Source organism: Gymnodraco acuticeps, unplaced genomic scaffold (assembly GCF_902827175.1).
Source record: "Gymnodraco acuticeps unplaced genomic scaffold, fGymAcu1.1, whole genome shotgun sequence".
Classification (NCBI taxonomy): Eukaryota; Metazoa; Chordata; class Actinopteri; order Perciformes; family Bathydraconidae; genus Gymnodraco; species Gymnodraco acuticeps.
Window position 1 is genome coordinate 4,059,920 of NW_022989974.1, and position 144,179 is coordinate 4,204,098.

Sequence of the window (144,179 nt, forward strand, 5' to 3'; positions counted from 1 at the left end):
GTGAAGTGTAAAGGTAAGACACGGCTGTCAGGCCTCAACCCTGAAGGTTTTGCTCTTAAAGAGGTGTAACTGTACAGTACGTGTGTGTGTGTGTGTGTGTGTGTGTGTGTGTGTGTGTGTGTGTGTGTGTGTGTGTGTGTGTGTGTGTGTGTGTGTGTGTTTAGAGGGATAAAACACATCGCTGACTCCATGCCTGCAGACATATACATATTGTATATCTGCAGGTAAGATTCAGCTCCAGAGGGACAATTTTTTACGCTTCAATAGACAAATGACCCACAGTGCTGGGTGAGCAGTGATACGGAGGTGAAGAGGTCAATGGAGAAGGGAGATAATGAGGATGACAGTGATGTGTTGCCTCTATTAGAGTCTTTGTCATCCGTCTTGCCCTTTGATTTGATCACACAACCATTTCTACCGCCTGATAAACAACACTCATTCATCACTGTCACTGCGACAAGGAGGCCCGACACCCCGACGCGCTCCAAAGCAGAAGCATATACAACATAACAATGGGTGACTTATTTCATAACAAATATGTAGAATATCTAAATATTTCCAAATAAATACAAAGAAAAAAGTATAAATTTGATTGCAAAAATGTCCCCCCTGCCATACTGCACTGCCCCATGTGGCTAAGAATTTGCTTATGCAGGTTTAAATCACCCGAACATTTGGTAAACATATACTTAGACTGTTAGTCAAATACAATGTTAGTTATGACGGCAACAACTGTTTCTTACAAAGCCCCTATGAACCAAGATGGGTTGTCAAGGTTTTGGTGTAGCGGTCGCACGAGATATAGCGACTTCATTATTCATCATGACACACTGGAATAACAATTATTTAACCTACACAATCAATGGCAAAGGAGCGGCTATGAAACGGTGATTAAAATATTCTGAGCACTACAGTACAAACCCTCCAAAATCTATTTTTTCTTCTTATTTGACCAATTTGGTCTAATAACACATAGGAATCCAAGAGTGGTTTTTCGTCTTTTGCTGCTGTTACACTCATGTTTGGGTCCACACAGCACGAAAACTTTGACGGAAAATACCCTCTGTGAAACTGCAACTATTCAGCTGAGAGTAGATACAATTCACACTATTGTTCAAAAGGGTGAAAGAACTGCCATCCCCTTCAAAGAAATCACAACAAACGCAAAGGCAGACATGAAAAATACTTATTTCCTCTGGGTGAAAACACATTTTGCTGCAGAAGATTGGCATGAACACATGTTGTGTTCAGTTTTGTTAGGTGCTGCTTTTTATAGTTGACCTTCTCCATCCAAACAAAACATCACCATTTCCATGTAGCACTATTTCGAGAATCCAAAGTGTGAATATTTACAAGACATACCAAGACTGTGAGGGAGTGATTATGTCCCAGTGTCCCTTTTCCAATTATGATGCCTGCTGACAAAGGTCTGTGTTTTTTCCCATGGAAATATAGACCTCTTCGCTCGAAATCTAATAAAGATACAACCAAACTATGTTATTATATTTTATACTATCTGAGACCCAATTGTTGTTGTCATTTTACCAGTTTGTTACATTTTAACTGTATGAATTTATTAAAGTACATTGCCAGGCATAGATGATTTAAGCGTTCCCTATTTTCACCCAGACTGCTGGTACGTGCCTTTGAATAGTAGTTACTGCTGAAAATTAAGGCACTGAAATTAGCAGATTTAGAAGAATTAAGACAAAGCCTTTTTTCTTTTTATTATCCTTCTGTACTTTTCATGGTTAAGTAAAGAAAACACATAAAACCATGTGCAGTTTTTTACTTTGTTTTGTATTAGATTTAAAGCTTTTCTGTATCTTTTCTTAATGATGGAGCCTCAATAGTTAACACTCGGTCATAACTCTTTAAACCTCTAAGAGCTCTCAGGAGATGAGCCATTGATTCCTTGGTGGCTCAATGCACAACTGCACAGCCACAATAGGGGAGAGGGAGAGTCACGCAGCAAAGATAATCCCCTTTCATGGGCTAGAAAAAGCATCTGGATCACAACATACAATTAAAAAAAAAGATTTAGGTAGAATTAGATGGCTGCTTGTGCTAAAGCTCAGTATGCATAGCGCATCAACACAAAATATGGCTAACATGCAAATTAACAAAAAAGGTCACGCTTTAACCATTTTCAATCTATTCCCATCCATCATGTCCACATATTTTTATGTCCCTTTAAAGCCCCTGACTGATAAACAGCCCTCCACCAGATTGACTCCATGTAATAATGTTGAGAAAAAGATGTCAACCAGCAGACATTTTTATATGTTATCTTGCTTTATAGCAACTCCCTGCGTGCTTACTGAGCTGTTATTTTCTTTCCTCAGAAGAAACAGAACAGTCTACTGAGAGACAGTCACAGTACATTCACACAAAACTCTGCAGTAGAACCTGCATATGCAGTTCGCAATGTGCTGTGTTTATAAGTCCTAGTATTTATAAACCAGTAGCTCTTTTATTTCAGACTTCATCTTTTTAATTGGAGCAAAAAGAGAAACCTTTGTGTAAAGATCTCTCATTCAAGGAGGATGAAATTAAAATTAAAAGGACAGGAATAATTGACGAGTGCTTTGGCTGTTTTTCTTTGAGAAGACATCTTTGTATCCTGTGCTGCTTTTGCCGCATCTACAGTAAGATGGTTCAGTCTAATCAAATCAAATCAAGTTTTATTTATATAGCACATTTAAAAGCAATTTTTGGTCGAGCCAACGTGCTGTACTTTACTACAATCACAATAAAAGACAATCATTTACAACAGAAATATAAAAAACAAAAACACAGGGAATAGTCAGGTGTCATACTCCACTCTGACTAGAAGGCCAGAGAGAAGAAGTATGTCTTCAGTGATGATTTAAAAACCCCTAGTGTCTGGGCCGACCTCACATGGAGGGGCAGACTATTCCAGAGCCTGGGGCCAGCTGCTCCGAATGCTCGGTGCCCTCGGGTTTTGAGCCTGGTCTTCGGCACTATCAACAACAGCTGATCAGCCGACCTTAAGGCTCTGGCTAGGGTGTAGTGATGGAGGAGTTTGGCTATATAGGCCGGAGCCAGCCCATTTAGGGCTTTGAAAACAAATAAAAGGATTTAAAAATAATTTCGGAACCGAATTGGAAGCCAGTGTAGTGAGGCCAGAATTGGGGTGATTTTTGTGGCCAGTCAGAAGACGTGCAGCTGCGTTTTGGACTAGCTGCAGGCATTTAATTGAGGCCTGGTCCATACCCACATACAGAGCGTTGCAATAGTCCAGTCTGGAGGTAACAAAGGCATTAATAACCCTTTCTAGGTCTTTAAAAGATAAAACGACTTGGTCTTGGCCAATAGTCTTATTTTAAAAAAGCAAGATTTTACTGGTGCTGACCTGCTTGTCAAATTTAAAAGTGCTAGTGAAGGTCACTCCAAGGTTCGTGACAGAGGGGAGGATGTTTTCATTGAGAGAGCCCAGAATATGAACCGGAGAGGCTGGAGGTTGGGGTCCAAAAAAGATGACCTCTGTCTTGTTCTCATTGAGGTTAAGGAAGTTTTTGCTCAGCCAGGATTTTATCTCTATCAAGCAGTCCATCAACTGCTGTAGTGACTTGAGTGTTTGACATTTGCTTTGAGAGGCAGATAGATCTGTACATCGTCTGCGTAGCAGTGGAAGGGAATATTGTGTTTAGTGAGAATTGAACCTAGGGGCAGTATGTACAGTAAAAAGAGGATGGGGCCCAGGATAGAGCCTTGGGGAACCCCACGGGTAAGAGGGGCTTTAGCAGAGGAGAAGGCAACTAGCTGCACTGAGAAGCTACGGTCTGTCAGGTAGGACCTGAACCATGCAAGGGCAGAGCCTGTGATGCCTGCGGACTGTTCAAGCCGTGACAACAAGATGCTATGGTCCACAGTGTCAAAGGCAGCTGTCAGGTCCAACAGCACTGGGCTACCTGAGTCGGCGGCTAGGAGCAGATCATTAAAAACTCTTAAAAGGGCTGTTTCAGTGCTGTGCATAGGTTTGAAGCCAGACTGAAACTTTTCATGGATGCCATATGTGGTTAAGAACGACTGCAGCTGGACATAGACTACTCACTCCAGGGCTTTAGATAAAAAAGGTAGCTGGGAGATGGGCCTAAAATTTGTGAGAATGGAGGGGTCGAGATTTTTCTTTTTAAGTAGTGGCTGCACCACAGCATGTTTGAAGGCAGCTGGGACATATCCTGAGCTAAGAGAGGTGTTTATTAGTAATAAAATACTTGCTCCAACTGATTCGAAAACATCTCTGAGAAGGCGAGAGGGAATGCTGTCTGAGGTGCAGTTTGTCGGCCGCAGGTGCTTGACTACATCCGAGAAAGAAGAGAGGGATACAGGCTCAAAGTGGTCGAGGGCAGCAGGGCACAGAAAAGGAGCAGGATCTGGGGTAGCATTAGTGTGGGCTAGCCTAAGTGCAGATACTTTTTCAATAAGAAATGTAAGAAACTTATCACAGAGAGTATTCGATGGCACAATTGAAGAAACATCACAGGGATTAATGATAGAGTTGAGGACATTATAAAGAACCTGAGGTTTATGGCTGTTTTTGGAGATTAACAGAGAAATGTGCTCTGTTTTGGCTGCCGTCTGGTAGTCGGAAAGGCAAGCACGAAATATTTCTATGGAGTTTATCCATTTTCCATTTTCTCTCTGCACGCCTGCAGGTGCGTCTGAGAGCACGAGTACAGTCACTAAGCCACGGCTCTGAGAGAACTTTGGTGCGTCTAACCGTAAAAGGAGCAACAGAATCCAATATGTACATGTCGAGTCAAACATGGAGATAAGCTCATCAGCACTAAAAGCACAGTTCACCTCTAATTTACAGATCAGGGAAGCATTAAAAACATCAGAAAACTGTGAGGCAGTCAAGGGGTTAATCGAACGCAGACGACGCGCAGGGGCACGTGATTCGACTCCTGCGGAAGGGATCGAAGTTGTAAACAGAACCGGTAAATGGTCTGAGACACGCATTGCTGCACAGATTTCCTCCACAGAGACAGACAGTCCAAACGATGATACTAAATCCAAAGTGTGTCGCCAATTTATATTTTCTTTAACCTCCAGTGTATAAAAAAGATAAATGCACTGAATGTACACTGGATCTATGTTATTAACAGGAATCAGAAATTATTATCATGCTCCTAATCATCTTTGCAATCATACATTACAAGGTCTGTGTACATAAATCCCATAGCATTTAGCACTTAAGGCATTACATCAACAGTGTGGCGCTCAGAGGAAGAGCCTACTGGAACTGCCACATCCACTTTGGGTGGAAGTAATTAGATAAGACACTTAATGACAACATGTTGACTAGATGAGATGGGAACCACATGGGCACAGTGTGCAGTCTGCCCTCTAATCCCACCTATCTGTTACCATTTCACAAGATACAAGGGGCTATTAGATGTGTGTTGGCCTCCCGCTCTCATCTCTGGCCACAAAAGCAAGTAGTAGACCTCATAAAAGCAAAGCTATAAAGCCTCAATGTAAAACTTTAAATTAAAAAAATTGCCCAACAGACTGCAAAAACCGCACTAGAATAACTATAAACCTCTAAGTGATGCTGAATAAATCTCTGTGCTGCAAACTACAGTAAAAAAGAAATTCACATCTGGGGATCAGATTGCTTATTTTATCATACAGCCATTTTCCTATTCAAGGAGGGCAGTAAATCACCTCTAATTGGATCTCATATGCAGCATGTGTTTAGAGACTGCAACTCCAACCCCCAAAATCCCCATGGTGAAAAAAACAATGCAGTGAAAGAATAATATGGGCTTTATACAACTTTAACTGCCTGTATGTTTAGTCCATTTTCAGCTATTATATAGGAGGATACTAATGAAGTATGCTGAATTCATGAAACATATGAAAACCTATGTTTTCTATACTGCATGAACGGATGTGGCACATCAAAGATAAACAGATCAGGGAAATCATTTCTTTATGAGGAGTTATGAAACTCAAAGCATTTGCATTTCTATTTCTGTCCGCTCTCAGCAAGTGTCCATGACTGTCATGGATTAAGGGCTTCAGATGTAACCTCATCAAGCAGAGGGCAGGTCACTCTAACATTGTTAGCTCCAGAGTGAAAGGGTTGTATCATAATGTTGAAAGGGAAATGATGATCTCAATGGGATTTATCTGTATAAATAAAGGTTTGAAATTAAATGAAAAGCTCAGTCCCATTCCCTCAATCATTTATCTTTTTCATTGAATTTTCTATTTTGGGAATACATTTACACAGGCAGGATTAACCACATTCTCGTATCCTCCTGTGGGCGTGTTAGGGTATAATTAGCAAATTATTGATTACATTAGCTGAAAAAACAACTTGCATCCAGATCAAAATGCTTTTTATGGAGATAAAACATACTGAACACCAGAAAAAAGAATTGGGCTTGCATCATAAAGATAGGGGGTCAAAATCATCCATCAGAAGTAAATGGAATACCGACAGATCAAGGAGGCCACCCACATTCAATGTTATGTTATTATCTCCCGCTTTGTGGCACCCTTCCAGAAAGCCAAGTTAACTCCAGAGAGACGTGGTTAAAAGCCACAGAAAAAGCAAGACAAATATTTAGGTAAAACTACTATGATATATACTTCCACACTCAAATTAAAAAACTAAAATAAGGTTGTGAAAATCGCATCAGCACAGCAACAGAAACAAGTTTAAGAAGGCTATGTGTGATGGATGAGATTAAGGATATTTACCAAGGCACACCCAAATGGCATCGTCCGGCGGGGACTTTAGGTGGCCGAAATCGAGCGCCCCCTCATTACCGCGTGTGTAACAGGTGCACACGCAGGTAAAACCGTTTGGAAAAGAAGGGACGGTGTTTTTTTCCAAAACAGCGTGAAAGTAAGGGCTACACAACTTTATGAAAGGCAAAATGGGGAATACGAAGTTTTTAAAGTGAAGCAATCGGATTGTTTTTCCTGCATCGGCGTGAAAGGAGGAGTAGAAAAGTAAGTTAAAACTTTACCGTGTTTGTGAGTAGCATCTGCTCGGATAAGTTGTTTGACAACATTTACCTTGTTCTGCAGACATTTCCATATTTCTCAAATAAACTTTTACTCAGCTTGAACCATAGTATATTTATGGGCAAATGTATAATTGGCAGTCCAGTTAACATTCATTTTAATATGTATTATACATCCATGCTTCCAAAGTTGTTGGCTAAGCAAAGATGATAGCCGGAAGTGACATATTGACTGCTCGTCATCAAAACGAAAGTGCGTAATTTATCCACAATTCAAGAATTTTTCAATTAATTTTATTTTCCACTCTCCATTCCATTTTCGTGTTTACCTTATAACACTAAATGCCAATTATTTCTTCAAAACGTTTGAAGTGTTGCAACATAACCTGCTGTAGTTTTCAATGTCTTATGAACAATAATGTACAAGACAAACCTATACATCCTCAATGTAAAAACAGTGCAAGATTGACATGAGTAGAGACTTAACTCCTTTTGCGTTTATATGTTGCATACTTTAGTGATGCGATGTCTTGCTGTGGAGTTTGTGTGTTTTTGTGCAATATTCGTTGTGTTTATTCCATAGGTTTATTCATGTGGCGCCCGTTGTGGTGTCCATGGTCTATGGCTTGACTTACAGTAAGTCACAGCCTCTTTCTTTAGTGGCATTCTTTAATTGTATGATAATGTTGTGCTCGGATGTTTATTGTTGGCTATTCTTTCTACATATGGTTGGACGATATACAAATATGAATCGAAAGGAGAAAATGTTTTGCACATCAGTCAGAGATTTTGCTAAACTGTTTATATCTGTGTGATAGTCGTGTTTTTAAGGTGTATATACAAATCTGTACTCATAACTTTTATCTCCCTTTCTTAATATTGTATTTGGCTTCTGGGCAAAGTTGCAGATAAAGAAAACGACCCGAGGGCATCATTACTTTTTACATGATGAGGGAATCATTGATTTAAAGGAGGGAATACATTTGATTTTCTTATATGATTTGCTCGATGATCCTAAAACAGTCCAATCTTTATTGTTATTTCATTCAGAATAACCCTTTCTATTGACATCAAATTAAATATTAGCAACTTTTTATAACAAAAATATCTTACAAATTAAGGTGCAGTACATTTTAGCAACCAGACATACAAACTGGCTCAATATTATAGTCTATGGTTCAAACTGTGTTGAACTACTTTATCGCATTTAAGGAGGAATACGTTTGTTTGTTTGTTTGCGTCTCTCCTACATTGAAATACCTTTATTGGCAAATATTGACACTTAACAATTATGTTTGACCAGGTATCTTTAAATGCTGAAGAGTGACTAAAGAGAATCAAATTCTTTATTTTTCTCTCATACTCATCAGCATTTCTAAGAATCCGTTTTGAGTGCTTGAAAAAAAACTTTTAGTGAAGCCGTTGAAATGTTTTATTTTGTGCGAGTTGACATCAAAGGACTGTACTAGCACTAATGCCCAGGCGGCTTCAAATTGCAGGGAATGGCTTAAGTGGAGATAAATCCTTTCAGATAAATACTCCAGAGACCAAAATTGTAGTGTAAATACTAAGTAAAAACGTTAAGCAAAGAAGAATGTGTCATTTAAAGTGACACTTGTAGAGTTGCATCATTCTAAAGGTTTTTGTACTCTTTTCTTGAACTCTTTGAAATCTTCACATAATCAAATGAACTCTATCAGATGGCTGTGATTGATGAAGGAACACATTGCTTGTGGTGCTGAGTTTGATGTTCTTAATGATTTATCACAGTGCCTTTGCTATGTTCCCCTGCCAAACCATTTTGCTGTCTTTTTTCTATCATATTTGCTGGAACAAAACAAACATAGTGCACAAACCCGCCGTTAGTTGTTGCATGTCTGTTGAAAGCCAGGATAAGGCCAGAGCAAGGCTTGAATCAAAGCTGTGGTACTGGAAAGTGCTCATATTGTGTGTCTTGAATATTAAACTGGGCAGACTGGTACTCAGTAAGACACTGAGCTTAGCAGACATGAGCAGACGGTTTGGCCACGATCTGTAAGACATTGTTAGTTTACCAGACAGTGAGGAGCTCTGTCTCCTGGATGAGCACAGAGCTTTGGGAGGGTGGTGGTGTGCCAGAAGCTTCCTAGACAAGCAACAAACAAAGCAGAAAATACAGATATTAAACTGTGCCGCAGTAGAACCACAAGAAAGCAGGGATAAAGGACAGCAGTACCTAACCACTCTGTGAATGTGAATAACGACACTTACGTAACCGAGTACTCTACATGTTAGCATTTGGGGTTATGCACTTCTATTCCAAGCCTTTGCGGGGATTACTGATGATGGCAACATCATCCAATAGGAATTATCTAATATGGGCCGTGTCATTAAGTAAACGGAAAGGATGAGAAAGAAGTAAAACAAATGTGTGCGTATAATATGTGAAAAGAAAGATACATACAGTATACATTGCATTGTGTCTAAAATAGCAGGCTCAAATATTTTAACAGGGGTTGAACATAATCATGAGGAACGACACAAGATGCTGTGCAGCTTTCAATTATGATAAGGTATAGTCTTTCAGTCCACATGGATGCACAAATGCACACAAAGACACAGGCAGACACACCGTCACAAATACATGAAAAATGTAAACGACATCCTTCCTTGTTAGAAACAATTAGCATATCCTAAAGGGTGTGTGTGTGTGTGTGTGTGTGTGTGTGTGTGTGTGTGTGTGTGTGTGTGTGTGTGTGTGTGTGTGTGTGTGTGTGGTGTGTGTGTGTGTGTGTGTGTGTGTGTGTGTGTGTGTGTGGTGTGTGTGTGTGTGTGTGTGTGTGTGTGTGTGTGTGTGTGTGGTGTGTGTTTGTGTGTGTGTGTGTGTGTGTGTGTGTGTGTGTGTGTGTGGTGTGTGTGTGTGTGTGTGTGGTGTGTGTGTGTGTGTAGGTAGTGTGTGTGTGTGTGGTGTGTGTGGTGTGTGTGTGTGTGTGTGTGTGTAGTGTGTCGTGTGTGGTGTGTAGTGTGTAGTGTGTGGTGTGTGTGGTGTGTGTGGTGTGTGTGTGTGTGGTGTGTTGTGTGTGTGTGTGATGTGGTGTGTGTGTGTGTGGGTGTGTGTGTTGTGCTTTTCGGGTGCAATGTTCACTCTCCGTCTATTGTTTAATGCTGGGATTAAAAAACTAAATTTGTATTCCTAAATGTTTGATTCTAATATTCAGATGTGGTGTGTCCGTTTTCAACATGCATTAATAATTCAGGATGCTTGCGTGAAAGGGAACTGGACCATTTATAGCTACAAATGGATACTATTTTGTTTGATGGGGAAAAAGGATGCTCCTCTCTGCATTCAAGCCAGCAGACATGCAAAGGGGAACACAACTCAGCACACATATCACGTTGATGGCTTGATGGCATATACATTATGCACAAGGCAAGAGATGCCAGTGAATGTATGACAAATAAGAAACTGAAGCATAGGGAAGGCTGAAGGCTGGGGTAGAGGAGGGGTAACCAGCAGCTGTGAGTGGCAGGTAGAGAAAAGTGCATCACCAGACACGGCAGCAGTAATGACCAGCAGTGTGATCCTGCCAGGTTGTTAAAACCAGCAAGTGTGCTTGATTGTGGTCGGACTGGAACTAGCATTTCATTTTATTGTTTACCAGTCGAAGATATATTTCTTTGGGATCTAAAATGTAAACTTACAGATAGTATGTCTTGTATATTGTCCGGCTCAGTCAGTAGGGGCTTGGACTGGGAGCTGTAGGGTCGCCGGTTCAAGTCCCCGAACAGATGTAACATATGGAAGTGTGGACTACTTGGAGAGGTCCCAGTTCACCTCCTGGGCCCTGCCGTGGTGCCCTTGAGCACCCCCCCACTCCTATTGCTCCCCGGGCGCTGTACAATAGCTGCCCACTGCTCCTACTACTAGGATGGGTTAAATGCAGAGAACAAATGTCACTGTGTGTGATAGGGCTGCTCGATTATGGAAAAAATCATAATCTCGGTTATTTGGGTCAATAATTGATATCACGATTATTAAAAACGATTATCCATTTACTTTGAAAACATCCATTTATTGAAAAAAAAAATGTGAACAGTATGTTTTTAACAGTTGATTACCCTGAACTTTAAGTATAACTCAACTGAAAAAAAAAAATGAAATAAATAATCGTTTTATTTCGTTTCATAATCGTTGCAAGCCAAAATCGTAATTGCGATTAAAATACGATTAATTGAGCAGCCCTAGTGTGTGCTGTGTGCTCTGCATGTGTGACCATTAAAGAGGGTTCAATCCCTCCAATTCTATATATTGTAAAGCTCTTACTGGCACATTTGTGATTTTGGGAAATTATTGTAGTCATATTTCAGAAAGTAATTACAAATATTTACATTTTTCCAAAGCTTTTGACGAATAAACAATGTTTCTTTTTTTAGACCCTATTGGAATTCTAGTAATGTTTTTGCATTTGTTTAAAGAAGATCTCTGAGGCTTGACATGGTAAACTCACCCATCATGCCAGACAGTCCCCCTGCAGCCTGTTTCTCATGTACTGTAGGAACAATAGCAACCTGTTAAACCCCAAGGTCCCCGTCGGCGGGGACCCTGTTTGTTTGTTCACGACACTGTCTCAGGGGATCTTAATATTTAAGAACCTATTAATGTGTTATACCAGATTAATGGAAATAATCTCAGCTAATTGACGATACAAACCATTTTTACCAAAACAAAACACAAGTCTCATAAGAAGCATCTAAATGACCCCTTAGCGAAAAATGCCAACGGACATTGGCACAGAACTCAAGATAAAAGTACCCTTATTACTTATCGTAGCTGCACATACAATATATCCGATTAAAGCTGAGGTTCCACAGATTATTTAGGTATATAGTATCATCACTGAGTGATCCGGACTCGCGACAGGGGAAGCAAATACAGACATCACAACACGTACCTTTACGGAGCTTCTAGGGAGATCGTCTCACCGTAGCTGTCAATCTGATCAAAATACGTGTTCAATGGCATTAAAACGTATAAAAAAAAGATTTAATTTATGATCCATAATTCAATTTTTATGTAAAAATCGGAGCGGAAATGTTAACTGCTAATGGTAGCCACCAGAGTGGCTGCTGCTTCCGGTCTAGTTTCACACACACACACACACACACATTACCAAATAAGGACTATGTGGGAGTTCCCCTCGATTCCATTGGCTCTAACGGTCAGAAAGAGATGTCACATGTCAAAATCCAGCAAGGGGGGCCAGAGATATGGAAAATCCACCCAAATGGCCCCAGAAGAGGTTTTTTTTTGCTAAATCTGTCTAAAAAGGTCAAATATCACTTGTTTTGCATCAATCTTGATACAGGGTACTTATTATATGTTGTACTTTGGATTCCTAAAGCTTTTAGTCTACTAACCCATCATCCAAGGTTAGTTTTCACTATAAGTACAAAATATTTTTTGGACGGACACTATAACTTACAGTTTTTTACCATGTTCAATCTGAATTTTCTTTAAAATAAAAAACATCCATATTGAATCTGACTTTTTTACATCCAACTCACAGGTTTATCATTACTTTGAGAAAAAAGATTATTAATTTAACCCTTTTAGAAGGGAAGATATGGTCATTTGTTCTGGGAATGTCATTTTCGAGCCTGAAACCTGAAAAACAGGCTCGGGGTTTAACAGGTTTTAAGTGGAGTGTGGGAGATTGAGGGAAACCAAATAATGTCTGATTTCAATTAAAGGCACAATGATTAGGATTTTCCTAAAAAAACAATGTATGGGCTCCTACAAAAACAACCCTCCCAACCATAAAGGAATACTTCAGCCCCCCCCCCCCCCCCCCCCAGCAATTGTGAAGCCATGATGACGTTTTGATTATTCAATTAAATGGGGGCAACATTTAACAACTGCAAAGAATAAAGTGATCATGCGTCTAGATAAATGATAATTGGATTTACTGCACACCTATCTTTTGAGAGTTTCTAAACTGATGTTTAGATATCGTTTTACTGTTGTTAAGCATGACTTCACTTTCCTTCAATTCATCAAGACTTTTATCCTGACCACATTAATAATCAGCTGTAATATAAGATGCTACAACCCTACAGAGTCGATAGCATGGCTGCAGGTTAGGTCTTGTTATCCAGTAAGGTGCTGAGTGTGTCCAACAGGTGCGTGGTGCCTGAGAGTGCAGCTGGAAAGTAACACTTTTATATATCTATCAAATCTGCTCTATTTATAGCATGTTTTGATCTTCATGGATTGATGCGCTTCCTCACCTACATAAGATGGTAATGAAAACAAAGTTGCTCAAAGTCAATTTCCCTGTGGTCCAGTTGCTATGCCAGTTATCATACCCCCCCCCCCCCCCCCCCCCATGTAATTCAATAAACGGGCCTGAGGCCTTCTGCTTCTACAGGGAACTCTGTTTAACTCTCACACCTCTATCAGACTGTAGCTGAAGATCCTCAAATATATCCTCAGACCTTCCAGCCGTGAGAGCTAGCTGGCGTGATCACAGTGAGTTGGCAAAACTTAAATTCCTCTTGTCGACGAAAAAGGATTTGATCGTTTTTGCTGCTATCTCTGATATTGAGCCAACGAGGAGGATACACTTTTATTTTTCACATATACTTACAAAACATGCTCATACTTTAGGCTAATGTAATGGTATGTCTTCAGAGGAGTCAAATCAGGTTGCCAAGCAGATGGGTTTTAAAGCCTTTGTAGCCTATTCCCAGTCACACCCCTCAGGAGCCCAATCCATCATCTGCTGATCTGTCTGTGAGTCTGCACCAGTCCCTCCCTCTCATTAAGGAAATGAAAGCCTTAATTGGAAATTGTGTTAATTCTCTGACATGTTTGAAACCCTATCTCCCATTCACTTTTACTAAATTGGAAACACACTTGACAAATTTGGGGCGGCAGCTCCACTGATGCATATCTGATGTTTTCATCTTCGCCCACTTTCAACAATAGACGCCTCATTATGAGCCTAATGATTAATGCCCAAAATAACTTGGAAGCATGCTGGTTCACCAAAACGAATCTGTGTTGTAAAACTGGACCCGAGTAGTGGCTCGTTGCTCTAACAGTCGCACATGAATAACAAGATGATTTAGATGACAAGTACAGTGGCATAATAGATGCTTCATTCATGTAGGACACAAACACGATTAATATGAATGCATCTACACAGATGAGCATGTGCCAGCTTCAAACACCCCAGCTGTTTTACATATTATTCATGCCCTTTGACTTGTCAAAGCCCTTCTTCTTTTGACCTGTGATGTCTACAAATTAAACATGAAACAGCGTCCTCGTGCTTTGAGCTGTGTTTCTCTTGTTTAGGCTACAGAATGAATAAACAGTGAAAACAGAGAAGAGCTAGATGCACCCTTGCCACTACAATACACTCAGGCAACAAATTCGATAGGCATGTTTTCAGCATGTGAACGGTCAGGCTGGATGTAAAACGATTTTTTTGTTTACATTGAGCACACAGGACACCACATTATGTGGGTATTGCCTCTACTATGATCCTGTCTTAACAATATATATTAGAAATAAAAATCAACTTATGCATACAAGGAGTTAGATAATAACATGTACAACTATTTTTGTGCATCGTGCATTTGGAGGCAGTGAGATACCAGTGGCTGATGGCAGTCATTGATGCATCTGTTGTAATAATAGACTCTAATTATAGTAAAAAAAGATGATTAAAATGAAAAGAAGCTTAGTTTAAGAGCAGTACTGCTGTCAGGATTTGGGGTGTGTTGTCAGTCTTGGAGGCAATATCTTTTTGGATACACAAGACTACAGCTCTGCCAGATCACTGCTGTATGCTGGATGTGTTTTGTGCAGTGTTTATCAATCAGTGGACGGTTTTGAACCAAGGTTTCCTGTAGAGCTAGAATATAAGTGGATGTTATGCTCACTAAATAACAAATTTAAGGGATAAAGGGCGCCATTAAACCATAATTTTCATCCACGATTAATCTGCCGACAGTTTCCTTGAATAATAATAATGCTATCAGAATTGTTTTCTCAGAGCCCGCATGACTCAAAACTAAAATGAAAAAAATCTGAAAGGACTGAGTCGCTCAGCCTCAAAGGTGGGACACGTTTTCTGAGCTTTGATGCGTTTGGCTTTGTTTATCAGTGGATCACCAAATGCTAGCTGGATCAATCACATACTGGGATTTAGCCCTTTTCCGGATTGTTGGAAAAGCATTTATGGGTGTTGACTGAGAATCAGCTCCAATTAGTAGCTTGGGATGTGTTCTAAGCCCAACCTGGCTGATTTTGGCACAGGTTTAATGACTAATCTGGCATGGGTTGGGCAATCGGGAGTACTGGATTCAACTAAATTGCGGTTACTTGGCTACATGAGCGCACCACATTAGAAAGATTCAGGTTGAACATTGAAAGTGGCTCTTTAACAGAGCAACAAAAGTGAAGGAGACAACAAATGTGTCCGTACAAGCCTAACAGGAAGACAAAAGCCAACATGCTGGGATCAATTCTGACCGGGGTGTTTGTCTCACTATCTATCATGTTCTAGTTTACTTCCCCAAAGTCTGTGTGGCTGTTTAGCATATGAATATTGAGATATGATAAAAGGAGTTTAGAGAGGGCTGATGAATATGTGCGGCTTTGAAGCGGTTGTTTTGTGATCGCGTGCAGATGAGAGCGTGGGAGGTGTTGTGTATGGATGTGTGTGTGTCTGGAAGTGCTGATGAGGGTGACATTTGTGCACACAGTGAGAGCTTTCACCGCCAGATTTGGTGCTTCTTTCTCTAAACCCTAAACCATCCATCAAGGAGAGGTAAGAACTCTGCAGTTTAGTCTAACACATAGTCAGCGCTAAGGTGATGAATCCATGATGTATGTGCAGAGTGCTGAAATCCTTTAATGTGTGCGGAGAGCGGTATCTTCACTTTGACACACACACACACACACACACACACACACACTACACTACAGGATTTCAGCACACTGCACATATACCGTGGATTCATCACCTTAGCAACCAGTCGATTGAAAGATGATGAATCATGCCAAAGACTGCTAATTTCTTTGCAGTTGTCAAACATGAACAATGGGTGGTTAAAAGGAGTCGCAGAACCGTCACCACAGACAGAATGTTATATATATATATATGTGTGTGTGTTTGTTATGTGTGTGTGTGTGAACTTCAAAGAAAACCATAAAAAGAGGAAGAATGAAGAAAATACAAACCAAGGCCAACTGGAGGATAGTCTGAGGAGGAAAGGCGATTTGGACATGTACTGTAATGCTCTTTGTTTATACTTCTGACTGACCAGAAGTGAATAATGTAAGCTCCTCATCAGCATGCCAGATGTGCTTTCTTTTAAAACACAACAAGGCTAGGCATTTTTCAAATAAATAAGCAGAAATTATGTTACTCACACCTTTTTTAAGGGGTCTATTACATGAAGATTGCAGCTGCTGTATATGTGATAGGACATCAGGGATCAAGAGGAATGTATAAATGCAAAAACACCCATCCCAACCGAAATCTGCTTCAGAGACCTGTCAACCAGTGTGACAAACAGCCCCCCTGATCATTTCAGGTGAGAGTGGATGGTGTCAAAGCAGTGTATGATTTCCTGCAGGTCTCCATTAAATGAAGCTGTAACAACACATCTGACCTCATCTTCTTTGCACTTGAAAGTGACAGAATGGGCCCAGATGCAATTCCTGACAAATAGGAGTCTTTGATAAGAGAAGAAGGGTCGGAGGGTTTCTATCTGCGAGTAATGTCTGCTGAGAGAGCTGACAAATCCCACCATTACAGCAGTGATGCTATAAAATACATGTATCATGTAAATAAAAAACATGGACAAGCATCAGCTTCTGATGCTGTCAGATTGAAGAGAGGCACTGCAGTCACAAATAATGTGAATCATTTAAAAGAGACAGCCTCAAATACTGGTGCCTGAAATAGTGCAACTAATCAAACATAAGATGCAAATATTGCCTCAGTAGATAGCTGTAGAATCCACAACAATACTGAATGTGAACATTTTATGTCGAGCAGTATCGTGAAGCTTAACAGCTCCCTCTGCTGGACAACATCCTGAAAGCATGTGCTGCATCAGACAGTTGGACAACGGCCTTTTCTCAATGGAGCTTTGATGTTGCTCTCCTGTTTTCATCTTTGAAGTGCAAGGAAAGGAGATTCTTTGTTCTATGAGGTTTAGTAAGATGTATATTATAATGATCTACTCTATCCACTGGCTTGTTGATTTTCTTATGTGAAGTGTGTGTGTGTGATTAACAATCCATGATCATCAACCAGATGATTACTGAAATCAATACCAAAACTATGAGTCCACAATTACAGAATAATTATCAATACAAAGTGATTATAATATTATATATTTGGACCTGTAATACTTTTTTATCAATCACTCAGTCATGGCCTCAGTATTTGTACTTACTCACTATATCGTCCCAATAGTTTTATGTAACTTTCATAACATTTGCTGCCAATTCCACAAACCATTATTTTGTAACGAAATTATTGAGCAACATCATGAACTGAATTGAAAGCAATGTTTATGTCATTAGCTTTGTCTTTTGTGTATTGACTTCACCTATCAGTCCTATTTTTAATATTTCATATTACCAATAGAAATATGAAGAAAATAAACCAATCAAAATACCACAGTTTCTGGATGTGTCCTATTAAGTGAGCGACAACATTGTTTGGTATTTATTGTGTAAGACAAGAAAAAGCATTAAATCTGGACGTTTGAGAAGCTAGAAGTAGGAAAATATGTTTGCGAATCATTGCAGCTTTAACAGATTTATCAATAATGAAAATCACATTCAGTTGCAGTCCTTAACCGAATGGTATCAAAGATTATTTTAAGATTTGCACGTGACGGATGTAGAACTCAAAAGTCATCTTGACAACCTCGGGACAGCTGATATTATTTTTGCTGTTAAGGGTCTGATGATGTCTAACCCTCAATGTGAAATGTATGTGGGAGCTGGTGGTGTGGAAGGTGCCATGTCGTGGTCGCAGTGTTCCCTCTTCTCTACGGGTCACTCAGCAAGAGAGTTCCTGTGGGCAGAGTGAGAGAGCATCACACTCTGCCACACATTTGTCCTCGAAAAACCACAGTCATCTTCATATGCAAAAAAAAAAAAAGCTGAAGTCAGAAATTAGAGCTGTGGCTGTTCACACAAGTTGTGTTTGTAATATAAAATGTTACTGTTAAGACATTTCTGCGTCTTAACGTAGCTAGGTTCGACAACTACAGAACTAATGATGGAAATATTTTAACTTTAATGCTCCTAAGACACGTTGAGGACTTTTGATGCCTACATTTTCTAAAATCCATGTGACATAGTGAGGTTTCCATCAAAATGTATTACACATTTAACCAAATTTCGAGGAAAATTGGCATAAAATATTGCAAATAAATCTTGTTTTTTTCCCCCACAACCATTATGCAATTATAACTAGATTGAAATTATTCCAGTCCTCCAGTATGAAAACCAGCAGATGAACCTTTTATGGTTAAAAGCGATGGACAAAACATTTTTGGGAGCTTTTTCCCTTTTATAATAGTAAAACTAAAGATAGCTACGACATGTGGAGAGAAAGGGCATGACATGGAGCAAAGGGTCGTGAGTCCGATACAAACCCGGCCGCTGTGGTCAGGTTGATAACATTTCTAACAAAGCTTCCTTCGCACCATGTCTATTCCACACTATTAGCACACCTCAAGGCAGTAACAGCAAATCTCCTGTGCTTCCATGTGTCTCTCTGGAAAGAAAGTCATACACTATTCATAAGGGCCGAATCGTTGTGTATTATTTATTAGAGAGGTCCTTGTCTGAGGCTTTTATAAACTCAGGGTGGATACCTTTTAGACACTATTTGTTTTTAGTTTAAAACATCAACTTGTAAAACATACTCCAATACAAGTTAGTCTTGCAATTAATGATAACTTAATTAAAAGTTCATAACTATTATCAGATAAATGTATGTAAAGTATTACATGTATACGTACTGTTTCAGTAACTTAGTTTAGTGTTACTGAGGAGCCAAAGTCCAGGAAGGTTGTGAACCGTTGTGTTAATCTTGTGTTAATCTTGTTAATCTTGTTAACCCCTGAATTGTAAACGAGAAGACTCATGAAGTGGCAAAAAAAATGTCTCCAATTATACCATCCATTATACCATCATAATTTAGTACCGCTAATTCTATATTGTATATATTTTCGTATGTTACTTTACAGTATTGTTTCTCTGATGATAGGAGTAATATGTTTCAGTTGAAGGATTCATCTTTGAGAACCAGGTTGTAAAATTATCCTCGCACTTACTTTGGCTTCCAGTAGAGGGCAGCAAAACACTTATAAATGTGCCACAGGCGAGCAGAGGCTCTTCAGCTCAACAACAGGTCTGTCCTGAACTACTCCTGGCTCTGTAAATCCTTTGCAGCATGTGGATAAACAAGTGGTGTCGAGTTTGTACCTCTTGCGTATCTTCTACTGGCCCTTATCTGTGCTGTTCTTTATATACATTTTTCTTACAGTTTGATGGCTTTAGTTTAACTTATGTATTGTATTGCCCAATATTGAGGTATTGCTTTTTTTAGAACACACATATCACTATTCCGTGTCATTTATCGATCAATATATACTACCAAAACCTCCCAAAGAGCATAGTGGTGTCTAAAACCTGATTTATTTTTCTCATATTGGCTGGAATTACTTTACTGGAATCAAGAATTCACCGTCCTATGAGCAGCTGTATGTGAGACTTGACTCATTACATTGAAGGGTTTCCATTACATATTTTTGTCAGTATGGGGGTATGTATGTATGTGATGGCCAAAACGTCAAGAGGTAACTTTAGAAAGAGAAAATGCAAGCCATTCACTGAAAATGCTTCAACGTGGCTTAAACATGACTTTATATGGTCACTTACACCATAACAGGCCGTCAAAGAGAACCAGCTGCTTCTTCATAAATACTTTAACTAAGTCATGGATTGGTAAAGTTTTATTTTTGACGTGCAACCAATACAAAATATTTAAAAGAACAGATCAAATCTAAAGAAGGCAACAACCCACTGAGCAATAGTGACGCTCTGCAACATTAAATCCATTACAGGCCTGTGAAAGTAACACACCCCTAAGCCCCAAATCTCTTTAATACAACACCCAGTAGGAAAGTAATAAGCTCTTTACCGATAGCTAAGATGCGCCAGCACTCAGCAACACTAGTGCCTCTGCTTTATATTCAGTAAAGTACCAATTGAATACAGGTGACCATATATTTGAAGACATTTTTGAGGTTATCGTTTGCTACTATCATGGCCAGGACACTACTATGCAATAATATTGAAATTTAAATCTCTGTAAAGAATATCTGTGGTTAAACATGGCTTGTATTGCAGCTAAAACGTTGGCCTGAAATGCATTTAAACTTTTAGAAATATCTACAGAATGATAAGTATTTACTTTATCCCACTCTTTGGCATATTGGACTGGAAACAAAACAAGCACATACAACATCACTGTGGGTTTTCAGAAATTATAAAAGTCTTTTGTCCCTATTTAAAAAAACATTTCTTCTAAAACTAAAAGATATAATTTATCCAAAAATGATTTTAAAAAAATGGCAAAATGATTATTAATTTAAAAAAGTGTAGCAGTGCTGAACAGCTCTTTGTCATTAGTAAACATCTGGCATATTGTTTGTTTTTCAGAAGATATACGAGTGATTTTGGTGTTTCATATAGACTAGAGTTCATACTTTTTTAATGCACCTATTGATATTTGAAAATCTATGATCGCCTACATCTGGACTTTTTCGCTTTGGGAGTTGGGAGCATCTGAAGGAAATTCATGCAAATATGGGGAGACCCCGACTGTTTTATGTGCCCAGAAAAAGTAGCCCTAAATAGTATCTTTTAAATGAAATGCACATGAAAAGGTTACTTTTTAAGCATGAGGTACTTAAAAAAGCAGTTATCAATATCTCCATAATATGCATGAGCAGGTGTAACCTTGATATCTTGATGAGTTGTCAGATATGTTTGCAGTGGCTGCTGGATTAGATATTAACTTTGGCCTAAATCACGTTATGCTGACAGACATACAAATGGATAATCCAAGGTGTGCCTTTAAAAGCCAGACCTTGGCCACCAGGATCCACATGTAGCAGGGTCCTCTCCATCCAAGAAATTAAACTGAAGGGCTGATTGAAACCGCAAGCCGCAAACATGAACGGGACAGAGGGAGCATTTTTTTACATCCCTATGGTTAACACCACTGGCGTTGTCAGGAGTCCTTATGAATACCCTCAGTACTACCTTGTCAACCCAGCAGCTTTCGCCGCCCTGGGTGCCTACATGTTCTTCCTCATCCTTGTTGGCTTCCCCATCAACTTCCTCACTCTGTTCGTCACCATCCAACACAAGAAGCTGCGTACCCCTCTAAACTACATCCTGCTGAACCTTGCTGTGGCTAACCTCTTCATGGTGTTTGGAGGATTCACCACCACCATGTACAGCTCTATGCACGGCTACTTCGTCCTAGGACGCCTCGGCTGCAATATTGAAGGATTCTTTGCTACCCTTGGTGGCGAGATTGCCCTCTGGTCACTGGTTGTCCTGGCTATTGAAAGGTGGATCGTTGTCTGCAAGCCCATCAGTAGCTTCCGCTTCGGGGAGGATCACGCAATCATGGGTTTGGCCTTCGCTTGGGTGATGGCTTCAGCTTGTGCTGTGCCCCCTCTTGTCGGCTGGTCTCGTTACATCCCTGAGGGCATGCAGTGCTCATGTGGAATCGACTACTACACACGTGCAGAAGGATTCAACAATGAGTCCTTTGTTATCTACATGTTTTCCTGCCACTTCATGGTCCCAATGATTATCATTTCTTTCTGCTACGGCCGTCTACTCTGTGCTGTCAAAGAGGCTGCTGCTGCCCAGCAGGAGTCTGAGACCACCCAGAGGGCTGAGAAGGAAGTCAGCCGGATGGTAGTAATGATGGTCGTTGCCTTCCTGGTGTCTTGGGTTCCCTATGCCAGTACGGCCTGGTGGATCTTCTGCAATCAAGGAGCTGAGTTCGGACCAATCTTCATGACCGTTCCGTCCTTCTTTGCCAAGAGTTCTGCCGTCTACAACCCAATGATCTACATCTGCATGAACAAGCAGTTCCGCCACTGCATGATCACCACCTTGTGCTGCGGTAAAAATCCATTTGAGGAGGAGGAAGGAGCGTCCTCTACTAAGACCGAGGCTTCATCTGTATCCACGAGCTCGGTGTCTCCTGCATAAAAGGGCCGTTGACACAGGCTCCATGATCCAATATCGAAGAAGAAGACTTCTGCTCCCCTGGTAAAACGACTGAAGGCTAACGTCTACAGAAATAACTCCTTTTTGTATTTTTACAAATGTGTTGGTTCAACCTAAAGACAGTTGCAGGAAAGGTCTGGCCATAACAGAGTTGTTCTGTATTTGCAGAATATCCAACTTAAAAATTTATTTTTTCCAAGAGGAAAGGGAAAAAACCTTTTTACAGTTGGATCATATGATACTGGCTTATTTTTAAATGTAGACGCATGTTACCAAGGCAATGTAAAATAAAACGCACTTTGCAAATGACTCATTCTGTTGCATGTTTTATTTAAAATGTGGGGGGCAAAAGAGCTTTTATAGTACAACTAGTGCTCTTCTGATTCAGAGCTTTTTGGTGCGGATATTTGGGAAATATAAAAATTGAGAATAGCGTTTTAATTTATTTTGTAGCGGCATCTGCATTGCTACTCCTAGTGTTATTTCAATCACAGGGCACCTTGAATTTAAGAATTGGCCTACCTAAGGGATTATGACATTATTAATCAGGGATGATTATAGATGTGACACCAACTTTGTAGTTAACCTTTATTTAATGTGATTAATATTCGTCATTAGATTATGATTATCGGATAACAGTATTATCAAGAGACACCTTGATGCAAAGGTTATGGAATGGAAACAATGACTTACTTATAAACTTACAATGTATTTATTCACAGGGGAGTATACTATATGATATAATGCTTTACATTAATAAACTCTTAAAATGTCCTAAGAGCTGTCAGTGATTCAGTTTATAGTGTAATAATAAACCATTTGTTACATGTTTGTATTTTGCTTACAAATGCAAAATACTTGAACTTTAAAAAAGTGCTACCAGTTATGATTGCTAACAAATACTTAACATTAAAAAATACTTAAATATGTCCTCTTTGCTGTATACTGTAGTGTGTTTTACATTATTTAGTCAAAGTCCTTAGGCAGGCAGCTAATGGGGGACTTAGAGAAAAGTGTTACTGAAGGATCAGTTTTCGGAAGAATCCTTGGGAAAGTTGTACATTTCTCAATCAGTTTTCAGAATAAAGATGAAAACCTATTTAGAGTATTAGATATGCATATTAACAACAAGTTTTCCTGTTGTATTAGATGTGCATATTAGATAGATATTGCAGTTAGTTTATCAATGAGACCCACTTGAGATCTGCACAGGTTCATGGATTAAATATTTCACAGATGTAGCGTTACATTGTACCACTAAGATGAAAGACGTTAACTCGTGTGATGACGTGATTTCTCCCACTCAGTTCCTGGTTGTGCAGTATGCCAGACTCGAACAAAATAAACCCTAAGATCTCTCCAGTAATGACCTTCATGTGTACTGTAGCTATAGCAACCATTTTACCAGTGGAGCTTTCATGGAATACAGATATACTTCAGAGCAGTCTGAAGTAAAGCTTAATGGAGAGAAAAAATCAATCACTCGCTGCTTAAATTTAGAACTAAAAAAGACATGCTCTAACATTTTAATGAAGGTAATTAAAGAGTATTGGATGGATGACAACTTATACTTTACTGTTCTCACATGCAAAATACCATTCGAAACCAGTTTTAATATTAGTATGGTTCGGAACAGTGTTCATTAATCTGTCAATTTGTACTATCATTATTATTATTATTATTATTACACTGCACCATTTGAAGTAATGAAGTATCAGTGGAATTATTAGTGTTATTGCAACAATGACTACTATCGTAACAATAACAAAATAATACCTCCAGGAGTGTAAGGAGGGAGACAGTGTTGTAGACAAGAAAAGCCATGCGGTTGACAGCCCATACTTTAACATCTTTAAATGTTTTACATTTCCATGTCACTATTTTGATTTAAGTTTGAACCGTTGTAAAGTCATTATTAAATGTAGTACATTCTCCTCCAGTGTCGATCTTCAATAAAAGAAAGTCTCTAAAGCTGCATATTAAAACGTAGTGTGACCAGGAGTGACACACCAGAGTGATTTGATCAAACTCTCCAGAGTGTCTCCAGAGACATTACTGAAAAACGGTTGTGCAGAAATATGAAATCCTTTTGAATTTGTATGGAAAACTTTATTTGATAATAAAAATAGCATTCACAGACTTCTTTTGATAGCTACATATACATTGTAATCCATCTCAAGGAAAGAAGCTGGATAAGTCCACATCTACTTGTACTTAGACTAATGTTATGTATAGCTTCATGGGTCAAATAAAGCTATGAACAATGTAGTATTTATATATGCATAGTTTTATAAAAAAGATTGGCCCATATACATGTACTGCTTTTATCAACACAGAGACAGCATTATGTCCGGAGCACATTGCAAGAAATAATGCTTGAAGAACACAGACTGCATACAAGTGCTTTATAATACAAAGGCAGGCTAACCATCGAGAGAGATTCAAACCATCAAACAGTTTCTGATTGACCAAATACAGTCTTTTAAAATGTCTTTACATACCTGATCCAGAGTAAATTAACATATTTCCCATAAATCATCAGGTCCATTTCAGAGATATAAACACAATATCACATTCCTCACTGCTGAGGTTTTTCATAAATGTCTCTTTTGTACAAGAAAAAGGCAACATTTTAATCCTTGACAGGTTCCTAATAGTTACACTGGAAAATTCTTTACAGGTGATGGCCAACAGGTTAACTTCTTAAATGTATTTCCTTTTTTTTCTACTTTTTTGTTAATACAGTACCATGGCGACAACAGTGATCAAACAATGCATTTGTTGTGGTTTATCCAATATATTTTAGTTTTTTTTTAATGAAACATAAAACGGAGAATACACACAAACACATTATAAAGCAGCAGTCAGACTCCAGTGGCGTGACAGCATGGCTCAGCATGGCAGATTGGTTGTCTCCTGTACCGCGACTCCATATTTACCAACACAAGAAACCACATCAGCTCTTTGTGTCAGGACCCAGGAGGTGGTCGGTGCGCAGTGTGGTTACCATGGGGACAGGGCTAACACTTACTGTGGGAGTACAGTGCATGTTTCTTATCGATTATTCTCGCTCAGACCTATCAGATAAAGTGGTTAAACTACACTTAAATTTACACATGCATCTTGCACAGGATTAACTTACACATTTGTGTTTTAATTTTTTTTTTGGCATATTTGAAAAATCATATTTTATGGCAGCTTCAAGCTGGTATTGTGGCAAAATGCAGACTCATATTAAGTACAATTTATCAATTTTTTTTGTAACAAATTTAGATTTTTCCACAACAGTCTACCAAAACCGTTTTGCCTGTATTTAAAAGTGAGTCGGGTTACTTCCCTGCTACATCAGTTCAAACTGGGAAACAATGTGAGTATTCATTTTTATTTTAAAATCCTCCTCCAAGGGATCAATTATTAACAACATTGCCAATTTTGTCTGATCTCTATTCTTAATTTTAGAAGTGTATGTGTGTGTGTGTATTTAGGCAAAGGAGGGTGAGCTGCCACACATTTCAGGGATGCAACACAAGTAAGGGTACAGCATGCTTTTCCAGGTACAGTGTGCACTTCTACCTTGGTCCTCAAGAAATTGAGCTTGCTCAATATGTGCCAAATAAAAAATAAATAGTGAGCAAATGACAGTCATATATTAATTATATAATTATCACTCTAGTTTCACCATCAGATCTTAAATTTAGATTTTTGCCTGAAGTCCAACGTGACTTTCACTTGTGAACCATCAGTGTCTTGTGCTATAGTTTGTTCAGTAAAGCAATTCAGGAATGGAACAGACATCTAAAAACAAGTTGAAAACAAGCTTAGTAGTTAGAAGATACCACAACTGGAAGCATGTTTCATACCTCTGAGGGAACAAATATTTAGATTCAGCAATGCCTACAAAAAGCAATATCACTGATTTCATATGCAGGCACATACAATACCTTTATTATAGTACAACAACCTCTGTTATGTTCAAAATAACTCTAACAATGACAAAACAACCAGTATGAACTGATAATAGGATTGTACTCCTGCTGTTTTATGAATCTCTGGGTAGGATCACAAGTAGTTAAGTTAATCAAATCATTCAAATAAATCGGTCAACCAAATGAAGCACAAGAGTTAGTATCCTCAGAAGTCCAATTCCAGTGTATGGTACATAGTTTGCACAGATAGAGGAGAGAGTGGCGAGGGGGGTCTCTGCTCTAGATGCTGAGGTCTTTGGGGGTTTCTTTGTACAGCCTTCTCTTGGGCTCAGGGAGCTGGTTTGGGCTGCGGCCTGCTGCGTTATTGTTATGGCCCGTGTTGTTGTAGGCAGCATTGTTGTGTGCAGCGTTGTTCTTCATCATGCCGTAGTAATCCTTCAGTCTGGGTGCTGCTGCATAGTTCAGCTCCTCCCGGCTGTAGTTGCTGTCAGGGGAAGAGTCCCGCTCAACTCGGTATCGTCGCTCCGGTGTCCCGTTCATCGGAAATCTCTCCTGCCTGCTCTCTGGCGAAGAGTCTCTCAGGAGGTTGCCGTTCTTTGTGGCTCTCTCACATGTACGACCCCTGGAAAGAGACAAGGAATCCCCGTTGTTGTTGGTCCGCTCTGGAGTGGTGGCCTCCTTGACTTGTCTAGGCGTCTGCGGGTCCTTGAGGAGCCTCCGCTCGTAGAACTTGCGTTCAGGGGTGGCTGCAAGGAACCCGCCATCGTCGTACTCCCTCTCAGGTGTGCGGTCGCGATGTGCTCGCTCTGCCCTGCGGTCCATGGACTTGGCCCGCCGGCGATCAGGAGAAGGGGCATGCTTTGATGTTGGAGAGCGGTCAAGGGACCCGCGACGTTGCCGGGACCTCCCGTCCAAAGTAGAGCTGCTGTTTGAGAGCTCTCGCCCCCTCAGTTTCTGGGCAGCTGCAGCCTTTTTCCCCGAGCTGTCTTTCCTCAGAGTCTTCAGGAGTTTAGAGATGCCGCTCTCTGAATCGGATTTCTTGACTTTGCGGCCTCGGCTCTTCTTGTTGTCACTGCTACTGCTGTGACCATCTTCTGGAGACGGCTGTCTGGGGGAACTTTGACTGTGATTGTTATTCCAGGTGTGATGATGGTGGGGATTAATTTGCCGGCCTTGGTAGTCCATCTGATCTGACCCAGCCCTTTCCCTTGCTCGGCCACACGCAGCCTCCTCCTGGCGTGATGGTTTGTGAAGGTCTGGTGGATAACTGGACTCCAATGAGGTGTGATATCGGCTGTTAGGCGGCAGCGTTCTCACTTCCGGAGTGTTTTGTGCCCCGGGTGTGGGAGGGTGCCCGTCACTGCTGCCGTCTGCAGGAGAGGAGAAAGAAAGAGGAGCTTGTTGACTAGAAATACCTTATTAGCTGAATGAGGTTGAGGAATACTTGTACATCAACATTTGACATTTATTGTATTCAGCAGACATGGCTTTCCTTGTTGGTTCATGGTTGCTCTCGCATTGACTTGACAGCAAATCAATGCAGAGATTTATGGATGTCATGCATACATGTGCTCTTTCATATACTGAGTATATATCCCATGAAACAATCAGGCTTATCTAAATTGATCTATAAACATAAAATGCATTGAAGTGATGAATCACTTCAATATGATTTCTCTATAGGGCTGCGGAGACACAAGGTGATGTCAGCAACACATCGGCAAGTGTAGGGCAGGGGTTATCAATGGCACAGCAGACACCTAGGAAATCATTCAAAACAAATATGGTGCATCATCGGGAGGAACAAACTCAAAGCAAAAAAGAGTGTGTTGGTTGCAGGTCTGCCAAATTAGAGACGGGTTGCTATGGTAGCAGCATGGGAAGTGGCATTAAATTAGTCCCAGTAAAAAATAATCTGGTGTGGGGCTGGGGGAGGGTTTGTGTGTGTACAGATTTAAGTTAAATTAAGTTGAATTCAGGCATGACACGACATAAAGCATGCACACTGTCAACACACCTGCGCGCAAACACACACAGAGTGGGATTCAGGTAGGTATGAGCTGGAAGGAAGGGTGGATCAAATCGAAAGGAAAAAGATGACAGGGCGAGTGAGTTGGGACAGACTTTTGGCTACAAACCGTGGTCTGATTTTGGCCCATTAGGTAGAAACAGGGCTCTCCCATCTTGTCATTCCTCATTGTACCAACAGCGAGATGAGGAGCCATCATCGCTGGAGAGGAGGAAGAGCCCAGCAACAAGAGACAATCAGAGAGAAAGGAGGATATAGAGAGGAGAAAACAAATAAAACAGACAAGAGGCTGTTTTACAGTGCATCTTGATAAAGAGAAGAAAGGGTTTGTAGTGAAAGACAAAGAAACATAACTCTTTATACTGTATCACAAATCCATCTGAGAGAAGGAAAGCATCAGAATATTAAACCCTAGAAAAGAATGCAACAATATGACTCAAACAGTGAGAGGAATAATCCATCAGCCGGGCATACAGCTCTATGGAGAGAATATTACTTTAGCTGTAAAACATCTCTACTACAGATACTACAGAGTATAAATCACTGAACAAGCTTTAGCGGCAGCCATTCCTGCATTGATCAATAACATTTGACAGCTCAATATTGTGCTGAAACTATGACAGGTCACATTAAACCCATAGTTCATAAAGTGCCTTTCTGTTAAATGTTTATCATATACAGTAATGCAATTCTTGAAAATCAATGTTTTTCTTTTTGAAAGACAGTATTTGTCCCTGTGGTGCACTAGGCAGATAAGAGGCTTTATTTTAGTCTGTGGTGTGTACAGCTTGAACAATAATAAGATTTCAAGGCTGACATAAGTAGTGTTATTTACAGGAAGAGAAACACATTTCAACCTGTTAACCTACCATATTCAGGAACAGATCCATCTCCCCGTTTGAGGACGAGGCGTGCTCGCCGACCACCGTTCTTGATCAGTTCAATGGCACGTGAATGCTTCATGTTCTTTGTGCTCTCACCATTAATCTCCAGAATCTCATCTCCTACCTAAAAGGGAGAGGCCAAGTTATTATCATAGCTATTTAATGGATGAGTAGATTCATAGAAGAGAGAAACGAGAGTTATAAACTAAGTAGTGACACATGCAGATTGTAATGGTTGCATACCCTCATTTTTCCATTTCTGACAGCAGCCCCATCCTCTGCCAGTCTCAAGACATACAGGTCCATGCTGTACTCCCGCCCTCCTCTCAGGCTGAAGCCAAAACCTTTACCGTCCCGCTCAAGGTCCACAGAGTAGAACTCGGCATCCTATGAGACAGAAAAGGAGAGATAAGTCACAGGGAGACTAGAGCGGGGTGACTAATCCATGGTGCACAAGGAAGTCAAAAGGTGAGTCCACACTTCAGGACTAATCAAGCCATATCCCACAAAAACTCACAAAATGTCAATGGCAGTACAACACACTGGAATGAATGAATAATTAATGCCACATGAGTCTGTGAGCAGAGTACAGATCACTTAGCAAGGGCATCACAAGGGCTGGGCCTACACCTTACCATACTCCTCAAAAGAAGTGAGATCTCTTCCAAAATCAGATTTATATACAATGAAACTTCTCTCTCATGGGAATAGATACTGTATATGTTTTTTTGTTTTTTTAATACGCAAAAGATCAATTGAAAGGAGAAGGACGGACAAGCTAAAGATAATATCATGCAAGTAGAACATCTGAGACATGTAGGGAACAGTTAGTGAAGATGTAATATTTGTCAGAATATGGTTATTTGTGTTTCTATATGTAAAAGACAAATAGTATTTAGGATATGCCATCCTTACTTAGACATAAATGAAATAAGATTCAAATGTAAATAACCAGTAGGATGCTAAAGGCATAGTAAGGGAAACTTAATTTTGAACCGTAATACCCAGTTACTCTAAAGGCTTACTACCTTGTCATTATGTTAAGACCTTCATTAAAGAGCGCTGCTCAACACTGCTGCATAAATAACTGCAGAGTGCCTTGTTAAGATGCTGCATTCCTTTATAGGATGGCATTCATTGATACTTTGTTATATTGTGAAATCAAAGAGTAGGAAGATCAACACTTAAACTTTTTTTTAGTATTAGGAGCTGCAGGACCTTTAATATTACCTGTTTGTAGATTCATGGCCTTTTTATCTTCTGGCAAAACACTGGTTATTTATCTAGCTTTCCTCTGTTCATTTTTATATTTTGTTATGGTACCTGACTGATAGTTGGTAATGAAAACATCTATTTTTACCTGTGCTGTCTGAGTTTGTATGGGTGGAGGAAGAGGAGCTCCTTTCGACTTCGAGTTATTCCTTTTGAAAAAGAGAAACTCATTAATATACATTGTCCTGTATAAAATAATACTTTCAACAAAGATGTATCTCCACCTACCTGGACTCTGTGGTCTGTTGAGGTGTGTGTGTGGTGGTGATGGTAGCTATCTTCTCAGCGTTAGTCAGCAGAGAAGCATTGGAAGATTCTGCAAAGAAGCATGCACAAATTAAAGAAGAAAAACATTTGAACTAAACTGAAGTGACTGCTTTTGTGAAATGCATTTGCCCAGCAGCTGTGTTTTCAAAAGACACCCTGGAAAACAAAATGTTACTGTTCAGAAGAGTCGACTGAACAGCCCACAGGCTACTCTATTCAGCCTGATGCTAACTGCCTGTGATGTTGTCATATTTGCTCATGGACAGCACTGGCCCCAACCTCATGGAAGAAACAGCAATAAATAGGGAAAAATACCCTCATGACTTCCTTTCGGCATAATTTATAGTTACATCTTATCACAAGCAAGAAAACTGCTGCACAAATTAGTATCCACTGACATTGGCAGGAGTACAGCACTGTCAATATTTGGCTAGAAAATCAGCGGGACACATTTGTTTCAGGTTCCTTGACTCCCTCTCTCCTCATTACTCCAAGAAAATATGACTTCCTCAGGGCCACCACGCTTTCTCTTTGAGGTGAACAGTTTGCTGTAGCCTTACACATCGTTCTTGATATTTGAAATGAGAATAAGATGGACCAATAAATGCCATCTTTCACATTGTACTTGGCCATACCATGTTTTCTATTAGGATACATCGCATCCTGCATGAGCACACACAAGCAAGTTAGTGAACATGTGTGCGGGGGAGTTTGTTCACATGTCTCTCACTCCGGTCTTAATTGAGCTTCACTTTCTGTGTCTGTGGAGGCTATTACAGTGCAGCGCCTCTCAAGAGTTTTCAATGATAGAATAGTGGCAAAGCCAGTAACAAGCACCCTGACACTTGTTACAGCACTAGACAGATTTTACACAACATATTGAGCTTGCTTGCTGATTCTGATATTATGCAGTTCTATTGACTTTCCTAAGCTAAATATATTGACATATACAGGAAGCCCTTGATGACGTTTGAGCAGTGCTTAAGTCTTTTCATACTGACAAAATATTGCAGCAGTGAAGTCAATAAAACAAAAAGCATGAATATAGAGAAGACTTGTAGATGTGCTTCAGTTGTTTCTGGGGGCAACTTCACCTTCCTCCTACTCTATGACTCACTCTCCCAGATACCAGGGTTCACACCCTGATGAAAAGTGCTCTTGCCTGTGAAAAGCAGCGGTGCCCTTTCCTTCCCACTACTAACATGAATAAGTCACATCATGCTGCATTATGGAACAGCCATGTGAGGCTAGAAGCCAAAAGCCTTACCATCACCCGGAATGATCCTGAGCGACACTGTGTGTCCGGCTTCCTTGATCAGGTTGACGATGTCCGAGTGTGACTTGTTGGTGATGGAGCAGCAGTTCACAGACAATATCCGGTCCCCGACTTTCAGCTTCCCACAGCGGTCTGCCGGGCTGCCCTCGATTATGCGTCCTATTTTGTGGGGCATGGCCACACAAGCATTTCCAGCTTTTATGTAAACATGCATGTTTGTTTGCGTGTAAGTTGTTTGTGTTAGAAAGAGTGTGTGATGATGATTTGATTGATTGTGTTTATTGGTTGTATTGATTTCAGAAAAAAGGAAAAGACAGAAAGAAAACAAGGAGAGAGAGACAAACGTAAAAGTTAATTATCCAAATCACCACGATCCAATTCAGTCTCAGAAAACATGAAGGATCAGTACTCATGCGGAAAACTAGATCCCATAGAAAGGCGGGATACAACTGTATGTCATATACAAATTCATTGGCTCAGTGGGAAAATTCAGGATCTCTCTTCTGCCCGTATTATCATAAGTCAGGGTCCATGATGGCTAAAGCTAGACAGCCTACTGTATCAATACACTGGTCGCAGCATCATGACTACACCTCCCCGCCAGGGATCAATACGCACACAATTGCTGCTGCAGTGGAGCTGTTCAGGTTATTGAGCTGTGGCATCTTAACCAGCTCAAAAAAAATGATGAAGATTCCCCAGGATTAACTCTGATGTGAGATGTGCAGCCTATAGCTCACATATGGCGCTAGTCATGTGGTCAATTGCAAGAAATACATCTGCACCTGAGTGACCGTGTTCAATACTGCACATCTTGTTTACACAGGTCTGAACAGTCCCTCAGGATCTCCAGTTCTTCTCTCTCTCCCGTTATCTCTGCTCCTCCCTGTGCTCCCATCTTCCATCCAGAATCTTTGCATCATCCATATTTATTACATCACCTCAGTTTGCAGCTACCCTCCCCTCAGTCTTGATTGAAAAATGCGTTTGTATCCTGTCACTCTATCTAAATAATGAGATGTGGGACATTGCAGGGTGTGCCAAGTAGCCAGGATTTAATGCTCAATCTGCTAAACACAACCCCAACCCCAGGTCATAGCAGGAAGGGATCAGGGGGGATGGGCCCTGCTGGACTGGGAGAAAAATGGTTTATGTATCCATGATCTAGGGGAGATTGAACCAGCTGAAACTGCTGTGTTCATCTTGAGACTGACAAATCATGATGGAAGAATCTTCAGAGCCATGTTGTGTTTTTTTTTAGTAATACACATTCCTCTGTCAGATTTCAGCTCGAGTTGGTTTGAACCCATTAGGAGAGTGTGTGCAGGATGCTATAGAGAGATCCAAGATCAGCACATGAAAGCCCTTAATCCATTCATCTCATCGTCCCAAGAGAAATAGTGATGGAGCATGGGAGTGCAGTGAAGCAAAAGCAAAAACTGGAATCTCATAAGGACTAGAAGACGTTTAGACAAGGTTGTTGACTTGCACTCTCTCTGGTGTCACTATAAATAACATATTAAGTCTTGCATTTTGCAGAGTAACAACATTAGCCCATGGGATCAATGATTTTTCTCTGGGCAGTCAGTGTTGCTAACGTCTCATCCATTCTTGCGATTTGCTTCTGACACACCACAGTACATCATCATAATGGCTTACTAGGGCATGACATTGCTATCGGACATTCATCATTCAGAGGTTAATACCAAAAAAATTTCAGGAGGACATCTGCAATTCCTCATCAATTCCTGACCAACTTTATTTCTGTTGTTTTATTGTGACGCGTAAATGGTATAGACAGCTACGGAGTGTGCTGAGTAGACTTCTATTAGATGCTGAATGAATCGGTGAGGGCAGCTGTGAGGCATGAGTCTGTGATGATGGTGTTTTGATAAAGCTGCAGCCGGCCTGATCCTGAGGGAGCGTGTTCCACACATGAGGAGATTTCTTTATCCCTAAGCTCATCATAGTAGGTTTGTGATCTCGGTCTGTGGCATTAAGCTCACTCCTGTCACATGCCAGTTGCCTGCTATTAATAAACTGGAGTAAATTCAATTTATTTTTAATATTGTGGTTCTGCCACAAGATGGCATCAATCATTTCACTCAGTGGTTCATATACTTGTGGACATGTTTCTTTGCTATAGCTTTGCATAAGGCTGTTCATGCTCTGACTCTGGAGATACAATTCTTCATGTTCTGCATGTCTACAAAAGGCTCAGAAAGCATTGAATTTGGTTTGATTTAAAAAGGGAAAACATCTTAAATTGAATTGAGTGAAATCAAAGACTATTTTATCTCCCTTGTCTTATGTTATTGGATATTTGGTATCTGATTGTCAGGAGACATTAGCACCTATACTGTAAAAGTGTGATTTTTCGGAAGCGCATCCTCACAATAGTTAAGTGTTCTTTTCCAGCCAAAAATACATTTTAATTTAATAATCTGTCATCTTAAATGGTTTTCTGATTTGATTGATTAAGGTTGAGTTATTTATTTATTTGTAAATAAACTGCATGGAAGTACTGAAAAGATAATATAATGATAAAATGTATATCATCTGTACTGGTCTACTCTCTTACTTTCATACTTTTGACAGTGCAATTGTGAAATGGATGTTTAGTTGCATTCTATGTGTTATTAAAAACATTCTGAATGATCTTGGCGCACTCTGCAAAACACTGCAGGGGTATAGTTTAAGACATTTAAAGTTTGAAAGTATTTTTGATATTGCTTTATAGAACCCTAAGGGATATTGCTGCTTTATAGTTGTTTGTTCATGCTGCTCACAGTCTGAGAGTAAATTCATCACAGACAGAAATAAGGATCTTCAGAAAAACTCTTTTCACGTAACGTGCACCAATACATATTACAAATGCCCAAACAATCTAATCGTTGAGTCGGATCAAAGTCTAAATTGTCTGGCTATAGTAAACAAAATTAATTTGAATGTCAAACTTAATTCAAGTCGCTGTCAATCTTAATTAGCTCCAGCTCAGCGTGTCTCACTTACCGAATGTGGTGCCGGCATCGGGCCTGGAAACAGACGAGACTATGACAAAACCGAAGCCCTCGTTCTCTCCGCGCTGGATCTCCACGTCATACGGCTGCAGGGAGGCAGGTACCACCGCACTCCCGCTGCCCCCTCCACCCCCGCTGCCTATGCCGCTGGTGGATCCGCTGCCAGAGCTGACGGTGTTCAGAGAGTTCTGGCTCCCCTGGGGGGTCCGCTTGCCCTCCGTCAGGCTGGGTGCTTGGGTGCTGCTGTGGTGGGAGGAGGCCGGCGACGGGGGAACTTCACCTTCCCCTTTTGACACTGGGGATGGGGGGGGAAGAAATCCAACTAGTTAGAAAAGTATTACTTGAACACTTCATTAACGTATTTATGTCAGAAATCTTGTTCTGTAAGCAGAGGAAGCAGTGTCTTTATGTTTATAGATAAGATAAGATAAGATGGACATTTATTAATCCCCGTGGGGAAATTCAGTAGTTTAACAGCAACAGGGTAACATTGAAAAACAGGATAGCACAGATTCACACAGATTAATAAAATGAAGGATAAAATCAAAGATAACAATTAAATGATAACATAACTATAAGATAATAAATAAATTAAAATGTATACATATTTGGTCATGTGTACATATTATTTACGTGTGTGTGTGAAAACAATGTGTATTTTATGTCCAGTAATAGTGTCACATTGTTGACCCCTTGTTGTGCATCCTGATGGCTACATAATATGCATGTGAGCCTGCATGCTACAGGTATGATTAAACATTGCTCTATGTTAAACTCTCATCACCTCCAAATCCCTGTGACTTGCGTCTGACAGTGAGGTTGACATGGCCCTGTTTGGCGGCTTGCTGCATCAGCTGTACCACGAGCTGGTGAGACTTGCCCACCACCGCCGTGCCGTCCACACAGATGAGCTCGTCCCCCGACCGCAGGCGCCCGTCCTCATCTGCTGCCCCGTACTTCACTATGTGCCCTATGTAGATCTGGAAGAGGAAAACACACGCAATGCATATTGTGAAGGATTTCTTAGTTTTGCTAAGTAACAACGTAATTCATGTTGTCTATAAGGTGAATATGGGTCACTGTAGGTTCAAACAAATAACCAATATGGGATGGGAGAAAATATTTAGAGAAAACACACTAGGGTCATGCATTTAAAACCAAAAACATTGATATCCTCTGATACATGTTTTTGCAATTCTTTTTGACAGTGGTGTGAATCAAGGAGCTTTTATAATTATGGTACTGATCCATGGTTATGATTATTAAGAGTCATTATGCTGCAGTTAATTCAATTGATTTGATGTAACTTATCTTCTTCTGATTTTAAATTAGTCAGTTAAACCCAGCAGCGTTTCTGAGTCTTACTTCAAGGTATTTGTAACTGACAGAGAATCAAAGAAGGCCAAAGCAGCCTTTTGGGACCATGGAGAAGCCTGTGTGGGCGTGAACACAGGCTCTGACAGAAACAAGCACATAACTACCATGCAACACCTTTTGGCACTAACAACAAGTACTAACTCCTGTGGGGTCTTGAAGCCTGCTGTCATTTTATTTCCCTCTCTTCCTCAATATCTGCCTTCCTGTTTCCCTCTTAGTTGCTCCTTTAAGACAAATATATGGCGCACAACCAGAGGGATTGTGGGTAAGGCCTTTGCTTCTCCTAACAAGCTGTCTGTATGATCCTCAAGAGAGCGAGCTCCAGTTAGACAGAGAGAAAGGACTTTCTGCTGCTGTGGTTTGAAGGCAGACTCGGCACATAAAAAGGAGGAAGGGGAGAAAACCAACGAAGCAGGGAACCTCTTATAGAAATAGGAAGCATACAAAGCTAAAGAGATATTTATAATTAATGATCAGCAATATTGAGGATGGGGTGTATGAGTGTGTGTACATTTGAAACATTTTTAATCTTCAGCTCTTGTTTAAACCATTAATGGTCAAGTGGAGGGGATACTTACAGGCTCTCCGGGCTCATTTCCTCCCAGGATACGGAAGCCGAAGCCTGTGTCTTTCCGCCAAAGGAAAATGTCCTGCTCCTGGCAATCTGGCACTGAAATACACAAGACCAACAGTTATGGGCATTGGGACCCCATGGAGTTCAACCACCAAATCTGCCAAAGACCTGCTGCTTCTGCTCATCGTTGACTGATTAGCATCTATGTAGGCTAATCACTAATGCTTGTTGCTCTAAATCAATATGTTTTGCCTCTCATTTTGTGTCCATCCAGTTGTGTTATCGCTGATCAACAAGGTGTTTGTTTTTCTATTAGCGTCAGAATGAGAGCAGGCAGGGTCAACAGCTGCTCCTTCCCTCGCCTCAACACAACACAGATAAAACTCCTGCTCGCATTTATAGACCCCAAATTAGGCTGCAAGGTCTCATGCTGTGAACTCATAATACTCACGGCCTGCACTCTGAAAACACACTCAATAGCGATCCCTATTATTAACCCAAATGTATAACTGAACCTTTATTAAACACATGGATAAGGAGCTTCACTTTAACCAATTTCTCTCCTTTTCACCATCAAACGCTCTTACATGCATAACCCCCCAGTGCATTTGCATCTCACTGTGGACAGAGCAGACTGTGGCGGAGGACACAGGCAATTTGGTGTCTGTCTGTTCAACCCACAGGGCCATTCGGCACAGGAGGCACCGACCGTTCCTTCCTGCTGTCGACACGGCTGCCACGCAAGGCCAGTAGAGAATGCATTAGCTTCAGCTCTCCAGTTCCCCTGAAAACTGTGTGTGGATTTAACTGCTACAGTTAAGCTTACAGTACATTAAATAACCCTCAACTGTTAAGTAGTGAACAAAGTGCAAACTGACAGTGCAGCTTTCTGCCAAATCAAGCGACCGATGACATGGCAAGCAGAATTTCCCAAAGCTCACCTTTCAGTCACATTGTACTGGCACTGAAATATTTCTTGACATTTGCACTCAATGGATGCATGGAATCATAAATCACTATTGTACGTGTATGTGGCAGCATGCACATGGAAATACAGACAGAGAATTTGAGCCTCTCTGTCGTTCTTTGTCTCCTTCTCCCTTTCTTGTTTTACAGCGTCTCCCCCGCCGACTCAGAAAGGGGCTACAGCTCCTTCAGGGGTTATCAAACAGATACACCAATCAGCCGCAGCTTAAAGCAGCCCTCTGTGGGCCCAGTTAATATTTAATCAGCAGCAGTCCTAGATTCTACAGGCAGCCATGATTGTTAACCAACACTGCAAAGTGACGGCAACAATCACGATGTGCTAACACAGCACACCTACTATAGACATCAACACAAAGATATATTTTTTTGTGTTTTTGGAAACACAGAGATGTATCCTAAACAGACCTTGTATCCTTTTTTGAAATATCACTACAGGTACAAGTACAGGGGATCTGAAAGATGTAATTCAGAACAGTCGGTGAACCCGTTATTTGGGAAGATCCTTCCTCTTTCTCCTACGCTCGTCTCTCAGAAAGAGAAAATAAGTGGTTTGATACCCTTACAGTGTTTCCCTATGAATAATGCAGGAGTAGGCCATGACTGCAAATTATATTGAGGATTCTTACAGAGAGGCTGCCTACTTTCTAGTGTCCCAGTTTTGGATATTCTGTTTTTCTAGAGACTAAAAAGGGCACAAGACAAGCTTTTTGGCTGCTGATAATGTAAATGTGATCCGTTTGTCTATGTGCATTTAAAAAAGGTAAAGTGTGTCTTGTCCCTTTACTGGGTTTTTTAACGTGACTATTATTTTCAGTCGAGAGAAAGCCAGTATGACACACATGCAAGCACTTGTGTGTTTTCAAGGACCCTTTTCTCTTGGAGGCACCTTTTGTCACACGATCAGTTGTGACTCAGTAAGCACACAATTGTTTAGTAAACAAAAAGGGCACACAAACACACAAAGGCAGAGATGTGCCCTGTGGTGGTCACAATGTATACACAGCTGTGATTCTTTTAGTCCGTGCATCTTCTCCACAATTGTTTTAGCACTCCAAGCACAACCACCTCAATTAAAGTCTCTTCAATCTTTTAAAATCAAAAAGGTTCATCCAATCAATGAACATTATACTTTTTAAAGTTTCCTCACTGCAATTATCTGTTTAATCGTATTTTCCTGACCTCCATATCCAATCTGAAAATCATACAGTAACCATTAACAGTGCTTAACTCAGTCATTTAAAAGATACCTTAATAAAAAGGCAGAAGAAAATAACAACAGTACACATGGCAAAGACCAGAAAAAATGCAAAAGATGAGGAATAAATCAACATTTTAACCATCTTTGAAGAGAGTTGATAAGAGGATCAATACCAATTCAACGTATCGCTGCTAAGGTAACAGGACAAAAAAGCTTAGTCTGAAGACAACAACACCCTCCCACCAGTAGCTTTACAGCCAGAAATAGTCTGCACCAACAGTCCTGTTATGGCAGATTGAGTTTTTTTTTACCAGAGTCTGGTTGGCAGACTGAAGGCAGGGTTAGGGTCAGTTTTCCTCTGGTTTCACTTTTTATGCTAAGTTAACATGCTGCTCGCTTTAGTTTTCATATATACAGTTGAAATACGATAGTTATATGTATCTTACTTCTTATCCAACACTTTGGCAAAAGTTATTTTTTAAATCCTTACATAAAAGCATATCTTGAAAGAAACTGTGTGGTATTAGCTTCAGCTCTTTAGGCAGGTCATTACACAATTGATAGCTTTTTCTTGAAACTGATCCCTTTAACATCTCCTGCCAGTTAATCTATATTCACACTTATAGAAGGTTAAAAGGTCTGTAATGTCGCTAGAGGATAAACTTCGCTGAGCTTTTAAACTACAAAGTCAGCAAACCTTTCAAAAATCAGAATTGGATTCTACTCACGTCGGCTCTCGTACATGCTCCTGGACTGCGCCCAGATTTTAAAGGGGTCTGGCTTCTTCTGGAGGGTGAGGGTGCCATCTGCGGGGTCCTGAGGGGGCAGGCCTGGCAGAGGCTGGGTGGGGGCCGCTGGAGTGGGAACCACAGCCTCACTGGGCATGGCAGAGGGTGGGTGGCCTGGAGAATCGGTGTGGGCGCTGCGATGGCTGCACACACTGTGCTGGGAGCTGCTCTGGCTGTCTTTCCTCTCTAGCTGGTGCTGGGTGGACAGAAAACAGAGTGAGAGGTGTATGTGTGTAAGGTTCGGGGGTGGATGTATGCAGAAAATGGAGGTAGAGGGCAGAAAGAGGAGAAAATAATTGAGTGAGAAATGACAAGGGCGAGATATAAAAGGGAAGGAGACGAGTGAGAAAAAATGTTGATGGAGGACAAAGAAAAAGCATCCAAGGTCATCTTTTTAACACATTGCAGTAGAATTTCTCTCACTCTTGGAGGGAGGAGAAATTACTTGGTTGGTTTCCATGGTTGCGAGAAAAAGACAGATTTATATGTTTAGGTATTTCAATTAACAAAGAAGACTAGTTTTGGGAATCAAATGATTCACTGTCTGTAAGTCCTTAGCGTTGAAACATGTGTATTAAACCAAGGTTGGTTTTGAAACAGTTGAATGTGTAAAAATCTCAACAGCTGCTAAGGAGATGGGTATTGTGAACACTTCGTTGCTACTCAGTGAGATTAAAATGTCTTAAAACTATCTGCCTTTTTTACAGTGGAATACAACATTTAATGATTACATTATTCTGTTTTCCTTTTGCATATTTGCATTTATACTGAGCTGAGCTTTTCGTGTGAATTGCAGCCTTATTCAGTCGGAGTAAATATAAATGTCTTTCCTGTTGTGCAGCATTTTGGCGTCTAATAAGCATTCAGATCTCTTGCTCAAACTTGAATTCCTAATACGTTTTTTATTGTGTCATGAAGCAACACGCCGCCAACACAAAGCCTCTTGCATTGCTTTATCATATGGCAGTTTTTTGTCTAAAACCAGCTTAGAGGCCTGCTTTTAGGGGCCTGCTGTTGTGGTTGAAGACACCCTAGTGTTTTTGTAATCTTTGCATTCTGATTCTGCAACCAGAGAATAAACATATTACCACATTATTACTTGCAGATGCACATTACAAAGTACTCTACAGCTTTATGAAAAATGTTCCTTACTGGGGAAATGCAATTACTGACAAGCCCCAATATGACAACTGTATCATTTTTGATCTGGTATGAATAATAAACCTGTGCATGAAATGGTGAAGTCATGGCACAGTCTCTCAATCATCACACTGTATGAGACGGTGGGTCAAATAATCCAGTAATGCTTCTTAATGAGGACAACAGCCATGCAAAATTGACTTCTCGTCTGATCTGGTGACTTCCTAATGGGTTGAGACAGCAAAGTCTCTCTTGCATATGGGAGTTTACAGTGAGCATTTATTTAGAAATCTGAACTGGAGGCAAAATGGTTGTTCTGGGCTGACACGAAGCCGCATGCAGCGTGACATTTCCCTGACATAACACAGAGAGGGGGAAACTGGCTTTTTCCTCACTGGGAAGCTAATCCAAAGTGACAGCCAGGCAGTGCTACTATTGGATCCACTCAACCCTCTTACTGCCCCCACCCCTCTTCCATCCTCCATCCCCCGTGACATGTGACCTGAATAGGTAACACCCACTGTCCTGACTGATACAATTTCAAAATAATCCTAATGCTAATATCCAGCCAGCTGAGGTGCTTTTCATCAAGAGACACCATTCAAGGTTTTCTTCTACTCAAGTTGTGGGAATTGAACCAATCACTGACCTTCGCTGAGACTTGTCCAAAGAAAACGACCTTCTACTATAACTCGCTGGCTCTCCAGGGGTGAATTAGGGTGACAGTCATTTAAAGCTGCACTGGCGTCTCTTCAGCTCTTGAATTGATTTTTTTATCAGGTTGAGAAGAGTCGTAAAAACGAAGAGGCGTGTGCTATTTTAAACTCCTGAATAACTGCACTGTCCCTTAAGAGACCCTGAAGCTGCTCCTAGAACTGGTCTTCCTGACTCTTTCCCCGTCCTCTCTTATCCGTCACAACTATGGTCAAATTGCAATCTGTTGCAATCTCTCCTCCAGCTTCCCAAATCTGCCTCTGCTTTGCTTCCAGCTCACTCTGCCGTCATTGTCCCCTTCTCTCCTTTTCTGTCTCAGTGAGTACTCTGTATCTGTGGGCTATCACAGTGATTCACTGTTGTGGGACAAACCATATCCCCACGGCTCTTCCCCTCCCTCATCCACAACCCGTTTTTCCTGTCTTTGCTGCCCTCCAAAACAGCTGGTCACTGTTACACTGTTCAGCCTAGGCTATGCTTAATCAGTCACAGGATGGCAGCATGGTAGGAATGGGGGGGGGGGGGTGTAAAGAGAAATGACAACAGAGGCAAGAAAAGCATAGGGATGAAAACAATACAACAATTCAAAGTGACAAGCCTATAGAGTAAAGAGTCAAATATGTCTGTTGTTCTTTAAATAGCTCTCCTTTCACTCAGTATAACTGATCATTTAGAGTGGAGGAAGAAAAGGGATGTGTTTATAAGTTGTAAAGCAAGGCTAAACGTTTACAGATTTGGCTCAACAAAAGACTACCAGTTGACCGCCAGTCGATGGTCACTGCTGTACACCCTTAAACAACAATGTATACAGTGTTTAGAGAACCTGGAGGAAGGACACCACACACACACACACACACACACACACACACACACACACACACACACACACACACACACACACACACACACACACACACACACACACACACACACATGCATTTCCTGGAGACTTATCCTAACCTTAACCAACACATGCCTAACCCTAACCCTTACCTTAAACCTAACCAAGTCTTCACCCTAAAATTAATGATTCCCCTCATGGGGACCTCCAATTTGTCCCCATAAGGGAGGCGAGTCCCCACACGTGACTGTGTAAACAGATTTAGGTCCCCACAAGTACAGTAATGCTAGGACACACACACACACACACACACACACACACACACACACACACACACACACACACACACACACACACACACACAAAAGAAGAATGTAGTACTTACCACCAGCTTTGGACTACGCTTGGCTGGCACCACTCCTGCAAAACATCGGCAGAGAGACAGAGAGAGCATGAATGACCTGTTGGTTCTTCCCTTGTCCCCTGTGATTAAAAAAAAAAAAAAAAAAAACTCTCCAAAACAAACGGATGGACCCTGGTTCCTGCAGAGCACAGCTGGCCCGACTTGCTCTCCTGCTCTTCCTCCTCTGTGTTGCCTTTCTCTCTGAGCAACACACTGCGCTAGGCTGCTCGCTAATCTAAGTGATCTCCTCCCCTGTGCTGTATCCCGCTCCACTCTGCGCTCTCACCCGTGCTATTAGAAGAGGAGCAACTGATCTATCTGCATTAGACAGGCTGACTTATGCTGCAGCAGCCCTCAAATGCTGGTCAAAGCTACAGGTCTCCACAAGCATCAACAGATCCACGCCCCCACAGCCTCCATCCAGTCTACTTCCCAGGTGTCTCTCCAGCACGAGCTCTCCAGCAGAATCTCAACTATTACCCACTGACAAGAAGCTCAATAGCTTGAGCATCATATCAAAGGAAAGCATGAGCTTCTGCCTTATTATGCACATCGTAACTACAGAGCTGTTTCCTCTCTTCTCCGCTCCTCTTCTTTGCTCAAGGCTTACATCGAGAAGCTGAACTTCTCTCTGCCTTCTTTTTTCTCCCTCCCCCTCCTCTTCTTTCGTGCACCATGACTCTCTCTCTCCCTCTTATCTGTCTCTATCTCTCTATCTTCTTTATACCAGTTAACATACTGTAGAGTCACCAAGAAGATCAATCTCATTTGTGCTAATGAAATATTAATACTTGGAGCCAGTTGTCAGGGGAGAGGATTTACAGCATACAAGTGTAGGGAATCATATACACTCCCAATTAAACAGGGGTTCTTTTCACATCCATCACAGCCAAACAATTAATTCAACATGTAGGTTTCTAATCTCAACACAAACCTATATGGTCTCCACCTGATCGCAACACACCAAGAAAAATAATTTCCCTTCCCGATGCTCTATTTCCTGACACTTACTACACCAAAGTATGTTGGGACAGAAATAGACAAATGAACGACATTGGGACAAAGAGTTGCGGTTGCCAAGGCAATCAAGTAGTTCTGTATGCAGTGGCATGCGTCTACTTTGTTAAATATGAGGTGTGAGCAGCAGGGGCACACATATTAAAACATATTCATTCCTGCAACATCTGACACCAAACAGGCACAGAGAAAACCCTACTGGAAGTATTGATGGAGCAACATTAACACATGCAACAACATGCAAGCATCCATCTTAGGCTCTTTCTGCTGCATTGGCAACAAAATCATTAAATGTTAAAACTCTCTGTTGCTGCAAAGCCCCTCGCTCTACACAATTCATAATTTATCCTCCCTATTTTCCCTCCTTCTCTGTCTCTATCCCTTAGATTATGGGGTGCCAGTTACTGGAGGAAGTGGAACATCTCAGCTGCTGACGTTCTGATGAATGTTTACATGTGATCCAGATAGGACACACACAAAGGTAATACGTGTTTCAAACTACAACAGCAGCATATAAGACAAGGATCTCTTGATTTCACCACGCCTTTCACTTTGAAACAACCTCTGAAAGTCTTCAAATTGGCACTGAGGTCAACATGATTAGCATCAAACATATACATTGAATTTAACTTGACCATATGGTTGATAAATTACGGCATGAAACTTAAGGGGAATACAGATTTTTCAAGTGACGTAGCTTGACCCCAACTCTGCATCCACTGGAGCAGTGTCAGCTGGAACATCTGATTTACATGCCGCTAGACGTGAACGCATCCTTATGCATGATGCAGTTTTTAAATCTGCTTAAGTTTCTCTGGCATTGTGAGGCGGATGCATATGTGTAAGGCTGAATGTAACATTTATGAGCAGCTGATGCTCGGTGAAAGAAATATGGGAATTGCATGATCCTGCACACACGCAACGGTGTAGAAGCATCCATGAATGCATGCATGCTATACATGTAGTAAAAGCACAGGCAGGTATACGAAAGTGAGCATTTATTTATGCACGGAGGACAGGCATCAGTGAGCATGAAGGCACGCACATAGCATTTACATTGTGAGCCGTAATCCTTATATTTTCTACTCTGCTGAAGCTTCTGAATGAGAGAAACAAAACGCTCTCCATTTATGACTTGATTACTGAGAATGCAACACCGGTTAAAAAGGACTGATTGTATTATTACTGAGGAAAGTCTACCAGACTGACTAAGACTGTGTCCATCATCATTCAAATGAGAGAGGAAGTAAACAAATTAGAAGTGAAAGTGAGTGCCGTCAGTTGTTTTGTGACCCAATCTAGCTCTTAGCATTAGTGTGGAGGAGGCTGCTTCCTTTACTTATTTTACAGTAGACAGTGAAGTACAGCTATTGTTAGCTGAGTAACAATATCTGATGTAGAGCCTCAAACAAACATTGTTAATATGATCAATTGGCAATTTGAGCACATGCCGAGTAGTGTGTTTGCTCAAAAGGTTTATCATTTGTGCGACAAGCTTGACTTTTATGATTTACTATGGAATACTATTATGACATTTTTAATAGCATGCAATTACTTTTTTTCTGGCATACTATACTAGGATTTTTGGTATACTATACTTTGATACTACATGTTTTTTTGTTTTTTTAAAGGTCCCATGACATGCTTTTCCGGTTATTACCCATCCCCTTGTGTGTTATGTAGCTTTGTCTGCATGTAAACGGTCTGCAAAGTCACAAACCCTCAAAGTACACCCTGTAGCGAGTAAAACTCTAACACAGAAAATACCTGTCCATGCTGCCCCAGAATGCCTCGTTGGAGATTTTTCTTTTTCCATTTTTTGGGGCAGGTTGACGTCACTAAGTCCAAATGGACCAATAGGTCCGCGGAGCTCAGACCCCACGCAGCAACCAGGAAACGATACCAGTAATCCACCTCACACTGTCCGCTCCGCGAGTACCCCAAAACGCGAGCACCCCAAAACGTCCCGCCAACACGGCACCCAGACCCCACGCAGCATTCTCATCTGTTTGTCATTACTGGTGTCATTTTCTGGTTGCTAACAAACGCCATTGTAACACATAATCACTGATGTTCCGCTGTAACGGTGGTTGACTATCAGAACAGAGTGGGCGGGCTGACCAATCAGAGCACAGTGGGCTCATAGGGAGGGGGGGGCAGGAGCTCCAACAAGCCGACAGAGAGTGAATACACATACTATACAGAGATGCTGTATGAGAAAACCAATGTGATTTTGGAACATTGAACAATGTACATCTATTCTAGTAGACCTCAACAATGGAATTATGATCAGTAGAAATTGCCAAGACATGGGACCTTTTTAAACGGTATTGGCGATATACAATGACATTGTTATGGCACATCTTGAGGGTATCATTCACTCGAAACATTCACATGATTTCAGTATTTGCAGAGAACACTATATAGTGGAGACGATTGGTAACTTGCTATAGTTGCAAGGGAGGAAAATACTTAACTTAAGACCCTGCTCACACCTTTATCTTTGGATCAGCCTTTAAAACATGTCCTTGTCACATTTATTTTTATTGAGAAACCACACATGCCAACAGAAGCAACGAAAGAGCACATATTCAGTAAAATGTGTGTGTGTGTGTGTGTGTGTGTGTGTGTGTGTGTGTGTGTGTGTGTGTGTGTGTGTGTGTGTGTGTGTGTGTGTGTGTGTGTGTGTGTGTGTGTGTGTGTGTGTGTGTGTGTGTGTGTGTGTGTGTGTGTGTGTGTGTGTGTGTGTGTGTGTGTGTGTGTGTGTGTGTGTGTGTGTGTGTGTGTGTGTGTGTGTGTGTGTGTGTGTGTGTGTGTGTGTGTGTGTGTGTGTGTGTGTGTGTGTGTGTGTGTGTGTGTGTGTGTGTGTGTGTGTGTGTGTGTGTGTGTGTGTGTGTGTGTGTGTGTGTGTGTGTGTGTGTGTGTGTGTGTGTGTGTGTGTGTGTGTGTGTGTGTGTGTGTGTGTGTGTGTGTGTGTGAGCATTACTGTACTTGTGGGGACCTAAATCTGTTTACACAGTCACGTGTGGGGACTCGCCTCCCTTATGGGGACAAATTGGAGGTCCCCTTGAGGGGAATCATTAATGTTAGGGTGAAGACTTGGTTAGGTTTAGGGTTAAGGTTAGGCATGTGTTGGTTAAGGTTAGGATAAGTCTCCAGGAAATGCATGTAAGTCAATGTAATGTCCCCTGAAGTGGTGTGTGTGTGGAAAGGCTGTGTGTTTGGTCCTTCCTCCAGGTTCTCTAAACACTGTATACATTGTTGTTTAAGGGTGTACAGCAGTGACCATCAACTGGCGGTCAACTGGTAGTCTTTTGTTGAGCCAAATCTGTAAACGTTTAGCCTTGCTTTACAACTTATAAACACATCCCTTTTCTTCCTCCACTCTAAATGATATTGTGTCGCTCTTCCTCATTGTCTGTCATCATTATATTACATTCCTCTCCGTTCTTTTCCCCAACATTTTATATCCCCCCCCCCCCCCCTCTAAATTTCCCTCTTCTTTCTCTCTGTCTCTCAGGGGACAGGAGCGCTGTGCACGATTGTCATGGCAACAGCGGTGGGAAGACAAGATGGAGGACTCAAAGCTGGCACTGTGTGTGAAAACACTAGATGTTATCTTTGAAATCGTATTGGATTATGAACATTTTTCAGACTAGAAAGGTTTATGGTCATAATAGATTATTTTAACAGGTGGAGATTTGCCCATACTACTGCTTACAGTGTGTAATTAGACCATGAAGAATGTCCACCTCTCGTCTTTTTCCATTGCAATAATAACATGTTGCCAGTCTCTTCTCTTAAAGCTGTTCAACGACCACTCAGTTGAAACTAGAGAGACCACTTGTTGGGAAATCCAGAGACCAAAATGTGTCTCCGTTCCTTTCTGATGCCATCGCAGGGGAGCATTAAGGTAATGGCAAGATGCTGTGACAAAACACCTTTTTTACTTGTGAGGCTTTTGAACTCGCTGTGCATCTATCTGAGATTTGCCACAAGCAAACTACCTTGGCACTGTTGAGTTCATAGCGATGCTGCCTCCTGGGATAAACTGCTGAACTGGTGTAGCGTTGCAAGAGATGTTTTTGTCTCTTTGTCGTGCACATCCAATGATAGAGTACATTTTGCCAAAGCTATAAGGATTCATAATCTTTTGTATAAATGGAACTTCTGTGACACATCCCGAGCTACTGCGAATTATCATACACAACTTTTAAATACAAACTTTGTTCTTGAAACATAAAATAACATTTTCATTGTGTGATGATGTGTTTGTTTGACCTTGCGCTTTGTGCCCTCTATAAAAATCTAAGTCAGCCAGCACGTATTGATGAGTCACAGATAAACAGTTTAAGGCTTCTTCTCTTCCAGCTGAGGTCCACCTTGTGCCTCCTCCTCTCCTCCGCCTATATATATATTTTTTATACCAATCCCCTCATACACGCTTCCCTTGCTGAACTTTCAGTGCTGTTCAGCAAATCTCACACTCTCTCCCCTAATCCTCCTCCTCCACTTTCTCAAAACATGATCCCTGGCCTTCCTCGGCTTTCTTTTCTTATCTGCCTTACCCTGCTCCTCTTAGCTCCCATAATTGTTATTTGTGAATGATTATGTGCTAGCTGGTAGCGATCACTTGAAATGTTAGCGCATCATTCTCAGACGAGTCACAAATCAGCCCCAAAAAAACGTTATTATATTTTTGAGAAGGCTGCAACTAATGATTGTTTCTGTTGATTAATATGTGATCTATGTGTTTAATTAATCACATTAGTTGTTTTGTCTAGAAAATGCCCAGAATTTCGCAAAACCCAAGGTGGTGCCTACAAGTTGCTTGTTTTGATGTAAAACCCAAAAATATTAAATATGCAATTATATTAGAAAAGGGAAAAGATGGAAACCCTCACATGTGAGAAGCTGGGACGAGGGAGTTTCACATGTTGCCTGTTCGACCAAAGGTGTTTTTACACTACGATTGTAAAGTTTATCGCATGTCATTGCATTTCACAATATGCGTGGTGTGTATTTATAAATTATGTTTGCAATTCGTTTTTAGATTGATCAAGGAATGTTATATTTTGTGATTAATTTGTAGACTTACAATGAAAAAAAGGTTTACTTCTTTGCAGAAGTCCGACAATCTTGTTTGAATACAGTGCTACAGTATATTGGCTTTTTTTGTAAAATGAACAAATAATTGTGTCAATAGTAGTATTAGTATTGTTTGCACCATTCCTTCAACTTCATGCAATACCTCTAACTATTGAACGGAAGCTTAATTAATCTCAATCCCACCCCCCTGGCTACCTGCGTGGGTGTTCAGTTTCTGCGCCTCATCACCTACAGTAGCGTCTCACTAATAATGACAGGCTGGTGTCAAAGCCTAACAGAGATGATCTACGCTGCTGTCAGTCGCCCTGCTTGCCCCAGTGACTGCCTGTAGCCTTCTACTCAATTATTCTCTTCTTCATTTCCTCTCAGTCTTGCTCTTGCTCTCTTTGAATCTCTTTCTCTTAGCTCTGGTAGCAGGAATACTGCCCTGCAACCGTATCACTTCCTCTCTCTCACATTCTCACAGGCCCATAATAATGCTGACATTTAACACAATACAGCAGCACTAAGTATTCCAGCATCAGTGCACAGGGTCAACTCATTAGAGGGCATAATTAATGTGAGGTGCATATCTTGACACGCCACTAATAGAGATATGGGTCACCCGGCATGGACGGTAATTTAACAACAATAAGGACTGGACACAAATGAGGGACCTCCAATGTCACTCAGTCTCTGCCTGGATACTTTACACTTCGGCAAACAATTTGTTTTGACAATTTAATGGGAAAACATTCATCTATGGATCATTCCAGGCTAAAAGTGTATTATGTAGGAAAATGTATGATGCAGTGTTGCTGTGAACGGGCTGAAAAATCCAGAACAAATATGCATTTAACATAAAGAATCCACATAAATAATGTGCAAATACTAAGAATGAACTTTATAAGTCAACTCAAGTGAATACTTAATAATTTTCCGTTTTCATGGACACATGCTATAAACTCGTCGCTTAATAATTTCAGCTACTGTGGGACAAGAGCAGAAAATAAACTGACACCCAATATCAAAACATCATAAGGGCAACATATGACGGTAGCTAACATGAATAGCGACAAAGTCTCTGAGGCCCAATTCAGCTGCATCCGTATTCATAACATAAACGAGTCCCTGACCTAATGTGCTCCCCCCCCCCCTCCCCTCTCATTCATCCATCTTGCCTCTCTACCCAGCCTCCCACTCCTTCCCACACTCATCTGCTCATCGACAGCAATGCTAACTCAGCCCATCGTCTCTTTGCCTCTCATGGTTTCATCTCATCCAGTCCGATTATTTTCAACCTGCCACCCACTCTCTTCCTAACTTTTTCTCTCTGCCTTCGCATTATGTCACTCTCTGCATGCCAACTATTCAAGCAGTTGTCGGTTCAGCAGATTACTGTATGTTATTTTCTGTGTTTCATTGCACATAGTTTCATCAACTTCAGTATACCTGCATCTACATGTATTTATCCAAATATTTGTAATACATACCTCTTTGCACCAGCATGGTGACCTCACTGCCTCGGGGACATTTGCTCAGCAGGTCCACCACCTGATTGTGGCTCATATTCTGGACGTTCCTCTTGTTGACCTCCATCAAAATATCCCCCTCCTTTAGACCACGGCAGCGCGGGTAGTCCACTATCTGCTTGACTCTCTGCCCTCCTCCCGTCAGGCTGTCTGCGATTGTGAAGCCGAATCCCTTGTCGCCCTTCTCCATGTGGATGGTGATGAGCTCCGGCTGGGTGGCTATCGATGAGGCCATGTTGACCACATCGCTGGAGTGGCCGTGCGAGCCGTTAGACGCCACCTCGGTGGAGGGGCTGTGCGACCGCAGGTCCCTCATGCCGTTAACGGGTCCGCCGTGGTTGGAAGGCGAGTCAAACGCCTCTTGTCCGTTGACAATGATAGGCTCCTTGTCCACGATGGCCACTGAAGTCACCAGGCTGGTGTTGGGGTCGTCGGGGTCAAAGGGCAGAGGGTAGCCCCGACACAGGGCCAGGTCCACCATGGAGCCGATGGGGATGGATTGGAAGATCTTTACCACCTGAGCGTGGGTGTAGCCCAGCACAATGATGTCATTCACACTGACTATCACATCGCCTGCAGAGAGGAGAATTATACTGTTAGTGATGCTTTTACACAAATAACAACTATTTACTGTTCTATATTCACAGTTTTTTCGTTTTTTAAACATTGTGTTATTTAGTTTAATAATCCAGTTTTTTGAAAGTCCATTATTCAGTGTAACACCAAAGTATCTGTAATAGGGGAAACATTAAAATACTATCCAGCCCTTTAGTATTGCACTATAATATTGTTGGTTCTATAACTCACGATGGACAGTCAAATTGATGCAGCAGAAACACAGCGACAGTATACACTGTACACTTAAATAAGTACAAGAGGTCAGTTGCACCAAATTCAAATATTTGATGTCACTATCATGTCTCCATAAGCAACAAGTAAAAATATAAAGTGCCGCTGGAAAATCTCCTCTTCTGACTCCCACATATTTTTTCCATTTTCGTTTTGCACTAAAGGTTATTTCTTTTAGCACTACCGATGTAGTCTTATCGAAAATGTGGATACAGGGCTCAATAATCCACTAGGGAGCCCCCAAGCACTTGACCTCGATGGAAAAAGTTCATCAGGTCAAGGAAAGATTATGAGGACTTAAATAATATGACTGCTCTTTTACGATAGCAGTTATGTTTTACTTTTATTTTACTGAAACTATACGAGAATGTTTCAGTGGCAAACTCATACTGTACTATCAAGAAATGATTGCTGTCCAAAATAAAATCCAACCTCAGAAGGATTTTATTATCATGATTTTTCAAGTTATCCAAAGTGTACAATTAAACAGCAACAGTTGATATCATTGAAGGCCAAATGGTGCATCACTTAAAATACAGCTGCTGGGATTGGGCTCATAAGAAGGACTGAACATGTATAGATGTAGTGGAGGAGGAAGTGTGTTGAATGAAAACAGTGCCCCCCGTGGATAGTGCTTATGTACTGCACCTGTCTCCATTTTGCCATCCACGGCTGCAGGCCCATCCAGCACCAGACTTTTGATCTGTAGAAACTCATCTGGCTCGTCACCGCCGACCACCGTGAAGCCGAAGCCGCGACGGCTCTTCTTCAGCTTTGTGTTGATGAAGATTCCTTTCAGTTCTGCTGGGTTTCTTGTGAAGAAAAGCTTCCCTCCTTTAGAGCAGCAGAAGAAAAAACCCTCTTACTTTTGTGTCCTTTACGGATTCTATATTCAAAATACCTGAACAATGATTAATAGTAGTTGTGTCTCTCAATTCAGCATCATGCGTTGTTGTCTGAATTTTGATATGTGGACAAATTAGCAAGATGAGACAATCAGCGATTCCTCAAATGAGACTTAAATTGTTACAGGCTATGCAATTGTGCATTGCTTTTTATGATTATTAGAAATGTTGCTTGGCGATGCATAGACATTTTGACATGGGCTGCTTGCACTCCTTTGTCACTTTCACATTAAGTCATTCAAAAAAAATTGAGACATTTCCAAATGTCATGTCAAAAGACTGTAAACAAATCGGCAAAAGTAGATTTTCTAGCCCGGAAATTTCAAAGCACGGGGAATTCCAATGTGAATGTAGTAACCAAAAACAAACCTTCATCTTAACTACATGATGTATCTTTGGAAAACTGCCAATAAATATAAAAACATGAAGTAGAAGTGAAGTATGGACAGGATTGTAAATCAGCAGCTATAAATGCTTCGAAACATTGCCTAGGTTAATAGTCTTGCAACTCTATGTATATTGTATTTATCCATATCAAATAATTTAAATGAATGAATATAATGTACAGTGTCTATTAAACAAAGACCTACGTTTGGCTCCTGGCATCGGAGGTAGATTTGGCCGGCCCTGGGGGTCCCTGTAGGTCTCCAGGTGGTTAGGAGCGTAGTTTGCTAATGGAACATCAGCTGAGGAATGCTCCTCTATCCACTCTGCACAGACACAATCACAATCACACACACATTACCGACACACACTCAACACAAAAGTGTATTTACATGCCAAGCACAAACAAACACTTAACAGCAACACACGCGTATAGACACACAGAGCTTTAAGCACATATTGTACATACTTGCCATCTGATTCATTTTTACGCCTCAGTTGTGAGAAGTTCCCTCATTTACATCAGCTTCTACTAGTGTTGTTTATTAAATGTGAGAAACTTGTTTAATGTGAAATGTTGCAGTGTACAACTATATACATTTGATTCTTAGGCTAAAGTAGTAGTTTTCACACTTTGTCCCCTCCTTAGAAAGAAATCGAGTGTCAGTGTATGTCCAGATGTATTCAACTTGTGGCAAACATCTGTATATGAATGGATAGAGGAAAGTGTCAGTATTCCATGAATAGAAGTACAAAACACTGTGATGGGACAATCTGAGCCTAGTAGAGTAAAAGAAAAATGGAAAAATGCAACATGAAAAAAGTTGAATTATGTTGTTCTATTAATTTGGAGCTGCAGTTCCCATTAGTGCATGGCATTGCAGGATGTGAACAGCAAGTTTGATGTTTCTATGGATGTGGATGTGGCTTGTGCCCATTTTTTTTTACATTTTGGCATATGGTAACCATTTGAAGGATGCCAAATTATCCATTAGCAATTCCTGTTTGTAAAGTACATAAGGATGTACAGACAATTACCATTATGATTCTGACAAAAACATATTTTTGCTCATTTTATGCATTTGACACTGAATCTGAGAATGTGTGTATGTCTTTGGGTCTGAGTTATGACCAGTAAAAAGAGTACTACTTTTGAAACAAATCACAGTAAAACAGCGATAGGTGTTTTAAAGTACCTTAGTTGCTGAGCTGAGCTTCAGGCTCAATTCCTGACTGTGTGGATGAATAGGCCAAATCACAGGGCCAAACTACAATAAATAACTTCCTGTTGTTTTGAGAGCATCAGCATGCACCTGTCCCGCCTCACAAGTCATTCGCCCCACATCTCTCCCCTGGGCAGATGGCATCAATGTTTAAAAACCTCTTGGCTAAAGAAAAAATGTCTGAATAGCGTTTTCATGGTAAAACAAACTAAATGATCAAATACAGAATGAGATAGAGCTTTTATGAATTTAAATCACGTAAATTAAAACCTAAACAACAAAGACGACACCAGGGCTTCGGCCAGCTCTCTTTTGGTAAATTCGTTATAAGAATCAAAATTAGCATTTAGCCAAAAACCTATGTTTACTTTCTATCATGACCTGATGGGAATTGAAGTAAAGTTACAGAAGAGAGAAGGATAGCAGTCTGGCCAAAACCCTGGAGAGCACTGGACAAACTAGAAGGACATGACACTCACAGACATGAAGAAAGAAAGAAATGGTGCCGTGCCAGGGCAGGAAACGAACCTCGAATATACCGCTCACCTTCTGGAGGCTGCGGCTGCTGCTGCTCCAGGATCTTCTGACGCCGTGCCTCCACCACTGGGTTCTCATACTGGGTCTTCCTGTTTATATGACTGAGACAGCATGGGAGAGAGTAAACAAAGGACATTATTATTTTCAAAAAAGACAGTTAAAGTATATAAAAGCACATCAAAAGCTCTCTTATAAATGATGGTGGTGCGAAGATGGTCTTTTATTTGGAGAATTTTGACAAGCTGACTTACTCTACATAGTACACCCCGTACACTGGGTCTTCTATCCTTTCCCATCCTGGAGGCAGCTCTGAAATACAGATGAAACACAACATCAAGCACAGAAAGATAATTTCTCCTTGGTCATTAGCAGAGCAGAGTATGATCGTGGATTGACTCGAAATCATTCAGTGTATCACACATGGTTATTAAACTACAGGTACAGTCTCCATAATGTACTGGATCCCTTTCCTTCATCGTATCTAACATCTCTGGGTCAACATGATTTCTTTAGAAGATATTGTTTTGGTATGTTAGTTCGGAAACATGGTTTATCAGGTTTTTCTGCCGTTATGGCACTTTGTTATCCTGTTTTACATTCTAACATTAATGCCAAAATGCGATCACTTTGATTTTGAAACTTCTCTATTTCACTGAATGTCTTGGATTCCGCCTGTGAAATAAACCTTCCAAGAACTTATTTAATCCTCCCTTAAGAATTCCACTTTTATCTCAATTGTAAAATCTGTTGAGAATCCAATTTCGAAGGATTATATCTGCGCCACTGGCCCTTCTGTTTTATGATAGTTATACGACTGCCACACACAAACACTTTTATTACAACTAAAACATTTAACAAAAACAAGGGGCCAACACACAAGTGAAGTCTGAAAATAGTAAAACTCAAGTGCTAACATCTGTATTTGGCAGTTTGTAATTCTTCGAGTAAATATAACCATATTATTCTGCTCAGCGCCACTACTCTCACTCTTTGAACACACCCTTGCACGCTGCTCACACACACCTAACCGCATTACATGGGAACAGGCGGACAGATGAATCCTATTAAACTGACACAACCCCATTAAGATGTTGGCATCTCAGTCCTCCTCCTTCTCACTGTATTCATTTTCACACAAAGACATTACCGCCTTGTGTTACCGTTGGCTTCTCACAAGTCCAGTAAATACTTTAATGAGACTGGATTTCATGATCAATAATCACAGACTGTCTGCATCAGAGCAGCCAGCAAATGCAGCCAGAAATAAATAAGACTCAAAGCCAGACGTTCAAGGCTTTGTTTGAGGCTGGGCTTTTGATCCATTACAGGGTTGTTTGTGCTACCTGCAACTGGGAAATGAGCACATAGTTCAGATATGTGCATCTGCAATCTGATGTAAACAACTCCTGCAATTCATTGCGAGGAGCAGATGATTGTATTTGTAATATCAAAGGAAAATTGAGTGATCCCAGAGATAAAAACAAACTTCTGATCAAATGTTAAATCAACATGAGACACATGAGTTACAGAAAGTAAATATCTTAAAGTAATAAAACTGAGGGAGAGATACTATTTTGGTTCCAGTCAAAAAATGAATTTCTAGAGGAAAACATTTGGAGAGCAGAGAAAGAAATGTTATAATGCCAAATGCCATATTGGAAATGCTATTGGCAAAATACACAGAATTGGGTTACGATGGTCAGGTTTACGTCACATGGGGTCATAAGCCCTCTCTAAACAATAAACATCTCTGCTCTGCAGGAATATGGGGAAAATGCTTTGTGCTTTAAAGTGAATTTGTTTTCCGTAAACACATTTGTTTACAGTCTCAGCAATTCATCATTTGTGTATCCGTAAGGTCTAAGAAACAACATATTCAATCCATCTTTTAATTAAACCTGCATTGTTTACATTACTTGCAGTCTTTTCTATTTTTTGGGTCTGCAGCTGGTACAAATATCCTCCACTCTGCTTGTAGCATGCAAAGCAGGTACTAAATGGTAACATCATCACATTGCTCTTCGCAGTCAGACGGTCCTTACATTTCTTGCAAAAGTTTTCCTGCCTCAAAGTTCACTAAAGAACAATAAAGAAGCCTCCATTTCATTGAAGCATTAACAAAATAAATGGTATAGCAGCTTTTAGTGCAGCATTACAGAGAAGGTCAACATTCAGAGATCAACATAGCTGATAAACCTTATTAGTCTCAACAACACTTTTATTTAAACACAAAAGTATTACCTATATCAGCTTCCAGTTCCTCCGTATGTATTCCTTCTTCTCCAGAATTAAAGATGAAACAAAGAATAGAAAATAAAGAATAGAAAAGGGGATGCAAAGCAGAGGGGAGGTGGGTTGGGGATGGAAGAATCGAAGAGCAAATAAAGAAGGAAGTGACAGTCCAGAGAAAGGCAAAAAGAAACCCCTTAGTTTCAAAACGTACAGTAACAAGATAAAACAGCCTTTAAACAATCCTGTGCAATGTGTGCCACTTTAAATCTCGCCACTTGATGGTGCAATTTGCTGTGCTCAACACAACTGTAATTTGTAATTTATCAAACATTTTGTTGTTTATAAGATCATTATTAGTTATCTAAAATCAATCTGTAGGTTTCACAGCAAATGAGTTAAAATGTCACCACTCTGTAACAAGGAGGAGCACATTGTTTGAGACCTCACACACCACCTACTGATTCCTGAAGCACTACGCTGAAGTGCTAAATAACTTTTATTGTGCAAAGGATGTTGTGTAGAAGCTTACCTTCATCATCGCACTCTTCTGGCCGTGAGGCTTTGTCTCTACACCGAGGATCCATCCATGATGTGGTCTTTGTGTTGTGGCTGAGAGGAAACAAACAAGACAACAGAATAATTCAACACAGGCTGTCACACCGACATATAAAAGCACAGCAGGGGCGCATGAATGCATCAATAAGAATTAGAAAGTAAACCGCGTCAGCAAGTTTACAGAGGACAGAAGGCGCCTGCTGCAAGAAGAAATGAGAATAATAGAGCAACACAAGCAGGATATTACCAATAAATGACCTGACTTTTCCCTCTATTTGTTAAACAAGAACATACTGTAAATCAGTGATAGCAGAAATAAACATACAAGCTCTGAAAATACACATCCATGTCCTGGTGGTGTGGCTTTGCCGTGCTGCGGAGAGGACAGAGAGGTGGAGGTAGTCAGGTGATCAGGATGTGATCTCCTTTAGAGATCGGGACATGCAGGGATTAACAGGAAAGCAGTGGCACCCAGGGGGCTGGGCAGGTTGGCTGGGGAGGCCTAAAAACCAAATCATGGGGGAAGACAAGCCACTGGACGAACAAAAGGGATAATTGTGCAGGTAAAATACAGAAAACACAAACTAGGGTATGGGCTACGGTGAGAAATGCTTACTCAGGCAGTGCAAAGAGTGTGTTGCAGGAGATAACACTTTGAAATGTTGCAGGCTGTTGATACATACTCTATGAAGTAAAGTTCTCCGCTCTCAGTGTAGGCCATCTCCCAGTTTTCAGGCAGAGGTCCCTGCGGGTCTTCCGGAGAGACCTGCGGCTCTGCGAGGGTTTGCTGCCCACTTTCTGAGGTGGAGGCGGCCGCATTGTTCAGACCACAGGATGGAGCATTGTCACGTGCGGGGTACGGCCGGAGGGTGCCGCCGCGGCTCTCGTCCTGGTCAATAGGGTTACCTGTGCACAACAAAGGAGAGGGGAAGAGACTACGCACTAAAGATCCTGGGTAACACAAGGAGTACAACACGGAACGACAACAAAAAAGAACAAAAAACACAGTTTATGTTTTTGCATGCAAGAAAAGAACAGAGGAAATAAGCAGAGATGCTATAACTTTAATCACACCACATTCCCCTTCCCCCCCGTCTTAAGTTTGGCCCCCTGCCCATATCTAGTGTACTCAAAGGGCCCCAGGAATATGCTAATTATTCCAGCAACAGTCTTCCCCAAACTCTTTTGACCCCCACCCTGTTTTACCGCTCTGCCCATAAGCCTCTTTCTCCTAAGGCTAGCTACCCCAACCCCCCACTCCCCACTCACTCCCCAGTTCTGGCCCAATGTCCTCCACCACTTCCGTGGGCCTTTCAGGATTTGATCGAATGCTAATTCAACACTCTCACAGAGAGGGCATAGATTCCCAGCTTCAAGAGAGAAACATAAACCAGGTCTTGCTATCAAAAAACAGGATATAGCTTAAAGGCGACAGAAAACGAGGGAAAATACTGACGCTTTGGCATAGAAATCACAATGTTTCTTATTTTATTTATTATGGAACTGATTGAGATGCAGAGGATGTTAGCAGAATGCTAACATGTATTGGAAACTATGTGGTTTGAAAAAGCAATAATACCTGAGAATGACATATTCAAATTTGATGAACATCCTAGAAGTAATTAAATGAGCAATATCAAGAGAAGTAGATACAGCTTGGAAAGGATTTGAGGCCTGTAGCAATGAGAGAAAATGAGTGTATACTGTAGTGTACTTCTTCCCCCTCTACACCCCTCCTCACAGGCAGATGGCAGTGTTTGGAGGCTCACAGAAAAAGGAACCAGCATCACAAAGACATGATGTAACCGCCAGACACCCAGCACCGTACAACAGAGGAGAGAATCATAAACACACACACGTTATCTCTCTCCTTCTATATCCTTAATCTTGAACATTCACACACACTCCTAAGCAAGCATCCACTCAACACAGCACAGATGGAGAATACATGCACAGACAAAGAGAGCTGCAGAAAGTTTAGGGAGGCTGGAGAGGTGGAGCGACGCCCTCACCTGTAAAACTGTTGTTCATTTCCGTGGCCTGGTCGTCATCCTCGTCGTCAGCAGGCACTACTCGGGCGTTTTGCATGTCATTGTAGGACTTGGTGCGCTTTGGGGTGGACTGCTGGGAGCCTGCATCACTGAGAATCACTGTCCCACTGATGGGCTGCCTTGGCGGCTTGGGGGTCCCATAATAGTTACCTAGGCAACAAGAAGGGCATTAGCATGCTTGAGAGAGACACAGAAGGAGAAACCAAGACAGAGAGAGGAAACCAGGGATAGAAAAGAAACAGGCAGAAAGGTAGCAGGCAGAGAATCTATGAAACCTCATGATCTGCGCTGGATCACAGTGTGATCATGAATCCTGGAAAAAGCAGCTGGTGAGAAAGCAGAACTAGATTGTGTTCGAGGCTTCAGAGCTTCATTGTCTGGATCCTGAAAGCATACTTAGCAAGAACAATGGCCGGCTCACAACAGCCAGCTTGTTTTTGTAGCTTTTTATGACTGAGAGTCTTGTTTTCAGAGGCACAAACAAATACTTCATTAAGTCGTTATCCTGTATGTTACAACTCTATTCACACATTCTTTATAGATATGAGAGACAGAGACATCCTGGTGACCTAGGGGTCCGACAATACCATAGAGGCTACATTTAAGGAATAATTAAACATTTGGGGAAATACCCTTTATTGCTTTCTTGCCAATAGTTGGATCAAACGATAGAAAAATATGCTAGATCAATACCACTGTCATGTCTGTTAATTAATTGATGCAATCAGCAGCTGATTAACCTGGTTTAGGATTAAGGCCCCGTCCACACAAGACGATATCAGTTGTATCCGCTAACGTTCTTTATCGTATAGACGGTTTGTCCACACGAAGCCGAAACGGAGCCGCGGATTCGGAGCCCGAAAACAATACACTTTGAAAACGGCTCCCAAAGTGGGTAAGTCTGGAGACGAAACCCTTGCAGCTCTGTGTTTACCATGGATGTATAATAAGAACTGGATACAGCGTCGGAGGCGGGATCTCGTTCTTTCCTATGAGAGCTGCTCATAGAGTGGTGCAGTGACGCGTCCTAAAACCCGGAAGTGAGTTAGCATTTTACCACTACCGGTTCCCTCGTCTCAGAGTCAATGGGATTTCTCCATAGGATTTCGGAAAATAGCTCGAAATAAGGTCTGTGGTTGACACAAATTTAAGAGACGGATCACGTTTTGTTCTACGACATTAAATACATCAGCAGTGACCACACTGGTGATTTTTGAAGAGTGTACGTGTCTGAAAAACGACGGTTGTTAACAAGTGGCTGAATAGAGTGGCGAAGTCACGCCCATCTACTTCCGGTTCATGGGACCTTATTTCGGAAAAAATAATGTATTGAAGTCAATGGAGAGAGTGTGCTTAGTACCAGGTTGTTATCATACCAGCAATGGGTCTTGCTCGTTCTTTCGCTTCCCGTCTGATGAAAGGACCTGGGTTGCGGTCGGATAATCAAAAAATCAGCTCCTATCGTCTAACCCTATCGTCTATTCCTTGACCTCTGAGTGAAACGTCACGGGGTTAAGGGATAGTGGATAGGAGAATTCAAAAGGATTTAGGAGAAGAGACTGCGGTACTTTAGAGAATCCGACTGCACTTTCACTATCCAACGTGTTTGTGATGCGCCAGCGGACGTCATGAATGTGCGTCTGCTGCTGTGGGGAAACTATGGAAACTACAGTTTTCTATACAGCGGACTATAACATGGATGTTTAATAAGAACGAGGGACTACTGTAAACTCATCTAGAGACTCTGCACCGTGCTCTGATGCTGTTGCTTTATGCTTTATGAACGTGGACAACAGAGAAACATATTCTTCATGACCAAAGTTGGAATTGAAATAAAAAAGGAAAGTGAAACTTATGCTCGTCACCCTCTCCCTCTGGTCCACATTAATACAAATGATCCCAATACGTATTATTGTATGAACTGAAGATGTAAAATAAATACAAATGTATTTATTATAAACGTTAGTCCTTAACATCTATCACTGTGTCTATCACCATTCAAACATCTTTTAAAAGTTGAACAAACCCCACACAGCTCAGTAAAGACTGTGAGATGTTGACTTTATTTGATCATTTCAGTAAAAACTAACGTTCATATTTCTCTTTTTGATTATAATACTGATGAACGTTCAGAACAAAGCACTTTGGCAACTTACCACATACGTTTTAAAATGCTTAATAAGCACCGTAACTTTCATGATATAATTTCTCGGTCATAATCGGTTGTTTCCGTGAACGGCCGACTGTTGAGTGACGGCAAATGCTGCGGCTGCAAGGCATTGTGGGGCAGCACTTTCTCCTCTCCTTTCGTCAAGGGAGGTCCAGTGGTTCCTAAGCTAAAGGAGGTTATAAAGGAAGTTTGAAACCTCCTTTCCTATCATCTAGATTCGAACGGCACTTATCATGGCTGCCACTGAGGGACTTCCGGGTCATTTCACTCAGTTAGGAAGGTTCCTAAGCTAAATGGACTATTCGACTTCAGCCCTGGAGTGGCTGGATCAAGTTAGCTACCTAGCTAGTAGCTAGCACGTTAGTTATCATTACAGCCTTGTCATTTTTATTAGCTTTAATATGAAGTAACATTAAGTAACCCAAAATGTTAAACAGTAAGAGTAGTAGTCATATTTCGTGAACCCTTTGAAGAGTACTGTCACACCGGTGTGATCATTCTATAATACACAATTTAAGCCCGGGGGAGACTACTTCATGCTATCTGCACAAATGGTTGACATTAAACATTAAAAAGACCAGGCAGTTCAGAGAGAATCAAAGGAAGGCAGGCAGCTTTGCATGACATTCTTCTGGAAGTGTTTCATTGTGGTGATAGTGAGGGTAGTCAATCGTTTTGTTGACAAGACAGTAGTTTTTGACTTGCAAAATTATCTTTTAAATTGACAAACATCATATGTGTAATTCGTGGCACAATTCAAACGGGATCGAAAGATAGTCTTTCCCTCTCCATTGACTTCAATACATCATTTTTTCTAAATAAGGTCCCATGGAGGTCCACCGGAAGGGGAGGGACTTCGCCTCTCTATAGGACTACAGAAGTTGTACGACATTACACAGAACACGTAAACACACTTTGTTTTCCCTGTTTTGCTTGAAAGCAAGTACCTGCACTCTTGCAAACTGTTAAACCAAAAGCTTCAACTTGTACAATTTTGAATCTGTATTCTTGAATATCGATCTTAAATTGACGTGCCGTTGAAGCAGCGACCCTGCTGTAGTTTGTTTATAGCATAACGTTAGCATTTTGCTTCTGGCGATTAGATTTATGATTAGATTAAAAAAAAGTAGGGTAGACATGTGGATATTATCCGGCTGAACAAAACGTGCATTTATCTAAGAGGTTCGTTTTCCACAGACCTTATTTAGAGCTATTTTTCAAAATCCTATGGAGAAATCCCATTGCTTTTTTGACGAGGGAACCCATGCGCAGCTTACTTCCGGGTAAATACGTCATCCCTGCACCACTCTATAGAGTGGCGAAGTCCCTCCCCTTCCGGGGGAGCTCCATGGGACCTATGTATGGGACCTTATTTCGGAAAAATTATGTATTGAAGTCAATGGAGAGAGAAAGATTATCTTTCGATCCTGTTTGAATTGTGCCTCGAATTACACATATGATGTTTGTCAATTTAAAAAGATAATTTTGCAAGTCAAAAAAATAAAAATGTGTCGTAAAACTGTGAAGTAACACATTTCTTTGTGTGAAACGCTCAATGAACTACATCTCTGGTCTCGCACAACAACACAGACGTCACCAAGATGGCTGTCACTACTGTCTTGTCAACAAAACGATTGACTATCCTCACTATCACCACAAGGAAACAGGTCCAGAAGAATGTCATGCAAAGCTGCCTGCCTGCCTTTGATTCTCTCTGAACTGCCTGGTCTTTTTAATGTTTAATGTCAACCATTTGTGCAGATAGCATGAAGTAGAAAAGATTGGCGATCGCCGATGCTAGCGTTAGCATTTCAGCCACTCCTGGTCCTTTCATCAGACGGGAAGCGAAAGAACGAGCAAGACCCATTGCTGGTATGATAACAACCTGGTACTAAGCACACAGGCATCTTGTTAAAGTTATCTTATCTTAGCCAGCACCATATAGATAGATTATATCTATATGGCGCTGATCTTAGCTATCTCTTAGTGGAGGAAAACAATTGTGACATCACTTACGCGACTCTGGGATTTGTAGTCTTTCTAGTTGCGTTTTTGTCATAGTCTTATATTTCAACAGTTTTACGACAAACTGTGCCACTTAAGCCCCGTCCCTCGAGCTCCCACTCTCGGCTCACTAGAATGAATGGAGAGAAAAATAAATCTAGATTCGGCTTTTAGTGCATTCTAAAACTTTAAGGACCGATTTATTCTAATAAGGGCTATAAAATAGTTAATACTGGGTAGTTTATTTAGTTACAAACAAATTATCCGCTGATTTACAGACGTCTCTTTCCTCATGTTAGTCAATGGGAAAAAGTATTTCTGGGACCAGTGATTTCATGGACTGATACGGAAGTTGCAGTACCGCCGTTTGGACACAACGAATGTTAGGCACAGAGTCTGGCGCACTTCCTGGGGGCTTGGTGTGTACGCCCTATACGATAATTTCCTGAAACGATGACGCCATAGCCCCGCCTCTCCTGCTCACCCCCTCGTCATTGCTGATGCGTTTCACCAACAATAACAACAATGGCGGATCACAGGGTTGCGTTCGTGCTCCAGATGCGACTGACCATGATACAGATTTTAGTGCAAAATCTACAGCTCCTCTACCACAACCATCAGCAACAATAATAATATAATATGATATTATTAATAATAATAATAATAATAATAATAATCGTCATCGGTCTTATTCACTGCTTTTGGTGTATTTTGTGGCGGAAGTACAGCGCCACTTACAGGCCCGGTATATTTACTACAGCGTCTCCAGTATTTTTGTGTGGACGGACACGTTTCTTGAGCCGTTTCCGTGTGGACAGAAGACTTTTTTGAAATCGACTTCGGTTCGAAATCGGTTTCGTCTCCGTGTGGACGGGGCCTAAGAGTGTAATGTAAATGTGAAATTTAGAGTAGCTATCTTCTGTTTACAGTAAACAAATACTCTGTATTAAAGAAATAATTCGGAAAAGGCCGAAGGCTGTTTGAATTGCGCTATGGATGTTAATGTTCTCTCATATCCTTTTAACTAATGTCTCTATCAATTGTGTGGTTCTAATTTATCATTTATTTAAACAGGTTTGTCCTGTTGAGCTCAAATATATCTTTACCAAGATAAAAGCACATCTATTTGACTAACATCAAATGATCAGATAAAACATTTGAACCCACATTCTGCCCTCATAACATTTCCCTATACACTGTAGCTTTAATCCTGTTTAGGTAAACAATACATTTAGGTTTATGATCAGTCAGTAGAATAAACTATTCAGTAGGTGCAGAGAATCTAAAAGCACTCTTTCCCAATTCACTTCTTACTTTGGGAACAACAAAATACAGTAAGTCCTGCAAATGGAGATGGTAATTTCCCTAAGTCACATTTGAGATAGGGATAAGACAAATAGTATTTTTACCAAGAATACAATTCTAAATAAAACACAACAGTGACTGAAGTGGCATGTTAAAATAAACATTTCTCAAAAATACTTAACAAAACTGTGAGGGAATTAGAAGAAGGTACTTATAATCTAATCTTTTTAATAAATATATATTTATTTTTCACAACACTCCAGGGTTACTGCAGTTATGATCAATAATCCAGTTTTCTGGTGGTTATCTGGATGTCCACAGACTCCTGTGGACAGGTATTTGATATTGTCTGCGTGAAAGGGAGAAACGTGCCAACAGCAGAAGCGGTGCCAAGCAGATTAATGTCACACACACACACACACACACACACACACACACACACACACACACACACACACACACACACACACACACACACACACACACACACACACACACACACACACACACACACAACACACACATATATTAGACTTAGCCCTGCACAACACACAGGCTCGCAGACAAACACACATCCACCCACACACTCATGTTAACACACAGGTTTGTGTTGGAACAAGACTGCACAACACTGTCCTAATCAGAGTGAGAGGGGCAGATGTGGAGTGACCTGCTGTCTCCTGAATGCATCTCCCTCCCCATCATGCACAGTCTAATCTGAATCAACTGGAGCAAAGTCTTTCTGCCCGCCTGCATGTAGGAACAAATAAATGTTTCTACGCTCATTGTATCTGTGGAGAATCAGGACACCTGCGCCATCATGAGTCACATGTAGGGTCAGTTGTGATCATCATCCTCACCGTCATATGTTCCTATTTCCAGTAGTGTTCCACTTTCCTCAAGTTCTAGGAAGTCCTCCACAGACAGGAAGTTGTAATCCACCCCTGGGACCTCTCCGTCTCGAAGGGGCCGGGTTGTACCTAAGGACAAGAAGAAACAGACAAATAAAGTTAATGTGGCTCCCAATAATACAAGTCAAATCTTATCGCTTTCAGTGGGCAAGTGCGATTTTTCCACTTTGAACCACAGTATTACCTTAGTTTAATAAGCCTATCATCAGTGTAAAAATGCATTCAGCATCCTAATATTTGCTCAGCTTTTTTGAGATGATCACAATCACAGGGAAACAGTCAATATGTGAGCTGCTCTGAAACCAAGAGGAAGTGATTGTAATAGCTATAAATACTATGAGAGGAAATTAATTGTTGCCTGCTAAGTCAGAGGATGAAATAAAAGGTCCCCATAGGAATCGTTCTTATTTTGTTATCAATCCATCAGTTTCTTCATGGTGATTGTGGGTTTGTAACACTCAAAAACATAATCACTTGAAATAAGTGTCGTAAGAATTTCAAAACAGTGCAAGAGGAAGTCACAAAACCATAGAGGGGTTGAGATCAAAATGAAGGCTGAGTTATAAGATTAGTCTGGTTCAAGCAAGGGGCACCGGAAATGTTACGATCCTCGCCCAATTTGGCCTGATTTTGCCAGGGGCTGTTGTGCACCCATCAAGGTGGTAAATGGTAAAGCTATTTGGGGCTCTACAAACAAGCCGGCATTAAACACATACACTGGTGGCAGATGCTACCATACAAGGTGCCACCTGATCATCAGGAGTGATAAACATTCACATGCAATCGCACCATTTCTGGTTCAGTATCTTGACCAAAAAGATGCCATTAAGTAGAGTGCAGGAGACAGACAAAACCGACCCCATGATTGGTGGACGACCTCCTTACCTCCTGAGCCACAGGCTGTAGTTGATTGCTAAAGCTGCATTGCATCTGTTACGACTGCAATGCTGAACAGCTATACTTAATATATTCTAGGTGTCGTTAGGTTTAACTACAGGACTGTAAAAGCAGGCAATATAAACCAGCACGTCTCCTGGTCCTGGCACCAGAGAACATTTGAGGCATTGAAACTCATGACATTTGCTAATAGACTCTGAATCAGCCTTTGGATTAATTTCTGATAAAAAGCTCAACTCCAAGTAAAAAATGATTTGCAGGTATAACCACCTGAGTCTGATACCCTATAGGAGTTAATGATTTGTGGTCTGTGGTGTTTTTACTTATAGTTGGAACAGTTTGTAGGAGGAAGCTGACACCGGACAATGGAGGCATGGCCTATTGTTTCTCTGTCTTTACAAAGAGGAGATGAGAAGACAGGCCAGATGGTTGACCGAAGTTGTGACCCATCTGTGGTCAGGACAGGACTGTGTATGAGATATATGTATGTTTAGCTCAGCTTTTAGATGAATGCTTACACATCTTATCCCACAAACTTTTAGAAGTATTGGAAAAATGAGGATGCCAAACTTATGATTGTACACACTTAAAAATCAGAGCTCAATTAAATATTTACAACTCCTTCTGAGTAGATATGAATATCTCTGCAATCCATCCAAAAGTTATATTTTATCAAGAAAGATATTGAGATACATCCTCTCAGGACCATATCTTTCTCCACAACATGTTCTGTGTATCTATCTGCAATCCATTTATATGTTGATATGTTGTAGTGTAGTGAAAGCCAACATTTCACCAAAAATATTACATTTAATTCTCTGAGGAACATGAATATCAAAATTACAAATCAATCCACAAAAAGTATGTTGAGATATTTCAATCTTAACCACGGTGAATTAACCTATATTACCAGCCCTTAATCAATGACACATTAATGATTAAAAACTGGTTAAAAAACATACGTCAGAAAAACTGAAATGACAGTTCATCAGCCTTCAACCACTTTAACATCATCACTGTGTTCTATTCTAGACGAGTGAGAAAGCTCATGCTCGACATAAGACTCTTGTTCGAGTGTTTACTCTCCAATAATATGCAGTGAGCTCACACTCTGCATCCCTCAGGGTGCATGCAGCCCACAAACACCTGATAATAAGCAAGCCTTTACCGCACACTGCTCCGTCCTACACCTGCATTGCACTGCAAAGGCTTTTGTTCCCGCCATTTTAAAAATACTTCTCAAGATTAATTGAAACAGGATGATGTAAACTAGTCTACAAGAAATTGTGCTCAGAATGTGAACAACAAAACATAAGAGAGAATAAATAAGTGATGCATTATCTAACTGACTGTTTACAGCAGGAGCACACAGGCAAAGCTTGGTGTTCGCCTCAGTGGATCAGGATCAGATGAAAATTAAGTTGTCTGGGAGTTTGAGTCAGAGGACAAGGTGGTCCCATGGTGAGAGATGTTTCAGTGTGTTCTGATGACACTGTCTGCTGAGCAGGGAATGGAGCTGTTATTCCAGGCTATTCTCCACAGTGGAGGGCTCTGATAGGATGACTAATTCTGGCGTGCCTGTATTACAGAATATTAGAGCTGAACACTTATTTTATGTTCTGTTATGAAATAATTTCTCTGAATGTTCCTTTTTAAACATTACATTACATTGCATTTAGCTGACGCTTTTATCCAAAGCGACTTACAATAAGTACATTCGACCAGGAAGACACAACCTTGAAGAAAACAGAATCATATAAGTACATCAGGTTTCATAGAGCCAAACAAATGTTAAAAATGTTTGCTCTTAAGTGATACTGCATCACATTTGCAGGGTTAATTTATTAAACATTTTAATGTCCTAATGTGCTTCTGGGTTCATTTGTATCTGCTTCTATTAAATATTGCACAATTGAAATGCAATTCTTTCAGTACAGTAGGACAAAACTCTGGCGTCCTCAGCCATGGGGGCCCAATAATTCAGTTCTGAACAAGTTGTGTATATATACACCATATAACCTGTACAATACTGTAATACTATCATAGTATGATATAAAGCAACCCTTGGCCCTTTGCTGCATGTTATCCCCTCTCTTTCCCCTTATCTTCTGGTAAAGTATATAATAAAAGGCCAAAATAATTAATCTTATACAGCTAAATCCCATTTGATGAGGAAACGTAATGTTCGTAAAGAAGCAAAGACTTTTTAGAAAAAAGCCATTCGTCATAAACTATGGAGACTTGGTAAGGTTAGGAAGATAATTCCTGTTAATGACCCAGAGGCTTGTCTTGAGTGGGACTCATATAAGAGGTATTGTGAATGCTCTCAGTGTACGACAGCCACAGTGAGGTCAGGCTCATCTCCATACTGTCACTGTGTATAGTCTGACCACGGAAACAATGACTGGGCCATACTCAGCTCTGACCCCGGCCCTGATGAACTAACTTCCACTGATGGCCATCAATGGGCTCCATTCATTCACTGTGAGTGACCAGCCAGCGCATGCATGAACGGCAGAATTGAACACAAGCACTAACGTCTTCAGTTTTAAAATACCACCAAACCAAGCAGAGAGCAATATTTGTTTGAGGAGAAGTTGGGCGCCTCTTCATCTAGAGAGCATACAAAATGCAGAAGAGTTCATTTTTCAGTCAAATGTTGTTGTATTGGGAAGGACAACCAGTGTAGATCTTTGATAAAGGCTAGCAACAGAGGTTGGCCACCATTGCCTGAAGAAAAATGCAATTCAAAACACAAACCATTGCTTAAAAAACAACTAAAGAGCTGAAGCAGCTTCTCTCCAAAAACTAAAACATTTTAAGCTTCATTTATTGCATGGCTATTGCATTGGATTACATTATTTGTTTAAACTCCTCCTTGTATTTCTTATTCGTTGGTTTTCCCGGTACAGACATATCCCAGGGAGAAAAAATAATGTTAAGAGCTTTATAAAGCCAACACCATACATTTCAAAAAATAATTATAATTGTTAATCACAGCTGAAAGATGTTTTGATTGACATTTCTTTGAACTGCGGTGAATTTAAGATCTCGGTGTTCTGCTGTCTACTCTGTTTTGCCTTTAGAAAATCAAATGTGACAGGCCGGCGTCTACTTCTGCAGGCTTCAAATATACTTTTGAACCAGCTACTTTTGCACATTGAATTTTAAGTTTGGTGATGTCCGTGGGTAAGATGATTCACTAAAGGAAGTTGGAAAAATCTCATATTAGTTTAACTGATGCAACTTTAATTCAGCACAATAATAATAACATACAGAGGGATAGTATTATACAACAGTGAGTGACTCGCTGTTTTATGACAGCTTGCAAGGAATACAAATTCTACAAAAAGCTCCTGCCTCAGTTACTAAAACATGCTAATCTTGATATTATGTTCACTTCTGGATAACGTTTTTGTTTTAAATCAACCAAATGTTATTACCAGAATGGCATTTCGTAAAACCAGATGAAAGGAGTCTCTCAGACTCAGAAAATATTTACTGTACTCAACTCCTCTGCAGTCGGTGACATTCATACTTGTTGACTATATGTTTATGTTTAGAGACTGTTTCCCTTTAAGTAGTAGTTCAACATTTTGGAAAATGTGCTTTTTCTTTCCTTTCTTGGATAGAGTTAGATGAAACCTTGTTGTTCTCATGTCTGTAAATACGAAGATAAAGGCAGCAGCCTAAGCTTAGCTTAGCTTAAAGACTGGAAGTAGAGGGGAAACATGTCTATGCCTGAAGGGTAACAAGATCTGCCTTCCAGCATCTCTAAAGCTCAGTAATTAACATGTTAAATGTTGCTTGTTTAATCTGCGCTAAAACAGAATAGTTAATAAAACAAGTGTTGGTTTTGAAGGGGTTTATTTTTATTTCTTTGTCGGCCACATGTTTAGTAACTAATAAATACAAAAATAGTAAAACCTGTAAACCCAAATATAAACATGACAGGTGTTGAAAGAAGAACAAAAAAATGCAAACACTGTGTCTGGCATCAAGTTGTATAGCTTCAGGGGCAGCAGATGGATGTGTGTAGATGTCCCTATAAGCAAAAACTCCTTAGATTGGCATAAACCAAACCCTTCTTCAAAAATATTACTAAAACTACACGTGTGCTAAATACATACATAGGAATGTTTGCCATGTTAGCCTTCTTAGTTTATCTTGTTAGCATGCCAACATTTGCTTAACAACACTAAACACTAATTGCAAAATGCAAAACATGCAATACAATCGTTGGAAGCCACCTAGATATTTGTCCAAAGATTTTGTCTAGTGCTTTAAAACAAGAGCTCAATAAGATCCAATGTCACTGCTGAATAATTGAGGTATGCATGTCAGGTTTGATACAGCCTGGTACAGTCGAAAAATAAACATTTGTGAATTAAAAAACATTTGTGCATACCTTTATTCACAGCTAAAACACATCAATGATAGACATTATTTTAAACCAGATGTGCCTTCATCGACAGAAATACCAACATCTCCATCCCAAGCTCTTAGCGTGGCTCACTATGACACACTTCATAGAGATAACAGCCCTACTGCAATTTAAAAAGGAAGATTTGGCAAAAATAAACTCCCCGTAGTAGATTAAGAGTCATGTGATGCAATGTGAACTCAGCATCAGGGATTTTCTAGTTGCACACAAATACTTTGGGTAACCAAATTACAACCAACTGTCCCTTTACAACGAAGTCAGCCATGCTCTTCTTGTCAAACATGTACGCAGCAACAGGCTGTCATAGTGCAGTACTACAGAGTATATACACTAATGTACAGTGTAATGTGACACCATTGAAATGTGTGTACCATCAGAGATTTATCAGGGATGTTTATTCCAAGGTTACAATCCTTTTAATCTCTCTGGCTGTATTAGGCTGTCACATGCAATGTTGCAAATCAGCACGACTGCATGCATAATATGGCATTCAAAATACAATACAAAATCCTTAGTATTATACACACAGCTCCCTTCTGTTGTAAAAAAGAAATATAATTCTCACAATTAGTTTCATTTCTTTCTTTCTTTCTTCCTACTCTTGAAAATATTCATAGGGGAAACCAAACACACAACATCTTATCAGGGTCCATCTCTTTCTTAACAATGACGTCAATCAGAAGGTCATCTCCCCATTCGGAGGAGAAAGGAGGAAGTACAGGATTGTTCTGCCAAATGGTGGAGTGGCGGAAAGGTGAAAGGTGGGGTAGGTGAAAGAGGACTAGGGCAGAGCAAACGCATGATACACAACAGGAAACACAACAGGAGAAACATTCACCTAATGAGTATGTGTTATTCCTTAAAACAACTCACTCTTTCTTCTTTATATTCACCTCTACCTGCTTAACTAACAACCATCATGCATGGAGAAGCGAAACACAACAACTGCATCTCTGGCTCTTGCTGTGCAGCACACTCTCTCTGCTGCCTCTCCTCACATCTCCACTTTCATCTTGTTTGGGCATCGTGTTATTCAGCGAGTAGCATCTTCCTCTCTTTCTCACAAGGCTGGGGCTGGGTGTGTGCATGCATCTGTGTGTGTGACAGAGGTATTGATCCAAGCACCGCTAAAAGGATAAAGGAGTCCAGTCATCAACTATGTCTCTGTCACTGCACTGGTACAAGGAACTCTGTGTACGAGGCAAAACATACCACTATAGTCAATTAACCGATTAGTAGATGGACACTAAATTACTCAACCTTTTATCTGTATTAGCTGCATCTAAGGATTATTAACAATTATATAATACAAACAAATCCTTGCAATAGAGAAGCTGAAACTGGAGAATGTTGAGAATTATTGCTGATAATTAACTTAAATGATAATTCAGTAATCAAGATGGTTGCAGATTAATTTTCTGTCATTTGACTAATCGTTTTAGCTCTACTGTTATCTTTAATATCATTAACTGAAAATCTTTGACTGATGAATGATAAAACGGAACAAGAAATGTAACGTTCTTCATTTTGGGTCTGGGAAGCTGTAATTGCCATTGTTCAGTATTTCTGAGACTAAACCTTGAGTGAGAATAGTTTATTAGTTTATTTACAATTTATGGGGTTATTTTACTGGATTGCCTTGGACTGTAAGGTGTGTTATACTTATATGCTTACCCCTGAATAAAAGTGGAGAAGCTAAGTCATGAGCTAAATGTTAATGTGAGTAAAAACCTAAGAATAGTGTCCTTCTTTCTGGTCACCCCCTACTGTACTCTGCTCTAGATTTAACTGAAGTCTGTACATGGCATTAAATATACAGTAAAGACACACAAGCTTATATATACAGGTATGAGCATCCACACTGACAGAAACACACACACACACACACACACACACACACACACACACACACACACACACACACACACACATACACACATACAATAGGAGACACAGGTACAGCAGGGAAGAAGTGTGTAAACACAAACTGTATATTATGGTCTATTAAAGTGTGTACTATAAATAGCAGGTTGTGGAAGCCAGTTTCTGTCCTCACTGGCAGTTCATAAAAAGCTCCAGAGCAGGGGACATGTGTCCCTGAAGTGGCCTGTTTGAGTTGCTGCTATGACCCACATCCTAATACTGGGCCGCTCACTCACTGCTACTGAACACGGACCATAAACTGCAGGAGCATCCGAACTGTCCTCAGTCATTAATTACAGACCTTGGAGAAATGTTATCCTCTCACTGTAAGAACTCTATGTATTTGAATCAAAATGTACAGTTTCCATATGACCTGGCTATCTAAATCTTCAATGTGAGTAAAACAAAAGCAAAAGGGGATTTTAGTCCACATATATGATGTATTTGTCTTTACAATAGTATTAGTTTGTATGACAAGACAATTATCATCTCAAGGAGACCAATTTCAAGTGAAGTATAGCAGGAACATTTCCAGTGAGGTATCACAGGAAGCAGCTAAATGAGTAGACTAAAATGGCCTTACTATTGGCTGGCATTCTTCAACTACAAGATGGCACGACACAAAGACAATGACTGATGAGTTGTCCACATTGTATTTTCATTACTGAGGAAAATAACATAAAAACAGTTTTTCTTTGGGAAAGATCAGTTTTGTCTTGACATGATGTACAGTAGAGACCTGCTTTAAATGGTTCAATAGTGACTGAAGATGTTTTTGGTTCTTTCACATTAAGGTAAATCTCACGTCTACCTGCACTAAACCATGTACAGTTAATGTAAAAAAACACCCCCAAGTTCCTAAATCTCTGTCAAAAGAACATGGACAGAAACTAAATATGTTTACATTTTGCAAATGTTTTTCAATGCTTCTGCTACAGTGCTGTTGATGAGCTAGTATTAGTGGCAAACATTTAAAGGACATTTTATCTAGCTTTAGAGAAAAGCTGATTCTGAGGCCATCTGGACACTGAATCTTTTACAATGCACAGGGCTCAACTTCAACTGTTTCTAGCAGCCATACATTTATTTTCTCCCTCATATACTGTTCCACATCATTTGGCATTTTGTCATCACAAATACCAAGCGAAAATAGATGCTTTGTTTGTACTACTATTACACTGAGTATTTGCATAAAGGTCAAACACAAATGGACGTTTACGTAGGTGAAAATGCCAAACACTGTCTTTCACTGTACACTGTCATAATACATTTAAAAAATGTGATTTTTGCATGAAGCGAGGTTGCACTGCAGTCCTTTCTGGTGGGCTGACACAAACTGTGTGAGTTTGTCCTGAGAGGGAGGCTGTTATCTGTAGAGGCTGTCTAAATATTTCATTCACGTTGCTGAGTGAATGTTTGTATCGTCTAAAAGTGGCCCAAGCCTGCCAGGGATATGCACATGGAACGTGTTTTGCCGCACTTGAGTGGGAAGAAGGAAGGATATGGTCATTCCTACACACTAAGATGATGAACAGATTCCTCCTTAATATCAGTATCTGAGCATTTATGTTAGCATATGTAAAGAGCTGCTAGCATGGCTGTGAATGATTAGTCATGTTATGTTTGTAGGTGTCGATGTACTTAATCTCTGTTGCCATATATTTTTTTTTCACATTTGGTCCTTGATAGCACCTTCAATGGATGGCCAGAATTTGGTAAAATTGCTAATTCTGCACAGACTTTTCATCTTTAAACCTTAAATCAGACACTTAAATGTTTGCTGACTGTGTTTCACTTCAGTGTGTCACCTGACACAGACTTTCTACTTACATAATGTTCACTTGGTAGCACAGGATTAATATTGTGTTGATGTTTATGATTGGAGGACACTTAAAAAGTCAAATATACATGTGTTGATTTAATAAAAGGTGATGTTGTGCAGAAGCTCTCAAGTGATATGAAGTGCTGTTTGCCTGTTTTCTCCATTTTACATTTCTATCTTGCATTGTTCAAACAAACAAACAACTGAAGAGCAGGATGTCCGACTAAGGGTGATATATCTCTACATCCTCTGCAGCCTCTCAGTCTGTGTCCTGTCCTGACCCCTGGGTCACTGGTTCCTTGTTACCTGAGGCCAAAATAACCTGAACACCTCTTTATCCACACCCACAGGCCCTGCTGCTTGACTCCTCAGATCATTATTCCTCCGCCATTCTTCATCACAAATTAATTATACATATGTCCACAATAATATATCAGGGAAGCTAATGTTGTGTGTAAAATACCAGAAAGAAAATGTCCACTCACTCAACCACAGCTCCAGGTGAAAAGACGCCCTCCTGTGTACTAACAAAAGACAGTGGGGGGACAGCACCCTGACATTCGATACTCTCAATCGCCTTCCTGCTGTTGATGGTCTAGAGAGCTTCCACTCATTGTCTAACACAGACAAACACACCGTTTCAGCCAAACATCTGCTGTTTTTAACCCCTGGTGGTTACGAGTGTGAGCCTGACAGGGGGGAGAACACACGAGACTAAGCAACTGAGCGTGGGGTTGTAAACTACGTCTGGAAATAGTTGTTTTCTCAAACATGTATTTCCAAACAATGCTATAATAGTGTCCATGAGACTAAATAAAAAAGTAGGTTGATTATTTAAAATTAAGGTGAAAATACAAAGTAGTCAAACTTTAGATTCTTAAAAAACTAAATCTTACCACCAAAGCCTGTAAATGACCCATCCTCAACACAAGAACCTGTAGTTGCAGCATAATTTGGGGCGTGTTTCCAGGATAAACACACTCAGTGTTGATGTGGAAGTGTGTGTTATGAAAACAGAGGCTGAGAGATGACGTGAGAAGAAATGACGTATCTCAGAGCAGACGGAGCAGGGGAGGGGTAGAGAAAGCCAACAGTCACACAGGGAGTTAGCAAGCAACTCTCTTGGGCCTGTAAGCCAATTACCCGAGCAGCATTGATTGAGGCAGCACTTTAAGCCTCATCTACACAAGTAGTCCCTTAATACACTGGTCAGACGATGGGAATGTCTCAACCACAAACTATGGATAAATGTCCATTTGCATTATGTTGTCAACGGGATATATCTTTTTAGTGGTGCTAATATGACTAATAGGGAATATTACAAACATATTTGGTCTAAACATGGGACTTTAATTAAAGTATGTGTCACATCATCTTAATGTTTGAAGGCTTGAGAAGTCTTGCGAAGCAGGACAGGTACTGGACCCGTTTCCTCTGTCCTGATCAGCTGATCTGGACACCAAGGTGAATATTACGTCCTGAGTACTGTGGCTGTGTTCAATCAGCACTTCCATCCCCCATTAAAGGGATTGCTGGTCCATAATGATTTATGAAGGGGAACGTAGAGGAAATCAATGTAGCGGAGGCCCTCAGATTAATGATTAAGCAAATAGCAGCCCCACTCCAGATCCTATCAGGGGCCGAGGTGCTGCTAAGAGCACGCCATGCTGTAGTAAGTTCAATTAACTACCATGGGGTCGGCAGAGAGCTATAATGCATCTTCTCCTCTCCTACAGTGAAACGCAAATGCAAAACTGGTAAAACATTGAAACAGCCATCAAAAGTCATTAATGAACAGAACAAGTTCCTTCAAGTTATTTTGTCATCATTTTTGCCGTGTTGCAAAAAAAGAAATGTATTTACATCAATATATTATGTTGTACCAGCAGAAACGTTAAGAATCAAAAGTATGTACACTGATTGTTTGAGGTCATTGGTTCATTTGCTTAAGGCTACATTTACATTAATATCTTATGATTTATTTGTCTTCAAATGAAGACTAGGTCATAGAACTAGGTCATGTTCGGCGGGTTTTGTGAAAATAATTATCCGACAATCAAAATTGTTGAAAAAAAAAATAGTTCAATTGATTGATGGACTACGTTTGAATAGCTTTACAGTAAAAAAAAAAAAGCATGCTGATATATCGCAAAGTAAGCTCTAAAAAGTCCTATTTCACTATCTTGGGTCAGAAAACCTTTTAAACAATACCCAGCCCTGAATGTATTGAAAGACTAACTTTCTTTGACAAATAATCTTTTACAATTTTCTTCATAAGAGGAGCATGTTTCTCGCTGTGATTGTTTGAATAAAGGGATGATGCAGTTACCCATTAGAGAGGAAGGGGACAGGACAGAGAGAAAGAGAGGGAGGCCAGACACACAATACTGCTGCTGCCCTACACAACAGGCCATTCTTTCAGCTCGCGCCACAACAGTCCTCACAGCTGAGTCCCAGCCGCTATTCTCCTGCTGTTCCCCCTGCTCCCTCCCAATCTCTTCCCTTTCAATACGGGGGAGAAGAATAAGGCAGGACAGGGGGGGGAGGCGAACATGAATAGTGGGCAAGCACATACAATGTCAGGCGTCATTAGCTGGAGATCTTGAAAATAAAATTGCACACAAGGCAGGGTTTTAGTTTTTTCACCTGTAAGAAAGCACTGTTTTTAAGAATACTGCGATGTGAAAAAGGGGGACAGAGCAGAGTAAAGCTGAGAGGAGAGAGCTAGTGTACAAGGTGGGGTGACTCAGGGAGGTAAAAATGAGGGAGGATGGGAAGATGTGGCAGAGAAATATACATATGTGCTCTTACACACATACCACCATTACAGACACATGCCACAACACATCAGTCCATCACTTCCATGCCACAAATCTGCACAAGCACTGGCTCCCAGAGTCTCTCTTTGAAAAACAAATCCACCTGCCTCAGTATTTCTGCTTCTGTGGATCTGTTTATTCTCGCCACCCACATCTCGTCAATGTAATCCCTGAAGCCAAGGCATCTTTCCCAGGATGATAAGTAAATGTCAGATTTACCTCTATACCGCCACTACTGCTGCTGCTGCTTTCCTCTCCTCTCCGCACGTTATTCCACAGAAATATTTGAAAAGATATATCCAATCAGGCTGAAATCTGCTCTCCCTCTTCCAACCAAACCATCCACTGATCATCCAGTTGTCTGTGAGCGAGTGCTAGCTCCCAGCTTGCAAGCTCATTTAGGCAGGCAGCTAGTAGGCAGCTGCTGTTTTTCTTCAAAGCTCCACAAGCAGAGCAAATTAGAGGTCCAGCCCAGCTTAGAGGCTAAGCCATTGTGAGCTATTCACACTCGAGTTCCTGTCTGAGGCCAATGGCTGCAGCCCCCTTCATACTCCCGCCCACTCTACCTCCCTCCCTCTCTCTTCCTCGTGCTCTCTCTCTTTTCCTCTCTTCTGTCTTCCCCTCTCCTTCGACTGATATCTTAGCCATAAATATAGATGCTTGACATTACCTAACACATGGTGCCTCCTGATAAACAGCCAGCTTTAGGCAGGTCTCGTGACTGAGAAAACCTCTCCAGGGATGAATGCTGGGTTAAGGCAGAGTGTAGAGGGCAGCAAAACAAGGAGGAGGGTAAAGGCTCAGGATGTAGAAGAAGATGGTACACTGGACTGTATAATGTTGAAGATGCTGTTGTTACCAGCTATAAAACTGTGTAAGTATGATGAGAAGGGTTTGTAGTGAAGTGCAGAGTTAGTTGCGGGTTGGATTTGTTTACTACATTCAGATTACAGCACTTCATAAGGATTTTTGGAGATTAAAAGCCCAAAAGAAAATCTTCCACCTGCGTGGACATGGACGGCTGCCCAGGCAACCTGACCACAAAACCCGGGAGCTGCCCTGAGAGAAGAGGACTGCAGCTTTCTGTTCGGATCCACACGGTCCATTCTTAGCCACATGCCCTCATTGTTCCACAGCTTAAAGTTTAAGTATTGCAGCTTTACATTTTAAATCCACGAAAAATACTGAATGCTTTTTTTATTTACCTGCAATTAACCTGCAATACAGTTTGATAAGATTTAGGACTGACATTGTGTGTATAGAGTATTTAGGTTAGTATTTTGTGTGTGACTTAAATAATGACATGTGTAACTGTTTGTATAGCTGGAGGACAAGGTGGGACATGTTTATGTTGGGTGAACAAACCTAAACTCACAATGTCAAATATAGGACGACTACACATTGGGTACTAATTTCAGTTTCATTCATGCAGAATTAACAGGTGCGGGGTGGTATAATGTTGTGATAGTATACAGTATGTGGTATATAGCAGTATATGGGGGTTGGACTTTCACTATAGTGATAAGGAAGTTCAAAAGCACTCCTTTACTGGATGTATAGGACACTAATTTCCATGTTATGTCTTATTTGTGTTGTTGCTTTTACCTGTGGGAAACCAGGAAGGTAAAACTAATGACTGACTGAAGGCTTTAAAAGAAAAAACAGATATAACATGCTAAAGGTTTTCCCTTCCTTAATGCATTTAAGCTAAGCTAACTGTCTACTAGCTCTATTTTCATACCAAGCATACGAAGAAAGATGAACCTTTATGACATGACAGTGGTACCAGGGAAGTACTGCATAGGACTTACTCTCAAACCTGTAATCCTAAAGTATATTGGCAGGTTTGGTAAAAACTAAATAAGGCTTGGGAAAGTAAGAGTAAAATTGATCGAAACACAAGATACTGTAAGCAGCCACATAAACAAGAAAGTTAAAGCATATCTGATTTCAGATCAATCTGGAATTATCACACTCATTGCTTGGAGGCATCGAGGTTCTCAAACACATGTGGGCTAGCTGGCCGCCACAGCAACCCATCACAAGGCACTCATACACAGATTAGTCTTCTAAAGGACGACATGATCGTAACAGAGAATCTTTGTTCGGCTAGTGAATTGGTACAGTTCCTTTCCTAGACCTCAAAGACACTAGAAGGCTGTCTAAAATATAATCTGTAAATAGTTAAGAGCTTTTGCTTTGATCAACAATCCCAAGCTCTGTTTTTCTTCCATGTGGACTCCTGGGTTGGCTAAAGTATCCCTCTGGTCAAATCAAGAAAGTAAGGCAGTGCCCCAGCAGTACAGAGGAGACTACATAAAGCATTTCTGCAGTTGTGTGACAGGATACTGGCTCATTAATCAGAAAGTGATCGCTTTAATTTAACCTGAGTGACTCTGGGGTGATCCTGTCAACACACCTTTACCTAGGTATTCACAAGATCAAAGGACATTTGTCTTACATGAGCTTGGCGAAGAAACATGAATGATGATTACGAATAACTAATATTTTTGTGAGCTAAACGTATAAGTGTGAGGTTTGTAATTGCAGTTTTTTTTCCTTAGGTTGATCGAGTTTGTGTAAAATCAAACTCGGCATATAGCCTGTTCTAAACATTAATGCAGAAAAAGACAGTGTAATTGCATTTTTTTCTTCTAACTAAGATGCCTTTGAAATAAGCCTGGAGGGGATTGTCAATAATAAATCAACATCAGAGACGGAAGGAAGATCTGCAGTTATTCTGGCCTGTATGTGATCTATTCTTATGGAACCAAATGATGCCAGTTTGTGACTGTATCGGTAATATGCTAAATATGGCAATGAAAACACCAACACATGCATTAAACATTACCCTCTCAAACACATAGCCTATGTAAACACACACACAGACACATACACACACAGAATCTGCACCTGTCCTCATACATCATTACTATGCAAAAACACATATTTGCCCAGCTTCCTCACAGAGCTTGGAAGCCATCCTTTTCCCCCCCATCCTTGCTGTTTTTCAGAGGGAATCGTTTGTTAACAGAGCAGATATTTGGTCACATGAACAAAATATGAAGCGTGCGTTTGTGAAAAGCAGGCAAACAGAAGCAGGGGCCCACTCATCCGTTACAAGAATGAATGGCCATCATTAGCATGAGGCTCCCCAGCAGTACCCTGCAATGCAGCGACACACACAATGGCGAGTGCCACGCTTCCCCCTGCCGTTCCCCCAGAGAAGCCCTTTTGTTTGAGCAGCATCTGGACCTGACCTCCATGCATTCGAGGCTGATGACCCCCGTCTCAGCTCCTCATATCTTCTCCTCTCCTAACCTCCTCTTAAAATCCTGCCTCTACAACAAACCACCCCCCCCCCCTCCTCCTCCTCTCTTCTCCTCTCCTAACCTCCTCTTAAAATCCTGCCTCTACAACAAACCACCCCCCCCCTCCTCCTCCTCTCTTCTCCTCTCCTAACCTCCTCTTAAAATCCTGCCTCTACAACAAACCACCCCCCCCCCCTCCTCCTCCTCCTCCTCCTCTCTTCTCCTTCCCTATACCCTGTACGTTCTTCACACACAGATACCCCCCACCCTCCCTTCCTCTTCTAGCTAAGGAGAGCAGCCATCTCTTGCTTCTTGAAAAGAGGGTCTGTGTACTAGTAGGCCTTACACAAAGCCTGCAGGGTGAATTAGAAAACCAAAGAGGAAAAAGCACCAGGGCTACTGGCCATCTGTCCCTCTGGGTTGGACGTGCCTGCTCCGAGTGTGCCTGCCCCCCCTCTTTCCCTCACATAATTCCCACCCCTACCCCCACCTTCCCTGATTCCCTTAGCCTATATACACAGCATCAACCACATACACACAGTCTCTGCCATGCATACATCACAGGCTTTGGATGGTGGATGGCGATGAGAGTGGAAAAAAAGAAGACGGCGAGAGGAGAGAATAAGGAGCTGCCACTTGCCTGGATGCAGAGAGAGCCTGAAGCCAGTAAATCAAGCCGTAATCCCTTTCATTGTGTGAGCGGCAAACAGAGAAATTTGTCTCCAACAATGATTTCCCCGAGATCGGCAGTGGAGTGGAAAACAAGGAAGCGAGGGAGTGAAGGACAGCGAGTAGGGGAGGTTGAGAGAGAGAGGGAGTAAGAGAGAGAGAGAGAGAGAGGAGGAGATGGAGGGTGAGAGCAGCAGAGGCAAGGAGACAGTGGGAGCAGCTAGAGTGTGACAGAGAGAGACAGAGGAAGGCAGCAGTCACCGCCGAGCCACAGGGACGCTGACACTCACTGGAGGATTTGAAGGGAAGAGAGGAGGACGACAGAGAAGAGAGCAGGGAGGGAGAGGGAGAGATCAGGGTGGTGGGGGGGGGGGGTGATTGGGTCGCACTGTGGCTCAAACGCTGGGATAACGCCGAGATAACCCTCATCCCCAAGCAGCAGCTGTAGACGTGAGAGGGAAATGAATCCCACGAGAGAACGACTTCTCTATCAATTGTGACATTTGCTGCACATGATCACAATGGCCATCTGTAGCAGCGAGGGTATGAAGGAGAGGGGAGGAGGATGGGTTGACAGAGACAGGGGGGGGGGCTTCATATAAACACACACATTCAAACACATGCCTCAAAGGGAAAAGAAAACACCTCGACCAGTGGTGGAGGGAAAGGCACCTGTTCGAGTCAAGCAAGAGGGAGCAACACATGTGCCCAGGAGAGGGGGAGGAGGAGACATGAGAGACACGGGACAAAGGAAACAGAGGGCTGAGAAGTGTGGCTTTTATTTGACTGCCTTTTGTCATTCTGCCTTGTCATGCCAAGAAAACATTTGCATGTGTGTGTGTGTGTGAGAGAGAGACAATAAACAGGAGGTGGCAGTGATAGTAGGTCAACAGAAAGGGACAGAGGGAGGGACAGGAAGAAAGAAAGAGAGAGGAGCGGTAAACATTTCAGTGCAGAGTTGACCAGCATTGTGTTGTGGCCCATTTAGCCTTTTTCAGTCTTAAGTGGAAAAAGATATGAGACAAATACACACACAGTCAAGACAAACATATGCCCTACACAGAATAAGTCTCGTGATATACAAAATGTTTCTCCATGTAAACCAATTAAATGAAAAGACCAACAAAGATCACCATTTTTAGATGTTTGTAAAGCCAAAGCCTGATATACAGTAAAGGCCTTTTATTCCTCTGTGCCAAAGACTATTGTTAAAATACATCTCTGTTTAACGCGAGGACATGTTCTTTTTTCAATATAAACGTGGCAATGTTGTTGCTTTTAAATCAATCCCACATACAGCATCCTGCTGCTTTAAAAACTCACAAAGCACCATATTCACGTCTGAAAGAAATACCCAACAAACTCCTTTTAACTGTTTGAGTCACATTTTCTGACTACCTGTGCTTTTGTGACCCGTTTAGACTTTTGTCTTCAGTATCAACTATATGACTCAGTGCTACATACGCAGTAACACATTGTTTATATAGGAACAATATCGATAAACAGCAGCATTTTCAAAATCCATTCTGTCTAGTCAATGATACTTTGAAAACACTGGACCCTTTTAAATGTTTAGGTTCAACACAAACATTTGAATACTTCTAATATTTCAAAGTAATCATGGGCAAATGCTCCATTCACAATGCAACATATATATATATATATTTATTTTCTCGCTGTACAGCTCAACTGAACTGCTTTTATACAAACATGCAGCCCGAAGTGCTTCAAATAACAAGATTAAAACGAATATCTGAACACTTTTTCTATTTTATTATGTCAACGCTGTCTGTCCTCTGTGCACAGGCCTTTCCATCGTGATCTCTGTGAGAGCCCAACATGTTCATCATATAATCAGGCAGGCATCTATTTTCAATATATGAGAACATGATAATCCCATGCAGTGGAGGCTCAGAGAGGCGGATTTACCAGTCACATGGCTGAGCGCAAAGGAAGGAAAGACAGCCAGGGATAGAGCAGAGAGGCAGAGAGAGAATAAGCAATGAGAAAGAAACAGAGAGAAAGAAAACAAAAATATGAATCTAGTCAAGTGGAATCATGTTCTATTTCTATATTGAATTAGGTATGTGCATATGTGTGATAATCAATTCACCAGGGAGGAACCAAGCACACACACAAACAACCACTCAATAACACACATTCTAATCACATCCCAGAACCCCTGTGCCATTTATTGAAACAATTTAAGGCTAGAGCCACACGGAGACGAAACAGGTCGTATCCGCTACAGTTCTCTATCTTATAGACGGTTCGTCCACACGAGGCCGACAGGGAAACGCGGATAACGATAACGGGTCCCAAGGTGGATAGATCTGCGGACGGAACGCTCTGGGGGGCCTAGCGGCTCCGTGTGTACGACCTATACGATCGTTTCTTGATAACGATGAAGCCATAGCCCCGCCTCTCCCCACCTCTGCTGCTCACTGCTGTAGCATGGTCAGTAGCTACTGACCATGCTACAGATGTTAGTGCAAAATCTACAGCTCCTCTACCACAACCATCAGCAACAAGTGGACATGGAGAACTACATGAACTACATGTTGCTAAATCCACCGCGGAGAATAAACAGAAGGGCAACCAGGCAACCATGGCAAACATGCTCGGGGGGTCTTCTTCGCTGCTTTTGTGGCGGAAGTACAGCGCCACTTACTGGACCGGCATATGTACTACAGCGTCTCCAGCGGGTCGAGAGGTCTCGTGTGGACGGAAGACTTTTTTTATATCGAATTCGGTTCGTTTTCCGTTTCGTCTCCGTGTGACTGAGCCTAAGCCTCAAGCTTTGGGGTCATGAAAATTCAAGAAAAGACATGACATGTGTAAAATAGGGAAATGAACAGATTTGGACTGTGTCAGCCAAACCGCTGGACTGTGTCGAATCCAAGGGTTTGTGACGTAACCCAGCCCAGCTGTGGAGTCTGCCACCGTGCTGGATGTTTGGCTCGAGACACACTGTTTGAATATTTCACAGTTATGTGAGACAGCTGCGAAACTGGTGCCTATGGCGCGGCCAAGTCACCAGTGACTTTAATGGATAGTGATTTGATAAAAATCCACAGTGATGGTGTTTGGAAATTGTATGTTTATGCTCGTTTCAGAGCTGGTGAAGATTTTAAATGATAAAAAGGAAATGAATAGGGACAGAATAATTTATTGGTGAGTGAAAGGCAAGAATGAGACTAAGAGGAGATAAAACAAATGAGAAAGAAGCTAAAAGAAAGTGGGTAATTGGGGTAAAGACGAAGAAACCATGCCAAAGACTGGTTAAATTCACGTTCAAGCATTAACAAGCATATTATCACCATTATAATGTTCTTATATATACTCACAAGGCACAGCATGGCGATAGAGATTGGCTCTGATGGTCTTCTGCAGTTCGTGGTCGGGGGAAGACTTCTGAAACCTCAGGCTCAGATAGCGCTTCAGGTCCTTGTTGAGCTTGTGACCTGGAAACAGCAGACAGGCAAAATCAGCTCCAGTAAACAAACCTTCATGTCAAGAAACATCGTCTCTTCGCTGTTTACATGCCGGCATTTGACCAGAAGTAAGGTTATGAAAGGCTGTGACATTTCCATCGTTGAAATGCTCCTGGACACTTAAAGAGCACAAGTCAGACATTGTCTACTTTCTCTAGCCAATTTGGAAACACAGAAGCCCTGCAGTAAATATTTGTGATAAAGAATGGATTAAAATGTTCATATATATATTAACTATTTTGTGTCCATATGATGAAACAAGGATTACTTTAGCAAATGTTGTTGAGCAGGAATAATGTTTACCATTTTCGTTTAGTATGTTAGCATGCTAACAATCTATCAAACATGGTTTAAAGACGGACAGCCTGACCCAGCGAAACTGCCATCAATGGAGCTTCGACCTACGAGATTTCATTTATATAAAATGTAATCTATTTAATTAGATTGCCAATGGAGCAAATTGCAAATAAATAAACAACATTTACAGTCTGTGAAGTGCAGAGAACTTCACAGTATGTAACAGGATGTTTAATTTAAAGAGAAACAGAGATTGAGGTGGGTTTGGTTAATTAATTAAAATAGTCTCTGATTGGCTTGAACTCCCAGGCTTACTCAGCATCCATCCAATCAGAGGTGCAAATGCTGCTGGCTGAGTTTGGATAGAGCACCGGCGCTCACAATGGGGCCAGATGGTCAGAGCTCGCTCTCACGCCAGGGTCTCATTTAGGACCATTTAATGATCTCCAAATATATCTTCCATGTCTGGGAGGAGCTGGCAAGCCGCTCTCTTGGGGGAGGTGCCATGGCCTCCTGTTGGCCTCCCATCACAGCAGAGGAGTTTCACTTGGCCCCGTGCTTTCAGATGGCAGGGTCAGCGTGGGTAGGTAGTGTGGCATATTTCAGTGTGAAAAGGAATACTTGGGGGCGATGCATTTGTCAGATTTGATTGTATCACTAAAAAGTGGGTGTCTCTTTGCAAACACGCAGTGATAGGGTGTTGTAAAAAACAGTTTGACCTCCACACCTCCCACAACAACATTGTTAGATCAGGGGGAAAAGGGCAAGGCACAAATGAATAAATTAGACCTCAACCACATCCTTTGGAAATGCAAACAAAGTTGTTTACTATCAGAACACAAACCTGCTACTATGATAGCAATGATGCTCCGCTACAACTAACTCATGCAACAGTAGGTGGAAGAGACCAGAATAACTTTTATTTGGAAATTGTATTGTATGAAACTTGAAACCCTACATTTGTAATGTTGCTTACTCTTTTTTCCCTGCAATTACTACCAAAATAAGGCTTAGTTAAGCTTGAGTAGTAGTAAGACATATTTGGAGAAGGTTAATATTAATCCACAAATGTATGGTCAATTATTATGTTGTTTAATTCATACAAAAATCGAAGTGTCGTTATGTGCTGGACGACTGCCAGAAAGTACAAAGTAATAATCAAGTATCCAGTCTTTAAGCTAAGCTAAGCTAAGCTAACTGGCTGCTGGCTTCATCAGAATCATAATTACTTTATTGGTCCCACAGCGGGGGACATATTAACTGCACATATATGACGGGGATATTCATCTTTTCATATCTCTCAGTTGGAAAGTAAATAAGTGTATTTCATCCAAATGTCTACGTAGGTCAGATCAATGGGTTGACTGCCACCAGAGTTAGTCACATGGCTGTGGTTGATGTTTGGAAGTGAAAATCACACTAAATGAGGCAGGAAGGAGGTAGGAAGTGCTTGCAGCTCAAGAGGAAGTGCCGCTGCTGAGCGACTGGAGAGAGGGAGAGGGGAAGGCAGGCGCATCATAAGCATCAGTGCAGCAGGTGAGAAAGTGAAAATGGTCTTAAAGCAGAGGAGTATTTGTCATCTGCCCTTTGGTGACATCATCTGTCAGCTTCACATGCACCTCCTCCCCCCATGGACATTACTATAAATACTGAAGCATGTAACACTAATCATGTGAAGTTCCAAAAGAAACAACAACAACACATGTTATTCTACAATGAGGATGGAAAAATCTGACGCCTGAGTAACTGCAATTAGAATCAGCGCCCCTGATACATTTGGTGAGGTTGTGGTTAAGGTTATAATACAAATAATATTCAAAATGTAAATCCCATTCATAAATAAACACAGCCAAGCTAATATTAGCATAGCCATAATTCTGTCACTGGTCTGGTTTTCTACCCAGAAGTGGAAACACTGGTTGGTAGTGTATCTTGCTGTATTTTTCCGTTCCTCTCTCTCTCTCTCTCACTCTCACTCTCACACACACACACACACACACACACACACACACACACACACACACACACACACACACACACACACACACACACACACACACACACACCACACACACACACACACACACACACACACACACACACACACACACACACACACACACACACACACACACACACACACACACACACACACACACACACTCACACACACACACACACACAACTGTGTAATTCAGTGCAAGCAAAGCACAGTCAGGTAATTGTTACCTAGCAACCAGCCAGTGCTGACGACCATCATTACGGCCCCTGCTAGGCAAGCAGCAGTCAGATTGTGAAAGGAAAAACAGACACAACAGCACATTTGCACTCATACACCACACATAACACATATACAAGTATTCTTTCAATTCATCCTCTGCTGCTCCACTTCCATGTCTATGGTGATCTGATTTATATAAACAGCTCCTCGGATACAATATGTTACACATACATTAGTGTTGTGCATTCAGCGTCGAGTCAGTTTTGCTGGCTCAGATGCTTTCCCTGAGATAAGGATCGCTGTCAGGAACAACCCCCCCTCCTGTGGGTACGCACCGCGAGCAGAGGGCGGGCTGCCCAGGTGTCGTGCTCCATCAAAGACAAAGTCATCAAATATTCAATATTTATGAGGACTAAAGCCGTGTGGATCAGAGATTACAATCACAACACTGTGTGTGTGCAGCTCATTCACTGTTTACTTAGTTTCTCCCTGGGTTTATATTCACAAATGCTGTTTCACTTATCATATAACCAGATGTTATGGTGCTGTAGATGTCAAAAGGAAATCATAAAATAAAAACCAACTGGCTAAATCATTGTTTGATTTGTAACATTTCAGTGGCGTCAGATTTTGATACATTTTCAGCTCAGAGATATCCTCAGAAAGTGCTACACATCTTTATTTCCTTGCCAGATAATATTATGTTCATATTTGCAAAATAATTTCATGGTATTTGAGTGATTGGAAAAAGCAATAGATTTTCTTTTCTTGACCCATTTAAAGTGGTTTCCCAGCAGCATGTAACAAAAGAAAAACAAAGCTTAAGAATCCAACAAAAACAACCAGATGTGGTGAGAAAATAGGAGATATAATCGCAGCTCCACCACCACTCGCTGCAGCGTTCTACACAATTTAAACAATACACAGTGAATTGTTCACCGTTTGTATTGAATGGAGATCCTTGTCTTGTATACAATAAGATACAGGGTATTGTCTGTGAATACATAGCTGTCCGTTTCTCCTAAATATAGTCTGAATTGTGCTGATATTTTTATAAAATGGTCTTATATTAAGGGATTACATCTTTTATTATAGGTGCAGATTAAAAAAAAAAAATGTAGATCCTGTATTACAGTAACTGCTCAGTGAGCTTTAATAGCACACATCAATATAATCGACGTCAGTGTATTCACGATTATTTGCAATGTAGAAAATAGTCTCAGGGCATTTATAATGAAACAATTACTACTCCAGCTTAGTAAAGTTGTGGCTCCACAGAGCAACATATAAATTGAAACATAAATGAACAATTTCTAGCAACTATTATGTGAATATTAGCTGCTATTCTTAGTATGATATGATAGTTATTGGATTATATTTTAGTTTTGGACAATAAGTCAGACACACGAATTAAATGTGTTATCTTGGGCTCTGGGTAACTGGGCAATTTTAATGATTATCTACTATTTTATAAAGCAAAAGATGAGAAGATAAATGTTAGTTGCAGCCGGAAAAATGACACTGCTTTTCTGACTGTCAGTGAAAATACTACAAACAACTAAAAATCAGATGATGGATGGTCCATCTTATCATCGAGAGACTGATTTTTAGAGCTTGAGAAGGATATTCTTGATTCTCCATAACAATGAAATCACTCCATCAGGGGAAATCTGAGACACCAGAGACGTTAGCGCATCGAGAGATGTTTCCTGGGAGCTGAGATGTTTGTGGAGCCGGCTGGTAAAAGACTGTTGGGTAGAGATCGGAGCTTTTTAACCGCGAAGAGATGAGTGAGGATGTGAGGGCCCTGTCGTTTTACAGATAGAAAGAGAGTGAGACAGAGAGATGGGTTTAACCCAAATAAGAGTGGATTATACACATCCTCCATGCCTCCAGTCAGCATTACATAACCTTAAATCTAGTTATGCATTCCTGTCTCATTTTGGGGAATGTAGGGGGGGAGGGGGGATGTGTGTGTTCTCAAACATCTAAGGAGATCATGATTCACACAGATATACACACAAACAAATTAATATCTGTTTTAAAGATGCAATCTTTATGGTTGTCTAAGCTTCAAGATGCAAACATAAGCTGAATAATTTATTAAATTCACAGAAAAATCGATTTGATTATCAATTAACATAATTATTTAATGCAAAATGTTCAGAAAACGCCGTTTTCAGCCCTCTCAAATATGTAGATGGCTAAATCTTCTCTGTTTTCACATATAAAACTGGACTAACAAGACATTATCTTGGAATTTTTTTGAAACCTCTTTTTAGGTTTGGAAGTTTTTTTTACGCTATGCAACACACAATGGAAGTGAATTTGGAGAGGATTAAATATAAAATGTTTGCATTTTAACATAATGGTGAACACAAATGAACAAAACATATGGTTGGTGGCTGCTTCAAACATCAGCAAAAGACTTTCAAGCAGCTGCAGCCGATAGTACCACATAACAGCTGCCATCACCACAAGTCACTGCTAATACCTGTCAATCACGCCTGTGGACGTAAACATGCCAGGTGGTTACCGTTTCAAACAGAATGACAGATCTAAATAGCAGTTGTGGTTATGGGAGTTTTTTTGTTATCACATATTAAATGAAAAGCTTTTAGAGAGTGGAAGAATATAAGAAAACATTTAGTGTGTGTGTGTGTGGCTCTGTTCAGCTGCTGATTGGGATTCATCTCTCGTCCTCCAGCTCAACACTGCCCTCTGTGTCTATGAGCCTCACCACTGAAAGTGTGCTTTACACATACACCGTCACCATAGCAACCCAGAGCCAACCAGGAATGAAGTGAGCCATGTGTGGTCATTATGGGATGCTGCCCCCCAGTGGTGGCTCTCAAGTCTATGAGGTTGTAAAATACAAAGCTTTTTTAATGCCTGCTTTAGTTCATTAAAGCTACTAAATGAAAAGTGACTGTCCTTAAGAACAGTGAAGATAAGTACTGGGCTTTACATAACTGCGGTTACATCTTGAATCTTATACATCTACTATTCTGATTGCTATTTCAACTTCTATTTACAGTAATAAAGTAAAATATATGACGGCTTCTAACACCACTGCCACCCAGGTGTTTACATTGCACCTAAAAGTACTCAACAATCTTAGTTACAGTCAACATTGGATGGAAAGCAGACACAAACAACTACGACTAAGAGAAGACTCAACAAGCATAACCCAATCAATTGTTTACTTTTAGGAAACAGACCACGCATAGATGTATCTGTTTATACTTGCCAATGTAGAAAGCCCCTAAATGTTCTCTGGGAAAATGCTGTATAGTTAATACCTTACAATGAGCATGTGAGTGATTTCTGCAAGCAAAATACATATTACAAGAGAAGATTATAACAGATTGTGAATTTAAACACTCTTAGGCTTTAGTTGTTCTGCTCAAATACAATTTAACAAACCTTACGAAAGATGAATCAACTTTGTAACTCCACACTTATCTGGTGTTATCTGGTGTAACACAGGAGAGAAAACCACAAAGATGCCAAGAGTCTGCATGCATGTGTGTGGTCAACACTGTCATCGCTGGCACAGATTATGTGTTCAATGAAAGGCAGGAGAGCAGACAATCCTGCAGTAACACACACACGCACGCACACACACACATACATACATCGTCCTACCTAATGAAACACCACCTGTAGTGATGACAGAGAAGATTATGGTGCAAGACAAGATGCCTTCACAGGCTTGATCCCCACCAAAGGGAGTAAGGTGACACTGTCTGGGTGTTCGGCCCTCAAACAGCCAGGTGCAGTGCTCTGCATTTCAAGGTCTACATGCTACTTGTAGGACATGCTTTAAATGTAAAGCTCAACATTTTCAGAAATGCTAGTTTGCTTTCTAGCGAGATTCAGATGAGGAGAGCGACACCAATCCCATTCCTGTCTGATCAATATGAAGCCAGCAGCCTTAGTTTAGCAAGAAAGCTGAAAACAGAGGAAACTAGCTTATCTTTGCATGAAGGTTAAACAAATAGGTACCAGACCCTATGAAGCTCACGGATCAATACATTATACCAGATTCATTTATTGGAGCAATATGTGTTGGTCAATGTCTTGGATTATTCCAATACAAAGGCTGTGCTTTCGACAAACACAAAGTTCGTTCCTCGTTTTTCTTATCTATTTTTAGATAATGTATTTAGTCCTACGGATACAAATACAAACTGGAGCTGTGAAAACATCAATTTGTGGTTGTGGTTACAGTTTTGGCACAGATAGAACAAATGCATTATATATTATTCAGTGAGTTTTAGAGATTATGTTTGGCAGATTTTGTAACCTTCAGACTGAGCCAGGTTAGCCGTTTCCAGCCATTATGCTGAGCTAAGCTTCATATTTAATGTGTAGACATGAGAGTGGTATCAATCTTCTTTTCTAACTTTGCATACAGTTCTTGGAGATTTGCTCCATATTACAGAAAGCATTGCTGTACAGAACTAGAGGAGCAGTGGTCAGCTGGTGATTTCACAAGCCTGTCTGTTATCACATTTTGATTATTGCGGCTCCACTCTGTCTGCATGCTTCTATCTGGTTTAGTGCTGTGGCACAAGAGAATCCAGAAACTTAAACTCAATTATAGACAACATCACCCACTGACTGTCCATTACTGTTTTATTTCTAAGAAGCCATTTTCTAAATCTTGAAATTGCCCCCTTTGTCATCATCTCATGCCCAGTGGCGTTTTTATATGTACAAAAGTGATGGGGCACAAACAACTTAGATGTCTATAAGCTTCTGCAGTGAGGTTCATGGCTGGTGAGGCACTGGTACTGACTCTTCAGGTTTACAAATATTATATTTTGACCTAAATCAAAATATAATATTATTTTCAAAAGCTTTTTTTGTCTGATGCTTCAATTAATTTTAAACAGACAGTTCAACAGAAGGATACCCAAAAAAATGTAATTTGATCATTTAAATATTGAATTGTTCTCTCTTAGTAAGATCCCATTTTCAATAAAATTGCAGTCTTACCTTGACTTGAAGATTAAGTCCATTTTCTGGACAAAAATCTCTATTACTTTTTTGTAAAAGTCCTCCTTATGTTCTTGTAGTTTCAAAAGTCTATCATAAATCTAATCTAATCAATAGATTTATGATTCGAAAATTATAAAAGTAGGGTAGACATGTAGATATTATCCGGCTGAACAAAACGTGCATTTATCTAACAGCTACGTTTCCCACAGATCTTATTTTGAGCTATTTTCTAAAATCCTATGGAGAAATCTCATTGCTTTTTTGTCGAGGGAAGCCATGCGCAGCTTACTTCCGGGTTTTAGGACGCCTCACTGCAGCTCTCTCTCCTCCTCTTCACACACCACACTTTTCGCGGCACACGTACTTACAGCCAATCAGCTCTGAATTATGTGAGATGACGTATGGTGGGGATGGCAGCTCTATGCCCCTAAGGTCATTATTTTTTTGCCACACACATTAAATAGGAAAATATTCTGAGCATGCGCAGTGTAGTTTTTACAGTCACCATTGACTTAGACAGTAAGAGGGAGGGGCAGGATCGGGTTTTGTCCCACATGGCTCCAAACAGCTCAATAGGCATACACTGTAGACACTAATTAGAAGAACACAGACTAAAACAGCAATGTACAGACGAATCAGATGATTAAACATGATCTTAAAATATATTTAATATATTTTTTAATTTATTTTTTGCATTTTTTTGTAATCATTATTTGTAATACTTTCTGCTGACACTAGGTGGGGCTGTGTCCCACCTGCCCCTAATGACCAGTCGCCACTGCTCATGCCATCTAAATCCGATAACCCAGAGCTTGAAGAGCACAAAGAGAAGGCATTTCCTCCAGAGGACAAATAATATTGTATTTCCTCTTGCTGATTCCAAATAATGGCCACAGAGTAGGAACTGGAAATGCAGGTTCTTAAACAGTAAATTCCATTGTTTCAGAGGCTTCCTGTGGGTCTCAGGACATCCCGTCAGTCAACACTTGACTCTCCAGTTACACTTGAGAGCATTTAACTCTACATTATCCAGCAATACAAGGAGGGCCGACTGAGAGAGGTGGAAATCTGGAGGGATGCAACAGACAGAACTAATCCAATACTCCTGCTCTCAGTGATGGCTTTCACTCGGCTCTCTCTTGGTGTGATAGAGAAGCTGCAATCTCAAGCTATTACACAGCCATTATCCAGGCTGAGAGGTCATGACAGCTGATACAGCAGACGTGATGATAATGATATTAAACATGGGACACACTTGTTTTGTTCTCATGTCAATTAAAACACATTCACACACTCTCTCTTCCCCTCTCACACACAGATAAGGAAGCAGTATGTTGAGCTACTTTTTACAACTTGAAGCAGCCACTGTCTTATTTCGGCCTTCCATGAGCCCTGCAATCAGAAAAGCAGGGGTGGAGAGGAAAAAACAACAATCACAGAGAGGTCCGCCGTAAAGCTCTGGACCAGTCCTTTGACTTCTCCATCTATAATTACCTCCATAAGCAGCCACACCCAGAGCTGCTTTCATGTTATTCCCAGTCTAAAGCTGTGTTCAGACCATCATTTTCAGCAAAACGTTTTTTTTTTATACGTTTGAATTCCTGACTTTAACTCCAAAGTGTAACACAGCTTTTTAGGTTGGTTAATGTCTTTATCTGGTTACTCTATTTATTTATTTTTTGGGGATTTTGGTTCACCTATTCTATCTTTTAAGTGAGATTATAGTTTCCTGGTGATATATCTGAAAAGACAGACTGCTTTGAAAAGTTATATAGGCCAGTATGCATTCAAGTGCCTATAGTCCCCCAAAAATAAACTGAATACATTTGGGTTTTGAATCATGAGTTGGGCAAAACTAAAGAATTCAACTTATTATATATATTTTTTATATTTTATAATGTTCTCAAAAAGTATCAATTAACTGGTCAAATCATAAACACATGAATCAATAACAGCAAATAATATTAGTTGCTGCCCAAGACAAAAATATTATACAGGTATTTTAACAAAAACAAATAATTGCTTCAGGTTCAAAGTCAAAGTAAAAAAGCCCTTCTGGTTTTTACTGTTGGATATATAGAAACGTATGGATGGTTTGTGAGGAGGCAGCCGGGCCAGTGCTGACCCAGTTATACACTGCTGTGCTGCTGAGTCAGAGTCAGCAGTGCATGATGGGAGAACTGGTATGAAGGAAGAGTCATAGAGAAACACACACACACACACACACACACACACACACACACACACACACACACACACACACACACACACACACACACACACACACACACACACACACACACACACACACACCACACACACACACACACACACACACACACACACACACACACACACACACACACTGAGGAGAGCAGAGGCGGTATGTTCCGCTCCAGTGCGCTGCATCTGTTCATTGCTAAATATAACCAGAGGAACCCAGGCCTACTGCTCCCTCTGCTCTGAGTTAATAGCCGAGTAGGCCAAAGGATGGAGGGGGAAAAAGGAGGAAGGGAAAAGGATGGTGCACTTGTAAAGACTAAAAGAACAAGTGTAATCTTGAGGGGAGTGGGTTGGGAGGAGGGTTAATCTTGAATGATGTGGGCTCCTGATAAACACAGATACTGCTTGTAAATTCTGCTCCCAAAAATATTTAAACACAGACTAAACATGGGAACTATTCCTGTGAATACTACCAAAGTCAACAAACTCCAGATGGCAGGATCTCTATTTTTTGTCCCCTGGATTTATTTTTAAACTAAAGGAAAACACTCATTTGTGCGATGTTTTTATAATGCACAAAAGGCGGCTATTTTAATGTGTCCATTGTATATTTCGCTCCCGTGGGCAACACGTGTAAAAACACGTGTAAAAACACTGAATCGTCCCTGTCTCTGATGGAAAGCATCAAGCTTTGGCCGGTATGTGAGCACGCCATCAGTTCTAACTGCCTCTGTTAAATGTCATTGCCTGCCTGGCCGTCACACACAAAGGGCCCCTCTGTGATTAAAGTCCCCCCTTTCACAGGAGCCGATTACCACGGGCAATGAGTCGGAGATGAGATACACGTCCTCGTCCTCTCTCCCTCACAGACTGGAGCGCATCACACTACAGGGACAAGTGTGTCATCAGCAGCCCGCTAATATGATGAAACTCAACGATAAAACACAAGACGAGAAATGACCACATTATGCTTGAATTATAGCCTGTATACATCAGCATGAAGGCGTAGAAAAGGAGTTGCGCAGCGAGTGTAATAACCACTCATTTCTACCTTGAGGGTTGTAATTGAAGGGCCTTATTTTTCAGTTGGTGTGGCACACAAAGAAACCAGTTGTGTTGACTTGAAGGAAACTAAAAGACAGGACATCCAGTGACCTATATATCTGACTTCTCTGCTGTGATAATTGTACAAAAAAAAAATGAACATAATATGAAAGACCTACTTTTACAAAAATAGCCGTTTCAACCAAGGGGCTATCCATCAGATATTTAAGGCTAAGTGTAGGGATATATCTGACGGACAAGAGGCCCCACAGGGAGGTTCATTAAATGAATCTATCATGTGAATGTCCTCAGTTAGTCACCCATTGGTTGCTGCTACCAGAATCTTGTGCTGAAAGGAAGCACTATTTCAGAAGTGCAGAGGGAACATTACAGCTTTTGAAGTAGAGTTCCACAAACCTGCAATCAAACAGATTAGGTGGGGGGTGGGTATATGCAAGAGGGATTCCCTAACAGCGAGGCACACATCTAAGTCTCTATCAAAAGTTTCTGAGAGCAGAGATAACACACAGCAGACTGACAGCTGGGGATCAACAGCTGAGTTAAGATTAAAGCGCGCCTTGGTTCTCAGCAGCCGGCGGTGTTATTAAGATGATGCAAACCTTGATAGGTGCAGTCCTGCCTCTTCAAAACTCATCATCATCAACAACTTTTAGCGGCACATCACATACACAAGGATCCAAACGAGGATCCATAAAAGTGAAGGGTTAATTAAGGAAAATATTAGGTTTCAAGAAGAAGAAAAAAGCAGTATTTATCAAATAGTAAAGAATACCCTATCAAACAGTATGTGATCAGCAAAAAGTAAAGGTCATTTGTGACTTCTCAAACTCAGGGTGCCAAACACTGCCTCAATGTTGCTTTAGTTTTTGCAACGGGATTGATTTGTTGGGTACATTTACCAAGAATCCCCCAGATTGACAATAAAACAGATGGTCCCTTTTTTGTGTACATAATTATGCAAAAATGGAAGGACTGCAAGCTAAAAATCACAATGATTTATCTGTATATCAGCTAGGCATTAAAACTAAGATTAACAACAAAGATTAAAATGTGAGAAGATTGTTACATTTTCTCAAAAAACTGTAAGACATTTGAAGTGACACAAACCATGTTGAGTATCTAAGATCACCTCATTGTGCTCAGTGAAGAGACCAAGCTCGAGCATTCAGTCAAACTGCTTCAAATGAAATGTAAATATGTGGCTGTATGTGTTGTTAGGTTGCAGTCACACACTGCACACTTCATAAACTGTTCTCTGTGAAACCATCAAATATCTGACCTTCAGACTGAAAGGTCTCCTTTACAGCTGAATAGCACTGAACACAGAGATGATTGTGAGACATTTGAGAAGAAGTGTAAGGAGATAATGGAGGGTTATGGAGACAGAGTGAGTGAAACAGGTTGAAATAAACTGGATGCGAGACCTTTAAAATAAATGGAGAGATGGAGCTTCATTACGCTGTTTGGACAAGTGATCAGACAATAGTTCAGCGTGACTGTTATTGTTTTCTGCTACATCAGCCAGTTTATTATGTTAATTGATTATTTGTCTCAGGTATTTTCTGATTTAAGCTTCTCAAAAGTAAGGATATGCTGTATTTCTCTGTCATACTTTAAAGTACACTCAATATCTTTGGATTTTGGATTACAGTAATGCTCAAATACAACAAGCTACAGGTGTAAAAGTTGGTCTTAAAAAACATCTAAAAAAAAGGATGATTTTGGCTCTGTTCAATATTTCACAATTTTTTTACGGATACATTTAGGCCTTTATCAAGAAAACAATTGTTGGATAGAAATGTTTAAAAAAATCATTATAAGTGCCAGATGTAATGTAAGGTGGGAAGAGAGAAAAGGGAATAGTCTGAGGACGGCACAGAAATATCTGGAGTATTTTAATCAAAGCTTTAAAGCCCACACTATTATCTCCCTACCTCCATCTTAAAACCGTTTCTGACATAATCCTGTGGCACAAACTGTACCTTTAAGACTTAGAAAAAAGATACATCTTAAGGGACAAAATAACAATAAAATAAAAAAATGTCTGGATCACAAATTATTACATAATCACACTTAACATCAATACGTTAGTATCATTAAAATAAGATTGAACACTGCTTCCCACTCAATGCAATTCTGCCTCTGCAGGGTTTCATTGTGGTTTTAATGAGGCAGTGATTCATTGTGTTTAATATGAACTAATGTTTCAAATCCCTGTCCTCTTAGATCTCTGTTAATGAGAGCCTGTTGTCACCCAAAGCTGGCAACCACGTATCAGGAAGGAGAACAAAACACAAACAGATTTGAAAGAGATTTGATACAAGATCAAAAGTCAACAGGTCCCATTCAAGTTATTACATGGATTCAATATCTAATTTTGTGTTTCCTCTTCGTAGCTCTTCTACAGTCAAGGCTATTGTCATATAAATGGTAAAAACCAGATGAGTAATTCATTCCGTCCTTCACGCTCATGACAAAGAGATGCACCAGAGCTGAGGACAATAGGACTGGACAATTTCCAACGTTTACCCAGACACATTCAAGCCAGTGATGTGTTCAAGGCCTAAGAAAAGGAAGGATGTGTATTCATTGAGGCTAAACATAGTAAGGACCTTGTGCCTTTTTAAAAAGCTTTTCCTGGTAAAATGTGTAAACCAAGAGGGTATAATCCACGCGTTGAATGGTTTCTTCTTATATGTAAAAGAAACATACTGATAATATTTCGGAGCTTACCCTTAGTTTATTTATTGATAATCAGAAAATTGAAGCTGTTAAAATATTGATTCATAATAATAATAATTGAACTAGGATGAACAGAGTCCAACAGCTCAAACACAATGCAGAAACTCCTCAAAATTCCTCAATACAGATATTCAAATACAATCTCTTTCCTTCTCTCATAGACAACTAAGCAGTAAATCCTCTGCATGGCCACACAGAGGTAAGTGAGAACATTTTCTTATTGTTATCTCAGTTAGGTGACCCAACCTCATAAAACTAGTTTTAATGCAGTACACAAATTGACAATTGAGAACATGCATACAGGAATAGACCTTGGAAACTTTCATTAAAACGGAAAACTAGTTTGAAGGATTAAGCCTTGAGGTTTCAAACAAGCATGCCCCGAGCCTCTGACACTAAATACGCGTGAGTTGGCTGCCAACTAACACTACGCTGGTGAGGTAAGGCAACACACATCAAACACAATCAGTTTCCAAACACAGTTACCTTGAACACGCCAATATGGAGTGTTTTCAGAGCGGTCACTGGCTGCAAATGTATCAGCAGAGTATGAAGACATCAAGATATAAGGAGGACTAAATGATCAACGTATACGGAAATAATCATTCCAATCTTTATTTGTCTATCACTATCATCATAACATTTGATTTAGCTTTTCTCAGGGTGTTAACTTGTCTCCCCCTAAACAAATGACTGAAGTGAAAGCTAAATTACAGTCCTGTCCTCTATCCACCCTGCCTAACCTAATCAGCACAAAGTATTCCTCTTCTCAGTGCACACCTCACCCCTCAGCGCAGCCAGATGCTGCCAACTTCTGACAAACAGCTGCAGCCCAAGGTCACTCCCTCCCTCGGACAGACAGAAGCTCACAAACAGTCCCAGAACAAACCCGCACTGTGTTCGACTCACCATGTATATCTCTAGAAACAGATATTTACCTTGTATCCTCTTGCCTGTTTTAAAAATACACATCTGTCTCTGCTCTTCATTTTGAAAACAGTTATCATAAGACATTTCAGTCAGATAATTGCATCAGCTACCACATATAACCTCACACTGGAGCTCTATATCGAGAACAAAGACAAACATTAAAGATTAAAACACTGTTTTCCTGCGCAGAGCTTGATGAGTTTTGAGTTACTTTCAGTTCACGTTTACAAAAGCAGCTCAGAACAAGATAAGACGGAGAGCGAGTTAAGTTACATGTTCAAAGTAAATGTAGCAGACACCAACAGCTCAAGAAAGATGTTTCCATCATTATTCTGCTTTGCAAAGAGTCTAAATTTAATCTGGAAGTACAGTGATTCAGAGCCACAGCTGGAAGAAAAACAGCAAGTGATTTGATAGGAGGAGACATGTGTCAGATTGTGGTAGGTTTGTATGTGAAAGCAGGCCAAAAGACTGAAGGAAAATATTGTTTTTAAGAAGCATCATGTGATTTGTTTAGGTTTGGTCCTGACCAGACAGTCAGACATGCACAGCTCAGACACTGTGCAGATAGAGGAGAATAAACCATAATGTATTTACAGTATAAGGCTTCAAAACTAGCCGGAGAATAGGATTGTGATTATTTCTGACATGATCAGTCTACTCCAATGGATAGGTCAATCAGCTGCAGATTCACTGCTTTTATCCTTTTTTGTTTATGTAAAACGAATATCTGGTCGGGCAAAAAAAAGCCACTTAGCTAACAACTTTTATTTCCAGCCATTGTTCTAATATTTCCACAGCTATTGAATAGCATGACATTCGGTACAGCCAAGGTGCCAAGAGGATGATCCCTGACCTTACCTCTACAGCGACCATGAGGTTCCTTTTTACCACCCTTAGCAAATATCTGAACAAGTACCAGATGGATTACCATGACATTTGGTACAGACACATCCCCCTCAGGATGAGTAGCCATCCAGGTCAACGCAATCTCACTCTGACCTGGTACTTTGACCAAATACTTAAAAAAATAATGTCATGTCATCAGCTTTAGCTAAACATGCTAATGAGCTTGTGCTACAATGCTTCTTCTATAAACTAAGATGGTAAGAGCAGCTAACACTGATGTAGGCTCATGTCACTCTTGATTAAACTGAACCTACTCTGCCAATGAGTCAATTTCAAAAGCAGGCAACTGAATTTATGGGTTAGTTTAAAATGAATTCACTGAAATCAGAAACATCAACTGTATTAAAATGAGGTGTTATGGGTTTTACCTATGGTATTATTCAGCTCATTATAACAATTCTGCTCTGTGATACAGTGCACTTACAGTAGAATTAAAATCAAAGTATTTTAGAGATGGACTAAGCCCTTTATTTACGAATATTTGTCAGATATTTTAGGGTGACGCAAGCAATTTGACAGTTTCTTTTGAAGATTTTATTTTATTGTATTGTATATATGCCACATAACAGAGTTTACTAAAACTGTCACAGTACTGAGGGATATTGAGGATTGATCTGTGCCATTCAACAGAGAAATGTCTTATGAGTATTATGCAGATGAGTTCCAGATGCACACACAGCTGTTTACATGCAACACATCAATCAGACTGTGTGAAGCTGCTAAACACATGAGCTACAGTATGTGGAGGAGTTGCTATGTTTTATATAAGCTTTGTTAACTATATTACAGCAGTAGCTAGAATGTATATGCAGCTTTAAGAAGCTACAGGGCCATAAACACGATAATAAAAAGGCTTTCTTCACAACAAATGATCAGCTCAAATGTTTGCGGTCTGTCTGCTACTGTGACTAACTAACCATGACACCAGAACAGTCTTCAAGCTTCTTGACAGTAATGAGAATATCAGATGAGGGAAGCAGTTCCTCCAAAGCTGCTTTGATTTAGATAGGACGTCCTTCCACCTGCCAAAAGAAGCAGATATACGATGGGGAATGCACAACATATTGTGTGTCCCAGCGTCCACACTATGTGAACACACTGACACAGAGACTTCATGAAGGTGTTTGAACCTCTTCCACCTGTTTGGAGTCGTCAGTCCTTTGGCATGATTGAACTTGTTCACCTTTTTCCGGGGTGAGAACTCTGGGAACAAGATCATGGGAACTCTAGTTGGGTTCCTCTTAACCTCTGAGATCAAAGTTGGTTCTGCTTACTGACATCAGCTCCTGTTTATGTGGTCGGGTTTGGGTTAAGTGGAACCACTCTGTCAAGTTTAAATATCTGTTATTCTCAACTGAACTGAGCACAGATAGAGTGATGAAACTATTCAACAAAATGATGATTCATTATTTCATTGTTATATTAAAAACTTCTCCAATCTGTCAATTAAAGCATGCCCTGTCATGTAAAAAAAATGATGAATACAAGTGTCTCTCATAACATCTTAAACATCACTAACAGCTAGCGACAAGGGTAGGTTCCTTCTATGCAATTTCAAAATAAAAGCATCCCTGAATATAACCCATCCAACAATACATTTCTTGACTTTAACCATTAGCACTGAATCATTATCATTATTAGGTTTCTTATTTACTCTCACACACACTTACCTGAAACAATGTAAATAGTAGGTTTTGTATATTTCATTAATTCAACATTTTTAAACAATTAAAACAACACAAATATGATTTTAACTTCTAAACTAAACTAGAACAAGCCACAACAGGCCCTACTCAGTCCTTTTCATTAACCTACATCAGAATACATGACCCTACCACTAGAGGGCTCTATGCATGACGTTACATCTGTATTGTCAACAGCTTCATCTGACACATTTCTGCAATATAACAACCATCCCCAGCTGTCTGTGTCTCTCTTCTAAACCAATGCCCTAATAGTGTGATCCCACATGAAGCCATTTAATGAAGGTTTGGACATTTGCTGTGGTAAACACTACAGCATGAGGGGCGTCCCGCTTTGCCAGGAAACTTCCTCCGCTGCACAGGAAGTGATCCATTAAAAACATTTCAGAGGAAACAATGGTGGTAAACATATGAAAAGTCCACCAGAATAATTTACAGAGCTACAGTTACTAAATGTCTGTTTTATAGAATAGTGACTCTTACATATTCATCAACTCAACATGCTGTGACTATATTTCACCTTTAGACTTTAGAATAGAAAATGTTTTGTCAACACAGTATAGTCAAAATGATGAGTTGAATAACTTGAAGCTATTTAAATAATTGATTATTGGTTTATTTTTCAAGAAAACATAACATTCTGAGTTTCCTCTTTTTATAATGTAAGGATTATCGGCTTTTCTTTGTGTAATAGCACAGTAAACTGAATAAATGCATGTTTTGGACTGTAGGTCACATATTCATCAAGCCTAAAGATGCAAATTGAATGCAGGGGACAACTTTTTTTCACAATTGTTTTACTTTTAAAAGACCCAATGGTCAATCCTAAAACGTTTCTGCTGGTTAATAAGTAGCCTACTGAAAATAATCATTAGATGCGGCCCTATACCACCATGTCATAAAATCATATTTCATGCTTATGATTCATAGATTAAATACATTCAATCATAAACCTATTTGAGTTACTCTTTTCCTCTCCAACTGCAACAACTTCTCCACTATCCAGAACTGTAAGCTGCAAGTTTTTAAACTAGTCTGGACTTTGTTAAATTAAGTAAACACGATTGCCGAGCTCTTTGAGGATATTCCAGTAAAACTATTTCACATGGAAACATTTCAGACAAAGACCTCACCTCTCCATCTTCCTCCTCACTGTTAAGTTAAATAAAGTGTAACCAATTAGGAGTCCAATAAAACAAACAGAAGGAGGACTGTGCAAGTCTGAGCAAGTTACATTCTCAGCACATTAAACCAGCAACACTGTAACTCATTAAACATAACAAGCCTGACAATCCTACTGGTGCGTTCATAGCTGCAGTGTAAGTACAACAGGAGCATAGCTTATGCTGGAGTTACTCAAACCAAATCTAGCTTTTCTGTATCACTTATATTAGCTTAAAACTATATTTTACGAATACATACAGCCAATAGCTTTCAGATTTCAGATGTGAATATTAGTGTCAGGATATCAGGCTAGAGTGCATAAAGAGTTTTATACACGGTTAAACCGAGCAGGGTCGGGTCAGCCCTATCAAGAGCTTATGAGCAACCTGAATCTCTGGAGATTGACGTACGCGGAGGAAGGGAGGGATAGAGAGATCAGCAGGATGAGAAATCCTCTAAGGATCATCTGCGAACCTTTCACCTCGGCTCAACAACACACCAAGGTTTATAGAAATGATAAAGTCCCGCTTCAGTTTGTGAAATCCAGCATGATGACAGAGGACTGTTGAGAAAATTAGAACGTTTCTCACACCCTGCTATTTGCTTCCCCAGGAAGGTGTAATTACTATTCCTAACAATCACAACAAGACCAAAGCACTAGACTAAAAGTGGATCTATGATTTATGTATATAAAACGAAGCCTGTAATGGTGCGTAATCCCTTCCAGATGTGTGAATCTAGGAGGAACACAGCTTAAATGTCAATGTATCCCCACTATATGAGACTATCTTGCAGTGGCGTGTGTGTGTGTGTGTGTGGTGTGTGTGTGTGTGTGTGTGTGTGTGTGTGTGTGTGTGTGTGTGTGTGTGTGTGTGTGTGTGTGTGTGTGTGTGTGTGTGTGTGTGTGTGTGTGTGTGTGTGTGTGTCTGACTTAGTAGGACTGTGTTTAGGTCACTGCACATGCATATTAGTGTAACGGAGAGCGTATGATACACTGAGAGAGAGAATCCAATGGCTCTTAAAGCTGCATCACTATACTTTCTGGATCACCTGATTCAGTCGTACTCTCACTGAGTGGAGACGACAGACTGGGGAAAAAATAAGTTCATACACACGTTGTCCGTACATATGACAATATAACTGCATATTTTTAGACAATTTATCCTGGAAGGCATTATTATCGTTGCCCTTGGTTGTTAACACTGTATGGTGTTAGAAATAAGTAAATATATATAGAGAGAAGTTCAATTTAGAGCTGCAAGCAAACATTTGAGGATTTATTGATTAGTCGATCAAGAGACACTATTGCAACTTCTTCTGATAAAAAACTCATAATTAGAATAGCTTTTTTGTACAAGTATTGCAGAATACGGTTTTCAGTCAAATCTTTTTTTCTTCTTTGTTTATATATTCTTCTTCTTGATTAAACCTGACCCACGCCTGTCCCTTAGTTTGGCGGGTCATGCATATACTTTGGAATGATTGATAATTATATCGATAATTATTGATAATCATTTTGATCATTTTATTCTTCTGTTTGTTTGTTTTATTAAGCTGGTTGTGCTACCTGAGAAGTGTTAAATAAAACAAAACATTAACTGGAGGGCATATTAGAAAGATCTTTCCTTTTCGTACTTTAGCAACTTCTATCTGTCACAGTTCTTTAAACACAACAAAGCAATAAAAAGCCAAACACAGATGAGACTGCCTGAGCAGGTCTCATAACGCCAGCTCTTATTGTCCATGAATTCGACGTTCATTATGCTTAACAATCAGATCTGGAGTATTGTGTTTTTAAGAGGTCTATCTTTGATCATGCAGCTTCTCTAACTTTTCATGGTATCCATCCAAGTATGACTGTTAGAGGTGAAACACGATGCAGGCAAGCTACACAAAAGAAATTCTCTGAAATGTAGAAACCCTGAGGGCTCTCCATGCTTTCACTCATAATGTAACTGGCATGCAGTGAATGACCTCACCTTCTGATGGACCGACTGCACAGGCATCGATATACTCTCCTTTATTGACTGAACCAGTCCTTTACAGCTGGGGATATTAAACACATTTCTTCACATACTGTATGACGTAAAATAGGCAATCAAACCAAAATGCGACACTAACTTAAACACAAATAAATTGTGTTTGTTTATGTGCGAGCGAGTGAGTTTTGTCTTTGATTCTGTGTTAGTCTCAAAAGAGTAAAGAGCATAAAACGTTGTTACATACAGTTAACTGAGTGGAGTGATTATTAACAATGAATGCCTCTGCCTGCTGGAGATCTGTGTCCACAGCAGTCATTTTCCCTTGTATCCCGTCTGGTCGGCGCTCCATTCCAACCTCATTCTTACAACACCTGAGGCAAAGCCTCTGAATCACAGCCGTTTTTTCAAGCTTAAATGACACAGTCTGGTAGTGTGTGTGTGTTACTTCTCCTTCGCTAGTATGCTGCCATTGTTAGCACCACTTGCAATTCAATCCATTAAGAATAAAAGTGGATTTAAATAAATAATGAATGCAACAAAGGCAAACAGCACTATTTAAACAGTTCCTTTGAAGACATCCACACCAGAGTTTATCACAATGATAATCTCCCTTCTGTGTAACTGTTTGTACCATACAAGATCAATCAAAACAAAGAGCTTATACTTTTGACGGCAAACAAAACAGCTCATAAATGGATGTTGGACGTGGAAGGAAAAGGAGAAAGCATAGCGGCCGTTCAGAGACAAGGAGGGGAGAGAGCTGCAGCATTCATGTCACAAACCGTTGACAAGCCTTTCAGGGATATACTTATGCAGTCGACTACACTAAATCAAGACTGACAAAGTCTCACTACTTACTTACTCCCTTAAAATATAAGGGACTTGCATCAGGGACAAGCACATTACAGAAGAGATCTGTGTCGACAAAGCTGTCACATCCTCTGGATGTGTGTAAGCCTTCTTAACCGTGCACCGAGACACAATGTCAGTGACACAACTTAGTGCAATCTTTACATAACAGAGTCAGTTGCTAGATATTTGTATATTTATTTATTTTCAGAGTCGGGTTATTCACTTTCACCACATCTGGACACATGAAAGAGAAACAGTTGATGCTACTAAGCCCTTCTCCTTATCTGTAATTATGGAAAAAAACAATAAGTGTGTATAAAACCTCTGTTTTAATGTGCACTTTCAATTTTTTGAAACAAAAAATATGACAAATAAGTTTTTGCACTTGCCTTAAGTGGAAAGGTTGGTATGTCGATTAAAACAAAGTGCTACAATGTGCTATGGAAGACACTTAATAAATAAATCATGATGTACATGAAGCATGTGACTTAAACTTCACTCAAACTCCACCGAAGAGTCTTAAAATAGCAGCGGATGGAAACATCAGATCTGTGCGCACCGTTCTTCACACACACACATGAATCAATAATAAATGCTGTATTTCCAGCGCTTTATAACAACTGTTCATCTTTATGTGCTCAACTTCTAATATGTGCTTAACTGTGGAGGATGGTTTAATTTAAGAAAGAGTGTAGAATTCATACTTTGGTTTGACTCTCACTGTCTTTCCTTGCCTACAGGATAACTAAATTGTGATGCAATAACTTGGGCCATATGTAGGGTCAGCTATTTGTCACGGTGTGTGAAGCAGGTAGGACCCAAATGCAGATTCAAGTGAAACTTCCTTTATTTCAAGGCTAGGTGATAACAAAGACAAAACAGAACACTCACCGACGAACTAGTCATGACAAAAGACGAACCGACAAAGACAGACAGAAAAACCAGAACTTAAATGCACACAAGACTAATCACACAAACAAGACACAGGTGAGGAGGGAGGAGAAAACACAGGGGCCACAGGTGAACACAATCGGGTAATCAGACACACCAGGGAAACTAACGACAGGGAACCACAGACAGATCCAAACAAGACAAAACACCACAAAGACAGATCGTGACACTATTAGTGACCCTGGAGTTGCTCTCTGAGTTTTGCTCAAGGATACTTTAGCAGAACAAATGCTTAGTATGCTGAAGGTTTAAATGTTTAAACATATGGACTAGATAATCACTATACCACCATGCCGCCCAGTCATGATCAGGGTGACGAGTGAAAGCAAGAAGTGACCTGAGAGTAGGCGTGAAACAGGAACTAAAGGAGAGTTTGAAGTATAAAGTCTAGATGTTTTATCCTGGTGAACTCCTGGCCCCACCTCTCAGGAATGCCTGGCATCCAGCAGGCGGCCTGGCCCCTGATCCTCTCTGGCTTGGTTCAAGTGGAGGCGAGACCTGAGGCGACCAGAGGCTATTTGTCCTGGAGTTCAGAGAGACAGCCGGCCAAACCCACCCATGATCAGAGCGCCGTAAACCCCCGGACTGTTTAGGTGCTGGAGGGGTTTTAGGGTTACTTTAAGGGTAAAAACTCAAATGCCCAGAAGAATGTCCAAGTTGTAAAACACATTGTTGTTCACAGCTGTGTTTGACTTATTTTGGTTTCAAATGCATATACTATAATTTGCTCAACAAACAAATGTCATATGTCAATAACCTTATTTTACCTAATGCACAACCTTTGCACCTTAGCAGGGACACCCCTGTTATCAGATGATCATTCAAATACAGCTAAAAGACAAAATGTTTCACCTTTGAGCTAGATTCAACTGAAGATAACATAAAAAAAGCTACACTGGTGGGTCAAATTCTTGATCTGTGAGTAAGTACTCGCGCTTTGTACTTTAACCTTAAAAAATGCCATAAAATAAATGTATTCATCATTCACCAGGCCTCTGTAAACAATATACAAATAAGGATTTTCCTTTTAAGTGAACCCACCCCATTGACGAAGAAAAAGGAGAATATGATGCCTGGTTGTTGACTGGGTTTGCATTTCATGTGTACTTAGTGAGTATTTATTGCAGCTTGAATAAGCCAGAGAGTTTCAAACACAGGGAGGGACATTATTAAAGATAATGCAAGTGACAGGTGCATGCTGAAATTCTACAGACAATAAATGTTAGCAAGTGACATTAACTATGTTATGTTTTAGTTTTTCCTCTCAAGCAAAACCAAGACAATAAAAGTGTATAAGAGAACAGGTGATACATTGGGAGGACAGGTAACTGAAGCTGGGCTGGAGCACTTCAGTACAAACAGAGAGAGTATAACATTATTTGAGAACAGAACCTTTTAAAGACTATAATCTTATTTTTGTTTTAACTCAAACTCTTACTTAAATAAAATGTTCATGAAATAGCTACTCAGTATTTTCTTTTAGATTTTAGATTAATTGTTTTGTAAACTATTGAAAAATGTCCATCCCAGTTTCTCTAAGCCTCAGGGTATGTCTTTCAATTTTGTATTTTGCTGGTCCCAAACCCTGAGATATTTAGTTTGATACTATGTAAAACAGAGAAAAGGTGTAAATCTTCATATCTGAGTGGATGGAAATGGCATTTTCAGTAATTTTTCCATGAAAAGCTACTCTCAGTCGATCAACTAATCAATGAGTTGGAAATCATCCACAAGTCATTGTACCTCTGTTAAACTCAAATTAAAACCAGGTACCAACTTTAACACTGTATCGTTTGTTGTGTAAACTGTATAACCAGATCTCCCACATTTTTGTCATTCCTTCCCAAGTTGAAGGGTTATTTACACTTGGATTTAATAAAAACCCAGACTGAAAACCACTGAAATGTAATATTGCACCTTATGACCACAGGAATGCCCAGACTTTATTCAGGTGTTTTTTCTTTCTGTATTCCTCAGTGGGAGCAACACACCTGTGGGGCTGTAGTATACTGCAGCAACAACATGCCTGCCTGCACACACCGATAACGTTTCCACACACAGTACTAAGGGGATGTGGCCTCCTGAAATGTGACCCTAAGAAGAGAGCAGAGAGATCTGATCCATTCCTGGCCAGTTCTGCATGGAAGCCCAACAGACTGTGAGGTACAATGGAGGTCCTGTGAGCTCCTCAGATATATAGAAGAATATCCCCCTCCTTTAATTACAGCCTAGGAGAATCTGCTGACTTATGTGAGAAACTAATGAACAACCAATGAAGAAGGCCCAGGATGTCTAGGGGTGTTAAAGCATTTACAAGAACGAAGTGTTTAAAATAATTAGAAAACTGTTTGTGGATATTAAAAATCTCCCATGCTGCAAGTGTGGTCCGATCGTATGTCAAACAATCCCCTGTTCTACAAACACAAAGCCGCGTTAGTGCTGAGCTCTTGTCCCAGGGGTCGAGATTTCAGATCCAGAGGTCAAGCATTCACATAGACATACAGTGCAATATAAATGCAATGATGCTACACTGAAACTAAACCGCTGTTATATAACACAGTTAATGATTTCCCAAGAGACGAAGGACAGCGAGCTTTGTCAAATATTGAGAGTGAGGGGAGAGAGGAAGCGAGTTTGTTTGGAAAAGACACACTTCAGGTGAAATATACAAATGAATCCAATTTTAAAAGTAAAAAATATATATTTCAAATTTCACTCATTACAGAATATCCAGATTTGGCCCACAGGACAAACAACAAACATTCAAAGTATAACAAAAGTTTGAGTCAGAAGCTGTATCCCTCTAGCTGTCTCTCAGACAGATGCAGACGCAGCAGACCATGGGCAATGGGTCAACATCATCTAACACGCAGGGAGCACTTCCAGAAATAACCCCAGCTGCACATGAGTAGTGTCCCACTCTCACAAACAAAGCACTCAGTTAACAAACAACATTACTTCACAGGAAGACGTGGAGATGGAGCAATATGTTGATTCATCAATACCTTGGTTGACATACAAATAACCCGTCTATATGTTGAAGTACTGGATTCTCAAATGGATAAGATGTGCTTCTTCATGTTTTCATACATCATAGTAAACTGAATATCTTTGGGTTTTGAACTTTTGACTGGAGAAAAACAAGACTTGTGAATATGTGACCATGGCCTTTGTGGAGTGGGATGGGGTGGAACACTACAGATTCCTCCATAGTAAAAGTTGCCATCCTAGAAAGAAGCTGTGCTAATGTCGCTTCAGATGGGATGTCACCATCAACAGACAAAACAACAAGCCACATCATGTGACTGTGGCCTGTGAAAGACAGGTCAAAAGCCCACATGTCAAGGAGCTGGCAGTAAAAGGTGTGTGCTGTTAGTGCTGGGTGTGCAGATGAAGCTCTGCAGCTTGCAGTCTCTGTAAATGGCCTAATCTGTGACCCCGCAGGTCTGACCCAGAGTGGCTTTAGCAATGTTAGACAAAATGAGGGCAGGAAGACTGTCAGGCCGGCTTCATGTCAAAGCCTGGTGAAAACTCCAGGCTGCCTGCTGTGGAAGAGAAGATGAGCAGCAAGCATGCAGCAGGCACTCTGTCCTCTTCACACCCATCACCATTTTGTTATGTGCTTATATTTGCTTTGCCATATGGAAGTATGAAACAACTTCCACTGGGATTCTGTAGTGCATGAGTGTTCATTTCCCATGCATGCATTACTGCTGACAGTTACAGTTCACTTAATCAGCTTTATTTCCCATTTCTCTTACCTTGACGCACTGTTTTCAACCTGACTGGATCTTTGCAGAACTTAATCACATTTAAAATGTCATATAGGGGTAATCCAGACACAGGCAGCCCCTCCACCTCCAGGAGCAGCTCCCCCTCACAGAGTTTACCGTCCTGGTACACCACAGCATCCTCCCTAACTTGCCCGATGTACGCAAACTCTCCATGCTCTGCCCCGCCGCACAGATCCACATTCAGCTCCCCGCAAGCGCCCCGGATAACCAGGCAGTCATTCACTTTAGTGATCCAGTGGTTTTTCTTTTGAATTACTTTTGACATGATGACTCAGGTACAAACCAAACCCGTTAGTTCCGCGGAATGGTGTAAAAACCAGCCGATGCATAGCACAGAAATAGTCCCAACAGACAGAAAACTTCAGGGTGTTTGGGTGTCACTCCAAATCTGGACATTTTCACCCTTCTCCTGAGCCAAGGCATGCTGCTGCCAGCGCGTGTAAATATCCAAAGTGGATCAAAATCCGGATTGTTTTTGCTGTTGTTTCCGCATCTTTGACAACAACACTCGCTCTGATTCCTCGCTATGGGATCTAATCCTCTCTCTTATTGCCCGCTTTACATCCAAGGACTCTTCTCCTCTCTAATCCTTTACTTCTGACTCCTGCACTGTCGTGTATTTCAGCTTTTTTAAACTTTCCAGGAGAAACATTTCCCTGTCCCGTGAACAGGTTGGGCTGTTCACACAACCGGCGGCGCCTTTAAGCAGGTAAAGAGACAAGTTCATTCTCTGCTCCTGCGCTGTGGATGGAGACACTGTAGGAGGGAGGGGGCGCATGCGTCCAGCTGCTACTCCATGAGGGAAAATCCTACTATCCTAAAGCTCCTCCCCACTCCCCACACGCGCTCCAAACGGATTACAGCCATCAGCGTCTAATCCCCCCAGGACCTCAAGCGTTTAGTCTGTCTCTTTATTCATAAATAATGAAACTGCACCACAGAGACCAGCTTCTCTCTGAAGGCAGGTTAAGGGTTATTAAAGCTGTTCAAACCCTAGACTTAAAGCTATGTGACAACAGATGAGACATAAACTCAGGAGGAAAACTTTATTTTGCCTTATTTTGAGTTTACATGAATTGTGATGTAATTGCAATAATTTACTCACCTCTAATATTCATCAAATGGAAAATCCCTTATTGAAAGGGCTTTATTCAATATTTAATACGTTTTAAATAGTGTCTTTTAATTTATATTGTTATTAATAGTAATATAAATTGTAGTTGTAGCAGTAGGCCCCAGGCTAACTCAAGTTTTGAGCCTCCCTGATGATGATGGCATGGTGAAATAAGAACTTATATGACATTGCATTTTTTGAGTATATGCATTTAGTTACTTAAACAAATTGTCAATTCATTAAATAACATGCATTAATGTAGATAAAAACTAATCAGCAGTACTTTTAGTTTGAGGCCCAGGCAGTTGCCTATAATACTTTTTGAGAATCTCCAACCTCATTAGTCATGAATTGATTATTTCATCAATCCAAATTGTAAATGTATTGTCCTGAAGATATTTTTCTTCTCTCTCCCTGAAAGCTGCCATTTTGTAGGTCAACATGGGGTTTTCCCTCTGGCATCCTTAAAAATAAACCAAACCAATTTGATTTTCACCAGTGAAAGGAATCCTTGTGAATGTCTAAAAAGTAACGTTATGCAAATAGCTGTGGTGTCTGCAGTTTGGAAAAGAGCATGCAGGGATCAGGTGAGAAACACATGCCACTGCAGGGAGAAACAGGCTCTCTGTGTGTTCTGCCTGTTCAGATAAAGTACAGTTACTGGCACTACAGGCTGCAAAGGCAGTGGCCTGGATAGCAGTGCATGAAAGGCAGCTTTCCATCCCATTACATCTCAGTGTTGAGTGCTGGGAGTGTTCATGTTGACTCAGTTGTGTCACTTTTACTTCTGCTGCTTGTACCATAAAAGTTTTCAGCAGCTAGGATATAGCCGTTGTTTGCTATATGTATTGCATGTCTGAGTGTATGGTAAATTAACCATATATGATACTTGGTATATCCTTTACTATATGTGTTGCAAAGTAGGCTCTGTTCTGCTAGTCACATGGTACATGACATTCTCATCGGGTAAAACCAACAGCTGCAGGCCGCTGGACGTGACATACATCCAGCTCTGATATGCTCTGATGGCTGAGGTGCTTCTAACAAACAGTTCTGTGATCATATCATCTGAAAAGTTCACTCCAAACATCACAGCTTTGGTTATTTGGCCATCAAAATGGTTATTTTGATGGCTTAGTCTCATTTACATCAATACTTGGTGTTGGATGGTTTCCTGTACTTTTCCAGTTTATTTGAGATACACTTTGATCATTGACATTTCAATTAGTTACACTAAAGCCATCACAGCAAATCAAAACTGGAGCAAAGTCTCAAGACTACAACATGAGTAATCAATCAATGATGACGTCCTTGAAATGAGACAAACAATATGTGGTGCTACTGATTCCCCAGATTATAATTGACTGAACCCTTATAACCGTTTCCCAACAACATAAAACTAAAAATATTTCCTTCAAAAAGTGAATCTTACAAGTTTCTTCACAGTGAAAACATGCCTCTTTAATTAAGAAAGTGCCTCTTTGATAAATGACAAAGGCTTCTTTGAGAATAAGGAAATGTGTGTGAATGGGGTTTCAACAAAAATCAATCAATTGTTTGGCAAGTATAAACTAGATTAGCATCTGTCCTGGTGCAGGTATCCTAGTGGAGAAGTGTTATTTATAGTTTAACAGTGCTTGAAATCACCCTAAATGAGAACAATTAGGACAGCAAAGAAGGCTCAAAGGATATAAATAGTGATGTTATGTAGTACGCCTAGGCTTCGGAGCGTGGTTCGAGTAACGGTGCGCAGTGCTTGAATTGGAATAAAAAAAGGTGCCAGTACTCTAAATCAGCAACTGTTTCAAGACAATTTTATTTATACAGCCCAAGAATTTGGCTCAAAGGTCTTTACAATCTGTACAACATACGACTCCCTCTATCCTTATCTTCATATCTTTGATTCAGTAATTAAAAAGAAACACAAAAAAACTTTAACAGACAAGGAAAAGTTTTGTTCTAACACAGCATTTTCTGTATTTGCAGTTGCATCAGTATTAACTGGAGTTTCTTTCGGCTCCTTGTCCGGCGACAACCGCTTTCTTTTCGCACTATAGAGAGGCGAAGTCACGCCCATCTACTTCCGGTCCATGGGACCCCGGAAGTGAAAAATTATACATTGAATTCAATGGAGAGAGAAAACGTATCTTTTGATCCCGTTTGAATTGTGCCACGAACTACACATATGATGTTTGTCAATCTTAAACAATCATTTCCATGTCAAAAAAGTCACATTTTGTCTTAAAACTGTTGAAATATAAGACTATGAAAAATACGCGACTACAAAGACTACAAATCCCAAATCCCATTCTGGGTCGCGTAAGTGATATCACAGGCGATAATGCTCCAAGTGGTTGGTTCACTTTTACAAGATGCCTGTGTGCTTTGTACCAGGTTGTAATCACAAAAGTGATCATACCACTTGCTCGTTCTATCGCTTCCCGTCTGATGAAAGGACCAGGAGTTGCTGGATCAGACATATCAGGTAATATCATAGGTAATATACATGTTGTGCATGGAACATAGTCAAGTTAGCTACCTAGCTAGTAGCGACGAGTAGCGAGCACGTTAGTTAGCATTACATTACTTAGCCTTGTCATTTTTAGTAGCCTTACCATGAAGTTATTATTTTATTACATGAAGTAAACCAAAATGTTAAACAGTAACCAAACATGATGGTAAGTATTTCGTGAAACTTTTGAAGAGTAGCCTACTGCGCCCTCCACTGGGTGCTAAGGAAGCAGTTCAGGGAGAGTCGAAGGCAGGCATGGAGCTTTGCATGACATTCTTCTGGACGTGTTTCATTGTGATGACAGTGAGGGTGAGTCAATCTGTTTGTTGGAAAGACAGTCGTTGTGTGCTTATTGAGAGAAAATTGTTAGAAGAGATAATTATTCAAAGTGTTGTTACTGACCTTTTTCTCTTTTATTTTCTTTACCTCACCTGTAACTGCTGAGACGTTGAGGAACATGCAAACTGACCTGCTCTGGCAACCTGATTTCCACTGTACGTAATAGTATTTGGTTATGGTATATTATTTATATTAGGGCTGTCAGTCGATTAAAATATTTAATCGCGATTAATCGCATGATTGTCCATAGTTAATCGCGATTAATCGCAAATTAATCGCACATTTTTTATCTGTTCTAAATGTACCTTAGAGGAATATTTTTCAAGTTTTTAATACTCGTATCAACATATGAGTGGACAAATATGCTTTATGCTAATGTTTATTATCATTTGAACAATGACAAATATTCTCATGAATATTAAACACAACAACCTCTGAACATTACAAATATTTTCCTCAGTGTGTGTGTGTGTGTGTGTGTGTGTGTGTGTGTGTGTGTGTGTGTGTGTGTGTGTGTGTGTGTGTGTGTGTGTGTGTGTGTGTGTGGTGTGTGTGTGTTGGAGCTATGTGCAACTCAAGGCATATGCTCGAACGGGAGCTGCCTGGACGCTGCAATCATGTTGCGCACTATCCGTGCTGAGTGTGCTGACTTTTCGTACAATGTCCCACTGTCTGGCTTCCTGCATAAAGTCAAGTGCTCGGCGTAGTTGTGGCGAAATGTCGCTCCTCTGTTTTCATTTAAACAGCTCCATATCCATTAGCGCAGCTAGCTAGCACCAGATGCTAACAACAACAATGCACGTAAGGTCTCTCTCTCGCTCGCTCGGGCCACACATACACACACCCTCCCGGTCCTCCCAACAGCCAGTCGGTGCCTGCCGGTGAGCGTGGAAGTGTGGTCTGCCACAAGCGGGCGGCAGGAGCGGGGCTGTCAGCATTAGCTTGTAGATGGTATTTTAAACTCGATGCGCTCTGAAACTACGGGGCGGCCGAGGACAAACAATACGTGCGTTAATCGCGTTAAAATAATTAGTGGCGTTAATTTTTTTTTGCGTTCACGCGTTATTAACGCGTTAACTTGACAGCCCTAATTTATATACATCAAAGGCACAATGCACCCCCCAGAGACACACATGTATTGAGTGTGATATTTTGCATAGGTCATGTGAAATCATCTTTACATACTAGAAAACTGTAGGAGCGGCAACTTGTTTTGAAATTGAATTTTTAATATCCGATAATAAAGTTGATCTGTTTTCTTTATTCTTCTCTCTTCCCAGCTCCATCCATCACCATTCTCTGTTCCTGCAGGTCCTGCTTGCTAATCAATGCTCATATTTTTTTACACAATTACAAATAAAGTCATTGTATTGTATGACATGAAGTTGTGCTTCATTCGGAGTCAATAATAAATTCATTCTGCCTTCAACTGCACAATGATTGTGGACTGCACCGACATCCATGTAGCTGCCCCCCAGTAAGATGAACCAAGCAAAGAGGGTCACCATCATGCCCAAGGACATCCAGCTGGTCCGCCGCATCCGCGGAGAGAGGGCTTAGACTGACCTGAGACCATCACACCCAAACACAACGGCTCTATTAAGAGCCACCTACAGTTTCAAAGAGTTGCAATCCTACGTTATTATAATGATTAAACTGGTTCATGTATCACTTAGTTTACTGAACCGTGATGAATGAAAGAAATTAGTGAGGTAGTGGTTTACTGAAGTTACAAAGACATTAATATATGAGTAACAGGTCAGTGTAAACACCAGCTTCTGTCAATTATGGATCATTCAAACTATTTATATAAAAATATGTAATAAAGTTCTAAAACAAGTATTCGGTATATTCCTTGATAGCTTTTGGAGAAGGTTGTTTTTAAGTTTACTAAAATCTATCGTTTCAACTGTTTCACTTTATAAAAAGGGAACAGGTGAGTAGAGCATCATTGAGTTTCTTATTCTGTCAGTAAATTATCCAAATTAAATGTTTTTCATTATTTTAGTCAACCCTAAACAAATTGATTGTACCTTTTAATAATGACCTTACATGGTCGGCAAAGTTAAATTAACTTCAGAAAATCAAATCTGTTCTGAGAAAAAACTAATAAATGTTTAAAGATAGGAACTTGCCATCCCACTGAAAAACAGTCCGTAGAGATTTAAAGGCGTAGTTGTAGTTCAGTCCAACGTTTCATTTGGATTCATTTGACAACAGTCAACTATTTTCATAAACATTTTTTTTTACAGATATGTATAGAAATATATATATCCTATATACACCATCATGTATAATGATTGTGTATGATGTAGAAGGAAGTGTGGTAGATAACAAGTAAATATAGAGTTACATACAGATCCATGTTACAGCAAAAGATGGAATAACTAAGAAGCACGCTGTATAATAATAATTACATGCAACAATTAAATAACTGCTCAGCATCTCCACCACAATCCCAATCTGCTGTGTCCTGTTTTCCTCTCCTCTGCATAACACCCCATCACACATACCAAACACAACGCAGAGTCCGAGGGTGTTAAGAGTATGTTTATTTAAATGTCCTCTTCTCTACTGGCCAACACAGGGAGCATATGCTGGGTGTAGAATGTTTCCAGGAGGAGGAGATTTCCATGCCATGCAGGGTCTTTGGGGATGGGGATGATGATCGCCTCCTTCGTGGTCCACACAACAAAGTAGCAGAGACTCCGGTCTGTGATGTGCAGCTGCCCTTGGACCTGGTGCCAGTATGGGTGATTCTCCTTGAGAATATATGACCCACCCTCCTCACGAAGACAGAAGGATGGTCATGTTCCTCTGGCTGTGTGGACACTTCACCTCCAGCAGGGCAGATGGCTGCACAAGTCCATCGGGTGATGCTCCCAAAACACCCGACTCACTCACAAAGAGACCAGACTAGATTCGAACACTGTCACTTGATAGGCCTCCACAAAAGCCTTCACCCCTTCGGCCTTGTTTACAACCCCCCAGTTGCCCCCCAGTTGACAGTTGGCGATGTCTCTGGCCAGTGGGTTGTATGTCTCCTCTCGCTGTTGGTAAAGTTGAGACACCGGCTGGACTACTTTTTAAGTGCCAGGCTTCCTCCACTGGGACTCAACATCTGTGGAGCTGATCTGCCACATGGCAAACATTGCCAATGCTGCAGCGTGGCTGCATTTGTACATCCCCTGTGCACAATCACAGACAGCGCTCTGCATCGCGCCATCGTCTCCCATGCAGATCTGTAAAAATAAAGTAAGTACCATTTGTTAGCATGCTATAATAGATTGAATGAGCAATAATACAAGGATGGTCCGGATCTGGGGGTGGGAGGGTTTATTTTTCCATAGTTTTGTCCTCTTGTCTGTTGTTATTGTTTGTTTTTTCTGTATTTTTTGTAATTTGTGCTGTATTGGTTGTGATTGTACATTGTATTTTTCTAAATGTGTATGAATACATTTTTGAAAAACATTTGATCAACAATAAAAAAGGATTTGGTCAGGATCTAGACTCAGTGTGTAGTTTATTAATTAATCAATGCTCTCTACATTAGGAAAACCCATACCAGTGTACCAGAGGGAGTCACACACAGCTGTGCCTAGATAACCAAAATCCTTGAATCTACACACAGCAAATAAACTCAAATGACACAACGAGAAAAAGGAGATCACACATACAGTATAGTCGATATCAAACTGGCCGCTTCAATCTGAAGAGCAACTAAAACAAAACACGGGAGTGTACCTTGTTCTTGTGAACACTAATGTTATTCACAGCATACACAGAGACCACAAATTTCTTAAGGAGAAAACTAGTTACTAAAACAAAACACGTTAGTGTACCTTGTTAGCTAATGTTAGCTAGCTGACATTAACGTTACACATTGCACTCATATTACTCACCGAAACCTTGTAAAGCCGGTCCCGCTGCTCTTACAGAACCGACTAACTCCCCTTTCGTGTATGTACAGCTCTCAACATGCCCAGACTTGTAGTGATGTTCACCTCGTTTTATACTTTTCGCCTAATTCTGAAAGAAACAGGTGAAATTTGCTAACGTGACGGCCGTCTTTGTGATGGTGACGCGTTTTGTGCGAGACCAGAGACCTGTAGTTCACTGAGCGGTTTCACACACAAAAATGTGTAACTTCACAGTTTTACGACACATTTTTATTTTTTTGACTTGTAAAATGTTCTTTTAAATTGACAAACATCATATGTGTCATTCGTGGCACAATTCAAACGGGATCAAAAGATAACCTTTCTCTCTCCATTGACTTCAATGTATAATTTTCCGCTTCCGGGGTCTCATGGAGGCTCCCGGAAGGGGAGGGACTTCGCCTTTCTATTAAGCCACGCTAACATTTTCGAAATGGTAGCTAACGTTATGTATTTTCTGCTTTCCTTCTCTCCCGTGCCTGCTCTAGTCTATCACACTCTACAGAGCCACCTACTGGGTGGGAGTTGCAACTAAGCATAAACACAAATAATATGCGTACCTAGATGAGTCATGAGCTGCCGGTACGCAGTAAGAAGTAACGGTACGCAGATGGGTACAAATCTGAAGTCCCGGTACTGCGTACCTGTGAGTACCGGCCCAATTCGAGCACTGCATTCGACAGCATCGCATGCTTCAATGGAGACGCTTCCCATTCACTTTGAATGGGGTAACGTCAGGCTTTGCCGAACTGCATTGTGGTTCTGTCGCGTCACTTTGCCTCCATTGCTTGTGTGTCCGGGGCGGGAGATTAATGTGATTGGTTGTTGGTCGAGCGCCAGGCACGCCCACCAGCAAGCTTCAAATCAGGAAGTTTTTGGTGAGGCGTGTATCGAGGTTTGTATCGTTTTAGGCCAGTGACGTCATTGATGACAAACGACGCCTCGCTGCCCCTCAATACCACGTGACTGCTCAGGTAGTGATTCAGATCGGTTGAAACCTGGTTGAAACCAAGCGGCAAACTCTGGGGAAGAGCTGGGACGCCAATACGGAAGTGCCACACACTGCAGTTCATATATTGGCCGATAGGGACTGACTGCAGAAAGGAGTAATTTCCATAGACCCCCATGTTAAAATGCCCAACTTTACAGCATAAAAAAACATGTTTCTACCCATGGATGCAATACATGTTATTATGAATATAGTTAGATTCCACCTTCATGATTATGGATCTGTGAGTGAATTGTTTTCTAACACGACCCTTTTATTTATATTAGGTCTTAATTGTTTGCATAAATTAGGGCGTGGTCACATTGAGTGACGGCTCTGTCAAGTGACTGCTGCTGCTAGCTTCTTGTCTCTGTGCTAGCTGCTCCTTTTGAAGCTAAGCTACAGGCACTCTGCCTGCTCAGCTCATCCAGGGAACACAACTTGACCCCGGCCGTGTTTGTTTGTTCTACATGCTTATATATCGGACTATTGTGACTCGCTCTGTGGTTGAAACAGACGGTGCATGCATGCGGTTTTGCGGGAAGTGAAAATCGAGTACTTATTTATGTGTTAATGATTTTAATCAGCTACGTAACGTAATGAATGGCTTGGGTTAGCATGTAAGCGAGTAGTAGCTACATCGGTGCTAACGATGCTAATCGTAGCCTCCAAGTTAAAATCATAGACTGTATATATAAAGGTTAAAACGAAATAGACAAGTGTTAAGCGTTAAGTGGGATAATACTGTAGAACAAACGGCTTCTGTTTGAGGTTGATAAAATAAGGTCATCCTTGTAACTTAGAGAGATATTTTATTATGTAGGTAGGAACTGTATGCATCGCTAAGGTTAATTTAAATTGGCTATGCTCAAGTATGTAGACAAGCTAATGTCGAAGTAGTGTATCTGAAATCAACCTCACAATAAGATGTGTGTATATTACAATTATTAATGTCATATTTCAAGATGATTACTTAGATATGACAATATGGTTGGTTGAGCTGGAGTTCATTATTGAGCTTACACATTAACATCACAGTCATCTGAAGAACGAACCCAAACCTTGTTGTTTTTATTAATTGCATTACCAAATTGGTATCAAATAAACAGTAAGCATTGGTAACACAACTTCCAAAGTTACAGTAAAATAAAAAGGACCCTGACTCGGACAATACACAATCCAACATGTTCAACAGAAGATAATCAGTTATATTGTTTGTACACATGGTACTTTACATATATATCTGTTTGTTTAAGGTGTCCAGGTGATGCAGACAGGCTGGACCAGAGAGTGAGAGACAGAACTGGACTCCTCACAGCAGTGAACTTCAGCACAGGTACAAAGACTCTATTTTTCATACTGTACAAAGAATCAAGAAAGATATTGGTTTAAATGAATGAAGTATTGACTTGAATACACTGATATACATTCCATTAAACAATACTAAATACTAGATCACCTACACATCAGTTAAGTTGAGGGTTTTTTCCATGCAAAAAGTTACATTTAGATGTTAACAAGCAATACGATTTTGTCAGCTTTCTAATAATGTATTGAAGGCAAAGATATTTAACACATAGTGAGAACTGCTACTATTTATCTCTCAATATTCTTTCAGTGAGACAACAGAGCAAGCTTCTACAGTTGCACTACGTTTTGATAACAGTTAAATATTATTTTGATAATAACATATGTTGATGAACTAACAATGTTGATAAACTTCATACTGTTCATTCATAATCTGATTGTCTTTGTAGCTCACTGTTGAAATAAAAAAAAACATTACAATTACAACATAATTATATCTACAGCCCCTAAACACACAAACACACCGCTTTCATAAATAACACACTTGTTCTGCAATAATAGGTTTTATGTTTCCTGTAATTTTTGTTAGGGAAGGACATGCCTGAAAGACACGACTCAACATGTTCTCCTTCTCTGAGGGTCAAGAAGAACATCCAAGAGGAACATTAAAAGCTGATGTTATGAGATTTTAAGACCAGTACAGGACATTTACTAAGAAACTACTTTTATTGTGAAAACACAGTCAGCTGATCGAATGCAGCTATTTCCACATCTACACTCCATCAGCTGATTATTTCTATTTGCCTCCCTTTATGAGCTTCACAACACTTGTGCCTTATGCCGCAGAGTTTGCAACATCACAAATAAATGGGGCCAATCTTCAGTCAGATGTGAATGTGTAATCTAACATTTTCAGTAAGAATAATGGACGAAAGGAGTACAAATACATGACGCGGTTGTCGCCGGACGGAACATGACATAAGTATAAATAAATAAATACATAAATAAATGTATGAATAAAAACATGAATAAATAAATAAATATTGCAATAGATAAATAAATACAGGAATAAATAAATGTGGAAATAAATACAAGAACAAATAAATACAATAATATATAAATGCATAAATAAATATGGAAACAAACAAATAAATGTATAAATAAATACATAAAAGTTGAGAATAAAACAGAACAAACATTATTATAAATCTTTAATATATTTCTACATTTATTTATTTACGTATTTCTATGTCCGTATGCCATAGGCGGTCCTAACCTCAGTCTGAAACATGTTCAAAGAAAACAACACTTCACACATCTCCTAACCAGGCTTGGAATTTCATCATTTTAGGGGCAAGGCCATTTGGCCTTCCCATTCACATTTTTTTTAAGGGCACAAAGGCCACATGACAGGGCACAAAGGCCGTTTGGTTCAATTACGCTGGTCAATCAACATGACTGAAAAGTGTAGCACTAACGTCAACACCAGTCGTTTTACAAATGGCTTGATTGATTGATTGAAAAGTTTATTAACAGCTTGTATATTGGGTACAGTACAGTACAGCTCAAAACATACAATTGTTAAGGGGATGCAGACCAGAGAAAGACTTTCGTCTTGTTTACATCAGGGTCCCCCATTTCCAATTCATCATATCATTTAAGACATATAAGACATATTTGACATACAGATGGCTTATTTACAATTTACATACAGGTGGTTTTTTACATACAGATTGCTTATTTACAATTTTCATTTTAGATTTCGTTCTAATACATCCTAACCGGACATTTAAGACATACCAAGTCTACAGATATACAGTTAGTAACAGAGTCTAAAATGCGAGTATATACATAGATGGCGGGGGGGGGGGGGGGGGGAAGCTGTCCATTGAACGACAGGTTGAGATTTGTACCATTACCGGGGCCAGTTTTGCAATGCTCTCCCCCGAAGGTGCTCTTTAAGAGAGGTTTTAAAGGTAAGTATAGTTTTACTTTCCTTTACAGTTGTGGGAAGAGCGTTCCACCTTGATGTGGCATAATTGCGAAACGTGTATTCCCCCTTTTTTGTGCCAAATCTGGGTTTCACATGATTTGTGGAGCTCCCTCTGGTGTTATGATCATGGTATTCCTTGACCTTTGGGAAGAATTTTGACATGTATATGGGTACCATAGAGGTGTAGTGGATCTTGTAGACCAGGCCCATTGCAAGTAGCTGTACTCTGTCGTCTACTCTAAGCCATCCTAGGTTGTCAAAGTGGGCAGAGGTGAGGTGGGTTCTAGATGAAAGGTCAAGCAGTAGTCTGACCAGTTTATTTTGCAATGTTTGAAGTTTTATTTTTAGCGCCTTGGCGGTGCTATGGTACCATGACGTGCAAGCATAGTCATAGTACCCTTGAATGAGTGCTCCTGCCAGAGTTTTCAGGGTGTTTTTGTTTACCAGAGAGGAGATCCGGTATAGGAATCTAGTTCTTTGATTTACTTTTTTTATTACATTGGATGCCATTTTGTCACAGGAGAGGTTTGCCTCAAGAATAGATCCTAGGTATGTAATTTCCTTCTTACTTGTGACAATAATGTCGCCCACTGCAACTGAGAAGTCGTCGGATTTGCTGAGATTATGTTTCGAACCGAAGAGAATGGACTCTGTTTTACCCAGGTGTAATGATAATTTATTATCGGCGAGCCAGGTGCAGATTCTGCCGAGCTCGGAGCTGAGGGTTTTTTCAACCTGCAACCTGTTCCTGTCAGAGACCAGCAGGGCTGAGTCGTCCGCGAACAGGAACAAGTTGCAGTCACATGCTGATGACATGTCATTTACATAAATTAGGAACAGTAACGGACCTAATATGCTTCCTTGTGAAACACCACAGCTCACTGGGAGGGGGGGGGACAGAGTACCGTTTACCTCCACCATCTGTTCTCTCCCCTCCAGGTAGGATTGCATCCAGCTCACCGATAGTTTATCAAAACCAATTGCTTTTAGCTTGTCAATCAGAATGGGGTGATTGACAGTGTTGAAAGCCTTTTGTAGGTCCAGCATCACCATGCCGCAGTACTTGCCCTCGTCCACCTCTTGTTTGATGTGGTCGCTCAAATAAAGAAGGCATGTGTCAGTGGAGTGGGATGTTCTAAAGCCAGATTGAAATTCATAGATTAGTTTATTTTCCGCGAGGTACTTTTCGACCTGTTCATATACTATTTTTTCCATGACTTTCGAGATGGAGGTAAGTATAGAGACAGGGTGGTAGTTGCCTGGGTCCAATTTGCTGCCATTTTTGTGCAGGGGGGTTACTCTTGCAATTTTGAAGTCTTTGGGTACTTTTCCCTGTTTTATGGAGAGGTTAATTATGTGAGCTATGACTGGTGAGATGGCGGTTGCTGTGTCTCTGAGGAATTTGGAGGGGATATTGTCGTGGCCAGTGGCCTTGTTAGGTTGGAGGGCGCTCAGTTTAATGAGTACCTCTGCTGTTGTTACCCTTGCTAGACTGAAATCATCTTTGCGTACCCCTAGGTTTTTGTAGTAGGTCATGATGTGATCTACTCCAAAAAGCCCTGAGTGGGAGGGTAATTTATTTACAAGAGTTGTGGCTATGTTTGTGAAAAAAATGTTCAAGTACTTGGCCACATCCAGTTTGTCTGTGATGAGCCTGTTATCTGTCTTTATGTTTAAGTTAGAAAATCTCGTTTTGAGTTGAATAGCAATAGTGTTTCTTAAAGGTATACGTTAAGTTCAGCCATAAACCACATAAGTCAGTCATGTATTATATCAAAACCGCTTAGCAAGAAAAATACTAGATTCAAAGGTGACAGCTATCTGCTAGCCTGTAGAAGCAACACTAGATGTAGACCCCTTGAAGGGAAGACGTTAGCGCTATCCAAACTAGCTAGCTATCGCTAGTTTTCATGACAAAATGTAACGAGTCGACTTTAAATAGGCTAATACAATAGTAATTACCTATCAATAGTACTTTCTATAAACACGTAAATGTTAAGTCCTTTCAAATACTACCACATACTTCAGTTAAATCATATCAAAACAGCTTGGTCCGCTTGCTTACCTGTGCTTGTCTTGCTCCCGCGGCTGAGGAGCAGGCTGTCGGGCCCCTACAGGCATTTCTGACGGAACAATCACAGCAGAGCAATCGCTCTGATCCACAGACACGGGACTATCCTACTGCGCGCACTAATATGACTTTACTAGCATTGTTTACACGGCATGTCTGACGGAACAATCACAACAGAGCAATCGCTCTGATCCACAGGCACGGGACTATCCTACTGCGCGCACTAGTATGACTTCACTAGCGTTGTTTACACTGGAACTTTTGACAGGGGCACAAAGGCCACTTTGGCCGTGAATTGCATTTTTTTTCACAGGGCATCACGGCCAAAGTGCGGGGCAACGACGGCCATGGCCGTCGTGGCCGTCGTGAAATTCCCACCCTGCTCCTAACACTTCCCCTGTTCAAGATACAAAGGCTTTTGCATTAAGGATTTTTTTAGATTTGTATTTAATTCTTATTTTCATTACTTTATTTTTTTATTTTTAGTAAAGCTTTTTTTCATACTAAATAATATTTATATCTGTTTTTTTTCAAGTTAGTTTTTATGATTGTATTATGTATTATATCATTATTTTATTTGATGATTATCATTTTATTTTATTTTATTATTTTAATTATTATAATTATAATTTAATTTGTTTTTATTGTTTTTGTATATATTTCATTTATTTTCATGTATTGTATTTTTTATCATATTTTATAAAATAAATTATGTATTTATATTATTTTATTTTGTGTTATTATTATTTTGTATGTATTTATTTCAATGGTATCTTTCTTTTTTATGATAATTTTGTGTATTGTTTTATTATTATTATTATGTATTTACATATTATTCATATTTTATCAATATTCATTGTTATTTAATTATTAATTGTTTATGTATTGATATAATCATTTTTTGGGATTTATTTATTCATTGTGTTTTTACTTGTCCTTTCTTTATTGTCATTAAAAAAAATTATGAATTTATATCACTTTTTTTATTATAATTATAATTATTTAATTTATTATTTAGAAGCATTAGAGCATGCTGGGACTTGAACCACTGACCCTCAGGTTGGAAGACATCCATTTACCCCCTTGAGTCCCTTGAGCCAAAGTCACACCCACATATTGCATCTTACATTATAAAATGATCTTACATTAAAAGCTTCTACCTTCAAGCTTTATAATCTGTGCAATAGTATTTTATCTTTTAAGTACATGTCCGTTACAAGGCAAACATTTACTTTCAAGACATTTGAACTAAGACAAAGTACACTAGAGTGAAGTAACCGTACAGTGTTTTCAGGTAGATCAGCAGGTGGGCTGTGGACCAGCTGGAAGGCAGTTGACTTTCAATCACAGGGTCCCTGGTTCAACAACCGATCAATATGTCTCTCTTTTTTGTTTATACAAGCTAAATGTAACAATGTAGTTAATAAATGTATTCTTTGATGTTGTTTAGCCTTTCTGAGGCTATAACATGGTTAAGTTTACGAATATTATTAAGGAATAAAAATCCCTCTTTGCAATGTTTACCAGCCTCCTGAGTTTAAAGCCCCGCCAACGGAGCCCCACCAACAGGGTTTTAGTGTTTTTGACCTTAAGAAACACTGATGCATTAATCAATAACAATAATCCACAGCTCCTCTCTCTGCTCCAGAGGATTTACAAAATATATATCCCAACACCAATAAATTGAACAAAACTCTTGCTACACAGCAACACTTTGTTTACCTGGTTCCCTTGTGAAGACAAATGAGAAAAGCCTGACTTTGAGTGGTAAATAAAGGTGTGCTTGCAGCAACAACAGGGAAATAATGAACGTAAATCCTCCAGAATTGTGTAACAGAGATGGTGTTTGCTTTTATGAGCGACAGTAATTGGCCGTTCAAACCTCCGGAATGCTGTGAGTCCACAATCAATGCACAGTAATTAAACATTAACCAGCAAAGTCAAGCATAGCATCGACCTGCCTCAGGGCAGAGAATGAAAGAAACTGCATCAAAGTGCTTGAAACTCAAGTAGTTTCATTGAGGCACATATTAACTTTGTAAAATATTCTCTTACTTATTGTGATGTATTGATTATCCTAATGAATCTGTTCATGCTTTATGAATCACACACACACACACACACACACACACACACACACACACACACACACACACACACACACACACACACACACACACACACACACACACACACACACACACACACACACACACACACACACTCAAAGAGAAAGGAGTTCAAATAATCTATAAATAGAATCTTTTTTTTCACCATGAATATGGTTTCCCATGGCAGACTGATTTAACCACTCATCTGATATAAAATACTACTCATCTCGAACTGTACTTGGAAAATAAGATTTAGAATGTATTCCTGCAAACAATTAACACCAGCCAATTTGGATTATTGATATTGTACTTTCAGTTTAATACTTTAAATTAGCTGTTTGAAAATATATTAAACTCTCTTTGATGAATACTGACATCAGATTTAGTAAAAAGAAAAACATGTTGTTATGAATTGGCACTATACATTCTTACAGTAACTGGTTTAGTATTAAATAAGATGGATGTCCAGTCATCCAGCAGCAGTGTTGGACAGACGAATGCCTTCAGTTACCTTCTTGTGCATGTGAGAGAGATTAGTGCCGCACAGTTGAACAGCTGGTCAGTGGAGTTTAGAAAGATTTATTTCTGTTTCACATGAATAAAATACCCAGCATGCTCTGCACTTTGCATGTCACACACTGTGTTCTTCATATCGCTGCTCAGTGTTTTAATCTCATGGGAAGTATTTGTTCATTACCAGGCAACCTGAGAATGCTGAGAAACAACCTCAGTTTGTGGAATACAAAGCGTATTGACAAAGATACATTTTGCAGCTATTTGTCACACATCTGAGGGGCACAGTGTTTGTGCTTTGTGAATTCGTGAGAAACAGAATAATGTACACCTGCAGAGGATCAGATGGCTGCAGGGTTTGTTAAATAATGCAGCAGTTACCAGCTGAATCCTCATATTCCAGATGTCTCACATGACACAAGGTTGTCTTTTAAAGAAACCTGTGAGACATGCAGGAAGCAGGAGTTGCATTTTAATGAGCACAATTTTCAATTGTTTTTGTATATGATACATATATATATATATATATATATATATATATATATATATATATATATATATATATATATATAAAAGAGCAAACATTTGCTTATATTAAATGTGGCAAAACTGCATGAAGGAAAAGCATAATTGCCAAAAACAGTGCTCAATAGGAAGTCTAATATTATAATCATGACTGGCCTGTCAAAATGTCTTCCTGTTGAGAGAAGGCAGAGGAGAGAGTGGGGGTGGGGATGAGAGAAATGAACAGATGAAGCAAGATATTGAAACACAAACCAACTCAAAAACGGATATGCACAATGGCAGAATGACAGAAAATGAAATATTGCAGCAGAAAATGATTTTGTAATGATGATTTTGACCACTCTTTAAAAGGGAGGGTATGTCCTATGTCTTAACTCATAGAAAGTGAAAGTAGGGACGAGGAAGACGCGATGATGATAAAGCGACGGGAGTTGTCATGCAGTGGATGTTGTACCATCCAACCCCCTCCCTTACATAAGACACACGCTTGGCTGCGGGCATAGAAAACAAGGCCTGTCCCCATGCATTGAGCCTTCCCCTTCACTGGTTCTTAACCATGCAGTACAAAACAGAAGCAGACAGTGAGCAATATTGAATTATTCAGGCATTAACGGAGCGACCGGGTCTGTGTTGACTTTAGTCTGAAAAGCTAATTTGTGAATTCAAAAAGGCAGAGTTGTTTGTTCATGCAAATTCCCAGGGTGAGATTTTTGTTGTGAAAACATTTATTGTAGTATTCATTATGGATGTCTACGTCCCAGTGATACAAGGTAACTATATTTGTTCCATCAGTCCTTTACATAAGCACCAGTTTTATGTATTTCTTTACTAAAATGGGACATATTATGCTCATGTGGTACTTTTATTATTTGAATGCATTAATTAATTCATAATTTATCTTAACCTTTATTCACCCTCTTTATTAAATGCTACTTTTACCACCCCCTCACATAAAAGCAAAGTCTGCTCTGATTGGCTTACAAGCTAAATATGGTGCACCTTTGCAAAGGTAGATCTCAAGTTTTCGGTGGAGATACTCAGATTGTGGGCGGTATATTCAATTGAGCCTGCACCTAAGGCAGTGGTTCCCAAAGTGGGGGGCGCAGAGGCACGACAAGGGGGGGCGCGAGAGACCAGGAGGAAAAATGGTAATTAAAAAATAAAATAAAAAGATTAAAAAAAGAAATAATTATAATTTGAAAAAATATTGATTCGAAAATAATATGATACAGTACAGTACTATTACGTCTGGGTCTCTGTGTTTCATTAACGTTTGGCTCTGTGTGTGTGTGGAACGAGCCATTTTGTGTGCGCGAGAAAGAGAGAGCGCACCGGTACCGGAGATCGTTGTTGTTAGCTTCTGGTGCTAGCGAGCTACGCTAACGGATATAAGGAGTTTTTTCAACAACAAGCTGGAGGAGAGTCCTCTCCTGTCAGACTGAGAGACTCAGTGAGCTACAGGACTCTCTCAGTGTTATCTCAGTGGGTATCAAACATTTTGGTCACCATTAATGTAAACAATTATTTCCGAGGCACACGTTTATATGATCATTATAGTTATAATATAATATTTATAATATATAATGAAAAACAGGTCTGAAATACTATATGACAGTGAAAAAAGAATACAGGTTAAAAGGGGAGTGATTTGTAAAATATCCATAAAGAAATAGTAAATCTGTTTACAGTTCTGTTTCATATGGGTGTTGAGAGAGGTATCCATAGATCTCTTCATTTTGCTCTCAACGTGCACCAGATTGATGCATTTAACTTTAATATTTAAAAATAAATCTTCCCGGGGGAGCTTGCCCCCGGACCCCCCTATGTGAGATCCACACACCACCTATAAAAATAGCACTTTACCCCTGCTTACACCTACAGTATATGCCGTGAGCTGATTATCGAGCCTTCATTGTAATAGTTGCGGGTACATTGTGTATATGCGTGGGGATTGTTGCAGTAGAAAATTCCACTGTAGCGACCGGTACATTAATGGGAAACCCTAAATGTTTGAGCACCCTCTATGAAACGTCAAGCTACCCCACAGCACCCCCAAAATAAATCTCTGGCGCCGCCACTGAGCCTGACTTGTGTTGGGGGTGCCCAACTTTTTTTTTTCTCCAAAGGGGGGGCCTGACAGAAAAAGTTTGAGAACCACTGACTTAAGGGAAGCCTAAAATGAATGGCTTGATGATCCCATGATTACTAGCAACACGTTCTTACTCCCAACCCGTCACATTTTGACGGTCGGTCAGGGCCCCTCCCCGTCACTCTATTACGGACAGGGTACCCCTTGAGAGTCAGTTTTCAACGGGCAGGGCGTCCCATTGACTTGCATAGAGCTCTCTGAACGTTGGTAATAAAGGAGTTGGGATCGCGGCGAAATGCTCTCCGCAGATCCATTCTCACAGCGTTTATCAACCTTTATTTAACTCAATATCAAGCCACACTTATTGTTTTTACTTCTTTATTTTTAATTGAATAATGTAGCACTTTTGTTGCCGTCAGTTATGGGGAGAGTAGGGGCTCAGAATACTGAAATCTGTATTGTTTCATAGTTTTTTCCTTCTAATTTTGTATTATTTTCTAAACCACACACTGTTATTTACTCAACAATAGCACATAATTATCCATGTGTTTATTTATTTGTTTGATTAATAAACACAAGTTGGAGTCCGTCAGGACCGAGGGTCGGAGCAGCTCATAGTAGTTGCTTTAGAGAATTTTACACCAGGAAGTAAGTATTCTCTCCGCTTCGCTTGACAAACCCCGTGATAGTCCTCAAGCTCTGTGATTGGATGTTTGAGTGTGCGCCGAGGGTTACGCCGAGCGTCGAACAGCACTTTGAAATGGGATGGAACCACGGCAGACTGTCCAAAACTGGATTTGAACGGGTCCACCCCGTCCCCCCCGTCCCCACCCCGTCCCCAGAACTACACATGCTGGCTATTGTGTGTTTCGCAACATGTTCTATGGCACGTCTCTACTGGGAATTGTAGTTTTAAAAGACGTTTTTGTATTTCCCATAATAAGAAGTTGCCAGTATTAAACTGTGTACATCCCTGGAGGTTTAGGGGATAGGAAACACTGAAATTTAAAACATATAATTAATAAATGGGTGAAAATTGCTTGTGTCCATAATGGGCAGCATTAATATATACCCACATGACAGCTAAGGTCAGAAGAGCTTTATTTAACAGCTGGTCTTATGTCTGTGACCCCTCCTGTTGTTCATTGATAAGCCTGAAACATGCACTTGTCAAGGTTCAGAAGCAAATTTTGCAAATATGGCAGTAGCCATCGATCATCTTAAGATAAGATATACTTTATTGATCCCAAGTTGGAAACATTTGCGTTACATTAGAATGTGTAACAGTTGTAAATATGCAGTGGTGTTTATTTGTAAATCATTTAGTATAATCACACAAATTCTGTGTTTTATATTTAATAATTCTGTGTTCGTTATTTATTGAATGTTCAATACCTGACAAGGTCGGAGATGAAAAACTTGGGTCGCAGGTTCCTCAACAGTGCATTACAAGACATCTATCAATATGCGTGTATACCTCCACCATTAAACTGTCGTATTCTGCACATTACTTATACTATCTACATACATCTTATAAGAGTATAATACATATGTATAATATCAGTTAAAATAAGTGCTTAAACATGCAATAGTTAACATTGCAGGAAAGCAATATATTAGTACTTTGTCAGGCTTAATATTATACCCCCAAAGCTTTTTTCTTATTCAAAATAAGACCTTAACCTAAAGTATTCTTTAATGTTTAAATAAAGCCTTATTAGTTTGTCTGACTGTGTCTCCTATTAATATCTAATAACAAAAATAATACATTTCAATAACGTGCTTTAACAACCAGGTGTCCCTTTTTATCAGCTGTGCACCGTTATGGTGTAGGCTATACCAATGTACTGATTGGATCAAATATAAAAGTCAGCCGAATTAGTATTGATACTGCAAGGAGACTTATATTGTGAAGAGAATTGAAGAGTTTGTTTAATTGCTGATATATTTATGATCCACGTCACATATTCAGTTTCTGCGGAAGTTCTTCCTGCTTGTCTAGAAGTCTTCTCATCAGGGCTCTATACATAGCGAACTACGGCAGATATGTAATATTTAATTCAGCCGAACCGTTTTCACAATGCCGTTATGTGATGACCTCCAAAGAGAAAAGCAAGCAAACTCGGAATAAAGTATTATTTATTGTAAAAAAATGTTTTCGGATTTCACATCAACAGGAAGTCTGGTTAACTAAAATGTCCGTGCGGAACAATACATAGATCCGTGGGTTAATAATGTCAATCACCACATTACACACATCCCTTCACATTTAAATTTACATTTACATTAAAGTAATTCATGAGGCCTTCTAAAATGTTTTTTAATATAATTAGGGTTGTAGTTGAAGAGTTTGTAAATTACAGCTCCGTTAATTCCACAACCACACACATGGATTAACATCGATTTAATACATTAATGTAGCCGTTGTTTCTGCTAAAAGAGGTGTCAACCAGCTGGGGCAACAAGAAAATTGGCGAAATCGAGTGTGACTATTAAAAAATAAATAATAATTATATTAATATTGACAATAACAATCGACCGTCGGGGAGCGTTCTCATGGCGTCTATGATCAACGCTATGGGAGCTCTATGCAAGTCAATGGGACGCCCTGCCCATTGAAAACTGACTCTCAAGGGGTAGGCTACCCTTTCCGTAATAGAGTGACGGGGAGGGGTCCTGACCGACCGTCAACATGTGACGTGTTGGGAGTGAGAACGTGTTGATACTGGCCTGCAAATACAATTACTGTTGTCTAGTTTCCCAGTTTGTGGGTTGGAGGGCATTCTATATACCCAAATGTTTGTTCACAACCACTTAGATTTATCTTTCTCAATGATTATGTCACCCTTAAAGGTCATATATTATACTATTTTTAGGCATATATTATAGGTCTCAGATACTGATATATGTCTCTGAAATGTCAGCCCTGTTAGAGAAGGGCTGATTCTGGGTCCGTAGCTTTAAAAAAAAAGAAAAAAGAGGAAAGCTCATGCAGGAGAATTCTACCCAGATACTCAGTTAAATGCTGCCGTAAAGCCATATTATCTTCCAAACCACATCAAGGATTCTTTCTGAAACAGTATGGAGTTTAGATGCTTTTTCTCTCACGGGTTTACCACAAGGTGAGTACCTTTTTATATCCTGCTTTTTTACACATAGGCTACTCTCTCCAGTACAGCGTTAGTAGCTCTGAGTGTTAGCGATGCTTGCTATTGTAAACACAGACTGTGGGTGTTTCTCAATCGCGAGTAAAGCTGCTCCAGAGCCACTATTTCAAGCATGCTACGTCATCGAGTGCCGCCGAAGTACTGTTCCAATGTCCAGCATACTTGGAAATCTACTGAGCCCGGCGTACTTCGTTTGGAGAAATTTCGAGGCTGCACATGTGTAGACTCCGCGGTCTACCCCAAATCCCCACAATGCTTTGCGCACGGACCAATTTCCCCAAATCTGTGGCGGAAAATGTAAGGCAGGGCCTCTCATATGAAGCACACCTGCACACTCGCTAGCCTGTTCCACTCTTTGTTTTCCGAATGCCAGGAAGTATTCTTGCCTCGCTTCTGAAGCAAGACGCTGGGAAGACATGTGCTACCAAGCAAGCGTACTCGAGATTGAGAAACACCCCATATTACTTCCAAAACACGTTGCGCATTGTTTCTGATAGCAACGTTTCTGATAGGGCCGTGACCGTAAAAGCCAGCCACATTGCCAATGAATCAAATTGTGAAAGCTGCTCGTGAAGGCAAACCCACTGAGGAAGGATTATCTTCTTTGGATGCAGTTCCCCTCATTTACTGAGCTTTATAGTGTCGTTAAGCTTCTTATTTTAGCTATGTCTCACCACTCTCACAAACGTAATTTCCAGACAGAAACTAGCCCTATTCGTGATAGAGAACATTTCAGGGAGGTGGCTGGCCGCTGTACTTTAAAGGAGGTGGGGCTGTTAACCAGATTAGCAAAACTAAATTGATCTCAATCTTTGAAGTCTTTGCTTTTGTGAAACTGACAAATTCCTTGTCAAAGTACTGCAACTTCAAGGTTCTGGCTACTTGTCCACCCTTGCTGCACACATTCCCTGATTTACCCTGATGTAATTTATTAGCAGCCATGGGGTTCCCATCACCAACAGACCTCATGCTCAGTTACAAATATTTCACTGAACAAGATAATGCAGTTTTCTTCCACCCTACTCGGTTTTACAGTAGCTTACAGTTCTCAGCCAGTGGGTTGTACACAGGGCCGGCCCTAGACTTTTGGAGGCCCTAAGCGAGCTTTGGCTTGCACTCTAGCACGTTCTCACTACACACACATGAAGTTTTTTTTAAATATTGAAGTTAAAAGCATCAATCTGGTGCACTTTGAGAGTAAAATTAAGAGATCTATGGATACATCTCTCAACATCCATATGAAACAGAACTGTAAACAGATCTTTCTTTATGGATATTTTACAAATTACTCCCCTTTTAAACTGTATTCTTGTTTTGTCATATAGTATTTCATAACTGTTTTTCATGTATTCTCTCTGGCTGTCCATCTCATAATGTTCACATATAAACTAGCTGTCAATAGGAATATCATTCAGAAGAATTATAATTTCATGCAAAAATCTGTCACATAAAGGGTTGCACATTTAAACATCCGGCCTATGGAGCAGTACACCAGACATGCTCATCCGGCCCGCACAACGGGGGTGACTGTGGCGTTGGCGGAGTGGTTGGTGTGTTCGCCCCCCACTCATTTTTTTTTTACAACATCTCGTGAGTAATGTGCAGTACCGGAGTCCAACAGAGAGGCAGCAGCTGCGGACAGTAGACTGCGTACTGCGTTGCCTTCCCTGCCTTGAAGAAGAAGTGATCCTTCGTTGTGAACAGTCTGCTTTATGCGCTCCGCATCACTAGCCCCGCTGCGACAGAGTCCAACAGAGAGACAGCAGCTGCGGGACAGTAGCCTGCGTACTGCGTAGCCTTCCCTGCCCTGAAGAAGAAGTGTTCCTTTGTTGTGAAGAGTCTGCTTTATGCGCTCCGCAGTAGTAGCCCCGCTGCGACAGAGTCCAACAGAGAGGCAGGAGCTGCGGGACAGTAACCTCAAAGTGATCCTTCGTTAGCGTGAAGAGTCTGCTAAGCTTTATGCGCTCCGCAGTACCTGAGCGTGCTCCACTAGCACCCCCTATATGTAAAACAAAACCACTTATGATCTTTTTATTTGAGTGGGTTACTAATGACAGTTAATTCTGTTTTTGCTATTGATGGTTTAATTTTTGTGAAAAATAATAAAATAATACAATTCAATAACGTGCTTTAACCACTAGGTGTCCCTTTCTATCAGCTGTGCACCGTTATGGTGTAAATATAGCCTATCTCACCCTCGTCAGGTTTCCTTTCGCAATCATCTCACCAGTCGATCCTACGCTGTCATTGGAGGCAGTCGCAATTTCTACAGGCTCGCACTACCTGTTAGCATCTGGCATCTGTTAGCATCTAGCTCTCCTGCTTACAAACTTTTAGTTATCCCTGCTTATACAAGTAGTAGTTTTAGTTGTCTGCGATCTGCCGAGGCCTACTCCCACCTGTCGAGTACGGCTGTACTGAGGTGTTTTTCCTCCGGAGACGTCGCGAAGAGACGGAGCGGCTCCACCTGTTGCTGCATGCGATCTGCGATTTACGGAGGCCTGCTCGTCGCGAAGAGACGGAGCGGCTCCATCTGTTGCTGCCTGCGATTCTGCGATCTGCGATCTACGGAGGCCTGCTCCCACCTGTAGAATACGGCTGTACTGGAGAGGTTTTTACCCCGGAGTCGTCGCGGTGAGACGGAGTGGATCCACGCTTCGGGCTTGGCCTGCTTCCACCGGGCGTGTGCTGCTGTACGGAGGAGGATTTTACCACCGCTGGGGCCTGCTTTCCACCTGTCCTGGTTCTGCCGTTGCAGAGGCCTGCTTTCACCCCGGGGATACCACGGAGGGACCGGAGCGCTTCCACGCTGCTGTTTTCGCCTGTCCTTTGCTGCTGTGCTGATTTTGCTCCAGGAACATTGCGGATACTGTGGGCTGGTCTGGGAAAATGGCCCATATCGGGATTCTGCTGTGCCTCTTAACTGTTTTGGACTATGAGAAGATCTATAGTCATTCTGAGAATTCTACTGGATTCAGGTCTGTTCTGCCACCCGCAGTGGGCATCCCCTGCAAAGGTTCGGATGTGTTGCTCAAACAATTACCGGTTGCCTTGTCACAGACAATCTGCTCGACAAAATATGTTTGTCTTTTTTGTTTTCCTGCGATGATGGTTCTTCAGGACTGCTTCTTAAGCTCAAATCACACTCTCGCAGACTTTTCCGGTGTTTCTAAATTAGATGACAATGTATGTGTGTCGTTTAAGAGGAAAATATGCCTGTTTTTGTTGTTGTTATTACTGTCAGGAAATGTACAACCTAACCCTGGTCCGCCCAGTAGTAGTAGTCAGATCGCTACTCCTGCTGATTTTAAAGCTAGGTCTGGGTTGGGTTTCATCCACTTGAATGTGCGCAGTCTGTTAGGTAAACTAGATTGTGTCCGTATCTGGGCGAGCTCAACTGACGCTGACGTCATTGTTTTATCAGAAACATGGCTAAACAAATCTCTGACATTGCCTTAAATGGTTTTAATGTGTATCGTACCGACCGGCCTAATAAAGGTGGTGGCGTTGCCATTTATGTTAAGAATAAGTTCAGTGTAACCACATTAGTTTCCAAATCGATCAGTAAGCAATTTGAATTTTTAGCCATAAATATAGAAGTGGTAAAGGGTCAACAGGTCATGGTGGTGGGCTGTTACAGACCCCCCTCAGCTGTCAAAGACTCCTTGTCTTCACTAGCAAATCTTTTATCACAACTAGACTACAAGGAAATAGTGCTACTTGGAGATTTTAACTGGGACTGGTTAACTGCATTGTCAGAGGATTTTAAAAACCTTTGTATCTCTTTAAATGTTACTCAGATTGTGGACAGTCCTACTCGCCCTAACATCAAGTCCCCTAATAAATCCTCCCTTATTGATCTTGTCCAGAGGCAAAACTACGGTTCTGACAGTGGTGGACCGGTTCTCCAAGATGGTTCATTTCATTCCGCTAACCAAGATCCCCTCTGCCAAGAGTACCGCAGAGGTCATGATGAACCAGATATTCAGGATCCACGGATTCCCAAATGACATTGTTTCCGACAGGGGTCCACAATTCATTTCAGCCTTCTGGAAGGAGTTTTGCAGACTCATAGGCGCTACTGTCAGCTTGTCTTCAGGTTACCACCCTCAATCAAATGGACAGTCGGAGCGCCTGAATCAGGAACTGGAGACTACACTACGCTGTCTCGTTTTCCAGAACCAGACCAACTGGAGCGACCACCTCACTTGGGTGGAGTTTGCCCACAATACTCTTCCCACGGCGGCCACAGGTCTCTCGCCTTTCCATTGTGCCAATGGTTATCAACCGCCGCTGTTCTCAACCGACGAAGGGGAAGTTACGGTACCATCAGCTCACGCCTTGATTAGACGCTGTCGCCGAGTTTGGGCTGGAGCTCACCAATCTCTGCTTCGAAGTTCGACTCGGATGAAGGCTGTAGCAGACGTCCACCGCAGGGCCGCTCCCATCTACAAACCGGGTCAAAAGGTGTGGTTTTCCACCAAGGACCTACCACTTCAGGTGGCTTCCAAGAAGTTGACTCCAAGGTTTGTGGGGCCTTTTCCGGTGTCAAGAGTCATCAATCCGGTGTCTGTGCGCCTAAGACTTCCCAGACCCATGGGGGTACATCCTACATTCCACGTCAGCAAGATAAAGCCAGTTCATGAGAGCACGCTTATTCCCGCCTCCATGCCCCCTCCACCACCCCAGTTCTTCGAAGGTGGACTAACGTACAAGGTCCGCAAGTTGCTGGAGGTCCGCAATAGGGGTCGAGGAAAACAATTCCTGGTGGATTGGGTGGGTTATGGTCTCGAGGCAAGATGCTGGGTTCCTGCGAGGTTTATTGTGGATAAAACCCTGATTCAGGATTTTTATGATCGGCCTGGGCCGTCAGGAGTCGGCCCTAGAGGGGGGGGTACTGTTGTGCACCGTCAAAAGTGCTAGTCAATCATGTTTCATGTTTATTTTGTATTGTTTTTCACTTCCTGTTTTGTTTTTGTCATGTCTCATCTCAGGTCCCTTGACTCCCTTTCCTCATGTGTTCTCCCGCCCTCATCAGTATCAGCCCCGCCCCTGATTGTGTTCACCTGTGTCTTGTTGTTGAGTGTTTAAATTCCCCCAGTCTCCCAGCGTTCAGTGTCAGTTCGTCTTGTCCTGTCCCCATGACAGAGCTATGCTCTTCAGCTCGCTTTGATTCAAAGCCTATGTTGGCTCCTGAAACTTATTATAAATTTAGTTCCTCACGTTGTGAGTGATTTTCTGTTTTGCCTTGCTCAAACCTTTTTTGTCATCTCTTAAGAGTGATCTTCTTTTGTTACCTTTTTTGTGCAAATAAAGTATCTTAATTGTACTTTACCTTTGGCTTCCGGGTCGTGCATTTGAGTCCTTATCCTTGTGTAACCAAGTTCATAACATCCACCTCTCACTACTCTTTTTAACCTCTCCCTCAGCACTAACACAATTCCAAAATTGTGGAAGTCAGCATATGTCCTGCCTTTGCTAAAAGGAGGGGAGGCCACCTTATTAAATAACTATAGGCCAATCTCTAAGTTGTCAGTTCTGGCTAAGGTTCTTGAACGCTTAGTGAGTGAACAGGTAAAGGTGTTTTTATGTACAAATTACATCCTGTCTAAACATCAGTCAGGCTTCAGAAAACAACATAGCACCATCACTGCCACAATGAAAGTGGTGAATGATGTGGCGAGTATTTTAGATAATAAGCAGAGTTGTGCAGCTCTATTTATTGACCATTCAAAAGCGTTTGACACCGTCGATCATCGCATTTTAAAGCAGAGGCTAGCCAGTATAGGCATGTCCAGCCATGCAGTAGGGTGGTTTGTGAACTACCTCTCTGAAAGGTCCCAATGTGTTCACTTTGATGGGCTGTCTTCTGAGTGGTTAAACATTGCTAATGGTGTTCCCCAAGGTTCTGTTTTAGGTCCACTTTTATTCTCCATATATATCAACAGTTTAGGTGAAAATGTGGATGAAGCTACTTTACATTTTTATGCGGATGATACCGTGATGTACTGTGCAGGTCCCTCCATTAAGGAGGCTGGTGTTAAATTACAGGATGTTTTTAACATTATTCAGACTCAGCTCTCTGAACTAAAGCTTCTTTTAAATGTTGAGAAAACCAAGGTAATGCTCTTTTCTAAAGCTAAAAAGACACCAGAGCCTGTTTTAGATATTGTCACTACGCAAGGAATAAAACTTGAAGTGGTTACCTGTTACAAATACCTTGGTATCTGGCTTGATGATTGTCTCACTTTTAAACTTCATGTCAATAACCTGCTTAAAAAGCTGAGGGTTAGGCTAGGTTTCTTCTACAGGAACAAGTCCTGTTTCTCGCTTGAGGCCAGGAAAAGGCTAGTCACTGTGACCTTTTTTCCTGTGCTGGACTATGGTGATTTGATGTATATGAATGCACCTGCCAATTGCCTGGTCAAGTTAGATGCTGCGTATCACAGTGCACTGAGATTTGTGACAAACTGTAAAGTATTAACCCATCACTGTACCCTGTATGCAAGGGCTGGTTTGCTTTCACTAACTGTACGGAGGCTCAGTCACTGGTACATTTTTATATACAAAGCCATGTTAGGGAAACTTCCATCTTATATCTGCTCCCTGATCTCACGGAAAATTATAAGTGGCTACTGCCTGAGATCGAATGCTGTGGTTTTATTAAATGTGCCAACTGCTAGGACTGTCTTAGGGAAGACATATTTTAGATGCGCAGCTCCTCTGTCTTGGAATAGTCTGCAAATTAAATGGAAACTGAACAATCTGGTGCCACTAAATGTTTTTAAAGCTCGGTTGGATGCTACTCAATCGGAAGCTATAGGTACCTGTTTATGTGGATAATTATAGTAGTATAGTATGATGTCCTTTTGTTGTTCTATTTATGTTTTTATGTTTCATGTGGAACTACTTGAGCAGGTCTCCCTTGAAAAAGAGATCAATGATCTCAATGGGATTTATCTGTCTAAATAAAGGTTTGAAATGAAATCTACCTTTTGGATCAAATGAAAAAAAAGCCGAATTAGTGTTGATACTGCAAGGAGACGTATTATGTGAAAAAAAATGTAAGATGTTGTTTAATTGATGATATATTTATGATACACGTCACGTTTTCAGTTTTGGCGGCAGTTCTTCCTGTTTGTCTAGAAGTCTTCTCATCAGGGCTCTATAAATAGAGAACTACGGCAGATATGTAATATGTAATGCAGCCGAACCGTGTATTACAATGCCGTTATGTGATGACTTTCAAGGAGAAAAGCAAGCACACTCAGAGTAAAGTATTATTATTATTTATTTTTTTTTATTCGGATTTCACATCGCATAAACACCATCTCCCAACATGCATTGCGGCTAAACCATCGAATCACTGAGCTGAGGATCTTGCCTACCTCTGTTTCCGGTATTGTTAATGACGGATGTATTTTGTTATACACACATTCCTTCACATTTAAATTTAAATTTACATTAAAGTAGTTTGTGAGGCCTTCTAAAATGTTTTTAAATATAACTACGGTTGTAGTTGAAGAGTTTGTAAATTAACATGAAGCTGTTGCCTGGCAACGCAATCGCACAACGTCACGTCCGTTAATTCCACATCCACACACATGGATTAACATCCATTTAATATATTAATGTAGCCTTTGTTTCTGCTAAAAGAGGTGTCGACCAGCTGGGGCAACAAGAAAATCGGCGTAATCGAGTGTGACTTTAAAAAAAAAAAAAAAAATTATATTAATATTGACAATAACAACCGACCGTCGGGGTAGCATTTGCTTGGCATTTCCGGGTATATCTCCACTGGTTGGGCCCATGGATGTATATTGGGCCATGTTAACAATACTGTGTAACTGTCACGTTTGAAGGGACGAAATTGTGACATCTTCACGTCTCCCAGCATGGTAAATCGTCTTGCCGTGATACCGGGTTGCACAGGATAGGTACCTGTCAACCAATAAGACGGATGTTTATTTCCATTCAACTCTCTGGTTGGTCTGGTGTTTTGCCTCTGTTGCATTCACCGAACATGGGAAATTACAATCCTGCCGTCCTCTCTGTCATGATGAGGTTCAGGTAAAGCACGGTTCATTTTTTGCTAGGGGGCCATTAGTGGCTGCAGGGCCCTAAGCGGCCGCTTATGTCGCTTAATGGGTCGGGCCGGCTCTGGTTGGACATAATGTTTTAACACACACTTTGTGTTCCTGTCTTCAGTATGGGGGTTGGATTACCTCACACAATGTTTTCAACTACTAGATAAAAACTGAACATTAGTTACTTTAAGTATCTCACCATGACGTTTAGGTTAATCTTGGCTCTTTCAAGGCTTATTTTAACACAACATTTCAATAATTTCTGCAGCATATAAGTGTATGATAATGAACAGTGTGTCCCCTCAAATAAACCGTACTAGCACATTTATCTTTTTAATCTCTTTCTCCGAAATCTCACAGGACCTGAATGACAAATAAGGGACGTTTCTGCCTTTGAGGCATCCTTAATCCATGTGATGAGGATTGACACTAGAAAACAGAGCTGTTCTGTACCTGGGATAGGAATGTACAGTATGTGATAGATTTTGAAACTAGAATGATTTAATTACTGGGATAGTTGGTACTGACATGTTTTTATTTAGGCTACTTCGTTCACTAAGTGTAGCTGCATCTGTTTCATTTGTTCTGAAATGCTATCTTTCCCATCAAACACTACGTGTCCTTTAAGCCCCTGTCACACTGTCCCGAAATTGACACCCGATGGACACACGATAAAGGAAATGTTCAAATTCGGCTCTGATCGTAGCAACATCGGGCCATTCGTGAGGGCATCTAAGCCATCGTATGACCGTCGGTGGAGTTTCTCAGGCTCCGGCAGCAACTTCGTGAGCGGCAACTTCGTAAGGCACTTGTGAGGGCATCTTGTCAAATCGTGTCATTTTCGTGTTATCATCGGTGCATTCACCCTCACTCTGATCGGGGCGAATGCCCGATGGCACCGATGATAACAAGATACCCTCACGATGGCCTTACGAAGGGCAAAATGGACACACAAATTCAACACGAAAATGAACCTTCGCAAGGTCCTTCTGCAATTTTTTGGCATGCCAAAGATTTTGCCACCGCTCACGAAGTTGCTGCCGGAGCCTGAGAAAATCCACCAGCGATTATACGATGGCTTAAGATGCCCTCACGAATGGCCCGATGTTGCTACGATCACAGCCGAATTTGAACATTTCCTTTATCGTGTCCATCGGGTTGTTTTATTGCACAACAAAATCATGTAAACATAGTATGTAAATAAACCAATTTGTGTTCTGTGAAACTAAAAAGGATATAATATATTATTTTGAAGGAGAGTTGACAGGAAGTTGTTGTTGCTATGGAAACAACATTACGGAGAAAACGTAATATTTTCTACATATAAAGACGGATAAAGTAAAGAACAAAGTCTGAAGATATCAGTACAGTATCATAGTACTGTAACATAATTGTTTTTGGTACTTTCATTGCAGTTGTATGTCTTAAATGTAATGTAAATGTTGCCTTCGTGTGTGGTTCGGGGCCATCTTCGTGCGAAATTCACAATTCCATATTCGTGTGTCCATCGGGTGTCAATTTCGGGACAGTGTGACAGGGCCTTAAGGGACGGACAACAATGTACTTAAACTTAATTCTAAAATGTTGCAAATATAATTAGACTCTTTCAACAACTTAGAGATGAAAAAGTAACATGACAGACATAAATCCCTTGTGAAGCTTTATTGTTTAAACTCCATCCTTTTAGTGCTTTGTTATTTTAATTAGGAGAGATTAAAGGAAGTGGTTTTTTATTTTCCTTTTTTAATCTGTCTTTACAAGAAGTGCATATTTTGTTTTATCTTTGCAGTATTATTTGATATGAGCTCAATGTGTATTATGGCTAATCTCTTAATTGTGTATGTGCTATTCTGGTGATGATCATAAACTATTCATTGTCTTTTTATTATATGTGTGCTAATATGAACACTTGGTAACTGACTAGACTTTGTTGTAAAAAGGTAATTTAGCTCACAGGAGCCGGTGTTTTATATGAAGAAAGAGTCTGGAAGTGATATTGTGACTGGCTAGGTAAGGGACATTTTAAAAATACTCACTAAAATCATTCTAAATAAACAGAACGCCAAGAAGAAAGAAACCAATGATAATCTCAGCAAATATGCTCAAAGGCAAAGTGACCATCTTTGAGCTAAAAATAGCGTGAACATCGCACGTGTGTTATAAGATGAAAAGCCCTCTCAGATGTGAGGATCGGACAGATATGAATACATTGCTTTTCAACTAGCCTAATTATTTGCTTTTTCTCTCAGCCGAAGTGATTGTTTGATAACTGTTATACTTTAACTACTTAGATGTTTTTTTGTGAAGACAGCACACATAGTCCTCTAACTCTGATAAAAAAACATTGTGTGTAATTGACAAGCAGGTTAGTATTATGCTTTGTTCGTTATTCTGGC

At 40.6% G+C, this 144,179-nt stretch overlaps 2 protein-coding genes and 1 long non-coding RNA gene across 19 annotated transcripts; 2 read left to right on the forward strand and 1 right to left on the reverse strand.

Moving 5' to 3' along the window:
* Window positions 1-6,778: 6,778 nt before the first annotated feature.
* Window positions 6,779-48,383, forward strand: LOC117542993. The gene is made up of 3 exons (XR_004568514.1): window positions 6,779-6,996; window positions 44,450-44,544; window positions 47,584-48,383. It is a non-coding gene; the product is annotated as an uncharacterized LOC117542993 (long non-coding RNA).
* LOC117542992 (rhodopsin) lies at window positions 21,274-22,332 on the forward strand. Its single transcript, XM_034210936.1, has one exon. It carries the CDS (start codon window positions 21,274-21,276, stop codon window positions 22,330-22,332), a length of 1,059 nt encoding a protein of 352 aa, XP_034066827.1.
* Window positions 24,438-111,783, reverse strand: LOC117542991 (membrane-associated guanylate kinase, WW and PDZ domain-containing protein 1-like). 17 transcript variants are annotated; one of them, XM_034210932.1, is made up of 25 exons: window positions 110,996-111,783; window positions 85,042-85,158; window positions 65,759-65,878; window positions 59,381-59,569; window positions 58,052-58,319; window positions 57,694-57,741; window positions 57,343-57,422; window positions 56,823-56,861; window positions 54,833-54,890; window positions 54,573-54,682; window positions 53,028-53,147; window positions 52,181-52,366; window positions 50,645-51,256; window positions 43,029-43,063; window positions 39,889-40,144; window positions 36,980-37,071; window positions 35,809-36,004; window positions 35,017-35,319; window positions 31,996-32,199; window positions 30,690-30,777; window positions 30,550-30,610; window positions 29,433-29,576; window positions 29,175-29,313; window positions 28,415-28,506; window positions 27,300-27,646 (listed from the first exon to the last, which is right to left on the reverse strand). In XM_034210932.1, exons 1-25 carry the CDS (start codon window positions 111,291-111,293, stop codon window positions 27,590-27,592), a joined length of 3,912 nt encoding a protein of 1,303 aa, XP_034066823.1. In that variant the 5' UTR covers window positions 111,294-111,783; the 3' UTR covers window positions 27,300-27,589. The 17 variants fall into 17 exon arrangements, with proteins under 17 accessions (XP_034066814.1, XP_034066813.1, XP_034066811.1 ...); XM_034210923.1 differs by lacking the exon at window positions 28,415-28,506 and having other exon boundaries at window positions 24,438-27,646; window positions 31,996-32,163; window positions 110,996-111,782; XM_034210922.1 differs by lacking the exon at window positions 28,415-28,506 and having other exon boundaries at window positions 24,438-27,646; window positions 54,591-54,682; window positions 56,823-56,858; window positions 110,996-111,781.
* Window positions 111,784-144,179: the final 32,396 nt, after the last annotated feature.

Bases quoted from the DNA above. Each gene is read 5' to 3' on its own strand.
- LOC117542992 (XM_034210936.1), top strand. From the start codon at position 21,274: ATGAACGGGACAGAGGGAGCATTTTTTTACATCCCTATGGTTAACACC.
- LOC117542991 (XM_034210919.1), bottom strand. From the start codon at position 111,293: ATGTCAAAAGTAATTCAAAAGAAAAACCACTGGATCACTAAAGTGAAT. The intron at 58,320-59,380 runs GTGAGGGCGTCG...TGTGTTACCCAG, and splicing joins AATGAACAACAGTTTTACAG to GATCTTTAGTGCGTAGTCTC. The intron at 27,647-29,174 runs GTAGGTTAACAG...CCTCTCCTGCAG, and splicing joins TGGATCTGTTCCTGAATATG to ACGGCAGCAGTGACGGGCAC.